This window comes from Peromyscus californicus, unplaced genomic scaffold (assembly GCF_007827085.1).
Source record: "Peromyscus californicus insignis strain IS unplaced genomic scaffold, ASM782708v3 Scaffold_10__1_contigs__length_136768540, whole genome shotgun sequence".
In the NCBI taxonomy this organism is placed as follows: Eukaryota; Metazoa; Chordata; class Mammalia; order Rodentia; family Cricetidae; genus Peromyscus; species Peromyscus californicus.
The window spans coordinates 83,259,356-83,376,134 of NW_026294391.1; the positions used below are offsets into that span (position 1 = coordinate 83,259,356).

Below are 116,779 nucleotides of genomic sequence, written 5' to 3' on the forward strand. Positions count from 1 at the left end.
GTGTCTGCGTCTGTGTGTGTGTCTGTGTCTGTGTGTGTGTGTCTGTGTGTGTGTGTCTGTGTGTGTGTGTGTGTCTGTGTGTGTGTCTGTGTATGTGTGTCTGTGTCTGTGTGTCTGTGTCTGTGTGTCTGTGTGTGTGTCTGTGTGTGTGTGTCTGTGTGTGTGTCTGTGTGTGTGTCTGTGTGTGTGTCTGTGTCTGTGTGTGTCTGTGTGTGTGTGTCTGTGTCTGTGTGTGTGTCTGCGTGTGTGTCTGTGTCTGTGTGTGTGTGTCTGTGTCTGTGTGTGTGTGTCTGTGTCTGTGTGTGTGTCTGCGTGTGTGTGTGTGTGTGTGTGTCTGTGTGTGTGTCTGTGTGTGTGTCTGTGTCTGTGTGTGTGTCTGCGTGTGTGTCTGTGTCTGTGTGTGTGTGTCTGTGTCTGTGTGTGTGTGTCTGTGTGTGTGTCTGTGTCTGTGTCTGTGTGTCTGTGTGTGTGTCTGTGTCTGTGTGTGTGTCTGTGTGTGTGTCTGTGTCTGTGTGTGTGTGTCTGTGTCTGTGTGTCTGCGTGTGTGTCTGTGTCTGTTTGTGTGTGTCTGTGTCTGTGTGTATGTGTCTGTGTGTGTGTGTCTGTATCTGCATGTGTGTCTGTGTGTGTGTCTGTGTGTGTGTCTGTGTGTGTGTCTGTGTGTCTGTGTCTGTGTCTGTGTGTGTGTCTGTGTGTCTGTGTCTGTGTGTCTGTGTGTCTGTGTGTGTGTGTGTCTGTGTCTGTGTGTCTGTGTCTGTGTGTGTGTCTGTGTCTGTCTGTGTGTGTGTGTCTGTGTGTGTGTGTGTGTGTGTGTGTCTGTGTCTGTGTGTCTGTGTCTGTGTGTCTGTGGGGAGGGGAGAGAACATACTCCTATAAACACTTTGAGGTAAAGTCACCAGGAAATATTGCAGACATGCAGCTTTTAAAAGGTTTACCATAGCTACAGAAGGGCATCTGAGGGAAACTGGCTGTTAAGTATATGTAAAGCTTCATTCTTAAGCTAACTGGCCTTATCTGAGGAGTCCTGTATTAAAAACAACAAAAATCAAAGGAAGTCTCGCTAACTCCTTGTCATCCTGAAAAGAAGGTTTCCTCTGAAGTTTAGATTTGTTCCATTTCCTGGGAGGAATTTTCATTGTAAGCCTGAGAGCAAAGTAATATTTCTGTGGCTGAAGCACAAACAAAACAGCCCAAGCTAAAAGGCACATCTTATTTCCAAGAATGTGTTGACTTTCCTTCTCCCTCCCTCTGCCACTCACAACGCTGCTCTGTTTGAAGGACAGTCAGTGCCAAACTAAACCGAAAGCTGACATGGAAATGAATATTCCTATGGCCACAACCCCTTGTACCAGGGCCTCCTGCCTTGCTACACCCAGTTTCTCCCTGCCATGCCACCAAATCCAGAAGCTCAGTTTAGTTCACATCTAGGCTGGGGTCTGGATCCCAAACCAAAATGACAGTTGAGTTCCCTCTAAAGCAGCTTGACATGTGCTTCTCTGAGCCATAAGATAAATGTATTCCTTCAAGTACTATTGGCTGCAGTACTGAGTGCCATGTGCCAACCACTGCTGCGAAGCCCTTGCTACCCGCTTCCTCCTGCCTACATCACAAAGCTCCTAGTGTGAGCTCAACCCTACTACTCTCCTCAGTTGACAGGTGAAAACCCAGGTTCAGAGTGGCTGAGTAACTTGCCTAAGACTAAGCCCCGCATACCTCTGCTTCCTTCATCAGACACAGGGCACGCTCTGAAATGAGCCGTGACTAATATAAAAACCAACAGCTATCTTGAGTCAGATGGAGCCAAGATTGTTCCTGCTCCGACTCTGCATCACAAATAGGTGCTCTGCAGAGTCCCTGAAGGGCCTGCTGCCCCCAGTCCCACCATGCTCTTGGGGAGGGAGAACTTCCGCTTTCACCTTTGCTCTAACATCCAATCACTCATGTAGTAACACCGTCTCTGAGTGGTAAGGCAGAGACTCCAATCTTTCTCTTTTTCTAGTGCAATCTGTTATTTTCTCCGCATTTTGGGCAAGAAGAATATACTCCACCCCAAAAATGTAAGAAAATATTTTCCTTAAATATTTTGCTACTTACGTTGCGTTCAACATTTAGTAGAGATTTGTGTCTCTTTCCTATCAAATTCCTGTAACCTTCAAGATTAGGTTTAAATGGTTTTCTTTGGCAGACATCAGGCATGGGAAACATCATAAACAAGAACTCACTTTTAAGTCAGATGTCCTTTGTGGCACCCCAATCCCTTAACCCTATTAAACCCTCAAACAAAATCTTAACTCATTTCCCACTGCCTTGCAAAAGCCCAATAGGATTATCTTCTGAACAAGGCTTGCTTCCTATTCCCTGCCAACCTTTGAACATTAAAGCTATTTCCTCTACTCAAAGTCCACCTTCACCCCAACTCAGTGACAATGTTCTCCCTCCCACATCCCAGCCCTCTAACGCTAGTACTTGTAGTCTGACTACCTTCTGATATTAACTTAGACCATTAGTCAGTTACTGGAGTACCTACTCACCTACTCTACATCCTGATGTCTAGATGTTCAGAAACTACTGAAGAGCCTGTGGGGCAGGGCCACTGCACCTCCTTTTAAACCCTCTGAGCACCTAGGACATAATGCTTAATTGATGACCTCATCCAGTTTTCAGCCAATCCCTGTTTAGCACATGGCTCAGTAAGATCACGGCTGGTCTAGGAGTAACAGCTTATTTAGTTACTCAAGGACCAACTACTTAAATTAAATAAAAACTGTCTAAACCATTCTAGTATTACACTGTCACAAAACAGATAAATTAATCTGAGCTACATAATGTCTTCAGGCATTCCTATTCTGTCTTTGAAACCAGTAAAAAAGTCAGAGTATATTTTATCTCTTATTCACATAATAACCTTAGCATTTTTACTTCCTTATCCTTTTTCTAACATGCCTTCACTTTCCCTTGGCTGAACACATAGGATAAAATTTAAAAACACCTCCCAGTTATTTTCTTAAATTTTAATATTGGGTGTTATATCATCTTATACATTATAATTTCATCAACTGCTCAACATATGCAATGTTAAAGCTTACTTTCCTGAATGGTTATATCTTTTTATTCCCTATCATGTCTTGCATGTTCCCACTATTTCTTCTTTAATTGTCTTTTCTATGTCTGTCTTTTCTATTCACTTGTAACTTATGGAGACAGGGTCTCAGTATGTTGTCCTAGCTGGCCTGAACTTGCTATGTAGACCAGGCTGGCTTCAAACTTAGGAAGATCTTCCTGCCTCTGTCTTTTCAGTGCTGGGATTAAAGGCATGTACCACCACATCTGGCCTTGTAGTGATATATTGTGTACCCTAATAAACTTGCCTGGAGATCAGAGGACAGAGCCAGCCACTAGATGAGACATAGAGGCCAGACAGTGGTGGCACACACCTTTAAGCCTATCACTCGGGAAGCAGAGATCCATCTGGATCTCTGTGAGTTCAAGGCCACTCTGGAAACAGAGCCAGGCAGTGGTAGCACACAACTTTAATCCCAGTACTGGGAAGCACACATGCCTTTAATCCCAGGAAGTGATGGCAGGGTGAAGAAAGGTATACAAGACATGAGGAAACAGGAACTAAGGCAGAGGATTTTAGTCAGAGGATTCGTGGAGTTGGTGAGGTAATAGGCGGTGGCTTTGGCTTGCTTTGCTTCTCTGATCTTTCAGCTTTCATCCTAATATCTGGGTCTGTACTTTTTATTAAAAGACAATCTTAGATTCGAAGAAAATGACCTTATTTATTTTTATGTGTGTGAGTGTTTAGTCTGAATATATGCACCTCTTTGAGCTTCGTTGAGATCACAAAAAGAAGACAAATAACTATCTAGTATTTTTAAGAGAACAAACCTTATTGAATGTTTAAAGGCTTCATGTTGACATTCTTTTTTTCTAGTTTTTTGAAATAGAGTTTCACTGTGTAACAGCCCTAGCTGTCCTAGAACTTGCTCTGTAGACCAAGGTGGCCTTAAACTCACCGAGATCCACCTACTTCTGCCTCCCATGTGCTGGGATTACCTCCCAAGGGCTGGAATTAAAGGCCACCAACCCCCACCCCCACCCCGCCACCACCCCACCACCACCACCCCAGCCATATTAACATTCTTAAGTTGAAAATGATACTGAATTTTAATAAATTTAGCATGTGTTTTGTCTGTATTATCATCTTTTCTTTCCAACCAAACACAGAGAGGTGGTTTTGTTTAACTGTATACTCCTCCGAGGTATAGTATTTTCTACACAAAGTAGGTGCTGCAGAAGTGTGTGTGTGTGTGTGTGTGTGTGTGTGTGTGTGTGTGTGTGTGTGTGTGTGTGTGTGTTTAACCCCAGCTGTTCTGGGCGAGACACATACTACTCATCCTTGTGCTTCCCAGGAATGCTGTCCCCTCACATGTGCCCTTACATGAGGCTTTCTGGAACATCCTCATCCTAGCCTGAGCCAGGTTCTCTGTTGAGAGCTGGAAATATAAAGAAGAGTGGAGAGAAGAACCTGGCACAATACAGGCCTTTACAGTCTATTAGGGGTCAGACATAAATCAAGGACAATGGCAACAACCGTGATGTGCATGCAGTAATTAAGACGTATGTGAATTGTGCTGTGGGAGGCAAAAGAAGGGAAGTAAACTCCCTCTGACTGACTGAGCTGGGGCTTCTCAGGAGATACGGTTTTCAACTGACCAAGAAAAGAGGGAGGGATTTGTGAAGGAATTTTGTGTGTACAGAATCATGAAAGTGTCAAAGGAAGGGAAGAAACTCAGTGTGTTGGGAATAAAGAGTAATGAGATGAATGCCCCAAAATGCCCCAAACTAGGCTGAAGGCAGATGTGGGCTTGCCTGTGAAGGAACAGTATGATGTGTCGGGTCATACCGAGGAATGACTGTTCGCTAGGCCAAGTCCGAGTCAGAGCCAGTGCCACTGAAGGAGTTATTTTAGGAAGCCAACAACCTGGTAAAAAATATTTTATTATTTCGCCTTTACCTACCCCCCTACACACACACACAGAGAGAGAGAGAGAGAGAGAGAGAGAGAGAGAGAGAGAGAGAGAGAGAGAGAGAGAGAGAGAGAGAGAGAGAAGAAGAGAGAGAGAGAAGGAAGCAGAGAGACAGAGACACAGAGTTCGTGTATTCACTTTGGATCTTCTGACCCTAGCTTATTTATTCAACTTTGTTTACTATGACTCTCTTGAACACCCACCAGGCCCCCCCAACCTAACAGTGAACCCCAGTTTATGTCATTTCTTTTGCCTGAAAATAGATCAAAGCCTAATTCTTTCCACCCGACCCCCTTCCTCTGGCCTCCTAGAGTCCACAGAGACTAGACTGTAGTTTATGGTGTTTTATTGCTATTGGCGTGTTGTTCTCCAGATGTCCGAGCCGCCCTTCTCTCCTATATGCACATAAATTCTCTGGGAAGTGGATGCAAGCTCTATAAGATCAAATGAACCACATTCCTTGCTCAACACTGTATCCCTGATGCTACCCTTATTTGATCTGAACAACAAAGATTCTCTGAACACATTAAATGGTCATTAAGCACATTTTTCATTTGATGTGATTTTTTTTTTCAATTTTTTTTTTACTGAAGCTTTTCAATTGTCTAGAGCAATATAAGGCACATAGTAGATGCTCAATATGTATTTGTCAAATTAATTATAAAAATGACTATCAAGATATTAGGGATTTTATCTGTTTTATCCACCATTCTGCCCAGCACTCTTTCCCATCAGGTACTTGAAAACTGTATTAAATAATGAGGCAAAATTGTGTCCTTTACTTTCTTATTAGTGCCACACTTTTGAACCATGATAGATATTCAATACATATATGTAATTGGTGGTTTAAAAATGAAACAGATTTAAGGTTTACTATTGAACTTTGTAAAATTATGGACCCAATTCTTTCCTTGATAATCAAGATATTATAAATGCACTTATACACACAGAGCAATTTTTTTCATCTACAACTACTGATTTTTTTTCTTTGTGAAAGAATACTGATTCTTAGTCAGTGTGGTGGTGTATGCCTTTAATCCCAGCACTCAGGAGGCAGAGGCAGGTAGATCTCTGAGTTCGAGGCCAGCCTGGTCTATGAAGTGAGTTTTAGGACAGCCAGGGCTACACAGAGAAACCTTGTCTTGAAAAACAACAACAAAAAAAAATACCGATTCTTTCACAATTTTATATACATATAAAAATGTACTTTGTTACACGCACACAAGTTATTTACATACAGTCTACGGAACCCATTTAGTGTGCTCTTATAGGCACATATTTGGGGCTGAACACTTGGGATAAAATAAGAGGTTGTGAATTTGAGAGGGAGTTGTGAGGGCATGGAAGGAGTTCAAAAGATGGAAGGGAGGTGTGGGAATTAACGTAAATGCAGAGCTCATGCTGGCAATTCTCAAAACAGAAAACTGAGTTTTTCTTTCTTTTTTAAGGAGAGGGATGTACTTGGGTCATATTACCTCTCCTATTACCTCACCAGACACCAAATGACACCAAATTCCTCTTTGTTGCCAGCAAGTCCCCACTCTACTTTTTGTGCATTTAATTAGGGTTGCCTACATGAGCATGAGTGGGAAGGTATTGATGAATGAGGGCAGCTAACCAGTGGCTGCACTACTGGAGAATGTGACTTCCTCTCCCTAGTAACCATTAATCCGACAAGTCCCTCCCCTCCCATGATGGGATGTCAATGAGCCCACTCGCATGCAGGACTTGTGCATGCAGCCACTGTTGCTGTGAATTCATGAGGTCAAAAGCAATGTCACATCCAAAAGAAACCAAAAGAAATGTCACAGAAATCTCTGATTTGTTTTCTTCTGAGACATAATCTAATCTACCTATCCCAGGTTATCCTGGAACTTATTCTGCAGTTTAGGCTAATCTGGAACTTACAATTCCCCTGCTTCAGCCTCCCAAGTGCTGGAAATTTAGGTCTATACCACCAGATCCATCTAAACTGAATTTTCAAGAGCTAGAAATGTTAACTGTGAGTAGATAATGGGTATAGGGTGGTTTATACTATATAAGAATAATGTAAGAATTATTCCATACTATGTAAGAATAACACCAGACAATAAGATGAAGAAAGCTTGCTTAGTGAATAAAAAACTAGCCCTTCATCTGAGACCACTGAAAAACAGTTTAGCAACGGGAATCATCTTGCCATGCATAGATTATTTAGATTTACTTAAAGAGCCTTCCAGAAAAGCCTCACTAGGCATACTTTCCTTCCATTCACAGTATGGGAAATTAATTTTGGTTCTTCAGGCAAGTGTTAATAAGGGAGGGGTATACTTCAGTGATAGGGTGCTCACATGGCTCTCTCTCTCTCTCTCTCTCTCTCTCTCTCTCTCTCTCACGCACACACACACACACACACACACACACACACACACTGCATGATATTTTTTGTAAACACAACCTTATCATAAATTTATGACCAAAAAAGTTGTTTGTTTTTTTTAAAGAGAAAGAAAAAAAATATAAAGTTGGGTGGGGAAGATCTGGGAGGAATTGGGGGAGGGAAAAACATGACAATGATGTATTGTACGAAAAGAATTTCTAAAAGTGCAACAACCACAAAGAAGTTAAGTCGTTGAAAGGAAGGTTTCAAAGTATATCCGACCCTGTGTCATGCAACTGTGAATTTGAGAGAACTAAAGAATTACAGGGAAAAAATTCTAGGGAAAAGCTAAAGTCAGTTACATGCGTCTCCTCTCCGGAGCTGGTGAAATCCCTTTTCATTTACTCCTGATGTCATGCTGAGTCATAAAACGTAGTGTTCCTCCGAACACATCTCTGGAAGTCCTCTGTTAGTCATCACTACACTCAGAGCTTGAGGCCAGTGCCATTCACACTCGCCCTATTCTGCAGCAGACAACCCCAGCTCCTCTAATCCTCCTGCCCTCCCCCCTTCTAAAACTCTTCTCTTGAGGAGTAATAACTATAGCTTTGGGGATAATATAGCTTTAAGACAACTTTTGGCAGATGTGAATGTCCCAACATCTGGGCAGTGTTACCAGAATCCCGGAGGCCCGGACAGACCAGGAGCCACTGGTTCTAGGAATGTTAAAGTAGAAGGGTTTCCCCCCGACTGATGAGAGGAGCAGAGAGCAAGGAGAAAGAAGAGAGAGAAGGAGACTGCAAAAAAATACAATAAAAATCAGGTAAGGACTGCCCTTCATTCCTCACACTGTACTGCCCCATTTCACAGCTGTCGAGAGGTCAACAGACCCGAGACTTTAGCTGCTATGGCTGGAGGTGGAGGGGAGGGAAACTTTTTAATGAAATTGGATCATATGCTGTTTTCATTTGTGCTGGCTGCAGATGCATGTTCCTGCTCTCTTCTCAGCTCCCAGCAGAAGGATGGCTCCCTCCGGTGAGTCAAATTTTTCAGTCTGAGACTGGGGAGAAGGTGGGCAGGAGAGAGGTCATAGGCGCTAAGAGTCTGGGGGCTGACACAGGAAAACCTTTATTCCACTGCGAAGGGAAGAACATGGGAGAAGGGCTAGTGATTAGCTCATTTCCCTGGCTCTTTTTAAGCACGTTTTCTGTTCCCACTTGGTGCTTTAATCATCTATTTCCTTTCAATTTTCTTTTCCTGATAGCATCCTTACCACAGCTTTCCATTTTCTCCACCTCCATTCCTTACTCTCACTTTTCCCTCTCTCCTACTTCATAGACACCCCAGATCTAAAAATCAATGAGTAATGACTTGGAAAATGAGTTTTTGGCTTTATTGGATGGCCCTTTAAGGACCCTGCCCAGAACCTGCCATTGTTTTTTGTTTCTCCGTTTCTGAGACCGACTCCTCCTCTGAGCCTGGCATTGCATGGAAAGCATGTGGGTGAATGGATGCTTGTGGAAAGGTTCAGTGACTAGTTTCTATTGATGGGCAGCAAGTTTTAGGGCTGCTGCTTGGGGAGTATTTGTCCAGTGGCACCACAGAATTCTCTCATCTCATCTCATTAGTGTGAAAGATTTCCCCAGAAAGGAAAATGAGTTAGCAATAGGAGCTTGCTCATATTTTCCTTGTGGGCCTCATTAGGTCCTCTTCAACCTCTCTGCTTTCCTGCTAGTTCAGCAGGGCAAGACTGGAGGGGTAGGCTGGACTTGAAAGCCAGAAGTGACTGTCAAACCACTAAGCCTCAAAACCCAAAGCTAAGAGGAGAACAGAACTATAGTTAGTGCCTGGAAACGCCCTGTCTTGTCCGCTATGAGGCTAGTAATAATAATGGGAAAACACACTGGGTTTCTCCCTCGGTAGCAGGCAATAATAGATCCCCTGAGGTGGGTACTACTGTTCTTGTTCTATATGTGAAGAGACCGAGGCTTAGGGAAGTTACCTCATTTGCATATTGGTAACAGAACTGGATTCATATCCGGATCTGCCTCACTCTGGAGCTCAAGGTCTTAGGCCATATATGTTAATGCTTTCCCAGATTTGTGCTTAAGAAACACTGAGTGGACAAAATCCCTAACTAGTAGCCTTTGGATTTCCGGAATTCCCTCCTGGTTCTGTGTGACTTTATGTTAGCATTTCCCTGGTCTTGGAACTTCAATGTCCCTCCCTGTGACTTGGACCATGAAATATTCACACTGGATGGTACCAGAACAAGTTGAGGATTAGGTGCTTGATGCCCTCCTTTTCCTGCTTGGAGGAAAGGGGACCATAAATCCAAATAAGTCTTTTTATTCTATGAAGTAGGAAAGGTTTATGAGCCAGATTATACAACTGGAATTGATTAATGTTAACCTTTTCTTCCTCACAGATCCCATATATCTGCTGCTTCTCACTTTTGGGAGTTCATAGCTAGTACAGTTCTGAAAGTCATTTTCCCTTACCCTGACACTTCTGGCCACATAGTCCTATCCTTGTCTCCTGAAGCTTCCCTGTTAAGGATGGCTGGTCAACTGACTCAAAGAGCTGCTCTCTCCCTGCTGCTCTTCCTAACACCAGCAGTGCTAGCAACATGGTATGCAGGTAAGTTCTGGGGGCCGTTTTGTCCATCCCTTCTATGGAGGTCACGAACTCCACCAAGACATAGAAGAGGGAAGAACGAGACGACAATGAGAGATCCCTAACTTAGACCCAGAAGAAAAAAACATTAGGTGGCAATAAAGATGACTAAATATTACAAAGGGCTACCGACCAAGGCTCATGAGGCACCCTAGCAAGAGCTATTTGATAATGCGCTGTGCTAACACAGAAATGAAAGAGTGAGATGGCGTGGCCTTTGAGGCCAGGATTCCTAGTCCCTTTTCTCCACTTGCCCTTTTCACTTAACTTCCTGACAACAACGGGGTGTTTAGGTTTGCCTGTGTGTTTGGTTGTTTTGTTATATGTTTTGCTTTCTACGCAGGGAGTTGAATGTTGAGTCTCCCAAATGCTAGGCAAGTTCTCTACCACTGAACTCTATCCACAGCCTACTGACAACTTCTTAGATGTTTTTAATAAGCCAAAGATTCATTAATATTAATTCTTTCCTGAGTCAAAAATCCTTGTCAAGACCACAAAATAGAACTCAGATCATGTATTTCTTTCGGAAAAATATAAGGGAGACAGTCTACTAAGGAGGAACAAGACTCCACCAGACCCCCCCCCCCCCGCTTTTTTTTCTTTCTTTCTTCCTCCCAGAGTGTCTATAGGATTTGTATAGCCTTTTTGCTAACACAGTCAATGACAGTACAGATCACATTCTCTTAATTAGGAACGCCATTCTCTTTGGGTTTGTTCCTTATTTCAGAAAGGATGCAGCTTTCCAGAATCCTGAATATTTCACTCTGCACCCCTGGGAGACATATCAAGCCAACAAGAATGCTCTGAGGAGGAGAGGGGGGTAGAACACAAGGCAGGACAAGGAAAGGATACTGAACCACCATACAGAGGTTTTTGATCGGGTTCCAGTGGCATTTCAAGTGCTAAGAATACTCTGTGGCCTGCAGTGTCTGCCCTCATAGGGCCTGGAGAGAGTGGGAGAATGAGACAGTCCCAACCAGTGGGGTTAGGAAAATATCCAGAGATGAGTAAATAACAAACTGCAACCATCACAGCCACCGCCATTGCAGCTAAAATTTTCCACATCCCCCCAGCCCCTGGTAAAGGCCTTTGGCAGCAGCTCTGTTTGTCTGGAACAGCTGCATCCAGCTTTCAAACAAGTATGCAAGCTTCTTCCCCTCTTTGGCTTAACCTGGCCTAGTAGGGGGTAAAGCACAAGGGCTGACATTCAACTGAAGAAATTCCAATCAAGCTCTTGGCAGAGGCACAGTGTTTGGGGTGAAAAGAGCCCCAAGTCTTCAGGAGATAAATATACAGCTGTTCTCCACAAACCCCTGCTGGCTTCAATCGAAGTATAGAAGAGCAAAATCTACCCCAAAGCCCACAGAACTAAGGGAGAGAGAAGAGAACCAATGGTTCAAAGCCCAATTCTGAACATCTGTATTTAACTCGTTAAAGCCTAAAATATTCGAGTTTTTCAGACAAGGCATTACAAACACTTACCTTCATGTGAGGTTCTCAGAGGGCTGTTTGCAAATCAGACACTCCTCACTTCTCCACGAATCACCACAGTCAACACTTGTTCACTTGTGAGGAACCCAAGCTGCTAAGTCTTTGGCAGCCCTACAAGCCTTCTTAGAAGGCTGCATGATGGTAGATACTTAGAGATTTAATGATTCTTCCTTCACTGCTGGCTCAAACACTGGGGTGGTGTCCATTTGCCCATTCATTCATTCATTCATTCATTCACTCAACAAATATGTGTCCAACGTTGTCTATACCCCCAAGGAGTGTTTCGTTCTCTGGTGTGGCTTTGTTCTCAAATGGGAAAGGCACAAGGTAAACAGCCAAGTGTGGACTCGGGGCAAGTGAGAAAATGCATCCAGGAATAGTTAACAGAGAGTAGAAAATGTTAGTGACTATACATGAAGCTGAGTGGGTTAAAAAATGTGTACTGTAGTATTTGTCTTCAGAGGGCAGACATTAATGTGGTTCTTAACATCATTTTCAACTATGAAGTATCTTTCCAACCATACATTCATGAAAGGCTGGACTTAGAGGGTCCTACTTGGCTGTGGAATTTGAAGGAACTCAGTAACAGACTGCACAGTAAGCAGCCATTGACTGATGCAAAGGAACTGAAAAAGGTTCAAGCAAATGGAATGATACAGAGGCTGTGTCCTTCTGCATAGTTTCATTCTTATAGCCCACTTCAGTATCCCAAAATGTGCATAAAATATTCAAAAGTAGGCAACTAGGAGACTTGGGAAAGTTTAAGCAGTTAACTAGCCCAAGCCCATTCCTGGTACATAGAAAACCTAGCTCTGGTTCAGCTACCTCCGCATGCTGGTGGAGACTGTAATTATGTGATTGAGTCTTCCCCCAGTTCTCCCACATCCCCTGTAATTCTGGAACAGTATAAAATGCACGATGGTCTATGGTCTCCCCCACCCCACCCCATTGCCACAGTAAAAATGCTAGACTACATGACAGATTTGGGTTCTTTATCCCTTCTGGACATAGTCAAAAATGTCTCCTCTACCACCACTTGAATCTTAGTATCTGAGTCTAGTCCATAGGGCTCAAACAGAACCGGGCTGGGAGGTCTACTTTGCAATGTACTATCTAGAGGCCTTGGGCAACTCCCTTTATTCCTCTGAGTCAGCCTCTGTGTCTATATGTAGGAGAGCATTATTGGTATGTACCCAATTGAGATGTTATGGCAACGTAATGAGCTAGCATATGCTCTACATAGTAAGAGCTAAGCTGCCACTGTCATTACTTTATCGAGACATAGGCCTAGGACACCCTGCTTTCTCTTCTGGTGAACAGCTGGTCCCTGATGAGCGTTTCTTCCCAAGCTAGCTCTGCAATAAGAATGGGGAGACCTAATACTTTAGGGAAGCAAGCACATCTGGCCTCCTGTTTACAGGAGCTCTGAGGGGTTGAGGCTAACACTAAACTAAAACAGCTTACAAGGAGTCCATGCTGCACAAACAAACCTCCCCTGTGGGAAAGAGAAGAGGGGACCTAAGGAGAAGCAGAGGCAAGTCAGACAAACTGAAATGTGAAAAGAGCCAAACTGGAGAGAAAAAGTGAACCCTTTCCTCTGGAATGAGGGTAAACCAATATGGACATGATTTCATAAGACAAACTTGCAATCTGATTCATCTCCATGTTTACCAAGTTGGACTGACATCCACGCCCACCCCCCTGACACACACACACACACACACACACACACACACACACACACACACACACTCACACTCCTAGCCTGGGCCCTGGGGAGGCAGGGAGCTGCATCATCTTGCCCTCTGCTCCACCCTGTAGTGCAGGAGTTCCTGTGCCTCTGGCCAAGAAAAGACTACGGGCTTACATTCTGTGTGTTTACGTAGGTCAAAGGGCTCTAGCTCGAAAGCCCAGCCCAGTCCTGGAAGTACAAAGGCTCTCCTGGAAATGGAGAACTGTCTGCAGACTCCAACAGGCTGGCTGCCCTGGCCCTGAACATGCATTAGAGCACATGGGCATTAGAGAAGGCCTTCCGGAAACTTTGCTACGGAAAGAGCTAAATTGTTTTCCAATTAGTTCACATTTGACCGATTTCCTGCGTCTGGTGGAACATACTGTTTAGTCTCCCCGACAGCCGCAGACCTGCCACCACCAGGAACTGGGCCACTTAACTGAATGGAAGTAGATAGACTGAGAATGTCTTCTAGTTGAGCAGCTCACTGCTAATGCTGCTCCTGACCGGAAGAAGAGAAAATATCCCAAGGACTCTGCATTGGGACACAGAGCTTACTATGAGAGCGTTAGAGCTGCTGCACTACATGTAGGGGGCCCTAAGTTCAATCACTAGCACTGGGAGAAAAAAACAAAAACAAAAAACTCTGACTTCTCTTTTTACTCCAAGCCAGAATAAAGTGCTTATGAAAGAATTCTCATTCCCTTTTGCCCTTTAAGCCATCCATCTCTGCCTTGGCATGCCACAGCAGCAATAACAATCAGGTGCTTACTATGCCCTGTAGGCTAACGAGAGAGCTTGAAATTCTGTTTCCCTTCGAGAGCCGTGTACATGCCTGTCATTGGAGAAGACACTTAGCGCTATTATTTCCTCAGAACTGGGACCACAGTCCACCCCCAGAGCTTGGCTATCAGTGTCTCACCAAGCTTCATCAAGGGAGTGGGCCATTTGTCGTCTAGATTGGCAGGATTGATAGGTAGTTAAGAAGTCCAATTCTTTTGTTTTGAAAGTCTCCTAGTACATCCAGAGCCCCCACCACACCTTACCCCTCCGAGGTTGCTGTCTATGTACCTCATGTGATCAAGCTCACCCACAGTAGTTCTACAGTTTTACAAATCACTTGGAAGCCCTCTCATGAAGTGCCAGCTCCTCAGAAAAACACAGGGGTTAGGGTACTGGGAAGAACTTGAGTGAGAAATGAATACACTTTTATACTCTGCTCCTCCTTCTAGGCTCAGGCCACTATCCAGACGAAAGCTACAATGAAGTGTATGCAGAAGAGGTCCCAGCTGCCCGCACCCTGGACTACAGAGGTAATTCTCATGTTTCTCAAGCTCAGGAAGGAAGGTTTCTTCACTAAGACCCGGATCTTCCCAGTAACAACCTCATCCATGCTTAGCTCATATGTGTCTGAACTGCAGCTCATACAAGCATCAAGAGCTATGATTTTCATCATTGTTTTTGTTTTTTGTTTGTTTTTGTTTGTCCCTTTGTTTTGTTTTTAGGCATGCACTCTAGCACTGAGCCCCAGCCCTCTTGCTTTCTTCACTTCTTTCTTGAGACAGGGTCTCACTATGTATCCCTGGATGGCTTTGAACTCAAGACCCTTCTGCCTCAGCCTCTTCAGTGCTGCGGTTACACGTGTGCACCTCCACACACAGCAAGTATGGTATGATTTCTAATTACAAACTTGGTTACTGACTTGCTCTGTGGTTTCCCTTCCCTGGCCTGAAGGATGCTCATCTATTATGAGTCATTAAGCACAGACTGAGTATCTGCTCTATGCCTATTCCTGTGCAGGGTAAGTCTATGGGAAAGACAAGGGCTACTACAAGGTTCTGCCCCCCTGGACGGGCTTGCATTATGTTGGGCATGAAGTGAGAATAAAATTAACACGTGCAAAGCAAATAAGTGTGAAACTGTGTGGTAGCCATAAATGAAGTAGGAATATAAGATGAAGAATTCAGGAAAGTGGTCATGCATGAAAGATGACATTCAGCATAGGCCGCGAATGATGAGCAGACTCTTATGAACTGGGAAAGGTGATAGGCAGACATTTGCCAAAGCAGATGGCCAAAGATATTAAGGTAAAACCAAATTCACTGCACTAAGGAACTAAGAAGAAATTACACTGACTTGAAGGGGTGGAATATGAGTGGAGTAGTAGAGAATAAGAGAATGGAGTTGGGTGTAAAGAGTAAGTTAGGAAAGGCCCAATGACCTAGGGTCTTTTTTTGTTGTTGTTTTTTGTTTTTTTCGAGACAGGGTTTCTCTGTGTTGTTTTGGTGCCTGTCCTGGATCTCGCTCTGTAGAGCAGGCTGGCCTTGAACTCACAGAGATCCGCCTGGCTCTGCCTCCTGAGTGCTGGGATTAAAGGTGGCGCCACTGCCGTCCCACTCCTAGGGGGTCTTTCTAAGGAGAGTCAGAAAGAATGCTGAATAGCAATTTCTTTATTGGATAGCAAGTTAGTTCAGGTGATGTCAAATATGACTTCAATTTATGATTATCTCTGTCCATGCTTTCCTGAGCATACATAAGAGTTTTGCTGTTATGCTCTAAAGAGTGGTCATGTGGTTTTTCACAGGTGAGTGCCACTGTAAAAGGTATTTCAGAACACTAACTAGGTTATTCTGTTTAGAAAATACGGGTTGGAAGAAGTAAAGCCTGAGTTGGGGAGAGTTTCCAGGAATCAATTACAGAAATGTTAGGTAGAAACATTCGAATCTGGGGGCAAATAAATGTAGAGTAAGGATGGACCCCAGAGGGACTAGAGGTATATCTCAATAGCAGAGTGAATGCATGGAGTGTAGAAAGCTCTCCTGGGTTTGAGTCCCAGCATCACAATGAAAGGATGTATTCCAGAGATGTTTCAAAGGAGATGATAAAATTCGATGCAGATTTGATGTGCTAAGGGATCAAGAAACTAATGTCTGAAAGACTCCAATCTGAATACCAAGGAGGACTCTAAAAATCCTTTCAGAAGGACAAAGTTTGAAAAGTAAACTAGGAGCCAATGAGATGGCTTAACTGGTAAAAAAAAAAGAGCCTGCTGATAACCTGAGTTCAATCCCTGGCACCACATGGGCCAAGGACACACAGATACAACTACATGTGTGAGCATGGACTCATGTGGACGTACACACACACACACACACACACACACACACACACACACGGAAAAAAAGAAAACGAATTTGGAAGGTTGCTGGGTAGATGGTTGAAAGAGAGAGAGGGAGGAAGTTTTGTGAGCACCCAGCTTAAATTAAAAGGCTCTCTGAAGAGAGAGCCAAGGCCAGTGCCTTAGAAGACATTGTTATATATGAGTAGGAGAGAAATATACATCAAATGAGAGAGAGAGAGAGAGAGAGAGAGAGAGAGAGAAAGGTCAGTGTGGAAGAAGATTTCTATCAAGAATATTACAAAAGCTGCAGATGAAAATTTAGAAACATGGAAACGATATGGAATCGGCTATGTCAAGCATTGCAAAGAGGTCAAACGACAGCAAATATTCAGTTACTGAGGAGGTAAATGGTGACCTTTGCGAAGGCAGTTCCGGTAGATAAATGATCCCAGCTTGGGGTTCTTCTGCGCCCCTTTCTAGCTATGCCTTTATTGTCTTCTTTTCACTGCTAATGGTGCACAACCACTACCTCCGACTCTAAATTCCCTGCAGCCTGTTTCCCCATCCACCCACGTAGCCCCAGCTGACACAACACATCTTGAAAATGACAGTTCTCCCTTGATCACCAAATCGTATGGCCTTGAGCTTCACTCTCAGTCTCTCAAACAGCAGCAAGCACATCCTTTTCTTATTGGTTCCCCTTCCTTGGATTTCATGGTAATTTCCCTATTCTGATCATAGTTGAAGCCAGGATAGGAAATGGAGTCTCTGGTAGGGACCATAGCGAGAAGAAGGCTGACATCTGAATTTTGGATAACTGACTTAGCTCCAGAGCTCCTGAACTGCATCTCTAACACTGCTAGACACACCCATTTAGAGATGTCTAAAATGCAATTCTTTTGTCTTATCTGAAAAAAGTTCTACAATAAACCTGACTGTCTTACTTTCTGATAATACGACCACCATCCCCTTAGTGACTCAGACTTCAAAATACCCCAGCGTCACTTCTAACAATCCCCATCACATTTAATAACCCCCTTTCCTCATTATTTTTCACTAGTCATTCACCAAGCCCTATCATTTCTTTAATACATGGGATTGGAATTACTATTATTCCATACATAGACAAAGGCTGTTGTTTCCTAATTAGATTCCCTGGCTCAAGTTTCTGCATTCCTCCAATGTAGTGACCAAATAAACACATTTTAAACAAAATCTAGCCTCATGTTCCAGTCTGATGACTTTTTACACCATTTCTCCACATGAAATCCGTGCTCTAGCTAGGGTGGTATACTGGTTTTCCCACAAATTGATTTAGTACACACTGGGACTTCACTCACCTTCATTCGTTTTTCTCATTATATTTTTCATTTATTTGGAGGACGTGTGCCACAGCACATGTGTAGAGGTCAGAGGACCATTTGCCAGAGAGCTTGTTCTCTCTTTCTACCATGTAGATCCTGTGGGTCAAACGCAGGTCATCAGGCTTATTTGTGAGTACATTTACCCACCCAGCCATCTTGCTGGCCCTCGTTATTTAATTATCTCCTATGTGCCTCTTCTGAAATGAATGTTTCATTTATTTGTTTGTTTGTCAAAACCACTCACTCATCTGGCCTTCACTGTGTTCTGTTTATTGCTCTGAACAGAGCAGTTATTTAACAAAGGGTACCATGTATATCACTCTCACAGAAGCATATGAAAAGTAGGTGCTGACTGTTAGCCTCCTGGGAAAGAAAAATGGAAAAATACGATACTAAAAAGCATTAAATTCAAAAGGTACTTCTTCATGTGGTGCTGTGAATTAAACGAGGGCCCCGTGCATGCTAGGCTTGGGTTCTACCACCAAACCATACATCCCGCTCCAGAACTACTTTTGAAGGGTCTGCCATCCCCGTTATTACTACTTACCTGCCTTACTGATTATTTTTAAATTATCTTTTTTTATTTTAACTAATTTAATTTTACATACCAGCCATGGATTCCCCTGTCCTCCCTCCTCCCATCCCCCCCCCCCGTCCTCCCCCCAATCCACCCCCCATTCCCACCTCCTCCAAGGCAAGGACTCCCCTGGGGATTCAGCTCAGCCTGGTAGACTCAGTTGAGGCAGGTCCAGTCCCCTCCTCCCTTCACCTAGGCTGAGCAAAGTATCCCAGCATAGGGCCCCAGGTTCCAAAAAAACCAGCTCATGCACTAAGGACAGGTCCTGGTCCTACTACTTGGGGGCCTCCTAAATAGTTCAAGCTAATCGACTGTCTCACTTATCCAGAGGGCCTGATCCAGTTCCATGGGGGCTCCTCAGCTAAAAGCCCTTTAGAAACTCATATGTCACACAGTATCATTTGCCTTGGTGTCTAGTGTCCAGTTGCTCTCTTTGGAACTGAGTCTCCAGGCCTAAAACAAACTAAGGCTATCAATGATGCATACAAAGGAATGGCCAGGAAAAGTACAACCTGAGGTTCTGGCCTCCTTTGTAATCCTTTTTGTGCCTAGCAATTTCTCTGCAACTGTGCCATTTCAAAACTTCCTGCAATGTAGAGGTGATATCACCAAGTGTAAGCACTGGAAATGGACACCAGTGTGTCGGTGCTTGAAGACGCACGAGACAGTGGCTCAATGCAGACACTGATGTAGACAAAATCATTCCTGGGAGTGGGTATTTCATGTGTGGGGTTTGGGGGGTGGTGGTGGAAGTGGGTTTTTGTTGTTGTTTTGTTTTTTGTTTTTGTTTTTGTTCTTCGAGACAGGGTTTCTCTGTGTGGTCCTAGCTGTCCTGGAACTTGCTCTGTAGACCAGGCTGGCCTCGAACTCACAGAGATCTGCCTGTCTCTGCCTCCCGAGTGCTGCGATTAAAGGAGTGCACCATCACCACCCGGCATGTGTGGGGTTTTATTTGATTCTCACCACAGCCACATGGGGCTGCTTTATTATCTCCCATTTTACAGACCAGAAAACTAAGCTCAGGGAAGTCTCAGAGTGGCAGAACTTAATGAGGCAGAAGAGGCATTTAAACCTAGGTCTTTCTGACTACCACGCTGTGCTTATTCCATGTCTTTCATTAAAAATGTAGCTGTTCTTTAAAAGATAAAAAGAAGAGATAAGAAGGAAAAGGCATATCCTTATTTTAGGGAACACTGTCCACATAGTTTGATATTGTTTTCACAAACCTTACACTTTCTGCCATTATCTTATCAGGAAACCTGCCTGGAGCCAGAAACCTTTCTCTGAGGTGTAGCCTTAGTCTTCTGGATGGCTAAGCAGCTACCTCACAGCTTGTCTCAATCCTGAGAAAATTAGTCACTGTCTGGGTTACCTCAAGTTTACCACAGAGAATGTCTTTTCCTTGCCAGTCTTTCTTGTCTTTGTGTGCCAGAGAGAGAGAGAGAGAGAGAGAGAGAGAGAGAGAGAGAGAGAGAGAGAGAGAGAGAGAGAGCCCTTCCAGTTTGTCACTCATAATATTAAGTGTTCTATAAATGTTATTCGGTTTAGATAAAGTCCATGCTTGCTATGATGTGATATGCAAAGATCTCTAAAATATATTATTCACTTCAAAAGTAGTTATTAGAACTGGGCACATGAGTCAGTGCTAGAGCACATGCCCAGCATGCATAAGGTCCTGGGTTTGATCCCCAAAACCACAAAAATATAAAGCAGTGATGGGACCAATGTACCCAATATGCTACTGTATGTGTGAAAAGAGCAAAGAAAATTAAGAAGTCCTACAAGGGTTTGCATTCTATCTATAAACTGCTATCATAGGTTCTTTGGAAGTGGAATGAATGAGCATAGGCACATGAGGACTGAGAGGAGATACTTTACTGTGTCGCTGTTTACACTTGGGGAGTCATGAAACAGGTGGATCGATTCCTTCTTCAAAATATCAGTGGGTCCTTCAAAAGAGCAGCTGCAGTGACAGATTTTATACTTAGAAAGAACTTGGACTCCGTCATGGCCCTGACCCTTACTTCCCAAGGAACCTGGGAAAGTCGTCTAAAAAATAGGGCTAATGACTGCATAACTCATGGGGCTATTGGGAGAACTATAGGAGATGGACACAAGGAGGGCAGTATGATGCCTAAACACAGGACTCAGTATTATTACACTGCCCAGCAGACATTTTAGCACGCACTATTTAACCACAGTCTTAGTTCCAGTTCCCACTGGCAGTCTTTCTGCAGTTGTCCAACCAGTTATGACTCTCTTGAACTGTATTTCTTCATCTCATTCACATCCCTGGCATGAAAGGCAGTGTCTGCCATGCCTCACTGACTTCCACATAACGTATCTCTCACCATCCCTGTTCTACCAGTCTGGCGGCCCTACCCAAAAAGGAAATGAAGTCAGTCTGGAATTACTTGTCCTTGAGTGCTTCTGCCAGCTCGTAAGCCTCCCCTTGAAATATTCTAGACTACTGTTCTATCAGTCCCATCATCGTGAGCAGGCTACACTTCCTAGAGACAACCTTCTCCCTTATTTGAAAACTGAATTTGTGGTTCTGCCCCTTTCCTGTCTCCCAACATTATGTCCTTATGTCACAATTCCTCTGGGCTAGCAATTTTTTAAAAATGCATACATGTATATATTGTGTGTTAAATGAATCCCTCCCTACCTCTCTCGCCTCCCATTTCTCATCCCCCACTTCTTCCATTAGCCTCCTCTGTTCCCCGTAGACAGATCTATTTGTACATCAAGCCATGATTTTCTACGTCTGTATAAAGTCCAGGAATCACAAATATTTTTAAATGTGATATTTATCTTTCTGAGACCAGGCCAGCAAGCTTGAACTTATTTCCAGTAGCCGGGCTCCTATCACTCTCTTTGCATTGATTCTGAGCCTTGCATTTCTCTCTCCCATTCTTATTTCCTCTACCCAGTTTCAATCTGGTGTGTGTATTTTCCTTGACACGATATGGGAGACAAATAGAACAGAGGTGCTTTTGAGATCCCAGCCTCCCATGTAAGTCTTTGTGATATGTGTTGTGGCTTTGTAATCAGCAGCTCTGCAAATCTAGCACGTAAGAAACATTATGTAATTCATAATGGTGTCTCCAGATGGCAGCCCTGTCACTGCCACCGACTTAAACTAATTCTGGAAGCCACAAGCATGGTACTGAATAGTTTTTCTCTGTCATCTGTCTTCATTCTCCAGTTGCATGCAAGCAGAGGCCCTAGCCTTTCATTTTTTCCTTGACCTCCCGATGTAATGTGCTGTCTTTGTCCCTGGGGTTTGAAAATCAAATAAGCTTATACGGTGCTTTTGCCTTCCAAATCCTATGCAAACAAATCCGTGCCATGCTGTGTGAGTAACCCTTGTGCAGGCCACATCCAGTTGTTTCCTTGTGTCCCTCTAAAATCTGAACCATACAGAACAAGGAGTAGTGGTGCAGACCTGTAATCACATTACTCAGAAGATTAAGGTGGGAAATCATGAATTTGAGGCCAGCATGGACTATATAGCAGACACTGTCTCAAAAAATAAATAAAAACACAGAACCAGTGGAAGAGGCATGCATTTTGTCACCAGTAAGGTGTCTTTATAATATAATCATCCTGTAAACTTGCATGCTCAGTACTGAACTGGGATTGGATTTTTCAGTCCTCAGTGGTCTGCTTTGATGTCATATTCCTATTCTTTCTCTGGTTTACATTTTCCATGTTTTTTTAAGTTGTTTTAAATTTGCATACAGCAAAATGCACTTTCTGGTATACAGTTCTATGAGTTTTGACAAATATATAGTGTAAGATAGCTAACAGCAGAGAGGGGAAAGTTTTTATCATCTCAGAAACTTGTCCCATGCTGCCATTTTGTAGTTCTCTCTCTTTACCTCTAACACCTGGCAACTACTGATATGTACTCTATGCATATGGTCTTGCCTATAGATGCCCCTGTATATTTCATATAATGGAGTCTTGTTTCTCTATCTCCCCAAAATACACTTACAATTCATCTGTGTTGTCACATGTATCAGCACACCATTCTTATACAGAGATAAACTCATTAACTCCACTCTTCACACATAGAACCGATTTTTGACAATTATGAATAGGGGTACCTTAAACACTAGTGCATATGATTGTGTGTGAGCCCAGGTTTTCATTTCCCTTGAATAAACACCTTGAAGTGAAGTTGCAGAGTCAAATGGTAAGCGATCCCTTCTTCACAAAGAATGTATGAGATTATTTTTCTATAAACTAGTATTTTACAGTATGTCAATGTTTTTGCCTTTCTCCAAGCAAAGTGCAAGAGTTCTAGGTTCTCTCCATCTTCTTCAGCACTTGGAATAGTCATTTCATAGTTAGACATTCAAAGAGATATATTAATGATATTTCCCTGGGGTTTTAATTTGTATTTACTTAGTGACTAATGGTGAAGATCATCTTTTCATATGTTTATTAATCATTCATAGATCCTCTTTAATAACATGTCTCTTTGTCTTTTCTCTATATTCTAACTGGGCTGTCTGGAGAATTTGCATCTTTACTGTTGAGTTTTGAAAATTTTTTGCTATATTCTATATTCCATTCACTAGTCATTTGTTGTGAATGTGATACATGGTTTAGAAACATTTTCTCCCAGTTTTTGTGTTTTGTTTGAACTCATTCACAGAGCAGAAGATTTTACTTTTGAAAAGGTCCAGTTTGTTGATTTTCTTTAATGATTTAATGGTGTCTTGTCTAAGGCTTCTTTGCTCATTTTGGGTCCCAGAGATTTTCCAGTTCTCCATAAGTTTTGTGCTTTCTGTTTTCAATGTAAATCTAATTTCCATTTTTATTAAATTTTTGGTATAAGGTGTGAGACTTAGGTTCTATTTCTTTTCTTCTTCTGCCTCAATTTTGCACACGAAACTCCATTTTCTCCAGCAACATTTGTTTTGAAAAGCTGTTTCTTTTCCATAGGACTGTTTTTGTACTTATGTCCAAAATTATGTTGACCTACTTAAGCTTATTTCTGGGACTCTAATCTGTTCCACTGAGGTATGTGCCTTTTCTTTTGACACTACCACACTGATTTGTTGTCACTTTGTATTTAATTTTTTACTTATTTGTTTGTTTTTTGAGGCAGGGTTTCTCTGTGTAGCTTTGGAGCCTGTCCTGGAACTCACTCTGTAGACCAGGCTGGCCTCGAACTCACAGAGATCCGCCTGTCTCTACCTCCTGAGTGCTGGGGTTAAAGGTGTGCGCCACTACCACCTGGCTAAAGCAAGTGTTTGCTAAAACCCAGGTTTGAACCAGGGACCTTTAGATCTTTAGTCTAATGCTCTCCCAACTGAGCTATTTCGGCCTTTATTTTTAAGGTTGTATTTTAAATTACATTTATCCCTTCCCTTTACATATACCCCTTCTCATTCTCTTTGAATTCATGGCCTCTTTTTCCATCAATTGGTATCACATGCATATATGTATATATAATATAATATATATATACACACACACACATACATATACAATATATGTATTGTAAATACTGGTAGCTCCAGTTATTCTGCTGCAAAAAGTAACCTGACATTATGGTTACAGATGTGGACTTCTAATCACAGAAGGCCTTACTGTTCACTATGAGAATACACAATGGGCATAGCATTATTGCCTGTAGAGCCAGCTTCCTTTCCCCTCTTTCCTAGATAAAGGTGAACTTTTGTTCTTTTAGAAATATTCATATATACGCCTATATATATATATATATATATATATATATATATATATATATATGCCTATTGAGTCCATATAATGTTACTTGTATGTATGTTTTCTGAATAGACTGTTACGCACTACACAACCAATCGGGGTGCTCTTCCTTGAGGAGGGCCACCTCTTTACTCAGTCACCTATAGTTCTTTGTGTAAGGTTGATTACTGTACTTCTAGCTTACTTTTCTTCTGCTACTACAGTCCCCCGATGGTGTTATACAATGAATATCCAGGATGGAGAAGCCACATGCTACTCACCAAGGGGAGGAAATTATCACAGCAGCCTAGGCACACGTTGTGAGCTCTCCTGTGACCGGGGCTTTCGACTGATTGGACGGAGATCGGTGCAATGCTTGCCAAGCCGGCGTTGGTCTGGAACTGCCTACTGCAGGCGTAAGTTGTATGTGAGCATATACTGATGTGTGTATGAGAAAGAAGGAAACCTGCTGGCCATGGAAGGTATATATCTGGAGGTTTTACTCTGTGAAAGTTGGGAATTTTCCATAGGCCTCCAACAGAGCTTTTCCTCTTCCTGACATTGTAGTTTATTTTTTCTCTGTATATGATTACTGTCCAAGTAATATGGGTATTTAAGTCACAGCCAGCCACTATGACTCATAGCACCCAGAAATGTGTGTAGGAGGACAAGACTTGGCCATGAGGAACTGATGTAGGCCTGGAACACATCCTTGGAAGCTCCAAGAGGTGGCCCACTTGTGGTCTCTCCCACTTGTGGTCAAGTGTCATCCTTCCTTGCCTACAGCCTTAGAAGGTCTTGCCAGTAAAGCTAATGAGACATCTGCTAGTCATCATTTTCTTGTTAAAGTAGGAAGAATCCCCAATGCAATCATATGGGATAGAAACACACACATAACCCAAATCCTATCTCCCTTCACCTCCCAAACCCTTACCTCTTATTCAAACTCTTCAGCCCTTTGGCAGCAGAGATTTGGCTTTCATGTGTGATGAGCAGATACCATTAAAGGCCATCCACGTGCACAGGGCTCTACACTGACTGCTTCAGGAGATCACTCAGCTCCTCAACTACCCTTCAGTTGCTAATAGGCTAATGGGATAGAGACCTAAATGTGTGCACATGCACGTCGCACACCTGGATGCAGATGTGCTAAGCATTCAGAAATGAATGAGCTTGGTGAGAAAAGCAGCTATGAAGGAGAGGAAAAGGTGGATGGACAGAAAGAAGTTACTACAACCCTTCAGGTGATGATAAGTAAGTTGCTTTAGGACTTAAACTCCATCATTTCCAAAATAAATTTGAATTGAACTGACAAAACAGATAAAAGACTATAAATTATAAACATAAATGTAGTCAAAAGCATAGAAACATGCCCATTTCCAGGTGCCTAGAGTGAGGTGGCTTTTGCAGTTGAATCCAGTATTTAGCTTTGACCTTCCTCGTGGTTGAATCTACTGTTTTCACTGTCATATAATACTAAATAAGTGAATTCATCCAAAGAGACCAATCTTTCTGATTTCTGGTTCTGATTTCAAGGAGGCCATTTTCATGTAATTTTTTACATAACAAATAGAGGAAAACAGTAAAGCAGTAATCTTAAAGCTTAGTTTAGTCAAGAAGCAAAAATGAACAGAGCCCATATAGAATTTTTCTAGAACGTTTTAACGTTCAAACTTTATGCAGGATTATAACGTAGACAAGCTAAAGAAATGTGTATGGCTTACTTCTCTCAAGTATCAGGTGTCCCCAAGAAAACTAATGACAACTATTCTCTGCTAACAGCCTTTAAAGTACACAGATTCCACCTTTATTAAATATCACCATGCCCTCCAGACAGTGGCCTGACTCACGTGGACAGAAAGCCAGCTGACTGGAAGGGAGCCTTGGCTGAACTGTGTGTACAGCCAATAGCTTTGAACATGCTTTAGGGCATATAGCATTTGAAGAAGACACGGCATTTAAGGAATGAGAAACAAAAATTAACCATTGCCGATGCTTTCCTTAAATTGTCCTGTGAGGTAAATATATTTTACTGATAAAAAACAGTGAGGCTCAGAGAAAATGAAGCAACACCCCTAAGTCACAGAACAAGAGGTGAAGTTAGTATGCAAATCGGGATCTTATTGTAATAATCATGCACTCAGACAACTAGTTTACTTTCTTCAGACCCCACTATCCAGCCAACTAAGATTGCTTCTTTACTTGGTAAGATGAAAATAAAAAGGCAAATTGAAGGAAAGGCAGTTCCATAGAAAAAGTTAAGAGCAGCCTGGGTGAGTTTTCTATAGTCTCTGTTGAATACGACAATGATCCTCCTATGGTAGATGCTCATGCATCACCTCCATAATGTAGTACCACAGGGTGCTGAACTTACTGTTCATTTCTCTCTTAGAGATGAGATGCCATGCACTGCCGTTCATCACTAGCGGCACCTACACCTGCACAAACGGGGTGCTGCTTGATTCCCGCTGTGACTACAGCTGTTCCAGTGGCTACCACCTAGAAGGTGATCGCAGCCGCATCTGCATGGAAGATGGACGATGGAGTGGAGGAGAGCCTGTATGTGTAGGTAAATGCTGGCAGCTCCAGTTATTCTGCTGCAAAAAGGGACCTGGCATTATGCTCACAGATGATGTGGAATTCTGATCACAGAATTCATACACCTTGTGTATGAGAATACACAATGGGCATAGCATTATTGCCTATAGAGCCAGGCTTCTTTCCCCTCTTTCCTAGATAAAGGTGAACTTTTGTTCTTTTACCTACCAGCAGTGTGTAATATTGCTTCCACTAGGGAAGGCAGGGGATCTATAAATCCACACTTGATCTTTGACCTTGGCAGACATAGATCCACCCAAGATCCGTTGTCCTCATTCCCGTGAGAAGATGGCAGAGCCAGAGAAATTAACTGCTCGAGTATACTGGGACCCACCCTTGGTGAAAGATTCTGCTGATGGTACCATCACCAGGTGAGCTTGTGTCATGAATGCCTCATGTGTCCCCAGCAAGTACCCCTGGGGTACTCACAGTCTGACCATACAGGCTCTGCCTGAAGTGATGATGTGCCTCAGATCTCAATTCTACCCATCTTTCCCTGAGGAGCTAACTAACTCCTTCATCCTGTCTCATGTAGGGTGACACTTCGGGGCCCAGAGCCTGGTTCTCACTTCCCTGAAGGAGAGCATGTGATTCGTTACACTGCCTATGACCGAGCCTACAATCGGGCCAGCTGCAAGTTCATTGTAAAAGTACAAGGTCAGAGAAAGCTCTTCATTGGACACACTGTTCAACATTCCTGCTCTGCCCTGACCTTCAGAAACCCACAACTTCTTCCTCTTGTTTGTATTGGGAGGTGCACAGGGGAATGGCCAACTTCGTCAAACAGACTTATTAAGAAAACCCACACTACATGGGCATAAAATTGTCACAGAAGCCTTGACTCTCCAATAAGACTATCGCACTTCTAAATCTAGATAAAATTCATAGATAGTCTATATCCATTTCTTTTCTTGGCCTTAAAAACGATCAAATTTGATGAGTCTTTGTGCCCATTCACATCTGCCAAAATGATAATGTTGGTAGCTTGGTATTTTCCTCTTTGCTTCATGTCACATTGCTTCACTTTGCCTTTCTTATCATTAAAATAATTCATACTCATAATTAAATATTTTAAAATAAAGAAACAGCCAGGTATAGTAGCTCATGCCTGTAATCCCAGCACATAAGGCAGAAACAGGACAGCAAGTTCAAGGTCAGCCTGGGAGTACATAGCAGGACGCTGTCTCAAAAAAAAAATTAAAGTAATACCTAAACAGAAAAATTTATTATCTCTGTCTCCAGGGGATCATTGTTGATAACGTTCTAGTACCTTCCTTCTAGTTTTTTCTCTATACATACTTACAACATATCATTTAAGATCACCTTTTCCATTTTTCATTAAAACACAAGCCCTGTGCAGTGGCGGCACATGCCTTTAATCCCAGCACTCGGAGGCAGAGCCAGGCGGATCTCTGTGAGTTCGAGGCCAGCTTGGTCTACAGAGGGAGATCCAGGACAGGCACCAATACTACACAGAGAAACCCTGTCTTGAAAAAACAAAAAAGAAAAACAAAACAAAAGAAAACAAAAAACACACACACAAGAAATTTCCCCATATTCTTTAATATTGTGTTCATAAATATTTTCAATCCCAACATAATAATTCTACTCTAAGACTGTATCATGATGGGTTTAAACATCTCTCCATCATGGACTCATCTGTCTTATATGCTATTAGAAGTAAGTCTGACCAAGTGTGGTGGCACATACCTGTAATAACAGCACTTAGGAAGCTCGGGCAGAACGGCAGTGAGTTTGGAACCTCTTGGGCTCCACAGAGAAGACATTCCAGCCTGTGCTATATTGATTGTGAGACCAGGTTTCAAGAGAAAAAAAAGCCATTCGACAAGTTGGTCATCTTTACACTGGTTATCTATAAAAGTCTACAAATATAGACGACAACATTTTCTTTTATACATTTACAGTCACCCCATGACTATACGTGTGTGTGTGTGTGTGTGTGTGTGTGTGTGTGTGTGTGTGTGTTCCGAAAGACTAGAAACCTGTGTTTGCATTTCAAATTTAATTCCTTAGGGAAGAAAACTATACCTCCATCCCCAGCTACTGGAAACATACAAAAGCCATTCATTCGGATTATCTCAAGTCTCTTGTTCTAGAAAGCCCAGAGCGGGCCCCTTAGCCTTTCCTGACTATAAGAGATATCACAACCTCTAACTTGAGCTTCTCCCTGGCAGTGAGACGCTGTCCAACTCTGAAACCACCCCAGCACGGCTACCTCACCTGCACCTCCGCAGGGGACAACTATGGTGCCACCTGTGAATACCACTGTGATGGTGGTTATGAACGCCAGGGCACCCCATCCCGAGTCTGCCAATCAAGTCGACAGTGGTCAGGATCACCACCTATCTGTACTCGTGAGTGAAACTATGAAATGAGTGAACAGACCTGTGGCTCAGGGGCACTTTGGAAGAACTTCTTCCATGGTCCAGAGGTCTAATATCAATGTGTGTGATATGAGAATGGAGATTCTGACCTGGGTCTGTTTTAAGGGCCAACATTCTCCCAGAGAATACTTATACCTCAAGAAGAAGAGCATAAAACATTCAGGTTTCCTTCTGGAATTCACCTCAGGGAAGAGAGGGCAAGGATGTAAAAGACCAGAATGCCTTGCAGGGTGAAGAAGGGCATGTTCTGACTGACCATCTGCTTCTGCCCTAGCTATGAAGATTAATGTCAATGTCAACTCAGCTGCTGGCCTCCTGGATCAGTTCTTTGAGAAACAGCGACTCCTCATAGTCTCAGCTCCTGATCCCTCCAATCGATACTACAAAATGCAGATCTCCATGCTGCAGGTGAGACCTACTCTCCCAGGATGACCTAGTTAAAAAGCTTAATCTGTGCCGCACAAAACCTATGCATTCCTACTTTTGTGGGTAGTACTTGATTCAGTTTATCATTAGGTACATTGGTCACGTTTTAAAAAGTGTTCTTTTTATGGAAAAATCAGTAAGACCACTGGAACGGTAGATGTATTTTGCAAAGAACTGGGTGTAGGTTGGGAAAGGAATGTGGAGAGGCTCATAAAACAGTTATGATCAAAAGTAAATATTAAAAATAAACTACATGTGTGTTTCCAAGGAATTTCACTTGTATAAGAAGTGCTAGGTAAGTACCAGGTAATGACTGACATGTTTTTATACATATACAACTAGTTCTCCCATCAACCCCTCTGATGTAGGTACTATTCTATGCCCCACTGAAGAAGTGAAGAAACTGAAAACAGACAGACTCAGTGACTGGCCCAAGCACATTAGTTCGTAAGTGGTAGAGCTGGGACTGAACCCAAGCTATCTAGCTCCAGGTCTGGGCTGTCAATCACTATCAGTACAACAGTGCCGTGATATCATAAAGGAAAGTGAGGAAGCTGTGCAGTGATTTTAACTGATGCGTGGATGAGATAGGTAGGTGGGTAGAAGACTGAAGAAAATATTAGACTGGGTGGCTGTCAAGAATTGTGTTTCTCTTTTCTACTCCACGTTGCAAATCAGTTTCAGACACTTAAATAGAATACAAACACACTTTTGTGTAGCAAGTGCTTCAGGAATGAGGGGGAAGAGGTTGTACAGACCTCATAGCATGTGATAATTTGATTATGAGATTGTATGATTGTTGCAGAAACCCTTCCTTTCCCATGTTGCCTTCTGTGGTCACAGGTGGGTATCAGCCAAGCAGCCTAAGAACTTAAGGGCAAAGGCTATTGTATTTAATGTTTTCTCTCCCTCCCAGCAATCCACCTGTGGACTAGACCTGCGGCATGTCACCATCATTGAGCTAGTGGGGCAGCCACCTCAGGAGGTGGGGCGCATCCGGGAGCAACAACTATCAGCCAGCATCATTGAGGAGCTCAGGTGCAGGCTGGGAGGCTGCAGGGCAGGGATGGGCAAGAGCCTGATACAGGACACTAGCAAGCAGGAGCAAAGGCTCTTGGAGGCATTCCTTGTGTTTGAACTCTTACAGCTGCACTAAGTCAGGAGAGCAATTCTCAGCTCTAATGGAATATGACAATTAAATAGAGGATAAAATACACATAACCAGGCTTGACTGCAAACCACACCTCTGGGCTTTTATAAAAGCACCTCAGGTGACTTTGAAGAGCCACAATCGAGACACAAAAGATTCCACTCCAGACTTGAATCGCTAGGAAGCCTCTGATCTCGTTGCCTATGAGCTCCTCTGTTTACCTTCAGTCACCAAAGGAGAAAAAGGCATCTTTGGTCACTGAAATCTGAATCATATCTATCTGTCCCCCATGAAAGAGAAGGTTAGAGGCAGCAGGTGGCAGAAGTTGACTTTTCTCATTATCTATCCATTATCGGCCTTACAGGTCCCCAATTATACTCAGGTCCAATAAAGCCATCAGTGTTCTCCATTTGAGAAACAATACCTACCTCTAGGATTCAGTTTCAGTGGGGACAGAATGATTCTGGTCAGTTAAAGAGACCAGGAAACACTCTGAGGAGGGAGACAGCCGACTCACAGCTACGGGTGGAAAAGTTAAGCAGGATTTGCTTATCAACCTCGTGGCTGCTAGGTATGATGTGCATACAAGTAAGTCACAGTGTCTGCAATACATGCCTCCTGGAGTTGCTCCACGCAGCCTGCATGCAGTAGGTAACAGCTTTGCTTAAAGTGGAAAACATGTTGCAGAAATAACAGGCTAGGGTGAGGAAGGAAAGCTAGACATCTAAGGCTACCAAGACTAGGAACTGAGCAGAAAATAAGCAAAAAGGATTTGCGCTAGGTAGGAGAGGGGCACAGGAAAGGTTGGAGCTATAAAAGAGGAGAGGGGGGTAGCACAGTCTTGTGGGACTTGGACCAAGGTCTCACACCTCTCTGGGTTGCTCTCTCTAGGCAATTCCAGCGCCTCACTCGTTCCTACTTCAACATGGTGTTAATTGACAAGCAGGGTATTGACCGGGAACGCTACATGGAACCTGTCACCCCTGAGGAAATCTTCACCTTCATCGATGACTACCTGCTGAGCAACCAGGAGCTGGCACAGCGAAGAGAGCAAAGGGATGTGTGCGAGTGACCCTGAGCCAGACTGTGGCTGAGGTCAAGTGCGCAACTGTCCTAGGTAGCTTAAACTGAGGAGGAAATGTCTTCCCAGTGTTGGGAGCAGGACTCCGGTGGGGGTGAGGTTTGCCAAATCCAGGACAGTTCCAGACATCATTTTAGGGCAGAATATGTGTTTCCCTCAGCAAGGCTCCACTTTCAGTAGCACTGGAAAAGCATATGAGAGTAGGTAGGGACTGAGGCCAGGCAGTGGTTTGCGGGTAGATGGTCTTCTCTGATTAGAGCCTCTGCCGAGCTCTCCAAAGTCATTGAGAGAAGTAAATCCTAAATTCATTCCTTTACTGTGGCGGAAATGGTTCCTTTACTCAATGGTGACAGCAGAGGGCAGCACAACGAGCGACAAGCAGACACTGTAAACACGTATAAACAGATTGCCTTACAGTTAATTGTTTTAGGAGCAGCAGAGGGGTGACAGGGCTCTACAAAACATTCTTGAGGCTGACTGTCATTTCCCCTTCCAGGACACTGGACTAAAAAATGTTGCTTGAACCATTGCTTCATCGAGAGTTAGAAAAACATTTTTCTCCAGCGCTTGGGAAGCACCACCCAGCCATAGCAGGATGCTCCCTCCTAGCTGCTGCTCCAATTAGTTTGTTGGCAAGAACGTCTGCCTACTGAGGTCTTTAGTGCCCCTGATGGTGGCCCTTCATTAAAGGATCCCCCAGTCTGTGAACTAGATTACCTCTAGGAACTGGGGCGATGACTCGGCTGGTAAAATGCTTGCCATGTAAGCATTTGGACCTGAGTTTGATCCCCAGAAGCCATGTTAAATAGCTAGATGTGTGTGCACTTGGAATCCCAGTGCAGAGGTAGAGATAAACAGCTCTGTGGGGATCCTGGTTAGGAAGCCCAGTCTAGTGGTGAGTACCAGGCCAAGTAAGAAACACTATCTCAAGAAACATGGTAAAGGGCCCGAGGAACACAACCCAAGACTGGCATCTGATCTCCACTATCTCCATACACAGGCACATATGTGTGTACGCACACGTACACACACACACACCACCATCACCACCACCACCTCCACCACCACCAAACATAGCAGGAAAGCAAAGGGGATAGTGTCATGTATTAACTTTCTCAGATACCCACTTTTAAGAGATGAGCACAGAGCAGGTAGCTAAAGGAGCCAAAGGTCAAGGTTAGGAACCAGGCCTGAAAATCAACATGAGGTTGGGCTTTTGGGAAATGGAGCCACACACAGATCCCTGCTTTTTCTTTTTCTTTCTTCCTTTGTCTTGCATCTTTAGTCACCTGACTCCCTGCCCCTCTTTGCTGGGCATTAAAGCCAGGATCTTCCACATGCCAAACACTACTGCTGAGATGCATCTCGAGCTGCAGGTTTTGCTCTGACTTGTGTCTCACAAGGGGTGTTTCACCAGTGTTTGAGAAAAAAATGTTCTTCCCTTGCTTCTGAGAACTGTCTCTTGTACAGTGAGGGAAGCCAGAGTCATAGTCAAGACTCGGATGCCCTGTTCCTTCAGCTTTTTCCTGGGCACCATCATTGGGCAACTGGAGACAGCAAGCAGGCTGGGTGGGGAGGCAGAGATAACAATGCTCAAGAACCTACTATGTGTCAGATGCCATTATAAACACACTATTGATTGACTCAGAAGTCTGCCAAGAGCCATAGAAGGTAGGTGTTGTTATTAGCTCCCATTTACCGATAAAGGAATTGAATCCCAGAGAGGCTAGGCAGTATGCTAAGATCCCAGAGCTAGTAAGCGGCAGTTAGGCACAGACACCAGCAGCCAGGCTCCACTATGCCATCTGACCTCTACTTTTTTTCTACTTCCCATTAAAAGATAACTGAACACTCTAATAGGTGTTCCGTCTTCCTTGGATACAATATTCACAGTGGGCCAGGAGGAAGGTGCAAAATGAAAGGCTCTCAGCCCAGGAAAATTCCTCTTTAAAGCAGAGTGGTAAGATGTAAATCATAAGCCTACAACATACAGGCATAGCAGTGAACCAGAGAGAAGCAATTTCAACAAGAGTTTTATCGGAAATCTCAGTTTTAAAAGGGAAAACAAGAAGTCAGGCAATTACTTGGTGGAGAGGAACATGGAAAAATGATCAGACTGGGAGGGGGAAATGCCCTTCTCCATCTTCCCTTGAGAGAATAGTGGAGCTTTGAAAGGCCAAAGGCAAATCATAGGCAGAAGGTGAAATCCAATGAGTTCATGTTGGAAATTTCTGGTCAGAGCAATGTCTGTGATTCCAAAGGCAAAGACAGAACGTTGGCGAGGATAAATGCACACCTTGTCTTTACAGTAGCACTTCAAGTGGCAAGCCAGGACCGCTAGCAGGTCAATGGCCCAGAAGATAACACAGGGCCCCACTACCTCCTGCATCAAGTTCCCAGCTGGGCCTGACCCTTGCATGGAAATGCTCCAAGCAACTGAGGCTTGGAACAACTTTAGGGGCTTCTGTTTTGTTTCCTTTGGAGTAGTCAAGTCAATCTTGCCTTCTTTAGGGAAATTTTTACTGCAACCTCCTTCATGGTCCTTTATAGATTATGACTTAAGAAATCCAAGTAGGGGGAAGACAGGAAGACAATCATGCCAGTCAGAAAGGGACTGGCATGACAAGAGGCATTTCATTCCTTCCTATGCAGCTCCCTTTCCCTCTCCTCCTATTCTCTTCTCTGTGTCTCTCTCCCTTTTTACAACTCTTCTCCCCTCCTTCCTCCTCCCTCCCACTCTCTCTCATATACACACAGTGTTGTCACTAGGCTGGCTTGGCAATATCCAAAGCATTCTTACTGTCCTCCTTTGCAAATTAATCCTATTGCTCTAAGGTATTTTAGGAGAGATGAACCACCACTTTGTTTCATACTTGTCCCTTAATATACACCATTCTTACAGAAGGCAACATGGTAGTCAGGCCTGGATTCAAATTCCAATTTTGTCACATAACAACGAGCTTGTGTTTGATCTGCAGGAAGGGCAGGTTTCCTACTTTAAAGTGTGCTGGAGAGAATCAGACAATATCATGCAAAGCCTTGTATATGAGATGCATTTCACTTTTGCAAATATGCTTTTGCACAAAGGCCAAGAATCGCTTGAGCTTTAACTAGAAAATCAGAGCCTTATTTCAAAGGTGAGTTGTATAGCATCTGTGATTTAGCCCTTGAATCTAAATAATGGAGTAGATGAGAAAAAAATCCTGATCTCCCAGAGAAACTGCATAATCTAGAAAGAAGTGCTGGTAGCATGGAAGGTGTTCCCTCATGCCTGGATGAACATCTCTCCTCTTCTTCCAGAGAGGGACAGCCTACAAAGCCAAAGGCCAACTTCTATTGGTACCAGAGGGGGAGAAAAGTAGCGCTACTTTTAGATTCCAAACATATAGGACAAGGGATGTAGGCTCAGCAAAGGTATCTGACGGCAGTGTAGGAAAAGGCAGGTTTTCTTCCAGCATAGCAAGGCGCATTTGTTACTCTGGTTCCGACCTTCAAGCTATGAGTCCAAGTGGTAATAATAAGTCAGGACATCAGAGATGAAAGGATCTGCAGAACTCCAAGTGTAAACACTCAAGTGAGAAAGCTTTATTGAAACACGCATGCATGTTGATGTGGAATAGCAAAGAACAAGTGTGAGCCCAGACTCTTGAGTTATAGTTCCATCCCAGCATCAATCCATATTGAAGGGATCTTTGACAAACATTCTATGCAATTCACACATACAATCTTAACCACCCCAGCTGTCTGCAATCCAGGGACTTTATAGGAACATCAATTCGCAGCTGGCTCCATCGACAGGATTTCTTCTCTGGCACCAACACCTTCCACACACACCTCTGTATAGATAGGCTGCTTTGAATGAAAAGTCCAGTTTAGAAGAATGAATAGCAGGAAATGAAAGCTCATTAGATATCTCTTTTAAGTCTCAACACACCACCCTGTTACATATAGGTCACATTTAGGAAACAACCAAAATTGGGAACTGAAAATATATTAGGTCAAAAGTCAGAATAGATGGGCGATTCCATCCACATTTCCATGGGGTGGCAATAGTCCCCATCCTGGGGAGCACTGTATTGGTTTAGACAGTCTTTGGCTCTTCTGGCTGAAACAGAGGTATATAGACTAAGTTCTATGTAGCAGTACACCCCAGACACAGACTTAGAGAAAGCTATAGTACATGAGAGTGAAGATGTCTCATCTTCCATTAGGGAAATAAGGAAATCCCTCTTCAACAACTGCTATAACAGTTTAAAAGAGAGAACTCAGCATGGGCCTTGAAAAACTTTATTCAGAGTCACTTAAACCTTCTGGGATCAGCTAGTAGGTCTCACAGGGCATCTTAATGTCTCAGTGAAAAGGCCATTATCTAATTAAAGTGATTTTTCTAAAGTGACTCCATTATAAGCGCTCCCCAAAGGTCTAGGAAGGAGATGGGGAATTTTCATTGCATTTCAAAGAAACCCACTATACTCATGCAAGGTGGAAATTGCTTAAAAACAAGAAAAGTTAAAAGGCAAATTCTAAAAATACATCAAGGTGGATGATGAAATAAAATATGAACTGAAGGGGAGTGACTGGTCATAAACCCCTCCCCATAGTGTACTGTCTTTAACAACAAACCTTGCTCTCCAGAGCCTTGATCAGGCATACCTAGATCCACAAACTAGAACTACTGCCAAAAGCAGCCATACTTCCAGGGGAAGTGGGAGCGAGGACAGCAAGACAGAAGGGAGAGAGTTGCTGTAAAAGGCTTTTAAAGTTAATTAAACCACAGAAAGATAGAGGCAACTATGTACTCTGAAAATATACTAAACTATACATAAATAAAAACCATTTGAAAAGACCCTTATTCTTGGGCTGCTTTAAAGGAACACATCTATGTCACACTTGCTAGCAACATAAGACCTACAGAAATATATGTTTATACAAATACATGCACACACATTAAATTAGCAATCTCTCCTTGTGGTTGCTTAGCTTCTTTTGACTTGGACTGACCAGGGCTGCACCTGCAGATAAAGATAGGGACTCATACACCCAGCTTCTGTTTGACCATTGAAGAACGTAGCTGCAGAGTCCCTTCTGCCCAAGACCCTGGGTACTGCTGCATCTTCTGCCACAGGCTCACTTCTTCACCAGTCGAATCCATCCAGTCCACCACTTCGCCATTACTGACCCCTGGGGAGAAACATCAGAGGAGGCTGAACAGAGTCCCACCCCCAGCCCATCAGGAGGACGGGCTCTATAGTGGAGAGGGCCAACCCAGAAATGATAATGTACAGTGAAGACAGAATGCCGGGGACAGCAAGCTGGCAAGCTGAGCTGACAACTACTTGTGCCCCAGAGACAATCAGGTGACTGCAGGGTGATGAAATGGGACTTGAAATGGCATAATGTCAATGGGGGCTTGCTTTTTAGTGGCTTTTTCAGAGCTCTGGTGTCTGACACCCCATACCAGAACTGCTAACCTTCTGTCATTAGCAATTTGACTTAATTTTTTTTTTTTTTGGTTTTTTTCGAGACAGGGTTTCTCTGTGTAGCTTTGCGCCTTTCCTGGATCTCGCACTGTAGACCAGGCTGGCCTCAAACTCACAGAGATCCTCCTGGCTCTGCCTCCCGAGTGCTGGGATTAAAGGCGTGCGCCACCACCGCCCGGCTTGACTTAATTTTTTAAAGAATAGTTTATTGCATACACAGTAAAAAGGCAGTGGGCTCGTTAATAACTAGAGTACACATGGGGCCTTGACATTTTTAAAAGTTGAAGACTTTCTCTCTCTTTTTTTGTTATCAGAGACAGGACTTCACACTGAAACCCTAGCTGGCCTTGAACTTGTGGCAATCTTCCTGCCTCTGCCTGCCAAGTGCTGAGATCACAGGCATGCATAACCATGCCCAAGCTATGAATACCTTTTTCTATAGCTGTAAATTCTATGCCTAAAGTTAGGATTATGTGATCTTACTCCTATTTTTTTGTATACTAATTCATTCATTCAGTGAACATTTCCTGAGTGCCTACTCTATGCCAGTTTGGGGATACAGTGATGAAGACACCAAAAGTGTCTCTGCCCTTAGACAGCTTACATGTGAATAGGAAAGCCAATCATTATGAAGTCCCAAAGTAGGAAGTAACGTGGTATTTTTGGAGAGCAGAGTAAAAGCTATGGTGATTGGAATACAAAGAGTTAGCAAGAAAATGATACAGGGAGGAAGAGTCCAGATTATATGGGGTCTGTGGACTTGATAAGAATTTCTAAGGTGGGAGAAAGTCACCAAAGGGTTTTACACAGGGGACCTACACAAAGCAGCTTACTTACGTGTGCAAAAATACCATTATAGATGCTTTCTGTTAGTTATTCATATACATCTAGTAATTGAGGCCATAAGAATCCAGCAGACATGTCCAACCAGAGCTGCATGGGATAGCTATGAATGTGGCACAACACAAAATCATAACTAATTAAAACAATGAAGTTTTTTTTTTTACTTTCTGTGATTTCTTGATAACTGGAATGCACAGTTCTTGAGTGTGAATACTATACTTGAAAATGTCACGATGTCACAATGTCAAAAGGTTGGATAGGCCTGATCAAGACTATAAAAAGAGAAAAAAAGAGCACCCAAGCCCAAGCCCAGAGAGCAGCATCATTTAAAGTTTAAATACAGAAGTAGAGAATGAAGAATCCATGAAAGAAATTGAGAAATCATGTGCAATGGAGTCAAAGAGAGTCAAGAAGGCAATAAGTGGTAAGAATCTCAAGAAAAAGAGAGTAAACTGCTCTATTAAATAGTGCTTGGGAATTCTAGAGAGATAATAACCTCACTTTTTCATGAATAATGACTCAGAAGAGTAGAAGAATAGAAGCCATATCACAATGGGCTGAGAATTGAAGGAAAGTCCAGGAAATAGAGATCATTCCTTTTAGAATGGGGGGTGTGCATGTGGTCAATAGAAGATTTACTTCTTATTTAATAAAAATAGGCCTGAGCATGTTGGTGCATGTTTATTATCTGAGCACTTGAGAGGTAGAAATAAAGAGTATTAGGAGTTTGAGGCCAATCTGGGCTACATGAGACCCTGTCTCAATTAACAAAGAAAGAAATAAAGAGATTGGCATCATCAGAGCACATGTGTATTCCCCTTCAATAGTCAATCAAATGAAATTGATCATACAGGAGAAACAGAGATTATAGACAAAGAGCCACTGAGAAGTGAGGGGTAAGTCTAGAATCCTTGGAGAGCAAGGATTTCCTGGCAAAGGACCCTTCTCACTATATCAAGACAGAAGGTAGGAATCACAAGTCAGGTACTTAGGTAGTTTCTATATCTTCTTTTGTGGGAAGATGATGAAGTCCCTGGCTTTCAGGGTCACCTTTCTATACATAGAAACTGTAGGAGTTCAGCCCTCCCTTAGGCCTAGCAGGTAGCAGGCACTCAGGAGGTACTTGTTGGATGTTTATATAAAGGAAGAAATTTTCTGTCAGAAAAGATCTTTGTATATCCTGGAGCGCGAGAGGTAGGAAGAGGAAGGAAGAGGAAGATAGACAAGAGGCCTCTAAGACAAGTGATGATTGGATGGGGGAGAGAGTCTCACCAGTGCCAACACCCAGCCTGACCCCTCCCAGGAAGTCATTGCTGGCCAGGGGCTCCCGGTCCCATAGAGTCAGTTCCAGGCACATGTGTTGTAGATCTTCCAGCCTCACACCATTGTAGACAAATGTATGGTTGTAGTGGGGATTCAGGGTCTTCTTCATCACAGGAGTTTTACGCTTACTGGCCTTGTTCCTCATGGGAAGGAGGTATCTGGCAGGGGGTGGGGAGTTATCAACACCTACTCAAGCTGGCCATACATTTACATTCCCCTTTCCCCTACGACAGGCCCAGCCCATCATGGTAAGCCAACACCCAGGTCCGAGTGCACACAGCCCTCCTTTGAATATGTTGAGGCACATTTCCCATCCTTCCACTAGATTATCTACTTCCTTTAACCTGGAGAGAAAAATGAATATGCTAGTCATGCTCTAGCCTATGCTCCACCAAGGATGAGTTTAAATATGTGGTTCTACTTTTCTCACACAAGGTAAATGAAGCCATTACTAATGTGTATAAGCTTAGTCAAACATGACTTCATGGGGAGCTTAAGTCAGTAAATGACCCTCAATATAGACAAAGCTTACACTGCTTAAAAATTATGGACAACAGAGCCTTGAATCCCGAATCCAGGCAGTCAGGGGGCATAGACTGTCAATCTAGGATTCAGGAGGAGGACTAGTCTGAGAAAGTCAGAACCTATCTGTCTAGCACCCTCCCCTTCGAAAGCTAGCACCACAGTTGAGACCAAACTGATCTTCGACCAGTGCAAAGGTGGGTGGGGTGGAGGTTTCTCCGTTGTTACCTAATTTCAGAAACAAAGCTGCTGAGGGTTGTAGTATGAGGGCAGGATCTACAGAGGAAAATTCACTTGGGTTCCCCGCTAACTTGCCTGTCCTATAACTGGATAGTTTGATGCTGATCCAGGGACTCACCCCTTGACAAAGCTGTCTGAAGTCCCTCCTGATTTGGCAGCCGTCAGGTTCTTGGCTTCTTTGATCCACACCTGGAGTTCTCCCCCTTCCCCACCTTTACCTGTAAGGGATGTCAGCCATTTCAAGTGAACCTCCACACTGCCAGCTGCGTCCTGGACTTTAGCTATATAGCACTTTCTCTCCTTGCTTTGGAATACAGCAAACTCCTTAACTGAATCATGCCTGTGTCCTCTGTTCCTAGCACAGTGCCCAGTATAAGCAGTAGGAACTCAAGTAACAACCCCAACAGCAACAAATGCTTACTGAAAAGTTGCTATGAACCAAATACCACCTTAAGCATTTAATTCCTCCAAACAATTCTATTAGATACACACTACAATTGCCCTCATTTTATACATAAGTCAACTGAAGCTACAAGAAGCAAAGTTGCCTGGCATTTGCTAAGCAATTAAAGCAGGAAGGAACTCCTCCGCCGAGTTCTTGACCTCAGCCCTTACTACACAGGCCTCACCAGAGCACCACGAATTTCCACCTCTCACCTACCATTTTGAAGATCCCTTCATCTGGACTGATGCCTTGCCCTCAGTCTGAATACAGGCTAATCTTACCGTTTCTTTCTTTTCTTTTCTTTTCTTTTCTTTTCTTTTCTTTTCTTTTCTTTTCTTTTAATATCCATTTTCAAAGAAAACCTCCCTTCCTTCAATCGGCTCCTTTTGAAGCTGTTCTCTGTGCCCTTCTTTCCTTTCACCACGACAAATCACCCTGGTCAAGAACGACCACGCTCATCACCTCTGCTTCTCCACCTCATTAACTCAGCCTAGTTTCTTGTAAAATCAGATTTCATTAATGTCTTCCGGCCTAATTCAAACAAGCAGTGTCTTCTCGGGCCTCATCTGGCCTGACTGCCTGTAGTGTTGAGAGAGGCTGACAGCTCCTGCCCACCTCTTGTTTAAACTCTCTCCTGGCCTTTCGAGGTCCTGATAACCCTCCCCCTCGCTGACATTTTCCATCTCTTCATCCATTAAAATGTTGCTGTTCCCAAAGGTTTGGTCTTTGCTTCTTTTCTAGTCATTCTGCACACCCTCCTTGGGACCTATTGATTCCTCAAATCTTCTACATTACACTTTGCTGAAGGCATATTAGAAAATAAAAAGAACTTTGGTTGGCCATTGCCAACAGATCAAGTTAAACTCTTCACTGAAGGTCTTTTTCTTTTTCAGTTGGCTTCAGACTCATCTCCAATTCCAGCTGTACTCATATACATACACATTCACACCATAACTCCAGCTCCACTGTAACTGGGAACACACTCCTGATCGCTGACCTAAAACTCTACATCTACCAGGCATATATAAGAATGGGCTTTTTTTTTGAGATAGGGTCTCACATAGCCCAGTCTGGTCTCAAACTCACTATGTAGTTGGCCTGATGATGACCTTCAATTCCTGATCCTCCTGCCTCCACCTCCCCAGCATCCGTTTATGCAATGCTCCCTGCATACACAGAGGCCCTTATGCAAACACTCTATGAAGTTAACTGCATCCCCTGCCTACATTCTTATATGTTACTTTGTTTTTCCTTTTGCTTTAGACTGTCAATTTCTTTGAAATGAAGTCTCACTCTATGCCAGGTCTGGCCTGTTATTCAGTGTATGGCCTATCCAGCCTGAAATTTCATGGCAATCCTCCTGCCGTAACCTCCCAAGTGCTGGGCCTACAGGCATGCATCATCTCAGCTGGTCTCGTTCCTTCTTCCAGCACCCCTCCTCTCTTTCATCTTCCCCCCTTTTGTGCCTGGGACAATCTCAAGGTCCAGTTTCAATACTGCTTCCTCAACAAAGCTCGCTCTATCACCCTCACAGGTGGGTGCTCCGGACACATGATTACCTTTCTGAATTCAAGAAAAACTTGTCCTCAGAGGATACATACCATCTCTCTCTTGTCTATGTATCCACAGTCACCAGAACAATGCTGGACATGTTAGTGACTCAGCTTTGCACTTCCCATACTTTACCACTCCTTCTAAGCACCTTTTGTGGCCACAAAGCTCCTGTTCTCTTTCTTTTGCCTTCTCAGTAGCTTGACAGAAATGGAACAAGACCAAATCACACTAACAGCCTAAAGATCATCTAAAAGGAATGTTAGCACTATAGCATTTCCTTCCAGTTGAGAAAGGTAAAGGCTTCCTTAGGAAGGGACTCCTGCCTAGAAGATCCAGGAAATATCCCAGTCTGCCCTAGCCAACAAAACTAGCACCAATCTCTCACAGACCCTTATAGAAGCTAAGAGCTGAATCCAGGGACCCCCGCCCCCCAAAAAACTCACTCTTTTTCCGGTCACCTCCAACAGGGAGTTTGGAGGCTGGGATGTATTTCAATGAAACCACCAACTCGCCTTTGTGTGCTGGCAAGCCAGGTGAGGACTCAGCACTGATCTGAAACATAGGGAAACCCAACAAGTGAAATCAAGCCTCTCAGGAAACACTGGGCCCTTTCCCTAAGAGGATTATAAAGTTGTTCCCATAGGTGTGTAGGGATACACCTCTGTAATCCCAGCCCCGGAGAGGCTGAAGTAAAAGGATCGCAAGTTTGATGCCAGCCTAGAATACATAGGTAGCCAGACCCCATCTCAAAAATAAATAAGAAAATACAAATAAAATTACCCCAAGAACAGGTCCCTCTTTAATGGCTACATCCCACCGCAGCTACGGTTTTCTTTGGCAGCCTCTTCCAGAGGAAATCCAGAAGAACCAAGACTCACTATTATGCACTCTGGGGATATGACCACTAGATTCCAAATGCTCCCAAAGGTATGCCAACAAGGTGGCCACACAAACTCACAAAGGAATGAATGACATATAATTAAGAATCTTGCTACCAGCACTGTTAGTAAGGGCCCCAAAGTGGAAGCAATCCAAGTATCAGCAAACATAAGCAGGGTTAAGAGTGATTTTAATGCCTTCATGTGACATGTGACATAAGATTATTAGAAAGAACACAGGCTAGCTCTGATAGCCCAAGTGCAAGTAAAGAAAGGTCACTATAGAAAAGAAAGCACTTGACTTTCCTCTCCTCAGTCATAGCTTGAACATGGCCTTCCTCTTACAGCCCAGCCAGTTAAAATGGAACCCAGATGATTCCAGCCACGCTACCTCTCCTGGCTATGTGTCAATTGCTCCTAGAAGTGTTGCTGTTTTTTTAATTCAAATCCTAGTTGACTATAACACATATTCAGTTATATGTCTAGAAAAAAAATCCACCTTTTAACTATTGGGTAAAATAAACCTAAATCTATGGTTTCATTTATATCCTAAAATAAGACCATACTGAATTTATACTTTCTGAAAAGGGAAAATATAAAAGATATACTTACTGTTAAGATGTAGAAAAAAACCTCACTTATATTAAGTATAAAGATAAAATGTATTAAAACCATACATGTGAACTATACTGTGTAATGTTTTTATTATTGTCTCTAATATAGCTCTATGTGCCAGATAGTGCCATTAGTAATATAAATATATCATTTGTTTAATACTTAGAGTAATATCTATGAAATAGGTACTACCCTTATTTCATGGGTTATTGAATAAAGAAACAGAGAGGTTAAGTCGTTTTCCCACAGACACACATCTAATAATTAGCAGATCTGGATTCAGATTCAGACACACTGGTTCCAGAGCCCAGGCTTTTTACCACTGGACTGGATCAAACAATCCAAAACCAAAGAACAACCTAACAGCAGAGAGAACACACGCTCCCTCCTTCCTCTATCATCACCAATAGTGTCCTGCTTGTGAAAAAGAGACACATCTGCTTTTTAAAAATCAAAAGTAATTTAAAAGGTGGCAGGGGGTGTAGAAATTTCAGGGTTAGATTTTAATATCTCACAGTTTGCTTGTTTGCTTCAGTGCTGGGTATCAAGCCCAGGGCCTCACACCTGCTAAGCATATACTCTACCACTGAGATGAATCCTCAGCCCCGGACTTACATATTTTTAGTTAACAACCATTACTAGAATCCGTGTGCCAGAGGACAGGAGTCAACCTTGTTTTTGTTTGTCTTAGAAAGGCCAACACTTAGCATAGTACCTGGTTTACATAGGCATCCATGTTGACTGAACGAGTATAACAATGAATGAACAAATGTCAAGGACACAGAGCAAGTAGCTCTGGGAGGCAAGATTGCTTCACTCTCTTGGCTCACATGGTATCACATTCTTGATGCTCCAGTTTTTCCAGCACAAACTTGCACAGTCTAGAGACACCCTTTCATCTGCCCATGTTTCTTGAGGCTGGGCCAAGCTAGGTTCTCACCACTGAGCATGCTCATACTGGTAGGTATACTCTCCTATGTTTCAAGAGACTTACTGCAGATCCAGAATACACTAGCTTAGTCTGTGGGGAAGATAGACAAGAAGTGGGAGGGGACTGTTAGCAAGAGAAACAAAATGATAGCACATGGATTGGTGGGGAGTCAAAAAACAGAAACACTAAATAGAATTTGTCTTAAATTAAAAACAAATATATGATTTTAAAAAATCATCTTTTTAATTTTAGACATTTTTAATTAAAAAAATTGGTTTTAAAAGCCTTGCTTTATGTATACCAATACAGCTTACATATTAAATAACACTATAGTAGAATGATTTGATAGAGTTTTAAATATAAGATATAAGGAGAAATTTTCATGTTATCAAAAATTTTTAAAGAAGGAGACAAAATGGTATTTTATTTCATGAACTTTCTACACACTTTATTAATTCCTAGGTTGTTGACTTTAGTGAACTTGTAAAATCCAGGGTTTAGTATTGAGTAGAAGCTGGCAGGTTTGCTTCCACAGCTCATTTTCATTTTGCTAAAAATACTTCCAAAGAGCAAATACCTCCATTTTGATGTATGACTTTTTTTTCATGGCAATTCATGGAGGTTTATAGTGATATTTTCAATATAATTATACAAACCCCAAGCTACTGGGAGAATGATTTGCATATCAAATGCTCAGGAAATTCCAAGGTTCTAATACCAGGTTTTACTTTGATAGCAATTCCTGTTTCTATGACTCAATTTTCTGGAAGGCACCAGCCCTCATATTACTAGCTGTCCACTTCTCTGACTCTGCTATTTCCTCACCCGGGCTTCCTCTGACAATTACATTTCCCAAAGAAGGCAAAGATAGGGGATGGGGTGTGGCTCAACAGTATGGCACTTGTTTAGCATTTGTGAAGCTCTTGGTTGGACCACCAACACTGAAAAAAAGATGTATGACAGCATAGTTTTAAAAAATAAACAATTTAAGTACTCACTGGTAGGAGATTGGCAAATCTATTTTTAATACAGAAATGTGGGAGAATAGCACGCATCAAGTAAAATAAGATAGATCTGTAAGTAATGGCATAGAGGAATGCCTATGATAAATTCTTAAAATCAAGAATATATACCTATATCTATATATACCTACATATATATGAACAACAAGACAATTCACTTGGGTCAAAAAAGAATACGGCATGTCTGCATATGTATAAATGAATAGATAGATGATAGATAGATAGATATGATATGATATGATATCTATGCTGCTTGATACAAAAATTCTAGAAGGATACTTAAATACTTAAGACTGGCTATTTTTAAGTAATGAAATTTACTTTCTTTTTACATATGTTTTGTTGTTAATTTGGAACTCTGCATATATGATTATTTTACATTTAATATTCTTAACAGAGTAAAAATACAAAACAAATAAAACTAAAAGACAATAATAAAATGGAAGAGATAAAAGTAAATCCCTCTTCCACATCAGGCTCACTTCCTAGAGGCAGCCCAGTTCTAAGTTTCTAGACCATCTTTCCACAGATATTCTCCGTGCTCTGTATTGTTTGAAACATTCAAAACACCATTATAACTTTTAAAGATGTTTGTCTTTCATTCATTGTGATAAATAGGAAGTTGCTGCCTAAAGTTCTGTGATGTAGTGATTTCATCATAACCAGAATGGCAGTAGGCTATGGAACGGCCATTATTGCCACATACTAAAGGATGCCCTGCATTCAGTACACCAGCAGGGAGGGAGTAGCACTGCTATGCCATTTTGTAGAACACTAAACTGAGGCTCACAGAAGGTAGGTGGATTCTCCGAGTTTCCAGTAAGTCACAGAAGCAAGATTCTAACCCTGATCTGCACTAAACTACCAACCACTATGATGCCACCTTACTACACTAACATTTGAGGTGCCCCCTCTAAAGTAAAATTCCCCTGGCCTGCACACATAACCAAGAGGACAGCCGTTGCAGATCTACAAACCATCTTGCCTCTCACTTCTAAAGCAGGATGTTTAGCTTGGAAAGGGGTGCGGATTAGGATACACTCCAAAGGTTAGATATAAGAGGAGGTGCAAATTAGGATGTCAGTATACATTCAGGCTCTGGAAGGTTAGCAGGAAAAGCTTGGCACGCAGTAACTTCCTGCTTTGCCTGAAATTGCTCCTACTTGACTTGCAAGAGCCTCCGAAATTGCTGCCAAACTCAGAAAGGCCAGCAGGGTGTGATAGAACTCTACAGAAAATTACATGCAATGCTACTTCCCACACAGCCCAGCAGAGGCCACTGCAGACAAAGCACCTGGGAACCATGCTGGGAAAGACCTTCAAGGCAGACTACCTTTCCATGTAAAGGGAGGCAATGATCCAGCTTCTTATCCAGCTTCCAAGAGTCCATGTGGACCTCCGCCTCTCCAAGGAAAGTGTTTCTGCCAAAGCGACCATGATGCCAAACGGAGAACTGCAAAGTCCTCTGTGCCAAAAGAGATTCTGAAATCTCATACTGTGATGGGAAAGAAGCAGCCCAAGGTGGCCAGTTAGAAGCAGCTCCTCCAAAGGGAATTCTTCCAAAACCCTAAGCAGCCTGTCCCCATGATCTGCCTGCCAAATGGTTTCAGGTCCTCAACACTTTGAACTGCTCCACGCAACTTCTCCTCCTTCACTAACCCTAACACAGTCCATAGGAAGCCAGGGAAAATTAAGTTTGTCCTTGAGTGGCTGAGAGGCTATGAGACTAGCCACAAACAATTGCCAAGGGGACCTTTTCTCTCCAATTACTTCTGTATTTTTATTACATTTATTTATGTGTGTGTGTGTGTGTGTGTGTGTGTGCGCGCGCGTGTGTGCATGCGTGTGTGGGTGTGTGAATGTCATGTGTGTATGTGTGGGCACCAGCATGCCATGGCATGAGTATAGAGATCAGAGGGCAGCTTGCAGGGGTCAGCTGTCTCTTTCTACCATGGGGATCTGAAGAACCAAACTCGGGCTGCCAGACTCTACCTCATAAGTCATCTTGCTGGCCCTCAAATGACTTCTTTTTTATTTTATTTTATTTTATTTTATTTTATTTTATTATTAATTTTTTTCATTTATTTTACATCCCAACTGCAGTTTCCCCCTCCCTCCTCTCCTCCCTTTCCCTCTCCCCAGCTTCCTCCCTACCTCACCCCCATCCACTCCTCAGAAAGGGTAAGGTCTCCCATGGGAGTCAACAAAGCATGGCACACCAAGTCGAGGCAGGACCAAGTTCATCCCCCCTGCACCAAGGCTGAGTGAGGTATCCCTACATAGGGAATAGGTTCCAAAAAGCTAGCTCATGCTCCAGGGACAGATCCTGGTCCCAATGCCAGAGGCCCCTCAAACAAACCAAGATACATAACTATCACCCACATGCAGAGAGCTTAGGTCGGTCCCATGCAGGTTCCCCAGCTGTTGGTCTAGAGTTCGTTTGTGAGCTCCCACAAGCTCGGGTCAGTTAATGACTTCTCTTTTAAAAGATTATATTTATTTTTATGTGACTATGTGCCTGAGTATATTTATGTACAATGCATGCATGTAGATGTCCACCAAGGCCAGAATATGACATTAGATCACCTGGAAACTGGAGTTATAGGCAGTTGTGAGCCACCATGTGGGTGCTGGGAATTGAACTCAGATTCTCTGCAAGAGCAGCAAGAGCTGTTAACTGCTGAATCATCTCTCCAGGTCCTCAAATGAATTTTTGAAATGAGCTATATAGGTCATGTGAATTTCCAACTTCACAACAATCCAAGGAAGCCAAATTCACCTGTGTTCTCTTCCCCGAGAGGTCAGGATATGAACAGATACCCATAGTGACTCCCCAGGCACAGACATGGCCATCCACCCATGTTGTAGAGGCACAGCTACACCACAAAGGCACAAAAAACAAAACAAAACCTTCTCCCCTCTAGGTTCAGAAACATACCCTAAAGGTCTCATCATAGAGTGGATTGATGGTGTCCCGCTTGATGCTGGTTTTTCTTTTTCCTTGGCGGGACTTATCCGGCAGAAGATAAGTCTTCACATATCTAGAAACCAAAGACAACACTAAATTATTTGCTAACCTTTCTCAAGTCCCTTCTTTACTTCTCTGCTTGGCCAAAAACTTCATTCTTGCTTCTTCCAAGTCCTAAGCCCTTTATTATATCACATCTCACTATTCTACCCCCAGAGATGTGATAATTTGGGTTCAAGAGTACCCAGACAGATTCCAAAGTCTACTTTTTCCTGTTAAACTATTATTCAGGACCCAAAAGCACTCACGGGTTAGAACGCTTCTTTGCTTCATCAGCATAGGCCAGCTGGTGGCACTCCTTTACATGGATGACCAGAGTCTGTGTTTTCTGCTCAAACTTTAGAGAAAAGACAATCTTGCCAGTCACAGAGACATTCCCAAAATCACCAGCTTCACTATAGATACTCATCATGCTGCCAATGGTACTCTGAGGATAAAGCAATAAAAATGTGTAAAGAAGACACACTACACATCCCCAATTGTTCCCACCTTCCCTCATGATAAAGTCAAAAGTCTCAGAAGGGCCTGCAAGGAGCCAGTACTGCCAACAGTCCTTTACCCAGAGGGTAAGTCAGTGCCAATTGCACATCCAAAATTGTCTGGGCTAGTAATTCACCTCCTGGCTCACACAGACTCTTTCCCCCTCCTTTTACACAATCGAGTGATGATTTTCGTAAGGAGGTAAGGTATAGATAGCTAAGCTATCTATAGCCTGTCTGTGGTGTGTGTTATGTGTGCTGCAACATTGGCAAGAAGGTGTTAGTTACCAGTTTAAAACGGGGCCTTAATTATCTACCTTCTCTCTAGCAATATCTACAGAAGAAAGAGATTGGGCCAGAACTGAGAGCAGCAGAAGAGCCACCACTAGAAATATAAAGGCACCCTCCTCTCTGGTAGCAGTCAGGTTTATGAAGTGAGCTCTACATTTTCTTCCAGAGTGAATGTGAAAATCTGTTTGCCCAAATAGCAATCTTTGTACTTATGATAGATAGAGGCTCTGATTAGCAAATGTCCCAAAAATGTCCATGAGGCTGTTCTATATTGAGCCCTACCCACACCTTGATGCCAATCTGGCAAAGGTCTTTCTCGTGATACCTGCTTGCCTTTAGTGTGAGAATAGGGAGCAGTTTAAGATGAAGAAGTCTGGTCTTGTTTATTTCGTGGCCTGGTTCTCCTTTCAGAGGAGTTACAGTTACTTTTCATGAAGCTGTGATGAAATAAGGGCCAGAGCCTTCGTTCCCTCTTGGAGAACCTCCAAATCAGAGGTTCAGGCAGTCACCTAGAAGTTACACTGAGTACCTAAGCTCTAAAGTGAGGACAGGAACAAACGCACGCATGCCCCTTACCTAGGAAGACTGACTAGGGTTATTTGCCCAGGGCCTGAGTCTGCTCTAGGGAAGCTGGCTCCTCTTTGTTTCCTGGGGTCCCAGTGTGTCTATAAGCACAAACACCCAGAACATACCATGGAGGAGCCACTTTGCATGCTGCCTCTGGCTAGTTTCTGGCGATGCAACTTCACCAGATGGTCAATGTCCTCTTCTTCCTCCTCCTCTTCTTCCTGGAACAACAGAGACTTGAGACTTAATAAAAGTGGGGCTCAGGGAAACCCTGTCTCGAAAAACCAAAAAAAAAAAAAAAAAAGTGGGGCTCAAAAACCAGTAAGCACCAGAAATGGTCGCAAAAGCTCTTAGGTGTCATGTGAATATATATGCATATATCCTTGTTTTTAATATCTCTTCATATCTCAAAAGAATGTAAGTAGTTAATATTTTAATAGGAGTTTATGTCTCCTGTTTGAATTTCCCCATCTTACTATCTCCTTGTATACTTTTAATTTTATTATTATTATTATTATTAGTAGTAGTAGTAGTAGTAGTAGTAGTAGGGTGTATATTTAATTATTATTCTGTGTGTGTATTCAGCCATGCATGTGCCATGGCTTGCATGTGGAGGTCTAAAGACAACTTTAGAAAGTCAGTTTTCTCCTTCCACCTTAATGTGGGCTCCAGAGATCAAACTTGAGATGTCAGGCTTTCACAGCGAGTGCTGTTGTCCTGTGAGTCATCTCACTGGTCTTCTCTTTACGTATTTGTTCGAGTAGCCAACCACATACCCCACCACGTGACACAGAGTCAGAGACAACAAAGAGTTCTTTAAGCAAATCAAGAAGTGGTACTCCTTCAGAAACTGGAGAAAATAAGGGCCATCTCACCTTCTCTAAAGAGGTAAACAATTTGGATGAGAGAACTGGGTACTGAAGCCAACTCTAAATTTAAAATTTTCATATAGTGACCAAGGGAAACGTAAGAGTACTTACCATATCCACACTGAGGCCCGGTACAGATTTGCTCCTGTCTCCCAAGATGCCACTTTCTTGTGCCACATCTTCTGGGCGCAGGTCTATTACAGACTTAGTATATTCTGCATGAAAGACCAAAAATGTAAGTCAAAAGAAACCTGCTCTGCTCCATCCCAAGAGCCCAGCAAAAGCACTCAGAACATGAGCCCCAGGTAGCCACGAAGGAAAGGCTACCTGAAGGCCGCAGGATTTTTCTGGTGTTCTTCTTGAATATCATGTCACCCTCGTCAACACAGACTGCATTTTGGCTCCCTGGCTGAACTTCCTAAAAGGGAACAAGGGCAAGGACATGGGAAAAGACCAGGAGGTAGACCAAAGGAGCAAGTAAAGGATGCTCACAAACAGCTTCTGGTTCAGATTTTAACCCAACTATGACAAACTTCAAGGAAAGATTAATAGAAAACCTATGTTCACACACGTTTTAGCCAAGATCTTTGAAATGTTTCCAAATGAATCTGAGGTAAAAATCTCAATTGAATTCCTGGTGTAAATTCTGACTTGAGATAAGAAGACGGGAGTGGAGGGGGGAGGGGGAGGGAGGGAGGGAGGAAGGGAGGGAGGGAGGGAGGGAGGGAGGGAAAAGAAAAGTGGGAGAGAGGAAGGGGAAGAGAAGTAACACCAATAGCCTGTAGTTTACCTTTTCAACTTGAGATTTGGGAGCAGACATCTTCTTCCATTCTGGGAAGAGTCCAGATTTATCCAGAGAATCTCGCCTAGAAGTATCAAAAGTTAGAACTAAGTCATGGCTTCCCCTTCCTCTTCTAGCCAGGCCCCAAAGCACTAGCCATGACTATAGCAACCAAATCGAGAAGTCACAGTTCACATCCGAGTCAACTTGAAGGAGTGCCGAAGATCAGGCAAGCAACTCGGCACACACACAAATGCACACACCCCTTTTCCTTAGGGACAGTAACAGAATCCTCCACAGTGCAGCATCCAGGGGAAGTTAGCTCATTCCAGGAAGCTGTGCTCAGAGCCAAAGCAAGAGAAGTACTAAAGAGAGAGTCCTGGCGAGGTTGGAGGAAAGAGTCATTCAACAGCCCAAGGACAGAAACCAGGACCACTCAAGGCAGAAGAAACCTGCATCCTGATGCTAGAGAACAAGATCCGAGCTCAGCCTGAAACGAGGTGAGACAGACGGGAAAGTCCACCTGGAGGTGCTATCCGAGTCAGCTGTGTAGCTATCCAGACTCTCGCTCTCAGCCTCCAGCGTGCTCTTTCCACTTTCCAGCTTTGGCACCTCGAACGGCACACTAGAATAAAAACCAAGATCTGGTGTTTTACAGGAACTGAACTCTCCTGCCTCTGGATAGGTCTCTTTCCCTCTGATCCGTAGTAGTCACCTGAATGATCTTTTTGAACATAAATGTGAATCAACTTTACAATGCTGGGACTCACACCCAAGGCCTCACATGTGCCAAGCAAATACTCTCCCACTAAGCCTCATGCCCAACCATGTGAGGAGACTTCGAAAACACCTAAATCATTTCCCATTTCTGTGGAAACTGAGTTCAAACTCCTTAACGTCACATGAAACTTCTAATGACCTGCCCCTTCTAAGGTCTCCAGGTTCATCTTTCACCCTTCACTCTCTTCATACTCTACATCCCAGAAGACTAAGATCCCCTCCTTTCTAAATATCCTAAGGCTGTCCTTCTTTCTATGCAGGCCAGGTTGGCCTCAAACTCACAGAGATCCACCTGCCTTTGCTCGAAAATGCTAGGATTACAGGCCTGCAACAGCATACCTGGAGGTGACATTATAGCCCTTTTCCCTGATTTCTTTAGGATTTATTCATTCATTCATTTGTTGATTTATTTGTATTAATGTTTTGCCTGCATGTATGTCTGTGTACCATGTGCATGCCTGGTGCCCACAGAGGTCAGTAATAGGGCACAGGATCACTTGGAACCGGAGTTACAAATGGTTGTGTATCACCAAGTGGGTGCTGGGACCCAAACCCAGGTCCTCTGTAAGGAGAACAAGTGATCTTAACACCTGAGCCATCTCCCCAGCCTCATATAGCATTATTCTTAATACCCAAAAGGTAGAAATAGTCCAAATGCTCATCTACAGAGGAAGGGATAACCAAAATATTGTATAGCAACACAAAGGAATATTGTTCATCTGTAAGAGAGCATAAAACTCTAGTATCTACAGCAACAGGAATGAATATTGAAAATTTTACACTAACTGAAAGAAATCAGTCAGAATATGCACAGTTGGTATGACTCAATTCAGATGATAAATCCAGAGTATGTAAACACAGAGAGGTAGAACCTAGATTAAGGGCAGGAAGAACTAGCAGGGGCTAGTTAATGTACAAGGTTTCTTTTTGGAGCAATAGGAATGTTCCAACGATCAATAGCTGTGACAGTTGCACAACATCCTAAAATTTCTAACACTCACAGACTAACTTGACAAAATTGAAAATGACGGTTTAATGTTATGTGAATTCTATCTCAATTTGCAAACAACAACAACAACAAAAAGAAGCAATAAAATCATAACATTGGTTCTAATAGCCTCCTCTCTCTCAAAATACAGTCTTTCCAGGGGTCAACAAAAGTTACACGACTGGTTTCCCATCCATGTCCATGCTAATTACATGTACCAACACCCTCCAACTCAACTCCAGACTACACGTGTGTCAAACTCATTCTGAGTTCTTTAGACCTCCTGAGTTTTCTGTCGACAATGCTCCTATGCTCCAAATACTCTCTCTGTTTGCCCCTACATTTTTTTCAAATGTCATCTTACTATTCAGACTTGCCCTAAATAGCCTAAGGAAAATAGCACATGTACACACATGTGTTCCTGGCACTCCATAGCCTTTCAGTCCAGTTAATTTTCTCTATCACACTTGTCAACATCTGACAGACTATATATTTCATTATTTGCTTTATGCGCTCCCTACATCCAAAGCTACAATCTACAAACAAGGGACCTTTTGTATACACCATAGTACCCCAGTACATAAAACAGTATTCAGCACATAGTAAGCTTTCACGTACATTTAGCAAATAAATGAACAAAAACAAGGTAACCAAATCTCTACTATCTCAACGTCTCAGCCAGTGGAGAAAAAATTTTCCAACTTGTCAGGTGATGTTTGAGATAGGTCTGTGCCAACAAATAGAAGGAGCTGAGTTGAAATCTTCGCATATACAGGAGGGGAAACAGAGGTCATTCTCAATAACTGTACCAGCTTTATCACGCAAGACACAGCAAGGTGTTTGGTTTTCTTTGCTTTGCTTTACTCTAAAATCATTCTTTTGTCCTCTTCCCTGCAAAGTGAAAAAGGACTTCAAACAATCATTCCTCTAGAGACACTATTCAACAATGGCTCATGGAGTGTTTGGTGCTTGTACTTCTTTCCTTTTTTTTTTTCTAAAGATGAATACGTTCTGATCCTGAGCTGATGTAAACAACCGTAGGGCAAAAAAGCAATTATTTGACATCTGTGCAGTAAAAATAAACTCAGAGATAGGAGTCCTGGTCTTTATCTGTATGATCTCAGGTAAATCATTTATCCTGCCTTCTTTTCTATAAAAATAAAAGGGTTGAATTCAATTATCTCTGAGGCTCCATAATTTTATGTAAAAATCACTTATGCTCACTCAATTTGTTTTCATGTTTATAATAAATAAGAGGCTTCTCAATCCAATGAGACAAGAGGTCCCAGACAGCCAGAAGCAGGAGATTTCAGAAATTACATTCTGACCAGTGATGTCAGATGCGTTAATCAAGTTCAGCAAATAAAAGCCATTTTAACCTTAACTACAAAGGACTAAGGGGGCCTCATCACCTGGAACAGATGACTCATGCACCCAAGGCTATCTGATAAAATCACAGAACATATAGACAGTCAAACAGCACACAAGCAGAAAAACCAATGAAGTGCTCTGGTGCTGGAAAAGTGCCTGTGTTGCAGTCTTCTGCTGTCTTTAACTAATTGGCACAAATAAGCTGTACGTGCTTAATTACGCACACTGATGACTTCTGGCAACAGATATACATTTCAAAAGCTACTGCCACAGTTTAGTTAAGGAACATATTAATCACTCTCCCAACGTGTCTTCATGCCTCTTAGCAATCCGACCTTTCCCTTCTAGGCCCTGGTTCCAGGCAAATGTTGATCTAGTTCTGTCGCTAAAAATTAGTTTGTATTTTTTGAAAATTTATATAACAGAGTCATATAGACTCACAAAGCAAGTTCTCTTTTTTGTTTTGTTCTGTTTGTTTGTTCTGTTTGTTTGTTTGTTTGTTTTGGAGTGTGGTCTTACTATGTAGCTCTGGCTGGCCTAGAATTTGCTATGTAGACCAGGCCAGCCTTCAACTCAGCGGTCCACCTTTTGTCCTGTCTCCTAACTGCTGGGACCAAAGGTTTGCACCACCACACTCAGAACGTAGGTACTTTTTTGTTTACTGCTTTTTACTCAACATATGTGCATATATAGTTCATTGTTTCATTACCAGATTAGTACTCTGTGGCATAAGCAAACCAGTTTCTCCATTCACCTGTTGGTGGGCACTTGAATTGTTTCCAGGGTTTAGCTATCACGAGTGAAGTGATTGTACACATAACAGACCCTAAAGACACCACCAGAAAACTCTTAAAACTGATAATCACCTTCAGCAAAGTGGCAAGATCTAAACTCAATCTACAAAAGTCACTAGTCTTTCTATATACAAATGACAAGCAAACTTCAAAAGAAACCAGTTCCAGTCACACTAGCCTAGGAATACACTGGACTAAACCTAACCAAGGATGTGAAAGACTTCTACAATAAAAACCTCAAAACACTGAAGAAATTAACTGAGAAATATACTAGAAGATGGAAAGACCTCCCAGGTTTATCAATTGAAAAAAATCAATATGTGAAAAGTCAAATTGGCCATTTCACTAAAATCAATTTACAGATTCAAACAATCACTATCAAATTTCCAGTGACATTCTTCACAGAAGTAGAAAACAATCTTAAAACTCATACAAAAGCATAAGAGACCCCAGTAGCCAATCGTGAACAAAAAGAATACTGCTGAAGGTATCATCATACCAGATTTCAAGTTATACGATAGAGCCACAGTAATAAAAACAACATGGTACTGTCACAAAAACAGACTCATAGATCAATGGAATAGAATGTAGGACAAGGCCATACAACTACTTCATTCCTGCTGATAAGTTTTCATGGTACTGGAAGGTGCTGCATAGGCCACTGGGAGAAAAAAAAATCACATCATTGGTATCCGTGAAGCCAACCCTAGATGCTGACCTGCCAGGCAGAATGCACCCACTGGGGCAATAGTGGCATGAAGTTTATGAGGATGACTAACTGCTCCACAGAAAGAATTGAGGCCTGGTATTGTAAACCTGATCAAAAGCCCACGGCTCGGCAGGTCAGAGGCCCTAGGGGAAAAAACCTACAACTGTTGTTTTGGTAAATGACATGTTGTCAAACTGCTTTCTAAATATTTATATTTACACCCATAAATTGGTGCTGCCCTCAACTTTGGCCAAATAAATTTCTCTCTGCAGTGGTCAGCAGTTAATACAGAGAGTTATAACTCATCAAAGTACTGAGCATAAGTGTCTACTGAGTGCTTAGCCCTAAATACAACATCTATATCAACCATCCTCCCATCCCCTGCCAAGGCTCAGGGAACATCACAGAAAGGTACAAGAATGCAAGAGCCAGAGGCTGAGGAACAGTATTGTGAAAGTCTGTGTTGGGGGCATGGCATGGCCAGTGGACCACCCACAAAACTCACTGTAGCTGTAATCATCTACACATGATAAAGTCTATTTTAAAAAAAAGAAAAATAGGAGATAAAAAGTAAGCAGAGGAGCAGTTTTACTAGAGTAGTATAACGTAGCATATCAAATTTGCATGACTACTATTAATATGCCATCTTTTGGTTTTACATACTATATGTATAGTTACTAAATTTGCTTTGTTGTTTTCCAGAGTTTTATAAACATAAAATAATTTAAGTAGTTCTCTGATGAAACATACCTAAAAACATATGTGAGTGGTATGCATGGGTGTATAAACGTTTACATATATGTAGGTAGGTGTGTGTGTGTGTGTGTGTGTGTGTGTGTGTGTGTGTGTGTGTGTGTGTGCAATATTGACATTGGTGTCCTCCTTGGTCCCTCTCGTCATATATTGAGGCAGGGTTTCTGGCTGACATAGTAAACCGTCATCTTGCTATGTGATTCTTTGTCGAAGCCTCCCCAAGTGCTACACCAAAGCAACTACTAAATGGGTTGGAAGGATCTCCACTCTAGTCCTCACATTAGAGTGGCAACCAGCGGCAGCAGAGCCATCTCTCCAGGCCCATACACTGACATGGTTGTTTTGTTTTTTCAATTCCATGTCTGGGAATATAATTTACTAGGAGATACTTGCCTAGCTTGTATGAGGCCATAAGTTCAGTTCCCAGCCCTGCCAAATTTAAAAAAAAAAATTCCTTACTGTCCTAAAAAATAAATGAAACTTCTACAAATATACATACATAAGTCTTTGCATGGGCATATGCTTTGACGTCTCTTGAGTTACATGTCTGTGAATGAAACATCTGAATCACACAGTAGTTGTACAGTGAACTTTTAAAAGACTAAACTTTTCCAGAGCACCTGACCATGGTAAACACTTCTCCACAGAAGTGAATGAGAAGTTCCGTTGTTTTACATCCAGCGCTTGGTATTGTCAAGCTTTTGAAATGCTAACCATTCTGGTGGGCATGTGGCATCTCACCGCTATTTTATTTGCATTCTTCTAGTGATTGATGATGTTGAACATCATTATTTGATATCTGAATATTATTTTTAATAAAATATCTGTTCAGAGCTTTTGCTCCTTTTCTATGACATTGTCTGTATCACTGTTTATAAAGTTCTTTTTCTTTCATTTTATACTTAACATGTCCATAATATAATCTTTTAAAAACAATTAAAATGCAGGAGTTTAGCTCACATAGGTATGTTTGGAGATCTTGGTAGTTCACATGCCAAAATTATCAATGACTATTAACAATGATTGGGCAAGGAAAATGAGGTTACTGGAGAACTTCACTATCATGTTTCTGTATACTTCTTTTCAATCTCTGGTTTTACTACAGAGTTCAAAGTGCTTCTGGGCCTCCTCCTGCAGCCTCACAAGGACCTGGAAATAGAGACATGTGCCACCAGCCCTATACTGTTCTTTAGCCATCATAAAAAGTGCAATAAAATCTTTTCACTTTGGTTGAGGTAAGATTTAAGAAAAACTCTTTACAACCCATATGCCTAAAATACCCCAGCAACAAACAAATGGGGTAAAGTATAAGTCCACAAATCAAAAGGTTACAAAACACACACACACACACACACAATAGTTAAGAAAACAGATTTGAGGGTGCTGAGGAGATGGGTCAGTGAGTAAGAATGCTTGCTTTGCAAGCATGAGGACCTGAGTTTGGATCCCCAGATCCCATGTAAAACCCAGGTGTTATTACCACGAGCCTGAACACATTGCTTTGTGTGGAAGGAGGGGAAGGACCACCGAGATGGCAGCCAGCCTAGCTCCAGGCTCAGTGCAAGTCTCTGTTTCAAGGGAATAAGGTAGAGGACGTTAGGGCAGGACACCTGATGTCTTCCTCTGACCTCCTCATTTGCACACACAGACAGACAGACACACACACACACACACACACACACACACACACACACACACACACACACACACTACAGACAAAAAATAAATGAGAAAACCTAAGATTTTAGAAGTTCGGGAGACACACATTGCGACTACAGCCTACCTTCCACCTCTCCTCTAGAATTACAGAAAAATAAGTACAACAGGGCTGGAAAGATAGCCTAGTGATTAAGAGAAGTGGTTTCTCATCATGAGGGCCCTGGCTCAGTTCCCCAGCACCCACATGGTAGCCTACGACCATCTTTAACTCCAATCCCAGGGGATCCAATACCCTCTTCTGACCTCTGCAGGCACAAGGAACGAATGTGGTACACAGACATACAAGCAGGCACATTTTCCATGCACATAGGAGTGAAATAGTGCCTGTCAGAAGAAGGGAGAATGAGAGAGTGCTAAGTTACAGTTGGACCAGTGTAAGAAGTTTCAGGGTGCAAGGCTCCATCTACACGACTACACATGACACGACGTACTGGATCTTTAAAAAACAAGAAAAAGTTTTGAATATTTTCACCATAAAGAGGTGAGAATTATGAAAAGTAGCTTTACCTAACTTGATTTAAGCATTACATGATGTATGCTTTTATTAAAATACCACATGCTATCCCATAAGTAAATACAATTTTTTGTATCAGTTAAAAAATTTAAATCTTGGGTTGGCAATTTAGCTCTGTGGTAGAACACTTGCCTAGCAAGCACAAGGTTCTGAGTTTGATCCCTAGCTCCAAAACAAAGTTTAAAAATCTCTTTTTAAGTGAGCAAATAGATGCTCTAGTTTTTTAGCTCCAAAATGAAGTTTAATAATCTTTTTAAAATAAAATTAATTTAAAAAACTATCCATGTGATATGTAATGATATTTCACTCCAAGAGGGAGTGCATATATGATGGTGGGCCCACAAATTTACATCATATAATAATGTCACAGTTGTCTTGGTTTGCATAAATATACTTGGTTCTTTTTGGACAAGCATAATGTAGACTTGATAAAGTGCATGAGCTCAAATACAAGATGATAAAACAACAAAAATGATAAAACAATTGAAGAAAAACAAAATTAAAATCTGAAGATAATTTCTTCAGACCATTAAATTAAAGTCTGAAAGTGGAGAGGAAGAGACATGGGGTGGGGAGGGAGAAAGAAAAATAATATCCCAAATTCAAATAGCATGGAAGAAAAGAATAAGTTGGGGTCTCCATGGTAAATTGCTTCCATCTTTCTCTTTTGCTTTTGTATCATGCAGTTTTTTAAAAAAATTATACAAACAGAAGATAAATGAAATCCAATATCCGTGAGGTGGTGCCCTTAACTAACAAAACAGGAAAAATGTTTAAGGACATGGTACAGAAAAATTCCAATTATAAAGAAAAATGTCATCAAGAGTATATCATATATCAAGAAAAAATAGTTTGGAATAACCATCGTTGACTTACATTTTTAAATTACTAATACTCAAGAAAAAAGCATTTTTCCCAGTAAATCCGATTATATCCACACAAATTCTCATATCCATACACACCCATGTGTATTTGTGCATGTACACACACACACACACAGTTGCCTACAAGGGTAAAAATGTCAAGGTGGCCTTTTTCATAGTTAGACTCAATGGCAGAAGACAACAGAGCAACATCCACAACAGTCTGAGAGAACGAAAGCACGACTCAAGCCCGTAATGTTCAGCTAAGATGCTATTCGAGTGCAAAGGTATTCTGAAAATGGCAGGCATTCTGAAAATGAAAGAATGCAATAAACATCACAAACCCTTCTTGAAGGAAGCTCCCAATGATGAAATCTAGACAACCAAGAAATAAAGCCAAAGTAAAGAATTCAGGAGTAGAGAAGTCAGGGTGTGAGGCCAGATTGCAAACAATCCTTATAAATATGACACTAAAACTAAACCGGTTTTTAAAGTCTGTTGATTTACAGTTGTATAACAGAAAGAAAATATCACAAAGCCTGAGAAAAATTAAGTAAAAGAAAAGATTAGGGAGGTATGGGAGAAAGCTGATGTGGGACTGGAGAGATGAAGCGAGCGACTCCACAGTTAAGGATGCTTCTTGCTCTGGCAGAGGACCCAGGCTCAGTTGCCAGCACCCTTGTGAGGTGGCTCACAACTGCTGAGGAGTCCAACTCCAGGAGATCTAACATCCTCTGGCCTCTGAAAGCACCTGCACACATGGGCACATACCTGCAGACAGACACACAACTTTTTAAGTAAATAAATCTTTGTTAAGAGTCAACAGCTTTCTTTTTCACAGCACAGTGCAGCGTAAGAACAAAGTAAATTTGCCACAATGTTGATATTTACATGGGGCTAATGGGATCAGGATTAATTTTTTTCTCCTTCTTTGATTTTATCTGTACTTTCCAATGTCCCTCTAATAATGCCTATTATTTTAGGAAATGAATTAAGGTAATAGAAGAATTGAACAATAATAATTCCTTGGCTCTTACCTGGGTTCCCTCTGTTGTTCCTGAATGCTCTTTCTTCCTGGCCAGATCTCACCCATCTGTGGCTGCTGAAGGAGGGACTGACCCACTGGCTCTCTTTTGCTTGCTTCAAAACAAAAGCATGGCAGGCTAGTAGTGACCCGGGCAAGGAAAGAAACAACTGTCAAAGCATCTCCCCTAGAGCACACACTTGCTGGGGGAATGGATACATTCTTTTACATTCCCACAAACTGGCTGAGCCCCTCGGGTTAAATGGCCAGTGGCCAGAATGCAGCTGGATTCTACAGAAGCCTACCTAACCCTGAAGCTAGGTCCTTCAGGGAACAGCCTCTAGCCCGGGTCAATACCTGCAGGCTTCCTGCGCAGGGACATCCTGATTATCTCACTGCCTGTTCGGTATGCAAAGCGGTTTACTTTCTGATCATAAAACCAATCTCCAGTTGCTTTCTTCAGCTCTCTGGGAGAAAAGAAAAAAATAAAAGTCAGATGTATAAATAATGACTCTTGCCATTCCACTAATAAAGTTGACGACAAAAATTCGCACTACAGCCTGACTCATCTCCCCTCTACTATGCTGTTAAGTGACACTCACATTTCCTTGGCGCACACCTTGCACCTCCAGGAACCATTATTTTCCAGAACGCGGCATTCTCGACACACTAAATGATTGCACCCCACACAGGTGTTGCTCTTGGAAATCAAACGGCCCAGGCCCTCCTGGCACCGGGCACAGGTTCGATCACTGTAGTGTTGGCTGCCCCTTTTGGCACCTTTCCGTTTTATCTCCAGGAGCTCATTCTTCAGTCGCCTGCCAAGACCCAAAATCAGAGGCACAAGTGGGTTCAGGATCTTAACAAGTTGAGGTAATGGCAGTGTAAAAGGAACAGACTCGGAGCCAAACTCGACCCACTGAGTTGAAAATCATAGCCCTAGTTCCGACAGTGAGTGAAGAAGCAATGGGAAAGCTTGGGTATTCTTGGTTGGAAGCCTGGAAGTACATACTGTTTCTGGGACTCTTACCTAATCCTTTTCTCATCTGCTTTTCTGAGTTCCTCATCTCTCTGCAGAACACCAAGGATCAAATCCCTTTCCATATCAGACAGAAAAGAGAGGTCTAGTATCTCCGACATGATGTATTTCTACTCTTTATCTTCTTTCTTCAAAGCAACCGGGCGAGTTGAGTGACCAGAGTTGTCTGAAATAAAAGAACAATTAATTACACAAAGATAAGTCCAGATTAAGTCCAGAGTAACTGTACAGCCCTAGAACCTTTCTCCAGGACACCTCCTCCTTGAGTCAAGCTAAAAAGACAAAGTAAAAGAATCTGATCTATTCACCATTTCTACTTTCACACTTGAACCAGGCCCTCTGACGATTTTTTTTTTGAGAAACTACTCATGACTCTGGGAAACTGCTGGGTCATTCAGAATAAGCATCTTAGGAAAGATCATAGAACCAGCTGAGTCAAACTCTCCCTCCACAAAGTAGGTCCTTGACATCCAACTTTATTATTCTGTGTTCTCAAGTCCCAATTCTATTAACCCAAATAATCAGGCAGGGGTCTCTGCATTGAAGGGGACTACCAGTTTAGGCTCAGTTCTTCATTCCTGACTAGTTCCTGTGTTCCTGGAATTTAGTCAGCTTCCTGATAACGCTTCAAAAGATTCTACCACCCCCGCTACCTCCCAGATAACTTCCACTGGCCCTGCACTTGAGAGCAGCTTCTCCCATTTCATGAATAGCTGTTGAGCACCACTCTATGAAGTATTTTGCAAAGCACTGGAGATACAGAAATGAGTAAACCATGGTCCCTGCCTTTCAGAAATTTGCACACATGAACACAGTACTTTGTGCTACATGCTATCAAGGAATTGCAAATTAAATCTATGAAAATTTACAGATGTAGCCAATTCTGTCTTTGGAAGCTGCAGAGTTGGTGAGGTGAAGTTAGCTGGTGGCTTTCTGTATTTCCCTGATCTCTCTAGGACTTTAACCCAAATTTCTGGCTCCGTGTTTTTAATTTAATAAGACCATTTAGGAATTCCTCTACACATAGACAGGAGAGGGAGAGATAGTTAGACAAAGAAAGAAAACACTATTTACATGTGAGGGTTTTTACAGAGGAAGCAGATCTTGCCTTATTAAAATGAGTGTTTTAAGGGTGTGTGTGTGTGTGTGTGTGTGTGTGTGTGTGTGTACCATGTGTATGCAGGTGCTACGGTATACCAGAAGAGAGCATCAGATCTCATGGAGGTGGAGTTACAGGCAGTTGTAAGCCACTCCATACGGGTGCTGAGAAAATAACTAGAATCCTCTGGAAGAGTAATATGCATTCATATCCACTGAACCATCTTTCTACCCTATGAGTACTTTTGATGATAAAGGAGAATGGAGGGAGAGATGGGTTAGAGCTGACTTATATACCTCCTAAGTATTCTTGACAACGAAGAAGTTTATAAATCATTACGCACACAGTAGAAATCCATCAAGCATCTTTGGCAATGCTTTTTTATGTTAGAACATCATATAATTACAGCTGGAGATGTAGCTCAATTGACAGAGTGCTTTCCTAGCATGCATGAAGCCCTGGGTTCAAGCCCCAGCACCTTATCAACAAAGTTTGGTGGCTCACATCTGTAACCCCAGCACTCAGGGGGCACAGACAGGAAGATCAGAAAGTTCAGGGCATCCTTTGCTACATAGCAAGTTTGAGGGCCAAGTCGTGGCTAAGATCACTTGTCAAAACTGGAGCTCTGGTGGACAATTTGTTCATTCTGTGTGGTCATGTAGTGTCAAATTTCATTGAAATAGCATTTTGATAGGACCTGGACCCAGAACAAGGTATTCTAGAATAGGTAGCTTCTTTAGTTAGCAATTACATGCATTTATTGCTAAAGGTGAGGATAATATTCCATGCAAATACCAAAGCAAGGGGAGAAACTGTCAATTTATCCACCAGAACAGAAAGTTGACTTATGTCTCAATTAATAATAGTTCTAGCAGAAAAAATAGAAAATATATAGGCAAATTAAACAATAAGTTGGATTTAGTGAACATATTTAGAATTCTACATAATCTGAACCCTGGTCCTACAGATTAAGAAACAATAGTGTATAACCATTAATGCTAACTCCAACAAAGCTAGGTTTTAAGAAGAGAAGGAAGTAGCTATCTTTTCTTTTTTCTTTATTCCTCTCTCATATATTACATCCTGACCATTATTTCCCCTTCCTCCACTCCTCCCAGTGTCCCCTACCTCCCTTCTCCCCCATCCACTCCTCCTCCATTTCCCTTCAGAAAAGAGCAGGCCTCCCAGGGATATCAACCAAACACAGCATAACAAGTTATAATAAGACTATGTTCATATCAGCATTGTTTGTAATAGCCAGAACCTGGAAACAACCTAGATGCCCTTCAACTGAAGAATGGATAAACAAAATGTGGTACATATACACAATGGAATACTACTCAGCAGAGAAAAACAATGACATCATGAGGTTTGCAGGCAAATGGATGGATCTAGAAAAAATCATCCTGAGTGAGGTAACCCAGACTCAGAAAGACAAACATGGTATGTACTCACTCATAGCAGGATACTAGATGTGGAACAAGGATGACTGGACTGCTACTCACAACACCAGGGAGGCTACCTGGAAAACAGGACCCCAAGAAAGACACAGGGATCGCCCAATGACGGAGAAATGGATGAGATCTACATGAACAGCCTGGACATGAGTGGAGGTAATGAAGGGCGAGGGTCGAGGGAAAGAGAGCTTAGGGGAGCGGGAGATCCCAGCTGGATCAAGAACAGAGAGGGAGAACAAGGAATAGGAGACCATGGTAAATGAAGACCACATGAGAATAGGAAGAAGCAACGTGCTAGAGAGGCCCACAGAAATCCACAAAGATGCCCCCACAATAGACTGCTGGCAATGGTCGAGAGACAGCCCGAACTGACCTACTCTGGTGATAGGACGGCTAAACACCCTAATTGTCGTGCTAGAAACCCCATCCAACGACTGAGGGATCTGGATGCAGAGATCCACGGCCAGGCCCCGGGTGGAGCTCTGGGAGTCCAATTGGCGAGAAAGAGGATGGTTTATATGAGCAAGAATTGTTGAGACCAAGGCTGGATAAAGCACAGGGATAAATAGCCAAACGAATGGAAACACATGAACTATGAACCAATGGCTGAGGGGTCACCAACTGGATCAGGCCCTCTGAATGGGTGAGACAGTTGATTGGCTTGATCTGTTTGGGAGGCATCCAGGCAGTGGGACCGGGTCCTGTGCTCATTGCATGAGTTGGCTGTTTGAAACCTGGGGCCTATGCAGGATTGTTTGGCTCGGCCTGGGAGGAGGGGACTAGACCTACCTGGACTGAGTCTACCAGGTTGACCTCAGTCTGTGGGGAAGGCTTTGCCCTGGAGGAGGTGGGAATGGGGGGTGGGCTGGGGGAAAGGTGAGGGGGGGCGGGAGGGGGGGAGAACAAGGGAATTCGTGGCTGATATGTAGAATTAAATTACATTGTAAAATAAAACAAAAGACTAGGCACAAACCCTCATATGAAGGAGCTGTCTTTAAGTATCTTAAATTCTAACGATAGCTTTTAAAAGGAAAAAAGAAAGCATGAATAATGAAGACAGTGGTATCAGACAGTGTTGGATGCAAACTCTGGCTCTACTTATTAGCTAGATGGCCTTTGGAAATACCCAAGAAAGCCATGCAGATATATGCACTCCTTAATAGCACTTAGATTAAAAATCACCAGGCGGATCTCTGTGAGTTCGAGGCCAGCCTGGTCTCCAAAGCGAGTTCCAGGAAAGGTGCAAAGCTACACAGAGAAACCCTGTCTCGAAAAACCAAAAAAAAAAAAAAAAAAAAAAAAAAAAAATCACTATTGGAGCTGGGCGGTGGTGGCGCACGCCTTTAATCCCAGCACTCGGGAGGCAGAGGCCAGCGGATCTCTGTGAGTTCGAGGCCAGCCTGGGCTACCAAGTGAGTTCCAGGAAAGGCGCAAAGCTACACAGAGAAACCCTGTCTCAAAAAACCAAAAAAAAAAAAAAAAAAATCACTATTGGTGTTCAAACAATGAAAAGTGATGCAAATTAAGAGAAAGAAAATACAATAGATTTTATTCTGTGTTACATTTGTTGAACACACGAATACCCTCCCTCTCTCTCAAACATGGAGGCTATTTATAAATGTGAATATGGTAATATTTGCATTCAAACTAGAAACTTCTGCCACATATGACTCCATTAAAAGAAATTCTTGAATATGGATTCACACAGCCAGAAGCTTAGAACAGTACCTGACATACAGTCTGATTTCAATGAATCAATGATTTCAGTGAGTATCTTCACTCAGAGATCTATTTCTTTGTATGTGTTCAGATTTAGATCCACAAAAACTGAAAAGTGGTAATGGAGGTGAGAGAGGAAAAAACAGTTGTTTTCCTGATGCAGTGTGGGCGCTGGTCTTAAACACTTGGACTGCGGAGCCAGACTGAATTTGAATCTCAACTCTGTAACTCACTATGTGACTTTGCATAAATTGCTAAACCTCACCAGTGTCTTCTTTATTTTTAAAAATGTGTTTATACATTTGTAACTGAATTCACACACCTGAGCTTGTTTTGTAAAGGTTAAATGAGCTTTAAAACACGTAGCGTGCTTAAAGTCCTGTGAACACACAGATGCTGTGCAGTAGCTTTTTAAGAAAGCCTCACTCCTTACAGGGAACTGTTGTACCACTGAACCACCCTAGCACATGTCACCACTTTATATATGTTCATTCATAATTTCAGACTCCACTGCATCTTGGAAAAATGGTCATTTTATTTTAAATACTCTGGGTTGATCATGAGTTAAACTCTAGCTAGACAGTATGTGATGCTTTCAGCCTTTTTTAAATAAGAAATTACACTGATAGCCTTGCATACAACAAAAGGATTTCTGAAAACCTGACTCATGCTCAAGGGCTAAAAGGTTGAAGTGATATTAAATATTTTTCTAAACTTACAAATGCTAATTACATTATGTTTTTACATGTCAACTCTAATGGATTAACAGTCATTTCCCACCAAAGGATAATGAACAATTTTGGTAAAAATTATCTTATTCTGCATAAAGGATGGAACTAGATTTGTTCAAAGGATGTTAGTTTATTCATGAAGCCCTACATTAAACTACTCTTGCTAAGTCAATGTTTGTATGGTATACACAGACACTGTTTTTGTAACTTTCTTTTTATTTATTCTTTGTGTCTTTCACATCATACATCTCCATCCCATTAATCTACCCATCCCTTCTTATCTGCCCTCTGCCCTTGCAACTCCTCCCCCACAAATCAAATCAAAAAAAATTTAAGAGAAAATAAAAAAAGAGGAAAAAAAATTCTCATCATGAAATCTGTAGTGTGACACAGTGAGTCACATAGTATATATACCCTGTAGTCCACATATCTTTACTTTCCAGTGTTCATTGCAAAGAGTCATTGGTCTGGTTCAAGGCCTCTGGCTTCTGCTACACTATCGATGCTGGGCCCTCACTGGGACTCCTCTTGGGTATCCTCTTGTTGCCCTGTGTCATGAAGATCCTGTAGCTTTGGATCTGCAGGACCTGCCCCTTCATAGGCTCCAGCAGATCACAGATGGGGTGGATGTTGGAGTGAGCCAACACATAATTGCAGGTTGGTCAGCCCACCAGCTCTCCCTGATCCTCACCACCAGGGTGAGTTCTCCAGCATTTACCCGGCTAATTCACCATACGCAGCAAGGAGCAAGGGTGGACCAGCTCTCCTGTTTTCACACCCTCAGGGCCAGCTCACTCACACCTACACCACCAGGGCTAGCTCTACTGCAGACACTGGTTTGTTATGAGAGATTTACATTACTGGATGCCAGATTTTATATGCATTTGAATGTAGTTATTTAGAGGTGATTTGGTTATGTCAAACAAGTAATGTGATGGTACCTACATGTTTGAAAGATGACAACTGAACTGACCTAACAAAGTTGGGCATAATCATTGAGAGTTACCAAAAGTCACATCTACTGACATTCAAGATGAAGTAACAAAGATTGTGTATCTTCTCTGCCTGAAAGAACAATACATTGGCAAAATACATGTAACAATGGTGTTTCCTGTACTGTGAATATGAGGCAATACGAGGCTGTGATCTCTATGAGATGACGAATATGTGGGGTGAGACTTTTCATTTTTCTAGCTTACTGTATTGAGAGAGTTTTCCAGCCAAAGTATAGAGGGGGAAATGAGGGAAAGTCTGCTAAGCTTCCCAGATTGAGAAAACCTTAGGTGACCAGAGTTCTCGGGACAGAGTATGTGGTAGAACAGCATAAAGAGAACCCTTCAAGTGCCTACACAAGGCCTCCTTCAAGCATCTAGCAAAGGACCAACCAATCCAAGGCATCCCTGTGATGAAATTACTCTAGGTCAGGGAGTGGTCTACGTGAAATGATTCAAAATCACTGTGCCTGTCATTCAGGTGAGACCAGAAACAGTGTCTATTTCCACAGCCAGACTGTAAAACCTCATGATTCATAGACCACTGGCTCCAGAACTAAGTCTTATTACCTCAGTAGTGGGCAACAATTAGGCCTACATTATGAATTGCTCTGATCCTGCCTACCAAATCTAACCAGAAAAACCTGAAAGGATCAATCTATTTTCAAGTGATGTAAGTGCTTCCAAACAGCTTCAGTGAATCTCAAAACAGAGCTCAAGAATGTTTATGATACAAAAATATACAACACCTAACAAAGTAAAATTCATCCATATCCAGTACCCATTAAAAGTTAACAGGCCTTGACAAAAATCAGGAAAATCCAATGCATAATATGGAACAAGATCAACTGAAAATGTTCAACAAATTCCAATATTGGACCTAACAAAGACATTAAGAATGGTTACTATGGCTGCATTTCATGTGTTTGAAAACTCAAGTAGGGATATGGAAGCTGTAAATTAAAAGACTGCAGTCAAACCTAGAAATATAAAATTACATACACAACACGACATTAACAACAAATTAAACATTGTAGTTGAAAGATAATAAGCATGAAGACATGATAATATAGAAAATGATGCATAGTAAGAAGAAAATTATGAGAGAAAAGAAATGCAACAATGAGTTGCAGGACAACTCCAAACTGGTATACACCAAAGAGAGTAATGAATGGAAGTGGGAACACCAAAAACTCAGAAAATAATGAACTAAATTTGAAAAACACTGTGAAGTTCACAGACACAACAAGCTCAATGAACTTCAAGAATAATATACAAACAAAGTCATGGCATGTAGCATACCACAGTCAAAGCACTTAAAACAAGAAATAATAAGAAAAGTTAGAGTCGGGGACAAAGATACATTGCACACTGATACACAGAGATAATGATGAAAGCACATTAATTATTGAAAATAACCATGAAAACAGTGGAACAACATCTGTAAGATACTAAAAGGAAAAATACAATCTATTTAAAAATCTACATCACAAGAAATATTATTCAGCTGGGCAGTGGTGGCGCACGCCTTAATTCCCAGCACTCGGGAGGCAGAGGCAGGCGGATCTCTGTGAGTTTGAGGCCAGCCTGGGCTAGAGTGAGTTCCAGGACAGGCTCCAAAGCTACACAGAGAAACCCTGTCTCAAAAAAAACAAAAAAAAAATTATTCAAACACAGGTGAGTGAGTAGAAGAATGGCTCAGTTGTTAAGACAGCTTACTAAAAATAAATAAATAAATAAATAAATAAATAAATAAATAAATAAATAAATAAAATAAAATAAAGACAGCTTACTGTTCTTACAGAGGACTTTATTTTAATTCCCACCACCCATGTTGGTGGATCACACCTGTGTGGAATGCCAGCTCCAGGGGATCCAATGCCTTCAGCATCTTCAAGCACCCTCACTCATGAGCACACACCCTACTTAAACCCACACATAATTAAAAATAAAATCTATCTTTTAAAACGGGGGTGAAATGCAAAGCTTTTCCAAGCATGAAAAAGTTGAAAGATCGAGGGGTTGGAGAGACTGTTCAGTGGTTGAGAGCACCAGCTGCCGACCTTCTAGAATGCTAGGTTAGATTCTCAGCACCTGTATGTCGGCTCATACTATCCGCAATAACAGACTCTCTTCTGGCCTCCATGGCACTGCACACACATGGTACACAGATATACGTGTGGGCAAAACACCCATACACATGAAAAATCAAAATTATTTTTTTAGAAAAGGTCAGTAAGCAAAATTTACAACAGAGTAGAAAGAAAATTTTGTATGTCACTCAATTTTGTGCTGCTATGACAGAATACCACAGACTGGATAATTTTATAAAGAAAGATATATTTGGCTCATGGCTCTGGAGCTGGGAACTTTAACATCAAGGTATAATATCTAGTCTTTTTTAATTTAGTGGCTTAAAATAGTATTTCATTTTATAAATTATTTTATTTATTGATTTTATTTTTGTGATGATAAGGGACCACACATACTGAGCCATACCCTAACCCTTGTGGATACAATTTAATGAAGGAATTTTAAGTTTCTAATTATTCAAGATGATGAGCTTCATTATATTTTCATACATGTATATATTGGCTAGTTTTCTGCCAGTTTGACAGAAGTAACTTCAATTGAGAAAATGTCCCCAATAGAATGGCCTGTGGGTAAGCCTGTGCATTTTCTTGACTTATTATTGATGTGAGAGGACCTAACTCACTGTGGATAATGCCACCCCTGGGCTGGTGGTCCTGGGTTCTATATAAAGCAGGCTGAGCAAGCCATGAGGAACAAGCCAGTAAGGAGCACTCCTCCATGGCCTCTGCATCAGTTCATGCCTCCAGGTTCCTGCCTTGAGTTCCTGCCCTGACTTTGCTTCATAGTGGACAATACACTATAAGATAAAATAAACCTTTTCCTCCTCAACTTGCTTTGGGTCATGGTGTTTATCACAGCAATAGAAAGAAAACTAGAACAGTGTAGATAATGTATTTTGCTTATATTCACTGCACACTGCCCTCTTTTACCCCCTCCCCACATACACACTGATAACCTTCCTTATATACTCCCCTTATATACTTATATGTTTTTAAATACAGATTCTGAATATTGAAAATGCAGCTTTGTCATTTTGAATCTGACTCATGTCACTTCACACATCTTAGAAGGTCCTTTTTGTTCCATCATCCATGGCAGAAGGTTTAGAATGGCAAGAAAGTACATGCACACATAGAAAGGAGGGTGGGTATGGAAAGAGAGATCTCAACTACTGTTATATCAAACCCACTTCCACAATAATGTTCTAAGTCCATTCCTAAGGGTGGAGAGCAGAAGATTCCAAAACATGGGGGAAGGATAGTTCTTCAGGCTTTGAAAACCCAGCACCCATGTGGGTTTACTTATTTAATAGTCTAAAGGTAAGAGAGTTGATTTTAGAGTGTGGGAAAGTGAGAGAAAAAATCCAGAGGATGTAGTCAATCTCTATAACCTAAAACAAACAAACGAACAAAACCATGCCACATAGAAAAGAAAGCTTTCATTGAACACTTGCGAGGCTGAAAGAATAATCACAACTTAGGATAACCTAGGCTACATAGCAAGACTGTGTCTCAAAAAAAAGGCAAGAAAAGAGGGGGAAAGAGAGGAGGAAAGGAGAGAAAGAAGAGAAAAGGAGGAGAGGGATGGAAAGGGGAAAGAGAAACGGGGTAATACAGAAAGGAGGCAGGGAGAAAACAAGCCAGCTAGCTTCTAGGAATTCGTTCAGGATCATTCCAGAAATCCTGTCTGGATCCTGCTACACACAAAGGAACTAGTTGCAATACAGTGTCCACATTGGAATACTGTGTTGGTTGTTGTATCAACTGCTCCTTTCCATTTTAGGGTGATGTCTCTCCTAGAAGTGTTCAATAAATATGCTCATGGGAATAAATATGTCTTAACTATCTAGTCTAGACTACTAAATCAAGCATAGATTCAAATGGGAAGGCTGGTAGATTTGGCATCTCAAAGGTTTAAAGTTCTCTTTGGTGAACTCCATTAACCGTCACTGGGGCAAAAGCAATATCTGAAGGAGATCAACCAAAAGCACTATCACAATTAATATCTATGACTATTCACCCCCCTTCTGCCTCCTGGAGTTGTAAGTATAAATTAATCTAGCCCCACAGATTTTTCCATGAGACTTCCCTCTACTGTCCTAGTAGTCACCTCTGAATATTTTTATGGTTTCTGCTTCCTTCCCAGGCTTGAAGTTCTGAATTCTGCACTGTATACAAAATGTTCATTGATTGGGTGGACCAACTATGTTCTAAGCACCATACAAGCTAACTAAGGATAAAGAAATAAGCATAGCTCATGCCCACAAAGATCACACAGTCAGAGAAGCAGACACTTGAACAGACAATCATTTAAAAAAGTAAGCAAAGAAATGAATATATGCATAGTGGGTACATAATGCTGTTCTTAGAGGCCATGTATTTTTAAATGAAATCCCAGGGCCAAATGCAGAAGAACGTCCCACGAATTGCTGTCCAAGGAGCCCCCACAGGTACTCCCAAATGTTGTCATTGCTCTTGGTTGCTGAGCAGAATCAGATAAGACACTGATACTGAAGAAACTACGCACTTGAATAAGTAAGCTGGAACTAAATTGGAAGCTTCCTCTCCAGTAACTAGCATTAATGGCATTAATGGTGCTAGGAGGTGCTAAGTAGGCTTCCGGGTGGGAAAAATCATCAACGGTCTTACCCAGCTGGGAATCCTGTGTGAGTCAAGAATGACTTGCCAGGTGAGTGCAGCAGTGGCAGGGCTATTTAGAGCACAACCAACCACTTTCTAGGTAGAGTTGAGGCCGGCTCCATGGTAAGAAATACATGCCTGTTACTGTAAACCTGATCAAAAGCCTGTAACTAGAGAGGCCCCAGGCTTTAGTGAGAAATGTAATACTGACATTTTGTTAAATGTACGTGTAACTAAACTGTCTCCTAAATATTTATGTTTATACCCATAGATTAGTGCTACTCTCACCCCAGATCAGAGAAGTTTCTTTTTGCAGTTGGTGATGGTCAATGCAGAGACCCGTATGTTTCCAAAGTGCTGAGAAGTGAATGTTGAGTGCTCAGCCCTAAATGGGACAACTCTGCCACTGCCTCTGAGGCCTGGAAGAAGGGGTAGAGAGGTTGAAAGAGCCAGAGGATTGGGAAGAGTTTTATGAAAACTTACCTTCTGGATATGATATAATCATTACCATCATTTACACACAGCAGCTGTGGCTACTGCCACAAGATGTGTACCAAAAAAAAAATAATAATAAATGAAAGTAAGAGGGGAACTAGTGTGGAAAAAGAAGGAGGTCAGCAGGAGTGGGAGAGGGACAACAGACCATAATGGGGTAAATATCACAATACACTGTATACATATATAAAATTTTCAACAATTTAAAAATTAATAAAGTCTCTAAAGTCTAAAAATTGATTACATACAGTCACGCACGCACACATATGGTAGCATGAGAACATTAAGTTGGAGCCTCTAACTCAGCTGGGGAGAAAAGGGGACGAGGCAGAGAATCAGCAGCAGGAGCACATGAACTAAATGTAAGTTTAATGGGTAGCAGCTGGTTTGCCAGTAGAGCGAGGGCTTTCCATCAAGAGGAAAAAGCATGGAGGCATAAAACCACAAGCTAGAACAAGCACTAGAGTGATAATGACTGACAAATTATAAAGGGAGGGTGCTAAAGGGGCAGAAGGTCTGGGGAGCTTGGCACGTTATGCACAGAGGCTTGGCTAGTTAGCTTTTGACAATGCGACACGCTGAAGTGTTTCGGGTAAGGCAAGGACGTTTTAGAGCACTCAAACGGTTGTGAAGACTATTGAGTTGAGAAGAGTGTGACATAAATCCTGGGAGAACATGACAAGAAACAAGTTCACAGCCCAGAAGTAGTAGAGAGGGAAAGGAGAACACGACGAAGGTAACATGGAGGTAAACTCTGCAGGACCTGCGAATGTTCTCTAACACAGAAATAGCCTCTCCTATGAGGACTTGGAGTTCTGATGGACTAGATTTCTAATTAAGTACAATAGAGCATAGAACTGTGCTTAAAAGCACTGGGTCTGAAACCAGGCTGCCTATGTTCAATCTGTATCTTCATGACATTTTATCTCAATGAACTTTGCAAAAGTTATTTGACCTCTGAGTCTCAGTTTTCCCACTTGAAAGAATGGCAATAAGAAGTCCTTCCAGGGGCTGTGAGGATTCAAATACGCATCATGAGTAAAAGGCATAGCATAGTGTCTGGCCTGGAATAAGAACCCAATATTGTTAGCTGCTTAGTTTCAATTATTATTAACCATATGCTTTGGAAAATATATGAGCATATGGCTGTTTTGACATCTTTCTATGAAATTTGAGAAATCTAATCAGTAATCTTGCCCAGATGGAAAGTTGCCCGTACCTCTCTGCATGGATGTAGACTGGTAAGCATAAATATTAAGCAAATGTTAGTAATTAGATATGATCAGTATTAAAGATATTTATTTATACACTGTTCCAGACAGGATTTAAAGTGACTTATAAAGATGCATAAAACATAGAAAAATATCATAAATTTTTAAATTAGGATTAAAAAAAAAAGAAAAACAGGAATGGAGACAAAGTAAGAGATTCAAAGCCATGGTCCTAAAGCAAAGAGCAAGTGAGGCTTCACAGTAAGTACCTGGGCTCAGCTGCAGTCCCGCCTCCCACCAGCTCATCCATGGAGCACAACCTCCCCTCACACATGCAGCAGGCCTTGACCTCTCTAGGCCTGCTGTCAACAGTTTTATAGTGGCAAAGTTGTCTTCTGTTTTTCCTTAATGGTGAGAAATTCACAACTAGCTCACAGTTCTACATGAAGGCTTAGGATCTCAAATATCTTTTCTCTAAATGGGTCCTATAAAAGGGGTTTGCATGTGCTGTGATGGGGTGCAGTTTTAGCCCATTTTAAGATATGTACCAACTAGGGTGATGACCATGTCGAAGGTGACAGCAGCTAACATTTCTTTATTTTATTTTATTTTATATTAAGAAAAATTTTTTATTCATTTTACAAAACAAAGATTCCCCCTCTTTCCTCCTCCCACCCCCCAGTCTCCCCCTCCCAACCCACCCCCATTCCCTCCTACAAAAAGATAAGGCCTCCCATGGGGAGGTACATTTCTATATTTGCTCTGTACCGGGCACTTTTCTGAACATTTTCTGCACATGGCATTATTTAGTTCTTAGAATCATGCCATGAGGCAGGTTCTAAAATATTGTGTACATTTTACAAGGGAGGAAAGTGAGACACAGACTGAGCAAATAGCTTGCCCAAGGTTATATACCTGGAAGAGACAGTCTGGTTCCAGAGTCCAAGGTCTCGGCCATTACATTGTACCATCTCTTTATAGTCTAGAAATAGTGTTCTGCACAGTGATATTTGGAAAGGGGGACATTTTATGCCTGGGAACTTGAGGTAGGTTTTTAAAGTCATTACCTACTAATGGATCAATGTTCAAGAGGCCCTCAGCCTGGCTTATTTTCTCATTCCACTGACTTCTCTACAGACAAGAAAATACCCACTCTCCCCACATCTCTTCTAATGGACAGTGGTAGCACAATGTGGGGAGCAAACGTAACCAAGATGAAATTTCCTCCAGTACCTCTTATGATCCTATGTGGGGACAATTTTCACCAGCTGCTATCTACATAGTTAACTTTCAAAATCGTCATACTGTTCACAAGCGGTTTGAGAAAAATTCCACATCAGATACTATATACAAGTCTATAGTAAGTTCTAAAAGGAAGCTATGTATCCCACTCTACACACTGCTCTTTCAGAGCTGCATACATGAACATGTGGATGTGGCCTTATTTTCATGATCTCACATTCAAAAAAGACCATGCTTTTCAGGGCTTAAGTCTACCACAAATCCTAGATGCAATTCTCCATACAGGTGGTTCACAGAAATATTAAATTTCATAAAAATGAGGTTGTGGGTCAAAAATGAGACCATGGGTCCAAATGTCCCACCTGGCAACAGAAGCAATAGCTATTAAGAAAAACCTATTTAATTCTCTAACTTTCAAAATCTGCACTAGAAAATTTTCCTCTCCTGTGAGCCAGGCAGACTCCATAAGGGCCTATAAGGCTGAATGGTGAAAGACCAACCAGTCCACCACCTTTATACTAAAATCCATTTCCTTAACAGCCTGAGAGTCTTCAAAACTCAAAATGTCCAGCATGGGGGGGGGGGGGGGGGGGGGGGGTACCTGGAATCCCAGCAAGCAGGAGACCAAGGCAACAAGACTGTGAGTTTAAAGCCAGTCTGGGCTATGTAAGAAAATCCTGTCTCAAAAATCCAAGAACCAGGAGTGTATTTCAGTAGAACAGCATTGACGAGCCATTCACAAAGCCCTGAATTTGGTTTTTTTTCCAACTTACCCCATCCCTATACCCCCAAATAAAGGAATATTATAAAATTAATTCATTTACACTCGTTGTTAAGTGTGTTCAGGCTGTAATTTTTCAATAAAGCTTATCACCTTGTAACTTCATTATCATTCTCTACTCAACAAGCTTTGATAAGGCTGAACCCCCACAGGGAAGACCCTGTTCTTTTGCCAGGGTCACAGATGGTGGAGATTTCTAAACTGAACTCTAACAGGCATCTGTTTCTTGCAGGCCACGTCACCTAAAAAGCACCCACGCCATCCTCTTAAATGAGAAATCATGATGGCTCATGACTAATCCAGTCCATGTTCACACCTAGCTGTGATTTCATGCATTTGACTTCTTTTTAATTTTAGGGATGCTGTGATCTAGCTATGGCCATAGAAACCTTAAACACAACCAAATAACCTGTATTTGAACTTTAACTGAGCTGCATATGTGGCAGATCATTTTAAAGTGTAAATTTCTTTCAAGTAAAATGTTAATAAATACATATGTGAGTATTTGTACACAAAATGTAGGGAAATTACAAAATAAAGAATAAATGTAATATATTAACTTACTGCAAGTCTGTCTTGCCTCCTAAACTGTTTAACCATAATTACTTGACACATTACTTCAAATCCCTAGTGCAAGATTAATACATGCATTATCAGTATCTGGTGTACTGCAGAAGCAATGCTTTCACAGTTAAAAAAAACAAAGAATAAAGAGTTACAACCACTAAAATGTCCAAAGTAGAGTTGTATATTTCTTTATTTTCAAAATTGACAAGATACATGAAAGTACCTTTAAAAGTTCTAAAGGGGAAGAGATATGAATTCTCATAATAAAGTAAGTCTAATTTAAGAAAAGTAAAGCACTCAAAATATCTAGATGTACTTTCTTTGCCACACATATGTAAATATTTGCTCTTGTATTATTATTAGTCCTAAGTAGAATTACACATAGAGGAATCTGCTTAGCAATGAAGTTGTCCTCTTATTTTGTAAATGTCCAATTTTTAACTATATATAAACTCCTTTACTGGATTGTAAGCTGTATGAGAGAACGGACTTTGTAGATTATGGGGAGGGAAGAAAAGGAACTTTATTTTGTTCATCTCTGTACCTTCAGTGTCTAGAGTGCTGCTTGACCCACAATATGCACTCAATCAATATTTGTTGAATGAATGAGCTGGCAACAAAAATACCACTTATCATTCAACCACACCCAAGAGTTTATGGCCCAGAACTTCTCCACCTTTGATATCATTGACTCAATACTCCTCTCTGAATTTAACACCTTATCCTTCTATCTTGTTCACTCGGCCATCTCTCCCAAGCCATGCCTACTCCCAGCCTCACTGCACAGTCTTCCACAAACCCTCTTTCATCCGGTCAGCTCTTTCCTGTCTTCACCTCCTTTCCTAGACAGTTTGGATTCTATTATTCCCAATGCCCTCTTGTCAGTGTCTTCATTGACCACTAATTTCATTATAGATATCTGATTTTTAAAAAGCCTAACCCATCTGAGCTCACTTGTGCACTTTTATGCCTTCATGAGAGCTCCTGGGATCCAATGAAGAAAAGAACCACCCTGGTAGATTATTATCCACATGAATTCTTCATCACCAAGCTCACCTTAACACTGCTTGGCACCACAAATATGCTTCTCTGGACCTGGTTTGCCCTCCTATTCTCCACAATACCTATTGCTCGAGTGACTCTAATGTTCAACCCAAACCTTGTCTACCTCAACTCTTGCTCCAAGAGGCTGATCTTACATCTTCTCTCATCATAGAGAAATATAAATGCCAACAGACAACTTCTCGCTGCTAAATCTAGAAAATTATGCTCATGTATGTCCACTTATGGTGAACCTCCACCTAATTCCAGATCCCTTCCCATGAGGCATAAGGACTTTGCTGTATCAATTATACCATCCTTCTTCTCATCAGCCTTCAGAGATACTAACTGAAAAGTGAATTCCCTATATCTCAGCCCCTCTCCTGATGTTACAATTTCTCTGCTCATCAGAGAAAATTTCTCTAAAGAATTATACATATTCAGTACCTTCAATTCCTCATCTCTCTAATTATTACTCAACTCATCAGTCTAGCTTTCCACCTCATAGCACCCCAAAATTTCTTCTATGATGGAAAGATCCAGGAACTCCCCAAATTCAATGGACAATTCTTAGTCCTTCGCTTCCTAGAATTCTTTTGGTCCTTAGCAACACTGACTATTTTTAATATAACAGCACTGACCATTTTAATAGCACTATTACATTTGGAAAAACTATTAAGCTAACATTCAAAATGTGATAGAAAGACAGGAAGACAGACATATTGACAGATGGGGAATGAGGGAGAGAGAAAGAATGAGATAGAGAGAGAGACAGAGATAGAAATTCAGGAATGAACAATGTCTAAAGTAGCAGAAAAAAAGTCTATCAATAGAAAACTGATTAGTTGTGATACATACAATAGTAAACTACGTAGCTGTTTTAAAACTCAGTTCTATATACTGACGCTGAAAGCTTCCTGCAGGATATTAAGTAAAAATGTATATATTATGAGTTCATTTGTGTTTTTAGCATATAAATATAAAGAGATGGAAAGGATGGATGAATAGATGGAAATATCTTACATAGGCACACAAACAATGTCTGGAGAAAAAGACAAACAAAAAAATTCCCTCTAGGAATTAAGATAAGCAGAGGCAATACAATTATATTTTAACTCTTACTGGGTCAAGTAATAAAAATATCCTCATATCTCTGAGCACACTAAGCTATATAAGAAAGAAACTGAAATAAGACAGCAGTAATAGCTATAAATATTGGGAGAAGATGCCATGGGCTCTTCATTCTTAAGGAGGGAAAGAAGAATGGTTAGTGGTATCAAACAAAAGAGGAAAACAGCCAATAGACAGAGAATACAAACAGATAATCCTTAAGGGGGAAAATCAAATGGTCAAGATATGTCCAAAAGAAAAAGGTTCATACTGGCAATAAATGTTTTAAAAAATGTTTGGTTTTCAATTAAAAAAATTCAGAAAGACAATGCTGATCTTCTTTTTTTAAAGATTTTTTTTGTTTATGTGTATTTGTGGGTGAGTGGCTGATGTATACTCTGCCTAACGTGGGTGCTGGGAACCAGATTCAGCTCCTCTGGAAGAGCAGCAAGCTCTCCTAACCACTGAGTCCTCTCTCCAGCCCCAATGTTCAACTTTTTACAAGACATAAAAGGTATTTTCATACTTTCTTGATGAATGTAAACTGGTAAAAATCTGTTAAAACAAGCTGGTTTTTCAAAAGTTAAACTTTACAGAACTTTTCCCAGTTGCAATGAATTTTATGATACACTGTTTAACACATGCCTTCCTTGCTGAAATGTTTCCCCCCCAAAAAAATAGTGTCTCTCTCCACTCCATCTCAAGTGTATGGATGGCCAGACCCAATACAGGGCTCCAAGTGCATTGCAAGTCCTCATAGCTACCACACTGTGGGTCCTCAGCAGATAAAACCATGCTTTCTGATATGTCATTGGAAATCATTAAAAGACACAGACAACAAGGCACTTCTGGTACCTAAACTGAAAAAAAAAAGCTACAAACACAAAATAGTGCAGATACCATAGGAGTTTTCCATCTCTTTAAAATACCTTGAGTTCAAGGTACTTTGAGACAGACAAGGACATGAGATTGTCTATGATCTATCATTTCAACTCTTCATTTGCTGGCATTGTCTAATCTCTGACCTTGTCATTTTCTGACGCAGCCATCTAGACAAATCTCTCAAAGTAGATTGTCCACAGTGATTCCAGACCTGTGGCTGGTGAATGATGCTGGAAAGAAATATAACCAGCCTCTGTGACTTGAAGTAGAAACAACCTACAGTAATTGTTTGCAGCTTTATGGAGGTACAATTTACCAAAGTTGTACATATTTGCAGTAAATATGCTGTGTGCATAATCTTGATGCTGCACCCTTGTTTTCACCCTTCTCAGATGCCACTGGAGCCCTTCCTCACTCTTGGTAGGAGGACCACCCTAGAATCCCAGCCTCCACAGCATCACTAGCTTTGCCCTCCCTCTCTCATCCCAATGAAAGAGCTATTTCCCTTTCTCTAAGTCTGGTACTTTCTCCACTTTCATTGTGCTCAATCATCACCCCCAGCTTCCTCAGGGATGCTGTATCATCTAACTATATGTGACATGCTCATAAATAGGCTTCTCTCTATCCTGGATTTAAAACAGCACAAAATTAATATCGTGATATTCCCTGAGCCTTGTCTCCTTCCCATCACAGCCAAGCTTCTTCGGTGCAAATTCCACATTGTCCCAGACTCGGGGTGGAGCTGACTGGTAGAGTACCTGCCTACTATGCATAAGACTATGGGGTTTGATCTCTACCATAGAAAAAATGAAAGAGATATTTTTAAAAGATCACCCATCCTTAAAAAGGGCATAAGTAAAAAAATACTCTTGAGAGTAAATGGTTAAACCCTCTGAGATGACAACTAGGTCTTGCTTACTCAATTTTTAAAATGTGTGTGTGTGTGTGTGTCTGTCTGTCTGTCTGTCTATCTGTAAAATTTGTCTTCCATTGATAATAATTGCATGTATTTAAGTGATAGAATCAATTTTTTGATCTATGTATACATTATAGAAAGATTCAGCCTATTCTTTTTTTTAAGAATATACCATTCATCAGCAGCGGTCAACATGCAGTGCAATAAATGACTAAAACTATTCTCTCCAGTTGAAGTGAAACTATTTGTCCATCAATCAATACCTCCCTCACCCAGAAGGTCACTTACTAGAATGATTTTCTAGGGACTGGGAAGATGATTCAGTGGATAAGAGTTCTAATGATGACCTGAGTGTGATCCCCAGAACCCATGTAAAACCCCAGGTATAGACAGGGAAGGTGGAACCAGGAAGACAGGGGTTCACTGGCTGCCAAGACATGGCAAACCCCAAATTCAGTGAGAAACTCTGGTTCAAGGGAATAAGGCAGGAATTCTAGAGCTGGGCACCTAAAGCCCTCCTCTGGCCTCTGTATACACAACCACAAGTACATGTGTGCACACACAGATATATCTCACACCTATACAAAGCTAGTCCACGGAAACAGTTGTATGTACTTGACTATTGCATAAGAATGTTCAGTGAAGCTGGGCAGTGGTGGCACACACCCTTAATCCCAGCACTTGGAAGCAGAGGCAGAAGGATCTCTGTGAGTTCAGGGCCAGCCTGGTCTACAGAGCTAGTTTCAGGACAGCCAGAGCTACACAAAGAAACCCTGTCTCAGGGAAGAAAAAAGAATGTTCAGTGAAACTTCATGGTGATTTGGACAAGGGTGGCAGGGGCAGAGATGGAGGCATATGGAAGAATGCATGATATAGTTTGAATCTGAGATCAGCAAGAGTTCAAACACTGTATACAGTGGGCTAAGAAGAAGACAGAAATCAACAGTGAGCTGACAAAAATCTTGGTTCAATTGGCTAAATGGATAATGGTACCCTTTTTCTTAGTCATAGGAAGCTGAATGAAGAGTTAAGGATGTTCGGGCAATCAATAATCCTCATTTGATATGTTACCCTTGAGGTATCTATCAGATGACATGTAGAAATGTCAAATAGGTCACTAAGAACATGAGGCATCAGCATAGAAGTAAGACCCAGAAGAGAAACATTAATGATGAGTGTCCAGAGAGATGTTACAGCTATGGTGCTGGATGAAATTCTGAGAAGTTTTTGGGTGGAGAAGTCTGCAGGCTGAGACACTCCAGTGTTCAATGCTTGGGGAGATAAGTTTTAAAGAGCCTAAGCAGTTATTTGTGCAAACTTAAATTTCAAAGAAGCCAACACAATAAAAGGTGAGAAGTACACACTCACTCTCACTACCTTCTCCAGGGCCTAGCTCCTTCCAAGTTCAATGTTACCACATGCCTTCTGCAAGTTTTTCTGCCTGGATACTTCAAACTACATTTAAACAAAATAGCACTTTTGTTTTGCTACACAGTTGTTGCCTCATCCTATAGAGAACCAGTACACAACTAGGTGAGTTCTGTAAAAGCAGCACTCTGCTGGAACTTCTCCACACAGTCCATAACCCAATAATCACCGACACTTTACAAAGGTCAAGGGCGATAAGACTAGACACCTAATTTGTGCATCTTTTCTTCTTTTGAGCTCATCACTTCCCAGTTGCAATCACCTTCTGGACCCTCTCACTGGCTTTGCCACATGCCTAAAAGGCCTCAGGACATCTGCCAATTCACACCTCCCTTCCCAGTTCAACCACTGTTAGGAAAATGAAGCAAGGAGAGGGGTAGCTTTACATTTCCACCCACAGAGCTGGACTTAAACATAAAGAGGGGGCTCTAGTCAGGCAGGTTGGTTCACATCTTCAATCCTGGCACTCAGGAGGCAGAGGCAGGAGAATCAATTTGAGGCCAACTAGGATACACAGTGTGTTCTAGGCCAGCCTAAGATACATTCTGAGACTCTGTCTCCAACAAATTAGAAATTAAAGAGAGGAAATATTTATAACTAGGTCAAAGTTGTTATCAGGAACAGAATCTCAAAGGGACAAAGACAGCAGAAGGAAAGCTGTGTGAAAAGAGGACCTTGGGCATCCTTTCATGTATACGGTAGCAAACTGAGAAGGTTTGGTTATAGGCTCAGGAAAGTACAAATGAGTTCCAGTTCCTAGAATGGCAATGCCATTCACTCATTCATTCAACCAACATCAGTATGACCCCTATGATGTGCTCAGAACTCTGCTTCCATTGACCATCACTGAATACAAAAGACAGTAATTCTTTTCCACATGGCCTTTGTCTTATGGGGTGGAGGTGAAACAATCAATAAGCAAGACAAATGTAGGAAAGAGGTAGAAACAATGTTTAGGGAAGGAGTTACAATTTTAAGTGGGTTAACTGCCTCCCAACAGAGGTACAACACTTATGAACAAACCCCTACAGTGGGTTCCAAGTAGCTCAGGATGGTTTCTTCTTATTCCAATCTCACCACTTCTTGAAGACATTGCATCCCCAATCCCTAGCACAAATATTTGTACTTCAGGATTCAGTTACTGCCCTTACAAAGATTACAAGCTTCTAGATGGAAAAACAGAGCAGTATTCGGACCTTTGTTGAAGTGTAAACAAAGTCCTTAAACATAGTATAACTAGCCATTCTGCTTGAAGGGAGGAAGTGTGTGTTCAATGAGGTTGTTTCAAAGGCAATGACTTTTGGCTAGATCCTGAGAGGTGAATAAGAATTCATAAAAGGGAGGGATACGAATGGCTAGTTTCCCAGAGGAAAAACAATAGTTTAAGTTCCAGAGGTGGGGTTGAGGAAGACATATTCTCCCAACTATCTCTACCTAAACTACAAATAGAAAGGGCACAGTACCACTCCACCTGATGTGGCTTTGTTGCATACGCATATTTCTGGCAAATACTTACCCACTACTACACCTTTGTCTCTCCCAGGAAAGGAAGAAGTTGAATCAGGTGGCCATCCCTAGAATCTAGACATACACCTCTAAAATCCAGGACTATGCTCTCCTAACTTCAAGACCATTGCCATGGAGCTGAGAGCTTTGGAGGTTTCCTTCATCCAGGCACATTCAGGGGTAGGTACTTAACAACAGCAGCATGCAACTGGCTCTATGTTTAAAATGAATTCAGTTAAGACATGAATGAGGTGATTCAACTCCACAATGCATTTAAGATGAAAGCAAGGATCAAAAAACTTAGGAGCTTCACACAAGCTCTGTCCCACTGTCAGAATGTGGACACTGTACTTTAGGACACTGTACTTAACCTCTCAGTCTCCTTTTCATCCTGTCATGGTGGGAACTGTAGCCCCTATTGTAGGGAATTACTATGCAACTTGTCTGAAATAATGTGAGAACTTACCACCATGCCTGACTTCATCCATTCACTGTACCATCATCACAGCAGTTCCAACCTTGAAGGTAAAGTGCTCAGAGAACACCAACCAGAATGCTTCATACACTCACAGCCCAATAATCCCAGAACAGACCTCCAAGCTCAAGTTCACCACTCTGACCTAGGGTGTAGCAACTTAAATCATGTTACCAGTGTTCATCAGCTACCCAAATGGAGCCTCACAAACCAGTTTTGTGTGTGTGTGTGTGTGGGGGGGGGGGTTTCTACTACAATTTCCAGCAGGTGTTTACACACACACCAAGAAAAAAAAATTGCCACAGCTCTCTCCATTAAACACTGTTTTCACTACTTCAGGGTAAATTTACACTTTAGTTCATTAACTCCTTAATATCAATGTATTTATGAATAGTGGGGATATGAAGCTGAAAGAGCAGAAGGGTATCCAGTGAAAAAAGAAGAAGCGGAGAACAGATGTGATACCTGTAATGGCAGCACTTTGGGAGGTAGAGGCAAGAGAATTACCAGCCAGTGTGAGTCCAGCCTGGTCCACAAAATGAATTCCAGACCAATCTGAGCTAAAATGAGAATCTGTCTCAAACAACAAAAACAGAAAGGGGGGAAGTGGGGTGGGGCACCCAGGGATGTAGTGGGACTAATTTTCCCACAGATATACAAGACTCAGTGTTGATCCTGCTAGAAGCAGTATTCTAGAATGCTAGGTCCTCTGGTCCTGAAGCTGCAGCACAGGAGGGGGGAAAAGGGTTGGTTAAAGCAAAACCCATCACTTTTTTAAGCTACCAGAATGTTAAGCGAATTACTTGGGCATCAAGTTCTCCTCCAACCCCATCTTCTCCAATGCTACCGGCTGGGGGAACACTGGTGTCCTTCTGCCAGAAGCAATCCCCCAGCCTGCTTGAAGGGAGCATGATAAAGGAGTTCAGCTCCAAAGTACACAGCTGGGTCTCCAGCCCCAAGCCCAAAGGGAACCCACTGAGGCAGAACTCACAGTCAACTGGCCTTTAGCCTGTACCTGTGGTGGAGAGACAAGGCGAAGCTAGGAACATAGAAGCCTGGAGGTCTCAGAAACAGCGAGGGGCCACCGAAGGAGCTGGACCGCCAAACCCTGCGAGAAGCAGTCACAAAAAGGTGACTAGCCGCCAAGTCCGAGGAGGATCCAGCTCTGCTAGAAGCCCGTCCCAGCCCGCACCCGGCTAGCTCTCCAGAGGGGCCAAGGCTGGCGGGAAAAAGCCTGGGCGCCCTGGGTCAGAGGTACCTGTGGAGAGGCAGCACCCAGAGACACGGTCCAAGAGAACCCGGCAGAAGCAGCCCGAGAGAAGGAAAAGTGGCAGGGAGGGACCGCCCGGAGCAGACTGGAGGCACCGCGTGGGGGTGCGGTCCCGAGACGCGGACACGACAGAGGTGCCCGTGTGGCAGCTGGGGACGGAGGACAGGGACACACAAGGTACAGCAGGGCACATGACCCCCCCGAGGGGGGGGGCGAGACACGGGGCTGGGGGTCCTCGAAGTCTCAGACAGAGGGCGAGGGGCGCTCAGACACTAGCTGCCTGCCACCTACCTGTCACCTGCAACAGGTGCTACTAGGTGACCAAAGCTCTGGGTGCCGAAGGGTAGGGAGGGTCTCCAGTTCCGAGGAGACCAAGACCGCAACCCTGGCGGCCGGCCCTACTCACCCTCCCAGGAGGCGGAAAAGCTGCAACTTTCCCTGGAGCGGGGGAGGAGCTGGCCTCTTAAAGGGGCCGCACGGAGCGCAGGGATATTTTAGCTGAGGGCCAACTAGCAAAGAGAGTTCTGGGAACCCAAGCCTTAAGGCACTGGAGGAATTTCCTCCTGAGTTAGCAGATTTTGAGGACCTACTGGATGCACCTCCTCCGCCATTTACGTCTATCCCTGGCCACACTCTTAGATGATGGGGGAAGAGGGGGAGTTCACTTACCTTTTTGTTCAGCGAGCCAGAAGTTGTCCAACTGTGAAGTGCTCCTAAGGAAACAAGGGTCTCTCTGGGGGAAGGAAAGATATCTTCTTCAGTGGTGTAGGCATTGGTAAGGAGCCCCTGCTCCTGTAAATAATTACCCAGGACATTGTAAGCAATCGTGATGAAACGGATTGGGTCTTCAAAAATAAATAACTTAAATAAATTTGAAAAAGAATGAAAAGGTGACTAGCTAGGTAAAGAAAGAGATCAGAGGGAGTAGGGGGAACAGGAGAGGGGTCAGGAGATAAAAAGTGAAAAGGGAGCCTGAATATTACTTGGGGAAATATTAATATATGTGCCATTCAGATTGACTTCTGTTTTTTGAGGCAAACAAAAGTATCCTTTAGGCAAAGGTTATAGATTAAACTCACACATTCACACTCAAAGGCACAATTGGTTAAAATATTCAACTCATTAGACACTAGAGAACAGGGGTTGGGGATTTAGCTCAGTGGTAGAGCGCTTGCTAAGCGCAAGGCCCTAGGTTCGATTCTCAGCTCAAAAAAAAAAAAAAAAAAAGAAAAAGAAAAAGAAACTAGAGAACAAATTAGAACAATAATGAGATTCTTTCACAAACAGTTTTGCAGGGGAGGTTGTAAGTAGCATTTGATGAGGACTGAGTAATCACCAAATAAGCACTTTTGTAACTACTAGCAGGAATGTATGCTGCTTAAAGACCCTCTTTGAAAGCATTGTGCACTGTTTATCAATACACACTAAAATGTTTATATTTACCCACATCGCCACCTTCCTCTCTGTCCCTCTTCGCTTCACATGGGCCCTGAAAGGTGGGCAGATCTCTCTCATCTAGCACCACCAATTAAACATGTTCAAATTTATACCATCTTAAAAGAAAATCTCTGTCTTACCCATATGCAAGATCTCTCTATACCTCCTTTAAGGGTCAATTTATTGAAAATGTACTTTACAGGTGAGACGTGTCTACAATTTCTCACTCTCTCCTTTCTCATTCATTGCTCAACTCTTAGCAATCTAGCTTCCTTCCTCTACTGGAACTGAGCTAAACAAGATATCCAAGCGATGATCTCTGCGTCAATAAATTCCTTGATAAATAAACAAATAAAGCATTACTGGTTCTTATCTTGCCTAACCTCTTCCCTACATTTAGCCCCATTGGCCATTTCCTTCTCCCTGAGATGATTTCTGTGGTATCTGTGACATCACACTGTTTTGCTTTTACACCTAGCAGTTTGCTTTTTCCTCCATCTCCTTGGAGGGTTCATGTTCTGCTGTCTGACCTCTGAAAGTCAGGCAGTCTCAGAGTGAAGATTAATATGCTCTCTCTCCATCTCTAAATGGTATCTTTCATCTATATGGCCACGAATGTTATCTATAATTCTTCCCAGATGGCTACATTGAGCTCTGCTTCCTTAGCATCTCCAATCAGATATCCTGCAAGCACCTCAAATTCAACACAACCAAAGCTGAACCTATAAGTTTTTCTCTTAAATTTGTTCTTTCTTCCGGGGGTTTCTTAGTAAAAGACTACATGCCACTGAGGTAAGCCCTGAGTAATAATTGTATGATGGGGGAATTAATTAATGAATCCTAAGGAAATAGAGATGGATGCAAAGTTTTTGTTTAACTATGTTAATTCCAGTATAACCTAGAATAAGAAAAAAAAGATAAAGACAGTTTAGTGGGTAAGTGAAATATTATATAGTCCTACAAATGGAATATCGTTATAGTCAATTAAACTGATATGTGCACGGTTTATAATGACAAAGAAATGCTTGTACTATGTATAATGTAGTATATATGTTATTATTTGAATAATATATTATCTTTATAATATATAGTATTATTTGAAAGTAGGATACAACATTTAATGGAAAATATGATTATAACAATGAAAATAGAATACACTTGGAAATATACAAAATAATAACAATGGATATTTGTAAGTAACAAAACTGATAGACTTTTGTTTTCTTCTCATTTTTCTTTATTTTTCAACTTTCTTATGAGTATACATGGCTTTGATAATACCAAAAGTCTTATATCTTATTATTTTTAATGTCTTAAAATTCATGTGTGTAGGTGTTTCACCTGCATGTATGTGTGTGCACCACAAGCATGCATGTCTGTGGAGGCCAGAAGAAAGCATCATACCCACTGGAACTGGAGTTACAGATGGGTGTGAGCTATCATGTAGGTTCTGGGAATTGAACCCAGGTCCTCCAGAAGAGCAACCAGTGTTCTTCACTGATGAGCCATCTCTCTAGCCCCAGAACCAAAACTCTTTTGAAAGGAATTTTAATAGGGAAAAATAAATCCAATTTTGGTACACAAGACAATAAAAAACCCAGTGCTCTGAAACATGGAAAACCATTTTTTTAGATACTTTAGCTTTTTAATACCTTCCTCTACCCTAAATTGTGAAGAAACCCCTTCAAAAATGAAATCTTCTTGTTCTGTGAAGCTTTGGCAGTTTAGATCCAGGTTAGAGTAGGAGATTTTGTGGTTTTTGTATTACACACAATCAAACACACACACACACACACACACACACACACACACACACACACACAAATTTGGCTTGTGGTAACACCTTTTTGCAGGCAGTCCTTAGTAATTAAAATATCTTCAACCAGAATTGATCTAAGAAAACATTTATTCCAACTCCTTTATTTCTCAACAACACTTTAAGTTTTTACTCCTTCCTTTATTTTCTTTTTTGGTTTTTTAAGACAGGGTTTCTATGTATAGTCCTGGCCATCCTGGAACTCGATCTGTAGATCAGGCTGGCCTTGTACTCAGAGATCCGCCTGCCTCTGCCTCCCAAGTGCTGGCATTAAAGGCCTGTGCCACCATACCCGGCAAGCTTTTACATCTTGATGTGCAATGTCTCACTCACCAAGAGCTACCTCATTGAAAGGATACAAAGATCTGGTTCTTCCTCTCTAAGACAGTCTTACCAACCTAGTAGCAAATGCACAGAGTCAAACATAAACAGTAAACCAAAACGAAGCTAGACAGTGACCGTCTTACACATAGTTTGTGTTTCGAAAATTGCTGTCAGTTTTGATTGGACCCTACTTTACTACTATAATGTTTCTGTGTTCAAACTCTACTAAATATTTTGAAGAGTCTAACAATGCAAGCAAATCCAAACAATGTCCTATGAAAACATGTAGTCAGGCATGGGCAGAGCTCTTAAAAGGCAGGGTTAGTAGGACATAGGCGCTATGAAGTGGGAAGTGGGGAGAACAGAGTGAGGGCTTTAACTTGTGAGGGTGAAGGGAGGGCACTAGGGATGGGGAAGGGTGGAGAGAAATACAGACACTAAAGATGATTGAAAAATCCAAAGGAAAATCTACTGCTTTATGTTTACTTAATATAAATGCACATATAATATATATGTGCATATGCGAATACAAATATAAATAGTTTAAATGAAATTATGACACTTGGGGTGATAACAGTCCCCACAAGAGTCATACACTAGCTAATAAAAACCCTGGTACCAGACTTGGAAAACCTCCCTTCAAGTTGTTGGTCAGAGTCCAAGAGATTCCCCAAACAACATAAGCTATTGCTGTTGCCCTTGATGGTCTCACGGAACTTGAAGGTAAGACCTGATTGCTAAAGATACGACACACTTCAGACACAGGACTAGGAGGAACTGAGCTGGAATTGACCTGGAGACTTCTCTCCCTAAGGACTAGCTCCCATAGTATTTGAATTTGTTATACAAGCTGCTAGGGGAGAGTAGCAATCTGTAGTCTTTCCCAACGGTAAAGCTTAGGAACCACAACAATGACCGCCCTGTCAAAATATCCCCAATGGTGCAGTAGTGGCACTTATATCTTAGGGGTAACCAACAACCATCTATCTAATTGAACTTAATGCCTGCTCAAGAAGAGGTTCTCATGTCTGGTATTGTAAATCTAGCCACCTACCTATAGTTGATGACATCATAGATAGACCCTAGAAGAGAACTTACTAATGTCACTTTCTTAAACTAGGATAATCCTAACTGCATTCTAAATGCCTATTCTTATAGCTGCAGAGAAATAAGCTCTCATCACTTGCCAAAGAAACTTCTTTCTTATAGCAGGAGGAAACCATCACAGAAACCCACAACTAATCAGAATGCAGAGAACAACTGTCTCTGGGGTGCCTATACCCAATTGAAGTACAACCTCTACTACACCTAAGGCTCATGGAACATCATCGTAGAGGGTATTGAAAGATTGTAAAAGCCAGAATACCAGGGCATCTTCTGTGAAACAGTGTCTTCTATATGTGACAGGAAGCAGCACCACAATGTGATCACTTAAACAAGATCTGCACAATGACAGTACCAGTTGACATTCCATCATGGATTGGATAAATCTCACAAGGTTCCACCCCTAAATAAAGAGCTATAGGAAAGTAATGGCTACTGAGAGGGATACTCAGTCTTCTCCAGGAACAATCCCACTGATAGGTTATCCTAAGTGGCCAGCCTTAAACACAGAAGCAATACTAAATGGACTCAGCAAGTTATGCACGCACATGTGTGTGTGCTTAGATATTTGTGCGTATATGAACTATTGAATGAAATAAAATAAAAAATATTAAACCAGGAATTTATATTTATCCTGTTTCTGATTTAATCTCCTATCCAATAGAGAATGTTTGGATTGTTTACATTCAATGAGTTGGTCAATTTTTCATGTTTAGGGGTTTCTGGCTACTGAAAATTTGAAAAGGTGGAGATTTTCCTCAGCTACAAGCGACAAGACACTTCAGTACTTAGCAATTACTCTTTAAAGTTCGAAATGTTTCAAAACTACATGAACAGTCCAGGTTAGTGGCACAAGCAGTCCACTGCCCTTGAGAGGCTGGGGTGGAAAGATCAGGCATCTAAAGCAAACCTGGGCTAGCTACCTAGGGAAATGGCTCATCTTAAAGGCAAGTTCTAAAAACTATGGCATTACCAATACAATTCAAACACTGTATGTTCTCCTCCATCTAGATTTTCACTGTCTCAGAATTGGGTCTTATCATTTCCATGTAGGTCTACATTTATTATATACATGTCTATCTCTAAACAATATCTAATATTTTACATAATCAGTATTACTCTTTATATAGCAGTATACACCATCTGCAGTTTTTTCCCTCAATCAACATGCTTATATGATTTTATCCCTTTTGGCAGATGTAGTTCATTCACTTTTGTTGCTATATCACATTCCCAAACATGAAGCTATTGCAATTTATTTATCTATTATCCTACAGATCAAAAGCTGTTTAATTGTCAAAGTTGTAATCCTGGTTGCCAGCACTCTCCCTTTGTAAAAACTAAACAAAAACCAGGTTTCCTGACAAAGTAAATTTAGTGCACTAGCGGTCTACAGTAGATTTACTCTTTCACTCAGTCAAGATCAGGGTTTCTCAGTGTTCGCAATATAGCCATTTGGGACAGAAGAGTGCCCTGTTGGGAGGTGGAGTAGGCCCTTCTGTAGCATGTTGAACAACACCTTTGACATTTATCTACTAAATACTAGCAGCATTTCCCAAAATTGTCTCCAGATATTGCCAAATGATCCCAGTCAAGAATGTTATGATATACTAAGTACTATCTATGTGTAAAGCATTTCAGTAAGTGCTGTGGGAAGGCAAAAGAAAAAAAATCATTGTTGAAAAGAAGCTCATTCATTCAGAGATACAGGTTGAGAATATTTTATGATCAACATATACTGTGGTAGGCACAGGATTTGAGCGACTCTTTTCTCCCGTAACTCACAGTTTATTAAGTAAGGTATGAAAAGACAGGTGAATTACAAATAAAAATACAATATTAAAAATGTAAATCTGGGGAGATGGGTATAGGAATACTTTAAAAGGCCATTTCAGCCTGGATGGGAATGGTTAGTGAAGATTCTGTAGTGGTTTGAATGAAAATAGCCCCCACAGACTCATAAGTTTGAATGCTTGGTTCCCAGTGGATACAATTGTTTGAGAAGGATTAGTAGGTGTGGTTGTGTTGAAGGAGGTGTATCACTGGGGGTAGGCTTTACGGTTTCAAAACATGCACTCCATTCTCAATGTGCCTCTCTGCTATCCTACTTGTGGATCAAGATGTTAGCTCTCAGCTGTCCCTGCTGCCATGCCCTCATTACGCCATCATGGCTTCAAATCCCTCTGGAACCATAAGCTCAACTGAAAGTTTTCCTTTATAAGTTGCCTTAATCATGGTGTTTTATCACAGCAATAGAAAAGTAACTAATACAGTATCCCTGGAAAAAGTTAGGTTCTTTGAATTTTAAAGGTTAAGTAGGATTTAGATCAAGAATATTGAAAGATATTATAGGAGAAAATAGCATACAGCAAAGTAAAAGCGCTATAAACACTAGGTATTGTACAACGGAACTACAAAGAAGGTAGTATAGTTACAGAATAAAGTACCAGGAAAATTTATGATGGAAGAGGATAAAAAAAAATGGTGTGTCGGCAATAGGACTGACACAGATATGAATTCACCAAGACTGTGCCAGCACACATAAGACCTGCATAGGTTCAAATGAGACAAAGCCCCATGAAGAAGGGGAAGTGAACACAAAATCCACCTCTAACCAAGAAGCTATCTACAATTAAAACATACTGGGAAAGGGAAAATCAGTTTTCTCTAATGGAGTGTCACTTTGTATATCAACCACACTCCACTGCAAGCCCCATGCCCAGGAGTAGTTGGCCAACACAAAATGCACTCCATGAGTTTTGTGTGTGTGTGCATTTTGTTTCATTTTGATATTTTTAGTCTCATTGTTTTTTTTTGTTTTTGTGGTGTTTTTAAAGAGAGAGAAAACATGAAGGTAGGTGAGTAGGGAGGTGGGAATTATCTGAAATGAGTCAGAGGAGGGTAAAATATGATCAAAATACATTGCATGCAAAACATTAAGTAGAAAATAGGGGAAATAATCGTTATTGGTTTGGAGTGCTGCTGAAACTAGATACCTCAAACTGAGTGGTTTGGGCAACAGAAACTTGTCTAATAGTTCCAAAACTGGAAGTCTGAGACCAAGCTGTCTACAGAGTTAACTCTTCCTAAGAAATATGAGAAAAAAACAAGCTGTTTAATGTCTCCATCCTGGCAGCTAGTGATTTCTTGGCTTGTAGAAAGATTTCCTTTATCTCTACCTTAAACCTCATGTGGTGTTTTCCCTATGTGTATCTGTGCCCTAATCAATTTTACCTTAAAATATGTTCTGAGAATTTTGTAGTGTATCTACATCACTCCCTCCCTCCCCGTCCAACTCTTCCCATGCCAATTAATGAGTGTGTGTGTGTGTGTGTGTGTGTGTGTGTGTGTGTGTGTGTGTTATAAAGAGAAAGAAAGATGCTTATATATACATGTGTCCAGGGCTGACTACTTGGGATTGGACATCCTATACAGGAGTTCATCACTGTAGGAAACTGATTTTCCCCTTTCTCAGCAGGCATTGACTCCAATAGCTCTTCATCTAAGGATGTGATAATGTGGAATTTTCCCTATATAAGTTAGCATGTCAACTGTTTTTGTCATTATGCCAATATCATCCAGGCAACCATATTGTTGCAAGTTCACATGTACATTTTCCCTGTCACGTATAGGGAACAATATCTAAGAGCAGATGCCCTGGGCCTCTGGCTCTTATAATTTCTCTGCCTCCCCTTCTGTGATTTTTTTCCTAAGCCTTGGGTGTATGGGTTGCATTACAGATATATCATTTAGAGTTAGGCACTCCATTATCCCATATTCTCTGCATTTTGACCTGTTGTGTATCTCTCTAACAATCTCCATCTGTTGCAAAAAGAAGCTTCTTTATGAGGATGAGAGCTACACTAATAAAGGCATCAATCATAATAGATTAGGGTCCATCCTAATGAATTTACCTTACCTAATTACATCTGCAATGATCCAATTTAGAACACATTCTAAGGTGCTGGGAGTTAGGACTTCAACATTAATTTTAAGATACAAAATTCAACTCACAACATAAGGGTAGGAGTTAGAACTCCAGAAGCTTTTAAAGATTTGGGGGTTTTGGTGACACCACTAGTTTAACTGGTCTTCATCTCTTTTTCTAGCTCAATACTCTTTTTACAGATAAACACACTTTGTTTATCCCTTCATAAGGGATAACATTTGAATTGTTTCCAAATTTGACCATTATGAATAATGTTCACATAAACAATCATATATGAAATTTTAATGAATATTTGTTTTCAAAGCATATATATACATATACATACATACACATATATATATCTGTATGTGTGTGTGTATATATATATATATATATATATATATATATATATATATCCCTATGGATAAAATTGCTGATTCTTAATGAAACTCAGTTCAGTCTTTTGAGGAATCCTGATTGCTTTCCAAGCTGGCTTCCCCATTTTATTTTCACAAGGGCAAAGTGTGAGGACTCTAATTTATACAGATCTTTGATAGCACCCACTCATATCAGTCTTTTTATTACAGACATCCCAGTGAGAAGTGGTGCCTTTTTGTGGTTTTTATTTACATTTCCCTAAAAACTAATAATGTTGAATATCTTTTCATGTGCTTATTAGCCATTAGTATTTTCTTCTTTGAAAAAAATGTCTATTCAGATCATTTTCCACTTTTAATTCAATTGTCTTCTTGCTACTGAGTTATATGAATTTTTGTATGATTTAATTATAGTTTTTAAAGTAGGTAAGAGGAAAGGAGAAAGACACTCTTAGGAAGGAGAGTGTCATGAAGACATAAAGAACAGGTTTTGTTGTTTGATTCGAGAGGAGTGTCCAGGTCAGAGAAACCTGTACTGAATTGTATTTAGTACGAGTACTTTGTGGTTCTAGTCAAGACTAGGTAAGTGGTGGATTGATTTGTTCTCAGGCAGTTGGTAATTTAGGATGAAAACTTTTAAGATGTGTTTTCAAAGATTTCTTCTGAGTGGTCATTCATTTTAATAAAAGCATCTTTCAAGAAAAGCAGCATGTACCCAGATATGAAAGGAAAACACAGAGGTTCTCTGTTATCAAATGTAATAATTTCTTTTTACTTTAATTTTCCTTTGACTCTCAACCAATGTTTGACATTGTTCCCCAATTATTCCTCACTAAGGCCTCCTCTTCTATGGCTTTTGAAACAATGCCATGGCCTCCAGGTTCATCCATCTCTTCTGCTTGTGCTTCCTAATATTCTCAGATCCTGCTCTTTCTGCTCCTACCTTAATATTAAAAGCATAAATGTCACGTTAGTTTATTCATAAGAAGTCTGCAGACACTCACATTTACTGGTGCCTGTTATATGCAATTTTGGGGAGCTGGAAACATAGCAATAAACAGCAGCAAAGAGCTTGCCCACATGGGTCATACATTATTAGTTTAAGAAAAAGGAGCAACACTAATAGTAAGCACACATAATATTTACTACTAGTATAAACACTGTTCTAAGGTATTAATCTAAGATACACATGCATTACACCTAATACTCAAAAGTCCCATGACGCAGCTACATATATCCTTACAGATAAGGGAACTGATGCATAGAGGATCAAATGGTTGTTAGGGTATGAAGTGAGATATGGCTTCCCACTCCATATTCTTTTTTATTCATTTCACATACCAACAATTCAGATTCCCCTCTTATCCCTCCTCCTGATCCCCCCATATCCCCCCAACCCCTCATCTGCTCCTCCAACAGGGTAAGTTCTCCCATGGGGGGACAGCTAAGCCTAGTACATTCAGTTGAGGCAGGGCCTATCCCCTCCCCCCTGCATCAAGGGTGAGAAAGGTGTCCAACCATAGGTAATGGGATCCAGAAAGCCACCTCATGCACCAGGGATAGATCCTGGTCACACTGCCAGGGGCCCCTCAAACAGACCCAGCTACACAACTGTCTCCCATATGCAGAGGGTCTAGTCCAGTCCCATGCAGGTTCCACAGCTGTCGGTCCAAAGTTCATGAGTTCCTTTGAGCTTGGTTCAGTTGTCTCTCCATATTCTTAACTAGTTATCTGTCTTACCATTCAGTAATAAGTAAATATGTCATATATTGATATATACACAGACATGCACAAATAACATGTATGTGTATATACAGATATGGGTCTGCTGCTACACATAATAGTAAAACGATATTCATTGGTGGTGCTTTTTTGTTTTTCTACAAGTTTTGACTAAGGCCTCAAGATTGAGGACATACATTCAAAGAATAACACTCTATTCTAAAAAAAAGATGCTAGGCAGATCCTCACAGAGGAAGAGAGAATTCTAGAGATTAACTAGAAGAACAAAGAGGATTTTTGAGGGGAGTAAGAAGCAGTTATGGTTCCCTGCTCAAGTGAAAAAGAATTAAAAATAAAAACTCAATTAAATCTTTCAAAGGAGGAAACTGGAATCTTTATCCCAAGTTGAAATTAAGGAATGGGAAAGTGCTATGCTAAATCAATTTTAGGCCTACCTGTATTAGTACTGAGGCAGGGAGAGTTCCTGGAAGAACCTTACATGTATCATCCAGTGTTTAGAAAAAAGTAAAATTGTGTACTTGACTTTTATCTGAAGAATCCTGGAGCAGAATATTAGTCGAAGGAATTCACAATGTGGGCCCAAATGGAGGGATGTAGAGTTACAATGTTCCAATGGGCAGAAGGGGGTAGAAAGCTTTTGGGGTTTTTGTTTTGTTTTGTTTTGTTTTGTTTGTTTTGTTTTGTTTTTGGGGTTTTGTTTTTTGTTTGTTTGTTTGTTTGTTTGTTTTTGTGTGTGTGTGTGTGTGTGTGTGTGTGTGTGTGTGTGTGTGTGTGTGCATATGTTGGAGATATAGCATAAAATGAGAATTCCAGGAGAAGACAGCTATGGTTAAGACCTGAAAGGGAAAATTGTCAATTCATACATTGTTCCTATAAGGGGATGGTACAGGGAAAGGATGCTCACTCAGGTGATGAGGAATGGGGAAGGGCTTTCTGAACAAACTATGAAAGCATGATCCAAAAAGACAGTAGTTTTTGAGTGCTTACACAGTGCATTGGTGGTTAATTATATCCCCACCATTCAACTGAGTTTTTCACTGTTGTGGCTTGGATACGAATGAAGTACCTCATACCCAGAAGGCTCGTGTTTTGAACACTTGGTTTGAAACCGGTAGTGCTCTTAAAAGGTCATTGGATCAGGAGGACACTAACTTGATTATTAGCTAATCCACAGAAATGTTTGTACCTGGATGGGCTACTCGGAGGTGGCCTAGTTGTAGGAAGTAAGTCACTGGGGTGTTCCTTTCAACAGTCTATCTTGTCCCTGGCTGCTGCCTGCTTTGTTCTCGTTGCCTCCTGTCCACCAGGAGGTGAGTCACTTGTTCAGTCACCATGATATTCTGCCTGACCACACACAGGCTCAGTGAAAAAGGATCCAAGTCAGCATAGACTAAAATATCCGACACCGTGATCCAAAGGAAATCTTCCCTCCTTTCAGTTGCTTTTCCCAGTTGTTGACACGACAGTGAAAAGTTACCACCCACACTCACCATGCCCTACCCACAACCACAAGTTCTCAGAAGCGTTAGGTCAAGCAGAGAAGGAATAGAAAGAAGCAAAGTACATGAGAGAAAAGACAAAATCCTTTTTCTTCTCTGGAGGATCTGTGGGATCACTCAGTAAGCTGCAGTGGAGGTTGGGAGCTGGAGGTTTGAAGTGGATATGAGATATAATTCTTAATTTTGAATGCTTGGGTTTTTTAGTATCTGTGCATTGAACTGTTATAAATTGTGTGAGTAACCAAGAGATAGTGGGTTATATAAATAAAATAATGTGGATGGTGATGTTTTGCAAGAAAGATAAATTCATAGAGGTTGATAGGGGAAATGTTTTATATATTCTGTAGATTCTATTAGTCAGTTTTCCTGTTGCTATAATAAAGTATCTGAGGCTGGGTACTTTTCAAAGGAAAAAAAAAGAACTATTTAACCTCACAGGCTCAAGAGCATGTTGCCAACATTTGCTCGGCTTTTACATAGACCTCATGGCAGGTAACATCACAATAGCAAGAGCATGAATGAATGACAGAGAGAGAGAGAGAGAGAGAGAGAGAGAGAGAGAGAGAGAGAGAGAGAGAGAGAGAGAGAGAGAGAGCACTGAACCAAGACACTAGAGTGATGAGGCTGGATATACGGCTCAGTAGTTAGAAGCACTTCCTTCTCTTGCAGAGGGCCCTGAGCACCAATATGTTCACTCACAACTGTCTTCACTCACAACTCTCACAATTTCCAGGGGATCTGACACCCTCTTCTTGTCTCTACTAGCATACATATGGTACACAGACATACGTGCAGGCAAAAAACCCATATACATAAAATAAAAATTAATTTTTAAAAAGAAGAAGCCAGAGTGAGGGGAGAAGCCAGGTTTACTCTTTTTCAGAAAACCCTACCATGGAATCAAGGCAAAGTCCCAAGAGAATTGCCTTAATCCATTCTAAGGGTAATACTCCCCATGACTTTATTACCTTCTGCCTGGTCTCATCTCTTAAAAGTTCTACCACCTCGCCAGGCGGTGGTGGCGCACGCCTTTAATCCCAGCACTCGGGAGGCAGAGGCAGGCGGATCTCTGCGAGTTCAAGGCCAGCCTGGGCTACAGAGTGAGTTCCAGGAAAGGCGCAAAGCTACACAGAGAAACCCTGTCTCGAAAAAGCTAAAAAAAAAAAAAAAAAGTTCTACCACCTCTTAATATCATCACACTGAAAACCTAGTTTCCAACACAGAAACTTTTGGAAGATACACTCAAACCATATCCACCCCTCAGCAGTAAATTAAGAAATTCCACTCAGAGTTAACACAAATGGAGAAGCCATAAGAACAGTAGTTATCAACCTGTGGGTCAGGACCCCTTGGATCAAGCGACCCTTGCACAAGTCTCACATATCGGATATCCTGCATATCAGATATTTAAATTATGATTCATAACAGTAACAAAATTACATTTATGAAGTATCAATGAAAATAAGTTTATGGTTGGGGATGACCATAATATGAGAAACTGTATTAAAAGATCGCAGCATTAGGAAGGTTGAGAACCCTGCTATAAGAATTTCTTTCAACCTGATATCTTGTATTATATATGTTCTGCTTTGGATGGCATCCTTTCCTACAGCTTCACTTTCCCCTGGAAACTCTCCATCTTGTATCGCTACACTAGATTGTTGCAGTCTTCAGATACATATTTAATAACTACCGAGTGTCACCTTAGTAATCACAACTAGCTACTTAAAATTCAGCTATTCCAAGCTTGAGCTTCATCTTTAATCCAATTTTATTTTTGTCCCCAGTGGTTTTCATCCCAGTGGACAGCACTATTACCTACCCAGGAGCAAAAGCCAGAAACTGTTCTCACATCTAAGTAGTCTCTAGATCTTGTTGTTCTTACACCTAAATGGAGCCTGAACTCATTTGTAACATTACTAATTAACTCAAACTAGAATCATCTCTCATCTACACTACTACATCAGCCTTCAAAATGTTACTTTGCTTCCATAACTCTGAGAACTCAATCTGTTTGTTTTCATGGCTTGGAATGGCCCCTGCCTATCTTGCATGTCTTCAACTATTCCTTGTTCTTGACCATTTGGCTTCCAGCCAAACTAAATGATTCACATTTCCTCCCAAACACTAAATTCTCTCAGTGTTGTCAGCCATTATTAATTCTTCTCTAGGCTAATTTTCTTCTCTGCCTTCAACTCAGATGTGACCTTCTATGGGCAGCCTTCCCTGAATTCCTTCTAGGGTGGGTGCCAATGCTCAGGTCTCTTGTTATCCAATAATGCCCTTTATTTCAAACTCCTTTTCTTGATGGTTTTTCTTATTGTGGTGGTGTTGCTGGGGAAAGAACCCAAGGCCTTGTGCATGCCAGGCAAGCATTGAGCTACATCTCCAGCACCTCAGCTTTCTATTTGAGTTTTCAATCACTACCAAAATTTTACTTTAGTCTACCTCTATTTTGTGTGCCAAAGAACTCACTGGCAAGTTTGTCTGGGGAATAGCTGTCAACCAGGGATAATGCTGCCCCCATTCCCAGGGGGTCATTTTGTGTTCTCTAGAGACATTTCTAGTTGTCAGACTCATGGGAGAAGTGCTACTGATATCTCATAGATAGAGACCAGGGGTGCTCTATACAATCCACCCAGCAAAGAAGTTTCCAACCCAAAACATCCGTAGTACTAAAGCTAAGAAACCCTATCTGGTGGCAAGCAAAAACCCACAACTCCTATGTGCTTTGGAGCTTTGTTTTTTCTCATTTTGAATTCTGTAGCTGCCTGAGAAATTCAGTCCTGTCTTCTGGAGTCTAAGATAATGAAGAGGAGGAAAAGGAAGTCATAAAGATAGTTTTCTGTGGGCTAGGGCTTCATTTGGTCTTGTTGGATGAACAAAATACATTTGAATGTATGTAAAAACCCATGTTTGGGGAAACACTCACACAGACATGGACCATTTAAAAATAGTTCAAATGGTTTTAGCTAAATTTGTAGAAAACTTTAGAGCCACCAGTTTTGGCTTAAGCTAAGAACACTAGAGCAAGTTTTACACAAGTGGAGAAGGAAGCTGCATGTTGAGCCAGATATAGGGAATTTTACATGCTTTTAGTAGCACTAGACTAGACAAGAAGCATTCTAAACTATGACTCACAGAAGTTCAGAACACATTAATGCTAAATGAAGAAATGGGAGCTTAAGTTCAATGTCTATTACACCAGGCTAGGATGACTCAATTTTAAAGAACATCAAACTCAAGTGTTTCAAGGCAAGAAAAACATCTTAAGGCTTTCAGTGGTTTCTGAACTCAGACAAGGAAAAACAGGGGCTAGGTAGAGTGCCTGCTTAACATGTATGAAGACCTGGGTTTAATCCCCAGCATAGGAAACAAACAAACAAAAAGCAGGTTGGCATGCACTCTGAGTCCCATTAACCTTTTGTTTGGGTTTTCACAATTTAATAAGATTCATCCTTTTTTGATATATTTCCATTTGGGGACACTCCATGCCAATAAGACCATGCCTGGTTTGGGAATCAAAAGATATGAGCTCATTGAATAAATCATGTGTACTTAAAAATAAGACTGTGGCAATTATTTCATTATTCTTTTGTTTCTCATCTGCAAAATAATATGGTTTGATTATGATAACCATAGAATATAAGAGATGTAGCCGGGCGGTGGTGGCGCACGCCTTTAATCCCAGCACTGGGAGGCAGAGCCTGGTGGATCTCTGTGAGTTCGAGGCCAGCCTGGGCTACCAAGTGAGTTCCAGGAAAGGCACAAAGCTACACAGAGAAACCCTGTCTCGAAAAACCAAAAAAAAAAAAAAAAAAAAAAAAAGCATATAAGAGATGTGATTTATTCTACCTATATGACTTTCTAATATGTAACTTCAAGGTCACCTTTTAGGTCCAGACCTACTCCTTTACCCAAAAACTCCCTAGGAAACTGAATGTGGTGGTACACACCAGCGATTCCAGAACTCAGGAAGTAGAAGCAAAAGGATCAGAAGTTTAAGGTCAGCTTCCATCCTCAGCTGCATGGTGAGTTCGAGGTCAGACCGGACAACATGAGACTCTGTCTCAGGGGTAGGGGGAGTAAAAATACCAAGTTTCTGGTGCTATGTCATCTTCTCTTTTTTTTCAAAACCTTTATCACCGTCTCTACCCCCTTAGAGTTCCTCTTAATCCTTCCCCCTCTACATTCTGCATAGTGGGACACTATCCGTACTTCAGAAGACAATCACAGGGGTCCTTTTTATGAAATCTGTTACAGACTACCGAACTGTTTCCCTAAAAGGGAGGGATTCACTGCATGGGCCAGAATCAGAGGAAAACGCGAACTATACAACATTTCTACTGGTACTGACAGTACACCGAAGACTGCTCTCTTGTAACTTGTGGAGTGTCATAGGAATGGTGTCCATTTGTAATAAAGTGCGAATGTCTTACAATGCTTCTACTAGTTACCCTTCGGCTCACTGAAAAGAGGTCTTTGTGCTGAAACTGTAGCATATGTTTTGACTGTTTCATACCACAACCTGCATTACAAGAGTTTCCTTTACTCTTTTATTCCAAGCTTTGTCTTCAAGGATCAAGGTCATATTCTCTACCTACCTTACTATTTTCTTTCTGTTTTGGATAAAGCAGCTCAAATCTCCTCTTTGAGCTCACAAAGAAAATCTCTCCTCCAGTGTGTGTGTGTGTGTGTGTGTGTGTGTGTGTGTGTGTGTGTGTGCGCGCGCGCGCACGTTTCAAGCACTCTAACACTGAACTATTATAGCCTCAGCCCTAAAATCACATTAGTTTAATCCCACTTTCTTCATCTAACATTCCCCTTATGATTCATCCTGAACTCTTGACAATGCTGAAGCTGTTCTTACTGTATTGCCAAAGGTATGTGAGAATGAAGCTTGACAAAAAATACATTTCAATTAGATATGCAAGTGGCTGACTACTGGGAAGCTGCAGGCAATTTGTTGAATTGTGGCACGCATTTTTAGCAAACAAACAAGGGTATTTAGAGTCCACCATGTCTAGATCTTTCCTATTTGAAGCTTAATAAATGTATACTTATCTCACCTTAGCATGTTCTTAAAAGGTGCAACATGATGTCCAAAACAGTGCCAGAGAGATGGTTCAGTGGATAAAAACACTTGCTACAAAGCTTGACAATCAGAATTCGATCCCCCAAAACCTCATTATGGAAGGGGAGAACCAAATCCTAAAAGTCATTCTCTGACCTCCACACATGCCATGTCATGCACACACACACACACACACACACACACACACACACACACACACACACACACACATACACACACACTCAATAAGTAGATAAATGTATGGGGAAATATATATATATAAAAGATTTCCAAAACAAAGGTATTTGACTAGTAGTGTTAAAGTGAAAATTGGTCCTTCTTTTTTCAAAATACACAGTTGGGACTCATCTGTGCTCTATGTCCTTTGATTGGTCCATAATAAAATTTTCACAATGATGTCTCTTTCTTTAGTTCTTTAAAATATCAGACTTACAAGCAAAATATTTTTACAGTGAAATTAGGGGCTTAAAGGACAATATAATAATACTTGAAAAGACAAAGAAGAAGGATGGCGTCACATTTCGTCCTTCTGTTGCTATTTCTAACTGTCCCGGAAGAAGGAAGTGGTAGGAAGTGGACGTTTTAGTTGCTCTGAAGCAGTGAAGCAGAAAGTCAGATAAGAGCATACCCTCTCCCCTCAAGAAATACTGCACTCCCACCAAATCTGCTAGCACAGAATGCTCGCCACTCTGTGTATGTTTCTGCATGTACCAAATCCCTCTCTCCACAGTCTATTTTACCAGCCTTATTTATAAACTTAATGACAAAAGGATTGCTTATTTGGGGTCAGCATAACACTGGGCAGCAAAAAAAAAAAAATGAATCCAAGGGACAAGATGTTCCACACATACCTAATAGTGCCATTTCTTTTGAGAGACAGAGTAATCAAATAGCAGGGATTTTTTGCTCTTCGGATTCTGAGGGAAAACAAAATGACCTTGGCATCTACCAAATAAGCTCCAGTTCCAAAGATTGAAGTTATTACCCACAATAAGATTAGATTCTTCCCTGTGGGAACACATTTGTGTTCAGCAGTCAATTTGGGATTAACCTTTTCAGGGCTGCTGGAGAATTAATTGGGTCTTAACTTCTCTCTCTGGGCTGCCTTAGGCTCTAGAGGTTTCTATGTGTTCCAAAGGAGGTTGGTGCAGGGCAGCCAACTGTGCAACAATGGCTTATTTACCCATGCTTCTGGCATAGATTGCTCTGAGTGTGAGAGGTGTAGAACACAGTCCCTCCCAAAGAGCACACAAGCCCAGCCCAATGCAGCAGGACTCAGTATGGGTGGGGTTCAGCTAGTGCATCAACTGTGTCAGTCTATGAAAGGGACTGACCTGTGGAAACATCCCAGTCCTGCTTCTTTTCTGTGCTTCTTCTTTCTTCAATTGTTCACCCACACATTACCACAGAGAGGGACAATTAATAAAGACTACTAAAGACTAAGAATTGAAGATGCACTTCCTTAGGAATTGTGGGATTCAAAATTAGTGTACAATTTAAATATGTGCAATTCCAAAGAGACAGTCATTAAAATCTAAAATGGTGGTTATTTTATGGAGTAGGCTTTTTTTTCCTCTTTGTGGCTTCCTGAATTTTCTGTCATGGTCATGTGTTGTTTCTGTGGTTTTTGTTGTTGTTTTAATTCCTTTCAGAAAGGTGATCTTCCTACATGGTTACTTTTTTATCCAAGCATTCCATCTTCAAGCACTGTTGAACAACTCAGAAAGTACAGGAAAATGCCCAAGTGAGGCTGTTTCTCCATCCAGCATTATTGTTGTTTAAAAATAACCACAATGGATGGAGACAGGACCAACTTTCATCAACAGTGTCTCAACTGGAAAATTATTCACTACAAATTATCCAGATAAAGATAGCTTGTGAAAAGATCACTTAGAGATAGCAGTCAGAGTGTTGCAGGAAGAAACAAAGAATAGTGATGTTTACCACTGCTACAGCCAAGAGATCAAGGAAACAAAAAAATAAAAATGCCAGTGTCCAATGAGTGCTGGTGCTATGGATGAGTACTTGTCCAGAGGGTCCTCTCATTGTACAGGAACACAATTCTTGCCACAGGAGGATGAAAGTAAAATAGATATTCTCTAACCCCTCTCTTCTACCATTTGACCTCCTAATATTTCTATTACTTTACCAAAACCAATTACTAGTCAACAGGCAAAGGAACCAATAATATGCACTGTATATGGGCTGTGATGGTTAGTTTTGTCAACTCAGGTGATAATCTAGTATCACCTGAGAATAGAGTCTCAATAAGGGGTTGTCTGGATCAGGTTGTATTGTGAATGTCTGTAGGGGATTGTCTTAATTACTCTTGTCAACTGATATGGGAAAAACCAGCCAACTGTGAGTGGCATCATATCCTAGGCAGGGAACCTGGATTATGTAAATAAAGAGGGGAGGATAAGTACGTATGCATTCATTCATTCTCTCTCTGTAGCTGAAAGTTTTCTCTGGTCCTGCCTGGCCCTGTGGTTGGGACAAATCTCTCCCTCCCATGTACTGCAGCTGCTTGATCCCAAGTAAATACACAGAGGCTTATATTATTTGCAAACTTTATGGTCTATGGGTCAGGCCTCTTGCTAGCTAGCTCTTATATCTTAAATTAACCCATTTCTATTAATCTATGTTTTGCCATGTGTTCCATGGCTTACTGGTCTGCTGGCATGTTGTTTCTTCAGTGACGGCTATGTCTCTCCTCACCTTCTTCCTGTCTCTCCACTTGATTTCCCCCTGCCTCTAAGCTGCTTTGCCATAGGCCAAAAGAATTTTATTTACTAGCCAATGGGAGAAACACGTATTCACAGCATACATAAAGACATCCCATAGCATCTCTCATCTTGATTATGGATATGACTAGCTTCCCCAAGTTTCTGTCTTGACTTCCCCACAATAATGGGCTGAAACCTGGGATTTTTAGCTAAAATAAAATTTTTCTTCTTTAAGTTCTATATTGTCAGGATATTTTATCTCAGCAGTTGAAATGAAACCAAGACAAAGGGTAAACCTTGTAGGACCTAGAGAGGAACTAAGAAGAGTATAAAATGTATGAGGATATGGGACAAAAATTATCCAACTCTGTCTTTTCTTCTATACTTAGAAACACTCACTTTATTGTGGTATGTTGACATATAAAATTATGTATATATTGAACACACAACTAGATTAGTTTGTACATAAGTAGTATAGACCCATGAATTCTGCACTACAATCTCTGTCATATGAACTTCCAGGAGCTTCTAAAGAGAAGAACACATATAGGTTACTGGACGGTGCTACACCCAGAGAGAGCATGGTGCTTCATGCTCCTCTGTCTTGCTTACCCTATACATTGTTTTCATCTGTATCTTATGCAAAATTCTTTAAAATAAACAAGGAAATTAAGTATTTTCTAAGGTCTGTGGGTATAATTAACTAAATCTACAGAGGAGGTGGGAGAAGTATTTTTTCTGTTATCTTTCTTTTTCTAGGTTCTTGGAATTAAACCCAAGGCCTCAGTCATACTAGTCAATCAATTTACCACTAAGCTACATCCTAATGCCACAGAAGGGTTTTGGTAATCCTGCTTTATAACTAGTTGCTCAGGATTTGAAATTGGCATCCAAAATCAAGATAGTCTTAAGGACTGAGCTCCATCAATAGGATCTGGTTTTATCTTCAGATAGCTAGTGTCAGGCTGAAATTGGATTAGAGGATACCCAACTGATAGCTACTGTTTCATCGTTGCTTGCCTTTTGAGCAAAGAATATCCCCACCATACACAGAGACACAGATGTACACACACACACACACACACACACACACACACACACACACACATACACACACAAAATTCTAGTGTCAGATTCATAATTATTTGATTGAGTAGAGGAAGCACCAAGTTTGTATTTATTTATTGAACTCATTTGGTATTAGTGAGATGGGATTTTTCTAGAATGCTCCTAGCTCACAGAAATGTGTGTTTATAGAAGGAAAAATGAAATAGTATGGGATGAGAAAACTCTGATGCTTGGTCATACAAAATATGAAAGCACAGCTGCTCTGCATTCAGTTGTAGAAAGTGTATATTACCGGTGGAATTCAAAGATACTAGCAGACCCAACTATTCAGGAACTAGTTCTTGGATATGTAAGGAAATGAAAAATAGAGTGTAATGAACACACAATTGTTTTGTTATCACTATCTGTAACAGGAAAGTGAAAGCAGAACAGATTGCCTGGAACAAAGTGCTCATCAGGCTTTGAGGTAGGGTGTAAGAGTTCTGGCCATGAGCCTCAATGCCACTCAATAGAGAAAAGTATGCTATGGCAACGGAAACTACCTCTAAGACATTTGGTCACCAAAAAGACAGTTAACACGGAAGGGCAAAAGTGGGAACCACTGAAAGTGGAGGGGAGAGTATGAAAGCATTACCTCACTTTGTGATTGTCATTTGCTCCCTGAGGAGACTTTACTGAAATGGACTCTAAAAGCAACTGATATGAGAAGAAAATCTTTGGTTTTAAGTGGGAGAGTAGAAGAGCAAGTTTGATCTGATGCAGGATGCCTAGCTCACTGTGGAACAACCACAGATGGTTGTATGCAATACAAACATACCCCTTATTCCTAAGGGACAGCCAGTCTTGTGGACTGTGAGAAAACAACCATGAAATCTGTTTGCCCTGGGGAAAAAAAGGACTGCCTGCTGCCATCTACAAGTGCGAAGAAAACACTCTGGATGAAGTGGCTGTATGCAAGGCACATGGGACTGGCTTTCAGATGACCAACATATCCACCCACTGAATATGCCATTGGGTTATGGTAAATGCTGTGGTTAAGGGGGCCACTTTAGTATGCATTCCACATACGATATTACTGCTGCAAACCAGAAAGTTCAAAAAACTTTGTCTACTTTGTTGTCTCACCTTCCTGTTCACTGTCTTAGGAATGCTAATAAAAACATTAGGCAATGCTGGCCATGAAACTCAATAGTAGAGGGCTTGCCTAGCATGTACAAGAACCTGGATTTGATCCCTAGCACTGCAGAAAGTAAATAAAAGTCACTGCGTTAATTAACAAAAAAATGGGGAAAGACAAAGTGGAGAGTCTTAGGTCACATCTCAAGAAGATAGAAATTTTAAAGTCACTGAGAAATAAAATAAGGAAAGAAAGCATTAGTATGGATGAACTTAAGGAAGCAAAGACAGCCACCAGACTCATCCTAGCAGGATGGGAGTCTTGAAAGCATTATTAAGAAATGAGGTGAGTAACATGAAAAATTAAGGCATTAAAACACACATTTTAACGCAAAATAATGGGAAGTTTGGCAGACCAACAGGAGCTCATGTGGGTTCCCTAACATTAAAAATCTCAGAATAAGTTTGTTGCATTTACCTCAGTTTAGAGACATCTTGAAAGTCAAGAGGCAAAGATCTGAATGATAAATATGATCTAAAATTTCTTGGGGGAAAGTAGTGAAGATAAAGATTGACAAAAGGGACAAGGTCATTTGGCTATGCCCTTTGCTGGTGACCTAAAGCCTTTTGTGAAAGATTATAAAATCTTGGAAGTAGAGTTAGTTCTTAAGATTAGAAAACAAACATGCAAAGGTTGATAGGAGTATAAAGTTGACCTATTTAAACAAGCTTTATGTAAAGACTTGTAGCTCATTTACCTAATTGTTTCATGGGAATGCGTATTATGTGTGGCTGAGAAACACTCGGTATTGTAAACTATAAGCATACCCATCATACTGAAAGTCTTTTCCCACCCTTATTATTTATTATTATTTTATAAGAACACTTATCATATATTCTGTTGGCAACAAATTTTTTATTTTTATTTTATGTGCATTGGTGTTTTGCCTGCTTGTTGGGTGTTGGATCCCTTGGAACTGGAGTTACAGACTATTGTAGCTGCCCTGCGGGTGCTGGGAAATGAACCCAGGTCCTCTGGAAGAGCAATCAGAGCTCTTAACCACTGAGTCATCTCTCCAGCCCTTTACAACAAAAGTTTTAAACACAGAATGCAGTATTTCCAAATAGGAATTATGCTAACAGTAGATCTCTAAGTAATCTTGCATAAATTAAATCTTGTGCCTCTGACTAATACTCTCCCTTTTCCTCCTCCTCTTAGCCCCTGAAAACTACTATTAGCACTTTCTGCTTCTGAGTTTAACTATTTTAGACTTATATGTGATATCACGTAGTGTTCACCTTACTGTGTCTAGATTATGTCACTGACCATGATACCCTCCAGGTTCATCCATGTGTTGTAAATGGCAGAATACTTTTTCTATTGTAAGTCTCAATAATGACAATTAGGTTGTTTGACCTCTTGACTGCTGTGAATAATGCTTCAATGAACATGATGGTGCAGGTATCTCTTCCAGATGCTGATTTTAATTATTTTAGATTTATACCCTAGACTTAAACTTAAGGAGTATCTGGTACTGAGGTTTTTAATTTTGGGGGGATCCCCTGTGTTGAGTTCTGCAGTGGCTGTACTAATTTACATTCTCCCCAACAGCATGCAAGAGTCTTCTAGTATCCATAGCCTCACCAGCACCTCTTACCTTTAGTCACTTTGATGTATTTGTTTATTTATTTGGCAGTGAGGCAGAGGGGAGCACGCAACAGTGCGCATGTGGATGTCAGAGAACGATTTTGAGGAATCAGGTCTCTTCTTCCATCATGTGGGGCCCAGGGACAAAATTCAGATCTTCAGGCTTGGCAGCAGCTGTCCTTACCCACTGAGCCATCTCATAGGGCCTGTCTGTACTCTTTTTAATAGTAACCATTCTTACTGTGTAAGAGAGTATCTTACCTTGGGTTTTGTTTGTAGCAGGAATCTTAAAAGTTCTTATTAATAAAATCAAACCTGAGACCAGTTATTGGGGTGAACACTGGAAGATCAGAGAGACAGAACAAGCCACAGCTAACTTCACCTGGCCAACTTCTCAGCTGCTCTTGTTTCCTCAGACTGGAAGCCTCTGTGTCCTCATATCCGAATGGCTCTCAGCTGAACTGTGCTGCTCAAAACCTAAAAGCTTAACCAGCCAAAAGCTTAACCAGCCAAATGCTTCTAGTTTCTGGTCCTCACACCTTATATACCTTTCTGCTTTCTACTACCATTCCCTGGGATTAAAGGCTTGCTTTCTGGGATTAAAGGCATGAGTCACCATGCTTGGCTGTATCCTTGAACACATGGATTTCTACCTCTGGAATGCTAGGATTAAAGGCGTATGCTATCACTGCCTAACTCCTATGTTTAATATTGTGGCTTTTCTGTTCTCTGACCCCAGATAAGTTTATTAGCGTACACAATATTTTGGGGAACACAATACCACCACATTTGTTTGTTTGGGGTTTGGGGGGCTTTTTTGGTTGTTGGTGGTGGTAGTGGTCGTGTGTGTGTGTGTGTGTGTGTGTGTGTGTGTGTGTGTGTGTGTGTGTGTGTGTGTGTGTGCCTTTTTGAGACAAGATGAAACCCAGGCTGGTCTTGACCTTTTTAGAAAGCCAAAAATGACCTTGAACTTCTAATTTTTTCTGATTCTACCTTCAGAATGTTGGAATAATAAGCATGTGTTGCCACTACCATTCTTAGCTTTCCCTGTTATTGTACCCATTAGCTATGTGTGCTATTTATTCTCCTGCCCATTTTAATCAAGTTGTGATAGGAGTTTCTGTCATAGTTGAGATATTAACCGTTTATCAGATAAATGGTTTGAAAATATTTTTTCTTATTCTATGGGCTGCCTTTTCACTCTGTTGACTGCTTCTTTGTTGTAGATATTTTTTAGTTTGATGTAAGCCCACTTATCTCTGTTTGGTTTTGCTGTTTGTACATTTAATGTGATAATCAAGAAATCATTGCCAGGAAATCAGTGTCATAAATCACACAGCCATGTTTTCTATGGGGATATTTACAGTCTTAAGTCTTCTGTTCAAATGTTTAATCTATTTTCAGTTGATTTTTGTGTATGTGGTATAGGATAATAGTCTAATCACATTTTTTGGTTAAGTATAATATTTTACTGAAAATTTTGAGAATATCCTATATGCATATAATGTATTTTGATCATATTTACCCCACTCCTCCTCCTCCTAACTCCCCCAAGATCCATCTTCCACTCCTTTACTCCCTCCTTATTTCATGTCCTCTTAAAAAATCCAGTCTAATTTGTGCTGCCCATATAATCATGGGTGTGGGGTCATCCATTGGAGAATATCACAGGTACCACACCCACAAAAAAACCTATTGTCCTTTACCAAGAATGCATCAGCTGTCAGTGGCTTCTCAGCTGGGATGAGGCTCATTAGAGTTGAAGTAATCTATGGGTATATAGATATGAATGAATTTAGAGAACAATTTGATATGTTATATGTTTAGCAAAACAATACTAGAAAGTTCACCCCAGGTCCTATGAGATCCCCACCCATGGGATCTAGACCAGATTTACAGTACCAGATATGTATTACCTCCTTGACATTGGGCCTTAATTCCAATAAGAAAGTGGTTGATTATCCCCACAACATTCATGCCACTACTGTACTAATTGGCATATCTTGGCACACCAGTCAAGACTGTATTTCATAGGATTAACAGTTGGGTAAGAATGCTGATGACTGTCCTGCCCTAGTAGACTGCATAGCACCATCTGGTACTAGGAAAGCTAGCCAGCAGGGAGGAAACTTCCCAGTCAGTATCAACTTGATCTCTCCATGTCCTGTGACCAAAGTGTATGGTGTCTTCAGCAATAGGGTCTAACCATCAAATTGTGGTGGGCAACTAAGAGCAATGACAATAGTCTATATTGTTGTGGGAGATTCTGAGATAGTCCTTTCCAACAACTTGAAGGAGATATTCCATACCTGGTACTGGGCTTTTTATTTGGCAACCTATGGTTTCTTGGAAGAGCATTATTCCCTATGTGGGGTAACTCTAGTTAAACTCTTTTACATGAAACATATGTGTTTGTGCATATGAAGCTTATAAAATAGTAGATTGACGTCTTTTAACATACATACATGCTATTTTTTTCAGTGCTATTTATTGAACACATGGGTTATGCCACTTTTACTGCTCAAAAAATTCATCCCTCATACTGTGGATACAGCTCAGTGGGAGGAAAAGGCTTGCCTAGGTTCCATCTCCAGCACCACAGAATAATAGCTATTCTTGTTCCCTATGCAAGGGAAAAGCTCTTATTTCCAGTAGAGAAAATACACAAAATTCTATAAGCCATCACATCAAAAAGAATATGGTATTGAAGAGATGGTTCAGTGGGTAAAAGTGCTTGCTGCACACACATGAACACCAGAGTTCAAATTCCCAGTACCCACGTAAAATGCCAGGCATGGCCATACATGCCTATATCCCCAGAACTGTAAGGGAAGGAGAGGCAGAAGAGTTGCTGGTGTTTGCTTGTCACCAGCATAGCTGCAGATTCAGGGGGAGACCCTCTTTCAAAGGAATAAGGCAGAGACTGATAATATCCAACATCCTCCCCTGGCATTCTCTCTCTCTCTCTCTCTCTCTCTCTCTCTCTCTCTCTCTCTCTCTCTCTCTCTCTCTCTCTCTCTCTCTCACACACACATGAACATGTGTGCACATAAATGTTCATATATTACACACACAAAATAATAAATAATGATGATGAAGATGGTGATAACAATGTATTGATTAAATTACATTTCTGTCTGGACCCCAAAGTAGCCACCACAAGACCATTCATCAAGAAAGTTAGAAAGGATAGAGTGAGAAAAATAAACAGTACAGTAACATAAAATATGCATCCATTGTCAAAGTTCCCAAGTATGAGAAGTTAGTAACCTTATAGTTCTCTCTTTTGCATACAGATAATCAGTTCTCCTCTGCACAAAATCCTTTTAGTAAATATTCCTGGGAGCAGTTATGAGATGAATTATTGTTAAACCTCCGGAAGATCTATATTCCCATTTGCCCAAGTCCACAGGGAAGTTAGATCCACCATAGCACTAATTGAAGAGGAACAAAGCCGGACAAGAGAAGAGAGCCTATACTTTCAAAAGAGTCATAAGACATCATTAGTCTTATTGACAAGAGCACAAGAAGCATGTATAGAAGTATGTTCTAAGGGTGTTGTCCAACTTGGATAATAAGGGTTGGTAAGAGTAAATTCATTGACACAGGTGAACTCATTCATAATTTGGAATTGAATGTTCTGGCTAATCAAAACCTCTACTCAATGATGGCCTGCAATTACTGAAGTCAATATATCTGAACTTCTCTGGCATCCTATGGAGTGAGTCCAAAGGTACAGAGAAATAAATACAATGGAGTTGGTGTATGTAGAAACTGCTAAGCTACCACCCTAACAATACTTCCTTGGAACACACAAAGGATACATTCACTAAAGCATTTAAAAAGAGCATCCCATGTAATTTCTGAGAAAATTAGTCTGAAAGTCACTTGGTAGAAGAAAAAAGGGGCAATATCTGGAGGGCAGAGCATTACTAGATCAAGTGAGAAAGATATGGCATAGGGCAATGAAGCTTAAGCAGAGTATGGAAGGCACCCGTGTGAGTGTGGAACCTGACAGCCCAGTGTGGAATAACAAAATCCAAGCAGGGAAAAGAGGGGGTTCATGCAGAGGATTGATCTAGAATGGGCTCCTGGAACTGGAGTGGTGTTAAAATAGCTATCCATAATAGGACAGTTCCACGTGGGGACTCACAATCAAGGCTGAAGGGTAATTTAGCATGTAATATTAGAGTCCAAAGATAATGGGAAAGCATCTGTGTGCAGTAAAAGAGATTTCCAGATGGAATCAGTAAGGAGGGTATTCATCCGCAATATGTACCCTAAGAATAGAATGTCAGATCTGAAGTGAAGTTAGGGCTATCCCCATGCTGGAGCACAACTTAGAGTATGAAGTTAGAGATGTGCAACGTGAGAAAGGCATTCACATAGAGATTTGGCCCAACACAAAATGTCAGAGCCCAAATGGAATCAGAAGGGTTAGCAGACTCATACTAGGTATCAGATTCTGAGCAAGATGAAGGGTGCATCCATGAAGCAAAAGAGTAACCCAGAGCAAGGTGTCAGGGCCCAAAAAGAGAAGAGAAGGCATGAATGGAGGGTGGGAGAATTGGAAACAATAGAGTATCAAAGTCTGAGGAAAATGAGAAGAGAGCCAGTGAAGGGCAAGGACTTTCTGATGTGTGGTGTGATGAGCCCAGTTATAGGAAAATGCCTTTCATTCATCCTGAGACAGAATGTTTGTACTCTGGCACAGCGAGGAAGTCTTCAGAGAAAGATTCCCTAGTATAAGTTTCAGAGCCCACATAAGGGCAGCCTGGCATTTGAAGGATCTGAGCAAGGAAAGGTTAGGTGGACATTTCTGCATGGGGATAACCTGGCGCGAAGTATCAGAAGTCATGTGTAGTTACAAGGATAACCACATAGTGGAGGTGTTAAGGAGATAAGAAATGAGCAGCATCCAAGACTGAGTGGGACTGAATAAGAATCTCCACAAAACATAGCCTAGAATGGGGGTATCATCAAGAACACCCAAGTGTCTGGGTGATCTAACATTATGTGTCAAAATGAAAGTATGTTGGAAGTATTTCCATAGGTGAAGGGGTGATGGATGATATGCTGATTAATTACAAACAAAAAGCCTAATGAGGTTTTTTTTATGTTAACTGAAATTTGGACTATCAGTGACAGAGAAGGGAGCTAGCTACCAAGATGATAAGGGAAAAACAGAATCTTGTAGTATTAGATTAGAATTACATGGATGAATCAATGAAAATTTACATTTTTTCAACATAACACACAGAAATAAAGTGGTTTATGTACAGATATGCATATATATATATATATATATATATATATATATATATATATTCCTGACTGTCTGCTCAGAAGAGCTTGAAAAAAATGGCTTCCTGGTAACAACAATTGCAATTAGCACCTAGATTTTGATTGCTAAATATCATTCTCTGCCAAAAAGAAACCAGAGATCCTTGGACAAATGCCTAGTTACAGGAAAACAATCACAGTGCATTGTATACGAGTATGGATGGTATTGCCAACACTTAAAAAATAATTATTTAGAATTTTTATTTAGTCTTTAAAAATGTCATACATGTACACAATGTATCTTGATCATATCCATTCCTCACTTCCCCGTCCAATTCCCTTCGGGACTCAGGCACAGCTCCCTTCCAACTTCACATCCTCTCCTTAAAGTTCTTCCTTTATATTACTTTTTAATTTTTTTGAGAATTTCACACATGAATACTGAAGTTACATAGTATCCACCCCTTCCTCTCTCCCTTCCAACTAATCCTCTGTCATCCTTCCTAAATTCACTAGCTTTTCTACCTACTGAGTCCATTTAGTGTTACTCATATGCACATGCATCTGGGGCTGAACAGTCAAGATTAGATAACCTATCAGGGGCTTTCCTGAAGAAAACTTTTTTCCCCTCTCTCATCAGCCATTGATGGATTGAGGTTATCATCTAGGGATGGGGACTTGTGAAACTTCCCCTGTCCACATTGACACATTGACCTCTACAGTCATTTTGCAAGTCTCGTTTAAGGCAGTCATATTTTTGAGATTCCATGGGTTCAACTTCCCTGTCATATTTATATGCTACTATTTCACAGCAGGTATCCTGGCCCTCTGACTCTTTGAATCTTTGAGCCCCTCTTCTGTGATTTTTTCCCCGAGCCATCGCTCTCCCAGCATCCATCGGCTGCCAACAGCAGCTCAGCTAGGATTGGGACGTCAAGAGTCCCTTTCCCTTCCATGCTAGAATTTGTTAATATTTATTTTTTAGTTTTGAGATTATAATGCTTTCATAGCATGCTGAACTATACTTTCTGGGTTGATTTATTAGTTGATAGACAATTGGGCTGTTCTTTGTTGTTTGGATGTTTCCTTGCTCAGACTGAGTTGTTAGTTAGGTTTCCAGACACAGGCATGATTTCCTTCTAGATGAGTGGATCTTAAGTCCAATTAGAGAGCTATTGGTTAGCACCAAGGTAAGCAGGTTGCTAAATGTACCCTTGCAGTTTATAGATGTCAAAGCTGAGTAGGACTGGTTCCCTCCCTCCTTTAGAAGACTGCACAGCTCCTTCTTGTACCATGAAAGCTAGTCCTCAGGGAGGGCACATTCAGATCAGTTCCAGGTCAGGGGTCTCTGAGTCCTCTTTCTGAAGTATATGGTGTCTTCAGCAATAGGGACTTAACTTCCACCTCTGAGGGGGGCAACCAAGGGCAACAGCAATAGGCTGCATGTTCTAGAAGTCTCTTGGAGAGCCCTGGTCAACAACTCAAAAGAGGGCTTCTCATGTTTTGTATCGGGGGTTTTGTTAGATGGTCTTTGGCTCTTGGGGGGAGCAATGTCAGCATGAAAAAAGTTCATTAAAACTATATATGTATATTTATATACTGAATTATGTGTATTGTGGGGACTTTTAAGGTAAATAGTTAATAGTATGATTCCTCGTACATTTTTCAGATAGCCATATTGTTATTTTACCTTCCTCTCGCCTTCTTCTGTATTAGTTTGTTTTTTCTATTGCTGTTATAAAATGCTGACCAAACCAACTTGGGGAGGAAAGGAGTTTAGTTCATCATACAACTTATAATC

At 41.4% G+C, this 116,779-nt stretch overlaps 2 protein-coding genes and 1 non-coding gene across 9 annotated transcripts; 1 reads left to right on the forward strand and 2 right to left on the reverse strand.

Moving 5' to 3' along the window:
* Positions 1 to 7,884: 7,884 nt before the first annotated feature.
* Srpx2 (sushi repeat containing protein X-linked 2) lies at positions 7,885 to 33,594 on the forward strand. 3 transcript variants are annotated; one of them, XM_052735456.1, is made up of 13 exons: positions 7,885 to 8,215; positions 8,376 to 8,427; positions 9,821 to 10,032; positions 14,524 to 14,604; positions 24,302 to 24,493; positions 26,470 to 26,646; positions 26,920 to 27,046; positions 27,211 to 27,332; positions 28,871 to 29,050; positions 29,355 to 29,488; positions 30,423 to 30,544; positions 31,548 to 31,773; positions 32,234 to 33,594. In XM_052735456.1, exons 3-12 carry the CDS (start codon positions 9,951 to 9,953, stop codon positions 31,726 to 31,728), a joined length of 1,398 nt encoding a protein of 465 aa, XP_052591416.1. In that variant the 5' UTR covers positions 7,885 to 8,215; positions 8,376 to 8,427; positions 9,821 to 9,950; the 3' UTR covers positions 31,729 to 31,773; positions 32,234 to 33,594. The 3 variants fall into 3 exon arrangements, with proteins under 3 accessions (XP_052591416.1, XP_052591407.1, XP_052591425.1); XM_052735447.1 differs by having other exon boundaries at positions 31,548 to 33,594; XM_052735465.1 differs by lacking the exons at positions 30,423 to 30,544; positions 32,234 to 33,594 and having other exon boundaries at positions 31,548 to 31,714.
* Positions 23,622 to 23,694, reverse strand: Trnaf-aaa (transfer RNA phenylalanine (anticodon AAA)). The gene has a single exon. It is a non-coding gene; the product is annotated as a tRNA-Phe (tRNA).
* A 1,706-nt stretch (positions 33,595 to 35,300) lies between the features above and the next one.
* On the reverse strand, positions 35,301 to 86,232 carry Sytl4 (synaptotagmin like 4). Of its 5 annotated transcripts, XM_052735412.1 has the most exons (18): positions 86,106 to 86,229; positions 85,560 to 85,652; positions 62,151 to 62,325; positions 61,723 to 61,938; positions 61,478 to 61,587; positions 61,134 to 61,236; positions 52,129 to 52,230; positions 51,615 to 51,690; positions 51,152 to 51,242; positions 50,936 to 51,039; positions 50,081 to 50,176; positions 48,867 to 49,045; positions 48,529 to 48,631; positions 46,924 to 47,085; positions 42,588 to 42,696; positions 40,264 to 40,363; positions 39,333 to 39,541; positions 35,301 to 36,918 (listed from the first exon to the last, which is right to left on the reverse strand). In XM_052735412.1, the coding sequence occupies exons 3-18, from the start codon at positions 62,258 to 62,260 to the stop codon at positions 36,770 to 36,772; spliced, it is 2,019 nt and encodes a 672-aa protein (XP_052591372.1). In that variant the 5' UTR covers positions 62,261 to 62,325; positions 85,560 to 85,652; positions 86,106 to 86,229; the 3' UTR covers positions 35,301 to 36,769. The 5 variants fall into 5 exon arrangements, with proteins under 5 accessions (XP_052591372.1, XP_052591363.1, XP_052591378.1 ...); XM_052735403.1 differs by lacking the exon at positions 85,560 to 85,652 and having other exon boundaries at positions 86,106 to 86,232; XM_052735418.1 differs by lacking the exons at positions 52,129 to 52,230; positions 85,560 to 85,652 and having other exon boundaries at positions 86,106 to 86,232.
* Between the last annotated feature and the right edge of the window lie 30,547 nt (positions 86,233 to 116,779).

What these genes read in the sequence shown, in the direction of transcription:
- Srpx2 (XM_052735447.1), top strand. Translation starts at nt 9,951, where the DNA reads ATGGCTGGTCAACTGACTCAAAGAGCTGCTCTCTCCCTGCTGCTCTTC. An exon ending in GCTAGCAACATGGTATGCAG is followed by an intron (nt 10,033 to 14,523) that starts GTAAGTTCTGGG and finishes TCCTCCTTCTAG; the next exon opens with GCTCAGGCCACTATCCAGAC. An exon ending in ATCACCACCTATCTGTACTC is followed by an intron (nt 29,051 to 29,354) that starts GTGAGTGAAACT and finishes CTTCTGCCCTAG; the next exon opens with CTATGAAGATTAATGTCAAT.
- Sytl4 (XM_052735403.1), bottom strand. Translation starts at nt 62,260, where the DNA reads ATGTCGGAGATACTAGACCTCTCTTTTCTGTCTGATATGGAAAGGGAT. An exon ending in CCTGCGCAGGAAGCCTGCAG is followed by an intron (nt 61,237 to 61,477) that starts GTATTGACCCGG and finishes TTTGTTTTGAAG; the next exon opens with CAAGCAAAAGAGAGCCAGTG. An exon ending in CAGGCTGGGTGTTGGCACTG is followed by an intron (nt 36,919 to 39,332) that starts GTGAGACTCTCT and finishes GTTTCTCCCCAG; the next exon opens with GGGTCAGTAATGGCGAAGTG.